The sequence below is a fragment of the Nerophis ophidion genome, linkage group LG11 (assembly GCF_033978795.1).
Source record: "Nerophis ophidion isolate RoL-2023_Sa linkage group LG11, RoL_Noph_v1.0, whole genome shotgun sequence".
Taxonomy (NCBI): domain Eukaryota; kingdom Metazoa; phylum Chordata; class Actinopteri; order Syngnathiformes; family Syngnathidae; genus Nerophis; species Nerophis ophidion.
In genome coordinates, this window is record NC_084621.1 from 58,383,584 (window position 1) to 58,505,528 (window position 121,945).

General features: G+C 39.8%; 1 protein-coding gene across 2 annotated transcripts; it reads left to right on the top strand.

Annotated features, from left to right (window-relative positions):
* Positions 1 to 24,896: 24,896 nt before the first annotated feature.
* On the top strand, positions 24,897 to 116,686 carry LOC133562303 (zinc finger protein 236-like). Of its 2 annotated transcripts, none has more exons than XM_061916345.1 (32): positions 24,897 to 25,021; positions 37,689 to 37,822; positions 41,718 to 41,882; positions 41,963 to 42,141; positions 43,793 to 43,923; positions 50,092 to 50,264; positions 61,091 to 61,213; positions 61,756 to 61,923; positions 62,747 to 62,927; positions 63,144 to 63,416; positions 64,666 to 64,869; positions 64,979 to 65,111; positions 67,572 to 67,832; positions 70,150 to 70,376; positions 74,164 to 74,265; positions 77,311 to 77,453; positions 77,783 to 77,886; positions 81,438 to 81,589; positions 81,945 to 82,121; positions 85,383 to 85,710; positions 89,914 to 90,017; positions 90,097 to 90,540; positions 92,596 to 92,735; positions 94,172 to 94,403; positions 94,473 to 94,643; positions 95,361 to 95,519; positions 96,005 to 96,159; positions 96,237 to 96,368; positions 98,612 to 98,806; positions 98,954 to 99,083; positions 109,759 to 109,932; positions 113,920 to 116,686. In XM_061916345.1, exons 1-32 carry the CDS (start codon positions 24,970 to 24,972, stop codon positions 114,063 to 114,065), a joined length of 5,592 nt encoding a protein of 1,863 aa, XP_061772329.1. In that variant the 5' UTR covers positions 24,897 to 24,969; the 3' UTR covers positions 114,066 to 116,686. The 2 variants fall into 2 exon arrangements, with proteins under 2 accessions (XP_061772329.1, XP_061772330.1); XM_061916346.1 differs by having other exon boundaries at positions 96,071 to 96,159.
* The last annotated feature ends 5,259 nt before the right edge of the window (positions 116,687 to 121,945 follow it).

Below are 121,945 nucleotides of genomic sequence, written 5' to 3' on the forward strand. Positions count from 1 at the left end.
TGTTTTTATGTTTTATATGATTTGTGTTTGCTTGCTTCCATCTGTCTTGACGCTGAATTACAAATGTCCGCACAACTATTTTACCTCCGGGTACCAATAAAGAAACCTTGAACCTTGAATTTTTCATTCGAGAAGCATACCTGCTCATTGGCCTTGTGGTTAGAGTTTCCACCCTGAGATCAGTCAGGTCGTGAGTTCAAACCTCGGCCGGGTCATACCAGAGACTATAAAAATGGGACCTATTACCTCCCTGCTTGATACTCAGCATCAAGGGTTGGAATTGGGGGTAAAATCACCAAAATGATTCCCGGGCGCGGCCACCGCTGCTGCTCACTGCTCCCCTCACCTCCCAGGGGTTGATCAAGGGTTTTGATTGATTGATTGATTGATTGATAATTTTATTAGTAGATTGCACAGTTCAGTACATATTCCGTACAATTGACCACTAAATGGTAACGCCCGAATAAGTTTTTCAACTTGTTTAAGTCTGGGTCCACGTTAATCAATTTATTGTACAAATATATACTATCAGCATAATACAGTCATCACACAGGTTAATCATCATACTATGTACATTGAATTATTTACATTATTTGTGATGGGTGATGGGTCAAATGCAGAGGATAATTTCACCACACTTAATATGTGTGACAATCATTGGTACTTTATAATTAACCTTTTTTTACACTTTCCAACAATTAGGAGGCAAGCAAACATGCAACATTCTTGGGTTTTTTACTCTTTCCAACAATTAGGAGGCAAGCAAACATGCAACATTCTTGGGATTTTGTAGGATTAGATTTACTACAGTAAACAATAATAGTATATAAATATTGACAATAGTTGAAAAAATACTTACAAAAAATGGTGCATTTTGAAGTTGAAATTTTAATTGCTGTGTGCCTCAAACTGTTTAATTATACATTATTTCTTGTTATTGTGAGTCGTATACTGTACCTACGGGAGGTAAGTATAGTAAGTGCATTGGTGCAGTTCATCTTCAATAAAGTGTTATTTGTAACTTTAAATAGTTATTGATGACAAATGTAAATTTACAATTTACTAATGTTTTTTTTTCATTGATAATAGATCAATTATCGCTTGACTTCTTCTTGCAAATTCATATTGGTGAGGGGAATAATTTCAGGGTTAAAATGGAGCAATCATTTACTGTACAGACATTTTAAACCTATACTGCTGTCACATCTTAATGACTTTGCCATAAATATGCAGCAATGAAAAATGGAAGAGGTATACTTTGTCAAAGCATTAATTATTTATCTCTGCACAAGATATCAACACCCCCATTAAGTGTCGGTTCGCCCCCTGCAGAAGTGCGCAGAGCTCTGATTTATTCCCCCTCACTTATCTCAGTGAAATAATTACTGTACACAGCACATCATAAGTTTGCAGCTTTGGTTATTACCTTCTCCTTCAATATAACCCCTGTGTTTTTGTCTTGTGAACACGTAAATGTAAAACACATCTGCACATAACCTCTCCTCTACTTCTGCAACCACACTCGTGTCTTTGTTTGAGACTCTGGCCTCATCCCTATTGTCATGTTAATTACCTGTTTGCTCTGTTTTTGAGTTGGTGCTCACCATCCATCAAAGCGTCTCCCGGCTTTTCATCTCACGCCGCGTAATTCTACCTGTAATTAGGTTTGGGTGTGAGAGATGGGTTTTGTTAGTACCATACAGAGAGGAAAAAGACATTAGGAAGTCTCTGTGGATGTTCTGGGAGCAGACATAATAGTGTCTAATTGATCGAAGCTGTCATGCATGGGCCATGGCTTGATGTGGTGGGCGGCTGATTATCTTTATGTGTCATACTGGTTTTTACAGTCATGTGCATGCAGGTATGTTCATGTGTATGCCAGCAATCGTGCAAATGTAACTTGACAAATATTATATTGCTGCATCTTTCTTCTCAAAAGTGGGTGGTGGATCTGGTTTGATTAGTTTGTACATGTGCATTCATACATTCAAAAAAACAAATACTCTATATCAGGGGTCTCAAACACGCGGCTCGTGGGCCAATTGCGGCCCGCGAGACGTTATTTTGCCGTCCGCACCTTGATGTGAGATTTTACTGTTGGTGCGGCCCGCGAGTTCTATATAATTGCCACTTTGCAACGTCATATATGTATACACACGACTTTTCCGGGAGACTCCCATTTTTTAGTGCCCCTCCAGGGGTAAACTTTCTCTTGATTTTCACCCAAACTCCAATATTAAGGGGGCACCATGGAGGCACTGCCCCTGCAGACCTCTACAACCTATACAAACAGTGTGCCAGCCCAGCCACAAGTTCTATTCGGCTCCTGAAGACGCGGTAAGCGACTGCAAGACATACTTGATCAACAGCCACACAGGTCACACTGAGGGTGGCCGTATAAACAACTTTAACACTGTTATAAATATGTGCCACACTGAACCCACACCAAACAAGAAGGACAAACACGTTTTGGGAGAACATCCGCACTGTAACACAACATAAACACAACAGAGAAAATACCCAGAATCCCCTGCAGCCCTAACTGATCCGGGCTACATTATACACCCCCGCCCCCTATTGTATATATAGTATGCGCCTGCCTAGAATTACTGCCAGGTCAAACTCGTTTAGCAAAAAAAATTGCGCATGCTTAGCATTACCGCCGGCTCTGGATTAACGCCGGGTCAAACTCGTTTCGCAAAATAATTAGCATATGCCTAGAATTTCCGCCCGGGTCAAACTCGTCACGTCATGAGTGACACTTCACCTGTCATCATTTTCAAAATGGTTGAGGCTGATTTCAATAATTTGAAATCGCTTAAAGCAGGGGTAGGGAACCTATGGCTCTAGAGCCAGATGTGGCTCTTTTGATGACTGCACCTGGCTCTCAGATAAATCTTAGCTGACATTGCTTAACACGGTAAGTAATGAATAATTCCGCTGGTATTCACAGTGTCAAAAATAACGTTAAAAATATAAAACATTCGCATGCATTTTAATCCTTCCATCCGGTTTCTACCGCACCTGTTCAAGAAGTCGCATTAATGGTAAGAAGTTTTTTATTTATTGTTGGTTAGCTTCAGAATAACAATGTTATTAAAAAAGTATAAGAGACTTATTATACTCTAAAAATGTTGGTCTTATTTAAAAATACACGCATTTGGTTGTATTCAGTCTTACAAAAAATATTATATGGCTATCACGGAAATACTTTTGAAAAAATTTGGCTTGTATGGCTCCCTCAGCCAAAAAGGTTCCCGACCCCTGGCTTAAAGGGAAGAAGATTAAGAGCTATTCAGTAGGATTTAAGGTCCAAGCTATTGAATATGCTAAAAAGAACAGTAAGCAGTTATGTTTTATTAAAATACCGTAGCTGTGTGTGTCAAATATGAGTCATTAAATGACACCTGCCTCCTGGTGCTAGAGGGCGCTAATGATCCTTCTTGCGACTACTCGGCTGCAGAAGAAGTGACAACAAGCAGCAAGAGTGAGCAGCGATCGTTTATTTTTTTCCTCTAGCTTGCACTTTTAACATGGAGGATTACATATCTAAAATAAAACAGTTTTCAAAACTGGACTTTCATCATCATCATCATCATCATTATCATCATTATTTATTTGTATTCCTTTCATGAAAATGCATATATACAAGCCACGTACAATTGACACTTTCATTGTTTTGTTTTTTTGTTTGTTATACATTTACATGATCAGAAAAGAGTAGATGGAAGAAAAGTATTCTTATATTTATCAGCCCCAATCGTAGCAGGAGGTAATAAAGGAAGATCTCCATCGAGACAGAGAGATTTTTAAAACTGAAAAAAGATAAGGAAGACTTCTGTAAACAAGTTATCGATGCTTTTGGTCAGAAGGAGCTGCGCATGGATTTCATTTATAAGTAAAGGTAAGATCATAATAACATTTTTTTTTATTAAATGCGCTTTTCATGATGGTATCCTTACATCACACTCAAAATTATAAGCGCAGGCCTAAATTTACCGCATGCCTTTGGTAAACGCCGGAGTGAGAAGAGGTTTAAAAATAATTAGTGCATGCTTGCCTTTACCGCATGCTTTTGGTAAACTTCGGAGTGAGAAGAGGTTTTAAATTAATTAACGCCCTGTCTGCAATTCAAGGAAATACTGCCGCACCTGGACATGGATTGTTTTTGCTTCTTCGATGCAAAGGATGATTGGCACGAGCCAGACGAGAGTGTAAGTACATGGTTGTTAATTTGAATACTAAATACAAAAATAAACAAACAAAGGACGCTCACAAGGAGGTACAAAACTTGGCTACAAAAATACAAACAGGAAAACAAAACAACTGCTCGATGGCATGAACGACAATGAACTATATACTTAAACTTGCACTGTGGCAAAACTATGAACAACTAAAACAAAAACACTTACTGTGACCGAAACAAAGGGCATGGATAGCAAGGTGCGCAGCAGGTAATCGTGGGTGCGTGAAGGCATGAAGGCAAGCACATGCAAAAATCCCAGACTGATGGACAGAAAGTAAAATCCTTAAATACTGGCTGTGGTAATTAGTAACAGGTGTGAGAGCGGACGGACGGGGCGTGACAAGGTGGGAACTAATGAGTTACTATGGAAACAAACAAAACCAGAAAGTGCAAAACGTGACTAGAGTCCAGAAAACAAAACAAAACAAAACATGATCGAAAATAAAACCAGATTAACAGGCAGGACAAATACGGTATACTTACAGTGTGTAAATAAAATGTTGATGGAGGTTTATGGACGTTTTTAGAGCGCTTTAAAAGGCGGAATGGAGTGAATCTCATTACCTCCATTGTTAGCTGACATTGTTAGAAAGTATAAAAAAAAGATAACATACAATACTGGAAAGTATTGGGAGCCCTTCACTTTTTCCACATTTTGTTATATTGAAGCCATGTTCCAAAATGGAGTACATGTATTTTTCTCTTTAAAATTCTACACCCCATAATGACAATGAGAAAAAGTTTTGTTTTTTTTTTAGATTTTTTTACAAATGTATTAAAAATTAAAAACTAAGAAATCGCATATACCGTATACGTAAGTATTCACAGCCTTTGCATTGAAACTCAGAAGTTAACTCATGGGCGTTCTGTTTCAACGGATCACCCTTTAGAGTTTTCTACAGCTTAATTGGAGTCCACCTCTGTTAAATTAATTTAGTTGGACTGGACATGATTTGGATAGGCACACACCTCTCTATCTATACTGTCACACACTTGAAAGTGCATGGCAGAGCACAAACCAAGCATGGGGTCGAAGCAATAGTCTGTAGACCTCGGAGACAGGATTGTCTGAGTCACATATATGGGGAAAATGTATGCTGCCTTGAAGGTCCTAATGGACATCCTCCGTAAATGGCAGAAGTTTGTAACCACCAAGACTCTGGCCAGCCGTCTGAACTAAACGATTGGGGAAGAAAGGCTTTAGTCAGGGAGGTGACCAAGAAGCCGATGGTCACTCTGTCACAGCTACAGCATTTCTTTTGAGAGAGGAGAACCTTACAGCAATCCACCAATCAGGCCTGTATGGTAGAGTGGCCAGACGGAAGCCATTCCTTCCAAAAAGTTTGCCAAAATTTTTGTAAAACTAAAATAATGCTATTTGGTAACAGTAGAAAAGAAAGTCAAACACAAATACAAATAGACGGAATAGAAATTGAAAGAGTAAATGAAACCAAATTTCTAGGTATAATGATTGATGATAAATTGAACTGGAAATCTCGTGTAAAAAATAGACAACATAAAGTAGCAAGAAATACGTCAATAATGAATAAAGCCAAGTATGTTCTAGACCAAAAATCACTTCATATTCTCTAATGCTCACTAGTGTTACCATATCTGAGTTACTGTGTAGAAATATGGGGAAATAATTGCAAAAGTACACTTCATTCACTAACAGTGTTACAAAAAATATCAGTTAGAATAATACATAATGTTGGATATAGAGAACATACAAACCCTTTATTTATTGAATCAAAGATACTGAAATTCCATGACATAGTGGAATTGCAAACAGCTAAGATTATATACAAAGCAAATTATAACCTGCTTCCCAAGAATATACAACAATTCTTCTCAACAAAAGAAGAGAAATATAATCTTAGAGAAAAATGTCATTTAAAACATTTGTATGCACGTACAACACTTAAGACCTTCAGTATATCAGTATGTGGAATTAAATTATGGAATGGATTAAGCAAAGCAATCAAACAATGTACTAATATGATCCACTTCAAGAAACTCTTCAAACTGGAAGTGTTTACAAAGTACAAAAAAGAAGAACTATGATAAACATTCCGATTTGCCCTTATGTGGGCCTACCGAGGATGTCGTGGTGGTTTGTGCAGCCCTTTGAGACACTAGTGATTTAGGGCTATATAAGTAAACATTGATTGATTGATTGATTGATTTTACTCACCCATTCATTCTCAAAATAATCTTACTTATCTCATCGTATGGAATAAACTTGCTTCACCAATTATTTATTTGTTTATTTATTTTTATCGTGATTACTTATTACTTAAGGAGTATACATTGTGAATACATTGAGAACAGGAAGTGAACAAAAGTTTTAGCAAGTGTTATGTAAAGAAAAGGGGTAGGATTAAATAAGATCTGCTTCTTCCTACTCCTTTTCGAACATGTTGAAAAGAGAAACTGGAAATTGTGATGTATCATGTTGTATGCTTGCATGTTCCAAATAAACTCAAACTCAAACTCAAACCCAAACTCAAACTCAAAATGTACCTGAGAGACTGTGGACAACCAAATGATCTGGTCTGATGAGACAGGGATTGAACTCTTTGGCGTGAATGCCGGTGTGTCATGTTTGGAGGAAACCAAGTACCGCTCATCACAAAGCCAATACCTTCCCTACAGTGAAGCATGGTGGTGTCAGCATCATGCTGTTGGGATGTTTTTCAGCGGCAGGAACAGGGAGACTGGTCAGGATAGAAAAAAAGACATCTTGGATGAGAACTTTCTGCAGGACGACTCTGTAAATGTCCTTGAGTGGCCCAGTTGGAGCCCGGACTTGAATGTGATTTAAAGGCCTACTGAAATGAGATTTTCTTATTTAAACAGGGATAGCAGGTCCATTCTATGTGTCATACTTGATCATTTCGCAATATTGCCATATTTTTGCTGAAAGGATTTAGTAGAGAAAATCGACGATAAAGTTCGTCACTTTTGGTACTTCCTGAAAAACCCTCGCCTTTACCGGAAGTCGCAGACGATGACGTCACATGTTGATGGCTCCTCATATATTCACATTGATTTTAATGGGAGTCTCCAACAAAAACAGTTATTCGGACCAAGAAAACTAAAATTTCCACATTAATTTGAGCGAGGATGAAAGATTCGTGTTTGAGGATATTGATAACGACGGACTAAAAAAAAAAAACGAGTTAAAAAAACAACTTGATAGCATTGGGACGTATTCCGATGTTTTTAAACACATTTACTAGGATAATTCTGGGAAATCCCTTATATTTCTATTGTGTTGTTAGTGTTTTAGTGAGTTTAATAGTACCTGATAGTCGCAGGGGTGTGTCCACGGATGGGTGTTGACACCAATGTCTCAGGGGAGTTGACAGCAGCTATGGATGGCACAAGCTCAGCTTTTTTCCGGTGAGAACTGACTTTTTAACCACAATTTTCTCACTGAAACCTGCTGGTTGACATTTGGTCTGGATTCAAGTTCGCTTGACCGCGCTGTGATCCATAGTAAATTTTCACCTCCGGGAATTTTAAACAAGGAATCCCCGTGTGTTTGTGTGGCTAAAGGCTAAAGCTTCCCAACTCCATCTTTCTACTGTGACTTCGCCAATATTAATTAAACAAATTGCAAAAGATTCAGCAACACAGATGTCCAAAATAATGTGTAATTATGCCTTTAAAGCAGACGACTTTTACCTGTGTGTGTGTGCAGCGCTCACACTTCCTAAAACCCTGTGACGTCACGCGTACACGTCATCATTACACGACGTTTCCAAGATGAAACTCCCGGGAAATTTAAAATTGTAATTTAGTAAACTAAAAAGGCCGTATTGGCATGTGTTGCAATGTTAATATTTCATCATTGATATATAAACTATCAGACTGCGTGGTGGGTAGTAGTGGGTTTCAGTAGGCCTTTAACATCTCTGGAGAGATCTTCCCATCACAATCTGATGGCGCTTCAGAGGTGCTGCAAAGAGGAATGGACAAAAGAACCGTATAAAAGGTGTGCCAAGCTTGTGGCATCATATTCAATAAGACTTGAGGCTGTGACTGCTTCCAAATATGCATCAACAAGGTGTTGAGCAAAGGCGGTGAATATTTATGTACATGTGATTTCTTAGTTTTGCAGCTCCCCTTTAAGTTACAGTACTATTTATTTCACCTGGGACATCCATGGTGCTCTATTGACCTTCAGCAGCATAAAATGAAAAGAGCCTTGATGCCTCCGGTGTTTGGATGGGCTTTCTCTTTATTGAAGATGGACAGCTATGCATTATTGATCATAAAACCCTCCTGCAATGCTATTTCATCTGTCAAACACAGCTGAGTATTGAGCGTTCCACATTTGGCTTGCATTAATGTGTGCTCCTTTTGTTTGGCTGTAAGGTTTTCTTTGTGTAATGTAATGTATTATCCCCTCAGTGGGAGGCTAAATGGTATATACACAGGAGCAGTGAGCTGACAGACTTGCACTAGAGACAAAGGTAGGCAGGGTCAAAACCAATAGGGGACAATGGAAGGGTGAATGAAATATAGCATGCCCATATAATCACAACTTGTAAAATCTAGCATCCATTTAAAGGTGATAAAAAGTACTGTAGTCTGACAAAACCTGCTGTAGGCATGCAATTACAGTACAGCTGAAACGGTTGGCGATTTAGTGATTCCTAAATACCAAAAAAAGTCTGCGGGCTATAGAGTGTTTTCCGTTCGGGCTCCAGTACTCTGGAATGCCCTCCCGGTAACAGTTCGAGATGCTACCTCTGTAGAAGCATTTAAGTTTCACCTTAAAAGTCATTTGTATACTCTAGCCTTTAAATAGACCTCCTTCTTTTCTTTTTCTCCTCTGTCACCCCCTCCCTTATGGAGAGGGTCCGGTCCGATGACCATGGATGAAGTACTGGCTGTCCAGAGTCGGGACCCAGGATGGACCGCTTGCCTGTGTATCGGTTGGGGACATCTGATCCGACTCCGCTTGGGATGGTTTCCTGTGGACGGGACTCTCGCTGCTGTCTTGGATCCGCCTTGAACTGAACTCTCGCGGCTGTGTTGGAGCCACTATGGATTGAACTTTCACAGTATCATGTTAGACCCGCTCGACATCCATTGCTTTCGGTCCCCTAAATGGGTTGCCCACATTTGAGGTCCTCTCCAAGGTTTCTCATAGTCATCATTGTCACTGGCGTCCCACTGGGTGTGAGTTTTCCTTGCCCTTATGTGGGTTCTTTCGAGGATGTCGTAGTCGTAGTGGTTTGTACAGTCCTTTGAGACATTTGTGATTTAGGGCTGTATAAATAAACATTGATTGATTGATTGATTGATTGAAAATACAATTGATATACACACGAACAAAAAAAGAACATGTGTAGAATATATTTTAAATATTTGTATAATATTTCAGCCAACGTTGAGTGCCAAAGCGGTATCAATTTAATTATATGTTTGTCATTGGAAAGTGTGACTAATATTTCCCTGTGGTGCAATAAAACAATAGAATATTAGCAACTCTCTTAGTTGTGGATGCTTTTGGTAATGGCATTTTTAATTGAATTGTCTCTTAGTTTTTTTTTTTATTAGTGCTGTCAAATGATAAAGTTTGAAAATTGGATTAATCACACTTTTAAATGTTGATTGATCACGATAATTGCACTTGGTACAAAAGAAAATGTTTAACTCAGAGGTCTTCAAAAGGGGGTCCACAGCGGTGCTATAGGGGGATCGTGAAATGTTTAGTTGATTACATTGTTTTAGGGATGCACAATTCTCAATATTAATCAATATCGATAATCAATTATTCGGTTAATAATAATTATTGACTGATGATGGCAATTAAGACGTCACATCAATAATTTCAATAATGAAAAATCAACCGATAAAAATAGCCGATAATAACAAAGGATTATCATCTCTGTTTGTTGTTGGTATCCCTGTTGTGACTTGTGCTGCAGCCTGACTCATCAACTACTCCCTTCTCCATTGGTATGGTAAATGGGTTGTACTTGTATAGCGCTTTTCTACCCCTTTGTAAGGAGCCCAAAGCACTTTGACAGTATTTCCACATTCGTCCATTCACACACAGACGGTGGGAGCTGCCATGCAAGGCGCTCACCAGGACCCATCAGGAGCAAGGGTGAAGTGTCTTGCCCAAGGACACAACGGATGTGATTAGGATGGTAGAAGGTGGGGATTGAACCAGTAACCCTCAGATTGCTGGCGCAGCCACTCTACCAACTTAGCCACGCCGTCCCCGGTATGGTAACATTTTTGTGATGTCATGCTACTATGTGTGTGGACTGTTGTGTACAGAGTAAAGCGTCATGGCACGGCAGTCACCAGTTTGGGCTTTCTTTACTGTGTCAGAAAAAGACATTTCACTCGTAGAATGCAAAATGTGTTCTTCAGAAAATAAAAGAGGGGGTCAAAGCTGAGCTTTAACACAATAAAATCTGATAAGTCGCCTTAAAATTCATCATTGTAAAGATTAATGGAAGTACTATGCTGACTGTACTGCTAAGCCGAGACCTGGTGTTAATAGTGGCGACCACAGCGAGCAACAGGACAGATGAGAAAGAAGTACGTTTTAAACCTTAGGGCAAAAGAACTTGATTACAACATTAGTACTTCTTTATGTTTCACTTAAGTATTAATCTGGAAGCACAGGATTTAGTCGGTAACCTTTTATGACTTTTTTTAAACATTTAAATATTATTATAATATATTGTAGCACCCCCCACGACCTCTTAAGGGACAAGCAGTAGAAAATGGATGGATGAATAATATATTAAATATTTTTTCAACACTTTATGTTTTACAACAGAATGTTGCCTTTTTAAAGGACGGTCACTTACTGCACTACTTACTTACTTTATTACTGCCAGGGAAAAATTATATTTTTTAATGTGTCTGCCTCACAATACAAAGGTCCTGAGTAGTCAGGGTTCAATCCCAGGCTCGGGATCTTTCTGTGTGGAGTTTGCATGTCTGTGTGGGTTCCCTCCGGGTACTCCGGCTTCCTCCCACTTCCAAAGACATGCACCTGGGGATAGGTTGATTGGCAACACTAAATTGGCCCTAGTGTTTGAATGTGAGTGTGAATGTTGTCTGTCTATCTGTATTGGCCATGCGATGAGGTGGCGACTTGTCCAGGGTGTACCCCACCTTACTCCCTGTTGGAGGTGAGATAGGCACCAGCGCCCCCTGCGACTCCAAAGGGAATACGCGGTAGAAATGGATGGATGTTGTTTTTGTTTTGGCAAAATCTTTTACGCAGGATTTATTTTTTTGCAGTAACCATACAACTGTTTCATAGCATATTATGTTTTTGCATTATAAGGTGAGTTCCTAAGTCGTCTTTGCTCACAAAGGCGACACCAGCAGCCGTGAGAGTGTTGCCATGCAAGACTTTACCTCCATGCTCCCCTGTGACCTTCCGCCACAGGGGAGGCTGCCCATGGCGACCGCGGCTGTCACATACTGTTTCCATGATTCCAAAGAATGATTGGTTTCGTGGAGAGGCACCGGGAAAGTGTGCCACACCTGGAGTAGAAACATTGGCAGGATGTGAAATCTTGGTAAACAAGGTCACTCCAAAAGGTCAACATGAGATGTCTCGCCGTCATTGAGCATTCACAGCTTCATGTGCAGCTTCGGTGAAGACAAGAATATGTGCTGAATTTCCCCCAGAGATCAATAAAGTACCTCTATTCTAATCCATCTATTATGGCTGAATTATCTTTGTTTGAATAAGGAGTATGGCCGCTTTTGTCTGGCTAAACTTAAGGAAGCGCTAAAGTCATATCCTTACCCCAGAAAGATAATCCAACTTACAATTGTGAACTGAATTATATCATCGACATTGACCAAGTCACGGAATCCATAACAAACAGATAGTGGAGTGGAAAAAAATTAAGACACACCCATGGTTCAAACAGGAGGGTAAAAACTTGTCAAACATGCACCCTACTGTGTATTATTCCTTTTGTATTGTTCTGACAAATGACTGGCATGGTGACGCTGTTGTTAAACAATTGGCTGGATTTTCAAGAATCACTGCATAATTTGGTACACACCTTTAAGGGACTGGCAAAAACATTGGAAAGATTTGAAAAAACGTTGGTTGAAAACACAGCTGGCATCAAACAAGATATGCAAGGGCTAATAATAGCCTATGAAAACAACAGCATGCAAAAACGTCATGAAAAGCTGTAATGTTTTTTTCAAAGTCCACGTCAGATACAGATTTTAATTAATTTATATGGCCCCTCTAATGCTGACAACAATTATGTTTATAGGTAACATTCCCCCCGAAAAAAGACACAGTAGAGATTTTAGGCTTGTTTTCTAATAATTTTTGCAACACCCACTTTTCACTTCAAAATGTGGGCGGGCCATTATCAACCTGCGAACATCACCTAGAGGCAATTTCATTCTGCATTGTGTGTGTTTTGGTAGCATCTTCATTCTGAAGCACAATATTTTCTAGTCGAATTTAAGGAATGATCAAATATGTCTGCCAGATTCATTGTTGCAGGTTGCACCAATACAACTAGAGAAGAAGTACCGGTAAGCCTGAATATGTTTCGGACTATGAGGAAAGTAAGGACCCCTATAGTTTTGATTGATTGATTGATTGAAACTTTTGTTAGTAGATTGCACAGTTCAGTACATATTCCGTACAATTGACCACTAAATGGTAACAGCCCAATAGGTTACATTTGAGGTCCTCTCCAAGGTTTCTCATAGTCATCATTGTCACTGGCGTCCCACTGGGTGTGGATTCTCCCTGCCCTCTGGGTGTGAGTTTTTCTTGCCCTTATGTGGGTTCTTTCGAGGATGTCATAGTCGTAATGGTTTGTACAGTCCTTTGAGACATTTGTGATTTAGGGCTATATAAATAAACATTGATTGAAGATAGGCAAGTCCCGAGTCAAATCCAAAGTCAAGACTGGAAAGTCTCAAGTCAAGTCCCAAGTCCTGCATTTTGAGTTTCGAGTCCTTTCAAGTCCTTTTAACCACAGACTAATATACCCAGACTTTTAAAACACTGTATTTATTTATTAAAACAAGTGCATTAGAAATTGCAGGAAAAAAATAGTGCTGACATTGCAATTCATCATAGCACTATTAACCAGTCATTTAAAAAGTTTAAGTCATTCCTCAACAGAATAAACACATTTGAAAAAACAAGTGCAACTGTACTTATTTGTACAAAAGTGTCAACATTGTATTTACATGGCATATTGCATTAGAACTAGTTCCACATCAGTTTCAATCCTGTTCTTACCTCATCACATTGATCTCATCTCATACTGTATGTGTGTTGATGTGTGCGTATGAACTGAAGTGGACGCAACAGATTGCTGTGTTTGGAATATTGTTATAACGTTAGGAGTGGGTTTACAGCATCACTGATTTAACTACTGAGCAAATAAAAGTTATGTTACTTAGCCAATAAACCTTAGCTTACATTAAAAACCTAATATTTGTGCAACTTCAAATGTCGAGCGAAGTTCGAAGTTGTTACGTCTCCGTCTGTAATCTACGAACCGCATGTTTTGCATACTGCAATCCCTTTTTTATTGACCAACTCGTAGTTTTTATACCCGAACTAAACCATCTTTGGTATAATATTTTCCTCACTGGCGTGTTGTTTGACAACTTTATCTTTGTTGGTTGTCCTGCAATTTGATTGGATGAACGCTGTCGGACGAAAACAAGGTGGATCTAATTTTATTGGATGTTGTGCTGACAGGCATACAGAGCGCTTCTGAATAACTTTTTAATCTTTGGGTTTTGGGGAAAGTATCCAGTCTTTTCAATTGAAAAGGCTCAAGTCCAAATGAAGTCACAAGTCATTGATGTTGAAGTCTTAAGTCGAGTTGCAAGTCTCTTTACATTTTGTCAAGTCGAGTGAAAGTCAACAAATTCATGACTCGAGTCTGACTCGAGTCCAAGTCATGTGACTCGAGTCTACACCTTTGCTAAACACCCATTGATTGTTTTTTGCAAGAAAAAATAGGATATTTTACAAGTGTGTGGCACATTGAGTGTAAAGGTCAGTTATGGTGAGACATGGCACATTGGGACACATTCCTCCAGTCTCATACATAAAATGGAGCACAAGGAAATCACTTAATAAAAATTGAAACGTCCAATTGTGTAAAATAAAATGTGTACTTTATATTATCAAACTAATTTCAAATCTAAATCATCCATCCATCCATCCATCCATCTTCTTCCGCTTATCCGAGGTCGGGTCGCGGGGGCAGTAGCCTAAGCAGGGAAGCCCAGACTTCCCTCTCCCCAGCCACTTCGTCTAGCTCTTCCCGGGGGATCCCGAGGCGTTCCCAGGCCAGCCGGGAGACATAGTCTTCCCAACGTGTCCTGGGTCTTCCCCGTGGCCTCCTACCGGTTGGACATGCCCTAAACACCTCCCTCGGGAGGCGTTCGGGTGGCATCCTGACCAGATGCCCGAACCACCTCATCTGGCTCCTCTCGATGTGGAGGAGCAGCGGCTTTACTTTGAGTTCCTCCCGGATGGCAGAGCTTCTCACCCTATCTCTAAGGGAGAGCCCCGCCACACGGCGGAGGAAACTCATTTCGGCCGCTTGTACCCGTGATCTTATCCTTTCGGTCATGACCCAAAGCTCATGACCATAGGTGAGGATGGGAACGTAGATCGACCGGTAAATTGAGAGCTTTGCCTTCCGGCTCAGCTCCTTCTTCACCACAACGGATCGGTAAAACGTCCGCATTACTGAAGACGCCGCAAAATTTAAATTTAAATCAACTATACAAATATGTGATCATCTGTCCTTTACAAAAAAAACGGTATGAATTCAGTGGAAAATGTACTATATCACATTGTCATGTTTTACACATGTGAAGCAGAACATTTCAGGTCCAATTTAAACTGATTAATGTCCATTAGTTTCCATTGGGACTGTCATTGATAACTGAAAATTATGATTGCACATTCAGCAACCCGTGGCTCTAGAGCCACATGTGGCTCACGTGTGGCTCTAGAGTGGCGCCCTGATGGTTCCAAGGAACTTTTTCAAAAATGTATGGAAATGAAAAAAAAAAAAAGAACTCGGGTTTATTAGTGATTCCCATGGCCCAGAAAAAGTATGCGGGCTATAGAGCGTTTTCTGTTCGGGCTCCAGTACCCTCCCGGTAACAGTTAGAGATGCTACCTCAGTAGAAGCCTTTAAGTCCCATCTTAAAACTCATTTGTATACTCTAGCCTTTAAATACACCCCCTTTTTAGACCAGCTAATCTGCCGTTTCTTTTCTTTTCCCCTCTGCCCCCCTCACCCTTGTGGAGGGGGAGCCACAGGTCCGGTGGCCATGGATGAAGTGCTGGCTGTCTAGACTCGAGACCCCGGGGTGGACCGCTCGCATGTGCATCGGTTGGGGGACATCTCTGCGCTGCTGACCCGTATCTGCTTGGGATGGTCTTCTGCTGGCTAAACCATGGACTGGACTCTCACTATAATGTCACATCCACTATGGACTGGACTTTCACAATATTATGTTAGACCCACTTGACATCCATTGCATCAGGTCTCCCCTGCAGTCCTCTCCAAAGTTTCTCATAGACATTCTCATTGAGCCGAGGATGTCGTTGTGGGTTGTGCAGCCCTTTGAGACAGTTGTGATTTAGGGCTATATAAATAATAATGGGTTGTACTTGTATAGCGCTTTTCTACCTTCAAGGTACTCAAGGTACTTTGACACTACTTCCACATTTACCCATTCACACACACATTCACACACTGATGGAGGGAGCTGCCATGCAAGGCGCTAAACAGCACCCATCAGGAGCAAGGGTGAAGTGTCTTGCTCAGGACACGACGGACGTGACGAGGTTGGTACTAGGTGGGGATTGAACCAGGGACCCTCGGGTTGCGCACGGCCACTCTCCCACTGCGCCACGCCGTCCAAATAAACATTGATTGAATGATTGATTGATTTATTGATTGAGTCACTCCATGGTGACAGCTGGTATAGAACACACACAAAATTCCTTTGAATAATACAGTCTGCACCACTTTTGCACTTGTTATCAATTGTACACAGTCTTAGTAGATCACTCATAAAACACACATTAAAGGCCTACTGAAACCCACTACTACCGACCACGCAGTCTGATAGTTTATATATCAATGATGAAATCTTAAAGGCCTACTGAAATGAGATTTTCTTATTCAAACGGGGATAGCAGGTCCATTCTATGTGCCGTACTTGATCATTTCGCGATATTGCCATATTTTTGCTGAAAGGTACGACCATATAATCTCACTAAAACACTAGTAACACAATAAGCAGATACGGGATTTTCCAGAATTATCCTAGTAAATGTGTCTAATAACATCTGAATCGCTCTGCCGTCTAGTTTTTTTTTTTTTTTAGTCCTTCACTCCCACTTTCCTCATCCCCAAATCTTTCATCCTCACTCAAATTAATGGGGAAATTGTCGCTTTCTCGGTCCGAATCGCTCTCGCTGCTGGTGGCCATGATTGTAAACAATGTGCGGATGTGAGGAGCTCCACAACCCGTGACGTCACGCGCACATCGTCTGCTACTTCCGGTACAGGCAAGGCTTTTTTATTAGCGAGCAAAAGTTGCAAACTTTACCGTCAATGTTCTCTACTAAATCCTTTCAGCAAAAATATGGCAATATCGCGAAATGATCAAGTATGACACATAGAATGGACCTGCTATCCCCGTTTAAAAAGGGAAATTTCATTTCAGTAGCCCTTTAATTGCAATCGTTTACTTTGTGCAAGAAGTTTAGAAACTGTTATTTGGATTTTAGTAGGCCAGACCTAAATTAACCTTCTCTAAACTTTTAAATACGCATGTCCAACTATCAACACTTTTCCACAACTTGGTTGTCAAGGAGCTGAAAAGCAAAGTTGTGTGATTCATGTTTCGATCAATAACTTCTCAAATGAGCTGACAGATCATTGCTGAGTTCTGCTCCACCTAATGTTCATTTGCTGGGAGTTTGGGGTCTCTGGTTTGAGCTGAGGATAGCCACAGTTACACATGTCCTCTCTTACTCCCAATCCGTATTCAAACACTGCTTCCTCATTTTGTTTTGCACATCGTGCACATTTTGACATCAAGAGACCGAGACAACAGCCATCTTTCCATCCTTTTTTTTTCAACTACCAAATTATTATTGATCTAAAGTACTCCTGCAAATGGAATGTCACATAGTGTCATCAGGAGGTGGCAACAAAGAATCCAGAGAGACTAAAATACTTAAAATGATCCATGGGTGTGAACGTGAGTATAAATGGTTGCTTGTCTATATGTGCCGAGCAAACAGTCCAGGGTGTACCCTTCCTCGGCGTCAGCTGGGGTAGACTCCAGCTTATCTATGACTAGCAGTATAGAAAACGGATAGACGGAGAAATAAACCATGAATAAGGACTTACCACAGTAATGCCAATTGAAAACTACACAAGCCTATTTTAAATTCCATCCATGGCCAAGCATGTTTGTGAGTTGGATAATGATTGTGCTGGTCTTTGTTATACTTCATGCGATTAACAGTCATTCACCAAAACAATGTATGTATTAGAGCAGCTTGAGGATTTTGACTCATAAATATCAAAACAACTAAATGGCGCTCCCTGCTGGTAATAATGGGAAAAAGTTGCAAACTAAAACCCATGCATCCATCGATTTTCTACTGTTTGTCCCCTTTTGAGGGGGTGCTGGAGCCTATCTCAGCTGCATTCGGACGGTAGGCGGGGTAAACCCTGGACAAATCACCACCTCATCACAGGGCCAATTAATAGACAGACAACATTCACATTCACGCACTCTGGCCAATTTAGTGTTGTCAATCCACTTATCTCCAGGTGCATGACTTTGGAAGTGGGAGGAAGCTGGAGTACCTGGAGGGAACCCACGTGGTCACGGGGAGAACATGCAAACTCCACACAGAAAGATCCCGAGTCCAGGATCGAACCCAGGACCTTCATATTAATTTTTCTGATTTTTAGTCACCTCATATTATAACATTTAGTTTATCCTAAAGGCCTTTTTGCATCCACAACGCTTTGAAATGAATACAAAGCTGGACCTAATTATGTCGGTCTATCTTTAAAACTATAATGTTAAAAACGTTAAAATGTAAACACACTTTGCATACTGTCAGTAAAGTAATGCGGGTGTATTATATCCATCCATCCATTTTCTACCGCGTATTCCCTTTTGGGGTCGCGGGGGGCGCTGGCGCCTATCTCAGCTACAATCGGGCGGAAGGCGGGGTACACCCTGGACAAGTCGCCACCTCATCGCAGGGCCAACACAGATAGACAGACAACATTCACACTCACATTCACAGGGGCTAAATACACCACTGGTGCTGGGCATTTATAAAAGAGGCACTACATTCTTATGTTTAAAGCAGGGGTGTCAGACTGGTTTTCATTGAGGGCCACATCGCAGTTATGGCTGTCCTCAGAAGGGTGCTTGTGACAGCGAATGTATTTGAATATGAATTTATAAGGACTCACCTAATGATGTTAAAACACAATTGCTTATGCATTTCATTATTTATTTTTTTAACAAACACTGTACCACAATTTTACTGTAAAGAAACTCATTGGTACTTTAACTTGTGAAGGTATGTAATTCCATTCAGTGCATGTAGTTTTACTGTCAAAACCAGGCAAGTTATACCAAAGACTATAACAAATGGGACTCATTGCCTACCTGCTTGACACTCAGCATCAAGGGTTGGAATTGGGGGTTAAATCACCAAATGATTCCCGAGCGCGGCCACCGCTGCTGCTCACTGCTCCCCTCACCTACCAGGGGACGAACATGGGGATAGGTCAAATGCAGAGGATAATTTCACCGCACCCAGTGTGTGTGACAATTATTGGTACTTTAACTTTTTTTTTTTTTTTTAAACTACTGTACTTTATTGAGGGCTTCACGGTGGAAGAGGGGTTAGTGTGTCTGCCTCACAATACGAAGGTCCTGCAGTCCTGGGTTCAAATCCAGGCTCGGGATCTTTCTGTGTGGAGTTTGCATGTTCTCCCCGTGAATGCGTGGGTTCCCTCCGGGTACTCCGGCTTCCTCCCACTTCCAAAGACATGCACCTGGGGATAGGTTGATTGGCAACACTAAATTGATTGTCAACACTAAATTAGCCCTAGTGTGTGAATGTGAGTATGAATGTTGTCTGTCTATCTGTGTTGGCCCTGCGATGAGGTGGCGACTTGTCCAGGGTGTACCCCGCCTTCCGCCCGATTGTAGCTGAGATAGGCGCCAGCGCCCCCCGCGACCCCTAAAAGGGAATAAGCGGTAGAAAATGGATGTACTTTATTGAAGCAAATTATTTTCAGGCTTTTGAGGGCCATGGTCAAGATCTGGCTCCTCAGTGTTAACGTTATTTTGTTAAATTCACTTTTGATGTCATTTTTTTCCCTGTACACACACAGGGTGAACGTACTACAAAAAAATATATTATAACTTATCTAAACCTTTCAAAAACTGTAGGCATGTATGTAACTAAAACGAAAAAAGTATCATCTGACCCTGACATACATATTAATGGAGAAAGAATACAAATTGTCAGCCAATATAAATATCTTAGGTTAATAATGGAATCAGAGCATTCCTTTAAAGCCCATATTGGCAAATTGTGTAAAATAATTAAGTTTAATCTCACACATTTTGTGCAATTTGAAATGAAATGTCAACTGAAGCTGCAAAATTGTATTTGCATTTGATGATTTTCAGTCACTTCATCTATTACGTCACCAGTTGGTATCAGGCTCGTCAGAGTTAAAAAAAAACAAAAACATTGGAAATCTTTTACAAACGAGCAATTAAGGTTATGGATTAAAAAAAAAAATCAAGCACTATCTTCACTATGCCATTCTAAAAAGAAATACAGTTTTTAAACTGGGACAGTCTTCGCAGAAGTTGCAGACTTAAAACTGACCTATAAAGTACTGCATGAATCGGCTCCAGATCCTCTGGCAGAGTTCACTAGCCAAAGAAATGGGGCGGTATAGCTCGGTTGGTAAAGTGGCTGTGCCAGCAACTTGAGGGTTCCAGGTTTGATCCCCGCTTCCCCCATCCTAGTCACTGCCGTTGTGTCCTTGGGCAAGACACTTTACCCACCTGCTCCCAGTGCCAGCCACACTGATTTAAATGTACGGTAACTTAGATATTGGGTTTCACTATGTAAAAGTGCTTTGAGTCACTAGAGAACAGCGCTATATAAATATAATTCACTTCACCACTTCAGAAACCGCTCTGTCATAGTTGAGTGTTATATTCCTCTGTGCAGGAGCACTTTCAAGAAGTTGGCCTGGTCAGTAAGGATAAATATGTGTGCAACTCAGTACCATCCATAAATCTATCCATTTTCTACTGCTTGTCCTTTTTGGGGTCGCTGGAGCCTATCTCAGCTTCATTCGGGCGGAAGGCGGTGTACACCCTGGACAAGTTGCCATCTCATCACAGGGCTGACACAGATAGACAGACAACATTCACACTCACATCCACACACTCAGGCCAATTTAGTGTTGCCAAGAATGACAATGTATAGTCGAGAGAGTTTCCATCCATCCATCATCTTCCGCTTATCCGAGGTCGGGTCGCGGGGGCAGCAGCCTAAGCAGGGAAGCCCAGACTTCCCTCTCTCCAGCCACTTCGTCTAGCTCTTCCCGGTGGATCCCGAGGCGTTCCCAGGCCAGCCGGGAGACATAGTCTTCCCAACGTGTCCTGGGTCTTCCCCGTGGCCCGAGAGAGTTTGATTTGAGAAAATGGTTCTACCTGGCCGAGGGTTTCTCTGTGTAAAAAACATATAAAGTTAAAGTATGAATGAATGAACGAATGAATGAATGAATGAATGAATGAATGAATGAATGAATGAATGAATGAATGAATGGGTTTATTTTGAGCCATGCAAACAAAACGAGAGAATGACATAAAATACAAAAGAAATATATAGATACATTATTTTTACACCTACATTGAAAACATTACATATGCCTAATCTTTTGTAGAAGTCAAGATTGGCTCAAAAGGGAGTGGGAAGAAGTAAACTTATTAGGTCCCACCCCTAAAGTACCAATGATTGTGGCGAAATTATTCTCTGCATTTGACCCATCACCCTTGATCACACCCTGGGAGGTGAGGGGAGCAGTGGGCAGCAGCGGTGCCGCGCCCCGGAATCATTTTTGGTGAATTAACACGCAATTCCAACCCTTGATGCTGAGTGCCAAGCAGGGAGGTAACAGGTCCCATTTTTATAGTCTTTGGTATGACTCGGTTTGAACTCACAACCTACCGATCTCAGGGCAGACATTCTAACCACTAGGCCACTGCTCAGGACCTTGAATTGTGAGGCAGATGAACTAACCCCTCTTCCACCGTGCTGCCCTGGAAGTCAGTACCTGAGGAGGTAAAACTGGTTACAACTTACAAGACCTTCAAAAAAAAAATGTTTTAAATGTGGCTTATCAGCTGCCTGCACTAAAAGATGAGCCTGTTTTATGTTTCATGTTGTATTTTTTATTTTTTTTGCTATCATTTAGTATATGTGTTGTGTCTTTCTCTCTCTCTCTTTATTTTCTTTTTATCTTAAATTGTAATTTTACTGCCTTTTTTACATAATGGCCAGGGTACTACAGATGGGAACTTGCCTTATGGCTAATTCTGGCTTTTTTTAACCATGTGTTTTATAAAATTGCATCGTCATCTTTGAAAAACACTAATATAATCAAATCTACTCTAATCTACACCTCCTGGTACCCCGGCACCTCCAAAACCCTCAAATCTCGACTCCAAACATCCCAGAACAAGCTAGTCCGGTTACTTTTAGACCTCCACCCCAGATCACACCTCACTCCAACCCACTTCTCCGAAGTGGGCTGGCTCAGGGTGAAGGACAAAGTAAAACAACTTGCACTGAGCCTAGTCTATAAAATCCGCTACACCTCCTTGATACCGAAGTGCATGTCAAACTACTTCCTTGACGTAAATGACCGCCATAACCACAACACCAGGGGGAGCTCCACAAACCACATTAAACCCAGATTCCATCTAACAAAGGTCTTAACTCATTCTCTTTCTATGCCACATCAATTCAATGTGGAATGCACTCCCAACAGGTATAAAAGTAAGTTCCTTTCTATATTCCTTTAAAACTGCTCTAAAACAACACCTCCAGGCACCTTCATCCCTTTACTAATAACCTCCTCCATTCACATCCCATCTCCCCGGATTGTAAATAACCTAATGTAAATAATCAAATATACTTCTAATTTACTTGTTCTTATGCTCTGAACTCACTATGTTCTCTGCTCGCTGTACATATCCTACCAAGTAAGACCTACACTGTTTCAAAGTCCATTTCTCTGTTGATGCAATTGTAGAACCTACTCAGTGGCCTTGTGGTTAGAGTGTCCGCTCTGAGCTCGGTAGGTTGGGATTTCAAATCCCGGCCCAGTCATACCAAAGACTATAAAAATGGGATCCATTACCTCCCTGCTTGGCACTCAGCATCAAGGGTTGGAATTGGGGGTTAAATCACCAAAAATCAAAAATGATTCCCGCTGCTGCCCACTGCTCCCCTCACCACCCAGGGGGTGATCAAGGGTGATGGGTCAAATGCAAAGACTAATTTCGCCACACCAGGAGTGTGTGTGACAATCATTAGTACTTCAACTTTAACTTTGATGACTGAAGTACTGTTATCAACCAAAACTCCTCATTCCCCCCCCGCGATTGTAAATAATTCAATGTATATACTACGATGATTAACCTGTGTGATGACTATACTATGCTGATAGTATATATTTGTACCATGAATTGAACGTGGACCCCAACTTAAACAAGTTGAAAAACTTATTCGGGTGTTACCATTTAGTGGTCAATTGTACGGAATATGTACTGAACTGTGCAATCTACTAATAAAAGTATCAATCAATCAATCAATCAAATCAATTTAAATGCTGCGAATTGTGCCGTTTGTGGTAAAACATGGGTGTCAAACTCTGGCCCGCGGGCCAAATTTAGCCCAGCGTGTAATTTAATTTGACCCTTGAGGCAATATCAAATCAACATTAGAGCTGGCCCGCCGGTATTATACAGCGGCGGTGCCGCTAATACTCATACTTGCCAACCCTCACGATTTTCCCCGGGAGACTACCGAATTTCAGTGCCCCTCCCGAAAATCTCCCGGGGCAATCATTCTCCTGAATTTCTCCCGATATGTACCAGGACAACAATATTGGAAACGTGCCTTAAAGGTACTGCTTTTAACATCCTCTACAACCTGTCATAACATCTGCTTTTCCTCTTTACAAACAGGGTGCCTGCCCAGTCACGTAATATATGCGGCTACTACACTCACATAAGTGAATGCGAGGCATACTTGGTCAACAGCCATACAGGTCACACTGAGGGTGGCCCTATAAACAACTTTTACACTGTTACAAATATGCGCCACACTGTGAATCCGCACCAAACAAGAATGACAAACACATTTCAGGAGAACATCCGCACCGTAACACAACATAAACACAACAGAACAAATACCCAGACCCCCTTGCAGCACTAACTCTTCCGGGATACTACAATACACCCCCCCTCCCCATGTTGATATTTACCCCAGAAGGCTGCAAATAGAAGAGAGGCATTACATTTTTTATTTACATTTGATTTAACATACCATTGATGTTTTTTTAATTTATTTGAAAGTTGATTTTGTACTATTAAGTTATATAAGCGTTGCTTGTTCAGTGTTAAAGCAAATCAGTGTAGCAAACTGAGCAATAATTAACATTTTATTCATGCACTTTATCTTGCTACTTCAAGGCTTGACTGTTTGATTCATTCATTATTGTTATTTTATTTTCACATTTATTGTTAGCCTTTACGTTGAGCTCAACGTAAAGCCGCTGCTCCTCCACATCGAGAGGAGCCAGATGAGGTGGTTCGGGCATCTGGTCAGGATGCCACCCGAATGCCTCCCTAGGGATGTGTTTAGGGCACGTCCAGCTGGTAGGAGGCCACGGGGAAGACCCAGGACACGTTGGAAAGACTATGTCTCCCGGCTGGCCTGGGAACGCCTCGGGATCCCCCGGGAAGAGCTAGACGAAGTGGCTGGAGATAGGGAAGTCTGGGCTTCCCTGCTTAGGCTGCTGCCCCCGCGACCCGACCTCGGATAAGCGGAAGATGATGGATGGATGGATGGATGGATTTATTGTTAGCCTGTGGAAAAAGTTTATTTCGATATTTACCTTAGAGGGCTGCAAATAGAAAAGAGGCATTCAATTTAATTAAAATTGTATTTGGTATGCCATCGATATTTTTTTATTATTAATATTATTATTTGAAACTCGATTTTGCATGTCCCTATAAATATATATAAGTCTTGCTTGTTCAATATTCAATGCAACACTTGTTTGGGTCCCTATTAAAAGGTTAATTTGTTCAACCTTGGCCCGCGACTTTGTTCAGTTTTAAATTTTGGCCCACTCTGTATTTGAGTTTGACACCCCTGTGTTAAAAGGAGGGACACGCCTGTCGGAGCAATACACAAAGTCAAACAGTAGATGTCGCCCTTGTCACGTTACAGTGTGTGTGTGTGTGTGTCTTCGTTGCCGCTTTACAGATGACAGAGACGCCATTTTGAAAAGCAAATTGTTCATAGCACACCCGCACTGAGAACTGGAACTATGCCGCGGGGCCGGCCTCGCAAACTGAGAGTTATAAGCAACGACGAGACAGGTAATAAGTGCCAAAATGAAGCGAATAAAACATATAGATTTCGGTCTGTCCAAAGAAGCCGGTGTTTTTGGAAGAAACAGTCCTGGGTCGTATTTATTAACACTTTAATGTTGTGTATATAGTCCCCGGATATAGTATTGCGGGTGGGCTTTGCTTTGTGCCGCGAAGGAGTGATCGAGGCGGAATGATATTAATAGTATTTCCGTGGCTCTTCTTGCTTCGCCTCCAGTGGAAATTGGTGTCCGCTGGTGGTGGAAGAGTGTCCGCGCTTGTTGTTTTGCCCAACGTGCGCACCTTGACTCTGGCAATCTTTGTCGTTAGCACGCCGTTGCTAACTGGCTCGTTTTGCTACGAGTAGCATGCACGCTATCGGTTAAATGTCGCGAATTGTTGTTTTTAAATATCATTCCGTCATGGCGACGCAGTGTGTTCGCCTTTTTATGTTCGTGTTGTGCTGTTGAAATGCACAGCTATGGCATCAAAACAAGGTTGCTGTAATAATTCAGCATCGGCGAACAAATAATAAAATCAAATCAAGTGGGAATTGATAAGAGTATATGAAAATAAATTCTTGGGAATAATACTTGATCATGAATGACGTTGGAAACCGCATATTGAATATTTTAAGGGTAACATATCCAAATCCATTGCTATTCTTTATAAAGTAACACATGCTGAATAAGAAATGTCTCCATATGTCATATTTTTATTTTTCCATATTTAACATTGTGTTGAAGTTTGGGGAAATGTTTATGAAACAAACACACCCAATAATTAAACTTAAAAACGGTAATTAAATAAAATACACCAAACGTGCTATAACACAAATGCTGAATAAGAAATGTCTGCATATGTTATATTTTTCTTTAATTTTTCCATATCAAACATTGTGTTGAAGTTTGGGGAAATGTTTATGAATCAAACAGACCCAATAATTAATCTTAAAAAAAGGGTAATTAAAATAATACACAAAGCGTGCTATAACACAAATGCCATCCATCCATCCATTTTCTACCGCTTATTCCCTTTTGGGGTTGCGGGGGGCGCTGGCGCCTATCTCAGCTACAATGGCGACTTGTCCAGGGTGTACCCCGCCTTCCGCCCGATTGTAGCTGAGATAACACAAATGCTGAATAAGAAATGTCTGCATATGTTATATTGTACTTTTATTTTTCCATATCTAACATTGTGTTGAAGTTTGGGGAAATGTTTATGAAACAAACAGACCCAATAATTAAACCTAAAAAATGGTAATTAAAATAATACACAAAGCATGCTATGACACGAATGCTGAATAAGAAATATCTGCATATGTTATATTGTTCTTTTATTTTTCCATATCTAACATTGTGTTGAAGTTTGGGGAAATGTTTATGAATCAAACAGACCCAATAATTAATCTTAAAAAAAGGGTAATTAAAATAATACACAAAGCCTGCTATAACACAAATGCTGAATAATAAATGTCTGCGTATGTTATATTGTACTTTTATTTTTCCATATCTAACATTGTGTTGAAGTTTGGGGAAATGTTTATGAAACAAACATACCCAGTAATTAAACTTAAAAAAAGGGTTATTAAAATAATTCACAAATCGTGCTATAACACAAATGCTGAATAAGAAATGTTTGCGTATGTTATATTGTTTAGACTTTCCATATCTAACATTGTGTTGAAGTTTGGGGAAATGTTTATAAAACAAACACACCCAATAATTACACTTAAAAATGGTAATTAAATAAAATACACCAAGCGTGCTATAACACAAATGCTGAATAAGAAATGTCTGCATATGTTATATTGTTTAGATTTTCCATATCTAACATTGTGTTGAAGTTTGGGGAAATGTTTACGAAACAAACAGACCCAATAATTAAACTTAAAAAAGGTTAATTAAAATAATACACAAAGCGTGCTATAACACTAATGCTGAATAAGAAATGTTTGCGTATGTTATATTGTTCTTATATTTTTCCATATCTAACATTGTGTTGAAGTTTGGGGAAATGTTTATGAAACAAACACACCCAATAATTAAACTTAAAAATGGTAATTAAATAAAATACACCAAGCGGGCTATAGCACAAATGCTGAATAAGAAATGTCTGCATATGTTATATTGTTTTTATTTTTCCATATCTAACATTGTGTTGAAGTTTGGGGAAATGTTTATAAAACAAACAGACCCAGTAATTAAACTTAAAAAAAGGGTTATTAAAATAATACACAAATCGTGCTATAACACAAATGCTGAATAAGAAATGTTTGCGTATGTTATATTGTTCTTATATTTTTCCATATCTAACATTGTGTTGAAGTTTGGGGGAATGTTTATGAAACAAACAGACCCAATAATTAAACTTAAAAAAAGGGTTATTAAAATATTACACAAATCGTGCTATAACACAAATGCTGAATAAGAAATGTTTGCGTATGTTATATTGTTCTTATATTTTTCCATATCTAACATTGTGTTGAAGTTTGGGGGAATGTTTATGAAACAAACAGACCCAATAATTAAACTTTAAAAAAGGGTTATTAAAATAATACACACATCGTGCTATAACACAAATGCTGAATAAGAAATGTCTGCATATGTTATATTGTTCCTTTATTTTTCCATATCTATGGAAATGTTTATGAAACAAACAGACCCAATAATTAAACTTAAAAAAGGGTAATTAAAATAATACACAAAGCCTGCTATAACACAAATGCTGTATAAGAAATGTCTGCATATGTTATATTGTTTAGACTTTCCATATCTAACATTGTGTTGAAGTTTGGGGAAATGTTTATGAAACAAACAGACCCGATAATTAAACTTAAAAAAGGGTAATTAAAATAATACACAAAGCGTGCTATAACACAAATGCTGAATAAGGAATGTCTGCGTATGTTATATTGTTCTTATATTTTTCCATATCTAACATTGTGTTGAAGTTTGGGGAAATGTTTATAAAACAAACAGACCCAATAATTAAACTTTAAAAAGGGTAATTAAAATAATACACAAAGTGTGCTACTATGGTTAAGTTAAAGTCCCAACTGTTGTCACACTAGGTGTGGTGAAATTTGTCCTCTGAATTTGACCCTTTCCCCATGTTCACTGAGGGGAGCAGTGAGCAGCAGCGGTGGTCGCGCTCGAGAATCATTTGGTGATTTAAACCCCCAATTCCAATCCTTGATGCTGAGTGTCAAGCAGGGAGGCAATGGGTCCTTTTTTGTGTAGTCTTTGGTATGACTCCGCCAGGGTTTGAACTCACAACCTCCCAGTCTCAAGACGGACACTAACCTCAAGGCCACTGACTTACTATGAACTTACCAATCAATCCATTTTCTACCACTTATTCCCTTTGAGGTCGCGGGGGGCGCTTTTGCCTATCTCAGCTACAATCGGGCGGAAGGCGGGGTACACCCTGGACAAGTCGCTACCTCATCGCAGGGCCATCACAGATAGACAAACATTCACATTCACAAACTAGGGCCAATTTAGTGTTGCCAATCAACCTGTCCCCAGGTGCATGTCTTTGGATGTGGGAGGAAGCCGGAGTAACCGGAGGGAAACCAGGCAGTCACGAGGAGAACATGCAAACTCCACACAGAAAGTTCCTGAGCCCGGGATTGAACCCTGACTACTCAGGACCTTCGTCCTACCGATCCATTATTTACAAAATCTAAAGTGTTAAAATTTTCAGATAGTGTTTTTAAAAACAGTGGAAATTGTGTTTCGAGTAGAGAACAACACAGCCTTGTATCCATCCATTTTCTACCGCTTATTCCCTTTCGGGGTGGCAGGGGGCGCTGGCGCCTATCTCAGCTACAATCGGGCGGAAGGCGGGGTACACCCTGGACAAGTCGCCACCTCATCGCAGGGCCAACACAGATAGACAGACAACATTCACACTCACATTCACACACCTTGTATTCTTAGGTTATTTAAATTAAGAAGAGAAAACTATAATTTACAGGGGATATTGATTTTTGAAATATGTAATGTCAGTGGTTCTCAAATGGGGGTAAGCGAAGGTATGCCAAGGGGTACGTGAGATTTTAAAAAACTATATTAAAAATAGCAACAATTCAAAAATCCTTTATAAATATATTTATTAAATAATGTGAAAAATGCAACAATGCAATATTCAGTGTTGACAACTAGATTTTTTTGGGGACATGTTCCATAGATATGATGTTAAAGATTTCTTTTTTTGTGAAGAAATGTTTAGAATTAAGTTCATGAATCCAGATGGATCTCTATTACAATCCCCAAAGAGGGCACTTTAAGTTGATGATTACTTCTATGTGTAGAAATATTTATTTATAATTGAATCACTTCTTTATTTTTCAACAAATTTTTAGCTATTTTTACATCTTTTTTTCCAAATAGTTCAAGAAAGACCACTACAAATGAGCAATATTTTGCACTGTTATACAATTTTATAAATCAGAAACTGACATAGTGCTGTATTTTACTTCTTTATCTCTTTTTTTCAACCAAAAATGCTTTGCTCTGATTAGGGGGTACTTGAATTAAAAAAATGTGCACAGGGGGTACATCACTGAAAAAAGGTTGAGAACCACTGTTTTAGGAGTTAAATTGTGGAACAAGCAAAGTGATGAGTTGAAGACATGTTGGTCTTTGTTAAGGTTTAAGAAAGCCTTGAAAGGTCAAATAATGGAAAATTATAAAATATAGCAACAATTACTTTCATCCCATTAATTTTTTTGAATGTTAATGTTCCAGGCAATTTAATTTTCAGTGAATGTATAGGATAGACAAATATAAGCCTTAGCTTCAGCCTATTGCTTTTTTGGTCATTCTTTTTCTTTTTGTATGATTGTCAAATATGTATAATCTGTACTGTTTAACTGATCACACAAAATGGTTGATTATATGACTGAAACAAACTCACTTTAATCATTTAACTAACTGAAGCTTCAAAAGTGTGCACTTTATATTTTATTATTAGGCTTTTCGGGACGCGTACCTAATGAAATTCCGGAATGATGTCAAAAAGGCATGCAAATCACACACATAGTGTACGATCCCCCTTTAAAATGATTACATCATAGAACATTGTTTTGATGCTTTTAGAAATGCTGTGATCTCCTGGCTCTTTGTTGTTTGTCTTTAATATTCTTAGGAAACTGCCAAATAATGTTACCATGTTTCTCCATGTACTGGGTTAACCCAGTATCCCGCCCATAAACATTGCCCATACGTTAACCCAGTATATGGAGACACAAGTTAACAATATCTCCCCCTCTTCACAGTTTCTGTCTGATAACTTTGTAAACATGTGCCCATGAAAAATGAGCACAATGATAATACAAACCTACAATTTATTGATGTATAACATTCTTTCAGCAGTCTCACTAACATAAACATGCACAGTTATTAGGGCTGCAAATCTTCGGGTGTGCCACAATTCGATTCAATATCGATTCTTGGGGTCACGATTCGATTCAAAATCTTTTTTTTTTTTTCAATGCAACACGATTCTCGATTCAAAAACGATTTTTTTCCCGATTAAAAAGGATTCTCTATTCATTCAATACATAGGATTTCAGCAGGATCTACCCCAGTGTGCTGACATTTAAGCAGAGTAGTAGATTTTTGTATAAAACCTTTAATAATTGTAAAGGAAAATGTTTTATCAACTGATTGCAATAATGTAAATTAGTTTTAACTATTAAACAAACCAAAAATATGACTTAACGTATTTCCTTGAATTGCCGCTGGGGCGTTAATTGATTTAAAACCTCTTCTCACTCCGGCACTTAACAAAGGTATGCAGTAAAAATTTCAGTGTGATGTAAGCTTGGACCTTAAATCCTACTGAATAGCTCTTAATCTTCTTCACTTTATGCGATTTCAAATTACCGGTATTGAAATCAGGCTCCTCTATTTTAAAAATGATGACAGGGGAAGTGTCACTCGTGACGTCACGAGTTTGACCAGGCCGTAATACTAAGCATTCGCTAATTAATTTGGGAAGCGAGTTTGACCCGGCAGTAATTCAAGGCAGGCGCATACTATATGCCCTGCGGCAATTCAAGGAAATACGGTATTTTATCTTTATGAAAATATGGGACACAGTGTGTTGTCAAGCTTATAAGATGCGATGCAAGTGTAAGCCACTGTGACACTATTGTTCTTTTTGTTTTGTTTTTTATAAATGTCTAATGATAATGTCAATGAGGGATTTTAATCATTGCTATGCTGAAATTATAACTAATATTGATACTGTTGTTGATAATATTTATTTGTGTTTCACTACTTTTGGTTTGTTCTGTGTCGTGTTTGTGTCTTCTCTTAATTGCTCTGTTTATTGCAGTTCTGAGTGTTGCCGGGTCAGGTTTGGTTTTGGAATTGGATTGCATTGTTATGGTATTGCTGTGTATGGTTTTGTTGAATTGCTAAAAAAAATTAAAAAAAATCGATTTAAAAAAAAATGAGAATCGCGATTCAAATTTTAATCGATTTTTTCCCGCGCCCCTAACAGTTACTGACTTATTTTAATGTGTTGTAGTGCTCTTACATATTTTTGATGCTCACAAGTATCAAGATACTATTAGAAGTACATTGTGCCTAGTGGTTAAGAGTGTCCGCCTGAAATCAGTAGGTCGTGAGTTCAAACCCCGGCCGAGTCATACCAAAGACTATAAAAATGGGACCCATTACCTCCATGCCTGACACTCAGCATCAAGGGTTGAAATTGGGGGTTTAATTTACCAAATGATTCCCGAGCGTGGCCACTGCTGCGGCTCACTGCTCCCTTTACCTCCCTGGAGGTGAACATAGGAATGGGTCAGATGCAGAGGACAGATTTCACCTATAACTATAGTAGCACGCTCTGTGTATTATTTTAATTATGCTTTTTTGATGTTTAATTATTGGGTCTATGTTTGTTTTATAAACATTTCCCCAAACTTTAACACAATGTTAGATTTTACACTTACACACACACTTTTGTGTGTGTATGTGTATGATTGTTGATATGTATAACCTGTACTGTTAAACTGATCACACAAAATGGTTGATTAATTATTTGACCGAAATAAACGTATTTATTTAATTCATTCATTCATTCATAGAGAAAAATAAAAGAACAATATAACATATGCAGACATTTGTTATTCAGCATGTCTTACTTTATAAAGAATATCAATGGATTGGGACATGTTACCCTTTATATATTCAATATGCGGTTTCCAACATAATTTATGATCAAGTAGTATTCCCAAGAATGTAGTTTCATATACTCTATCAATTTCCACTTGATTTAATTTTAATTTTAGTTCGCCGCTGCAGAATTATTGCAGCAACCTTGTTTTGATGCGGGGATGGGTCAAATGCAGGGGACAATTTCAATTTCACCACACCTAGTGTGTGTGTGACAATCATTGGTACTTCAACTTTAACTTTAATTGTTTCACTAGTACCTCACCACACAAGCCTAATTGGTTCTGTAATGGAGCTCTTAACTCAAAACACTTGCATCTCAAATCAATGTCCCCCCAAGCTGTGCAATATGGGAAGAAAATTAGGTCACAATGTTTATTTTTTCACATCAGTCAATATTGTGTATCACCATCTAAATAAAATTAGTATTTTCGTCATGTTTAAATATTTAATTTCAGACAAAGTGAGATGTGAAGACATCAGAAGGTTATTTTTTTGATTGAACAGGCTCCATGTACAGTAGCTTATTATTTACAGACACTGCCAATATTAATTTACAGATTGTATTTAGCTCACAGCTCTTTTTCTGACGATCTGTCACATCAGTTCTCACACGTTGTCATGTTTTCTTTATTTACGGCATTTATTTCCTATTTGGCGCTCTTAGTTTTGTTCTTGTCCCTGTCTGTCACCCTGAGTGCCAAGTGCATCCAGCTGCATCTGCAGACTCTCTAAGTTACTTTAAGCCGCGCCCCCTTAAAGACGCCAACGGAAGTGAGGCCGGAGAAGTAGTACATAATACGGGAATCAGAAAACAAAAAAAATATATACTGCTGAAAATAAGTGAGGATCGCATATAATTAGCCGTAAAAGCAATAGAATCAACAGCCGAAATAATACAACCATGTTGCATCAGCCATCTTGGATCATGTTACAAATGCCGTGTCCACTATTGCATTGTCAGCACCACTGTGGGCCTGTCTTTAAGACCCCGTTTACACTAAGCCGGATAAGGCTATCCAGGGTAAATCACACCTAACCTTATCCACATCCACACACAGCAATGCCACAGTTTAAGACCCCCGCCCTCCTCTGTCCGCCAGCGCATCATGACTTAGTACACGTGTGGAAAATGCGCACGTCATAGTCATCTCCAGTGTTGCTTTGTGTGCAAGTTCTTAAATGTAACTTATCTGAACAATATCCAGTGTTGTGGTATTTCAATTAAATGGAATCCAGTGTGCTGTAGAGCCAGATTGTAGTGAATCACACCTGAGACATCACAAATTAATCAAATCTTTATTAGACACGTAAACAATGTGATAAAAGACATTTTTCATCAATCAAACGAGGGATCTAGATATCTGGTCAGAACACTACTCACCCTTTTCTTTCACCTTCATTGTCCATTCGTGTTTGGTGACTTTATGTTCTCTGGACCTAGACGTCGAGTCGGACAATAACTGATACAGTCTGCTTCGCCAGTCCAAAGGCATTCGCCATTTTACTCGACAACCAGGTAATACAAAACACACGTTATCTTTTTTATCACATCCACGGGAGCTCACATTCTCGTTGTCTCTCCTTCGACAAATGGACAAAGTTTTTCACTTAAGTAGAATCACAGTTGACCCGGCCGGACATTGGAACGTTCTCTGGCCGTCTGAGAAGTGTTGTATCCCAAATAGCTGCAATCGTTTTCTCTTAAGGTATTTATGTGTGATTTCCACAAGCGTCTGTACAAGAATGAGAAACACGGGCATGTCTGGATGACTCGCCTTCATATTCCCAGTGGTTACCTCTAAGTTACGAAACCGCTTTATTTTGAAGCTGGTGGTAGCTCGTTCTTTCTGACGTCACTTCCTGTGTGGGCGAGGTATTTCTGGCGTCACTTCCTCTCCGAATTTACTTTGTAAACGATCAATGAGTCCATAAAAAGCTAAGTGCCACAGATTCAAGGAATACACGGCGCACTTAGCCGTGTAAAAATTATTTGTCCGAGGAAGTTGACCTTAAACGCTGGTTTAGTGTGGTTAGGCTAAATAATTATTCGTTTAAGGGGTTAAACGACTAAGTGTAGACATGGCCTAAGACACGTTTCACTTCCGTTGTCGTCACCGCTGTGGGTGCAACTTAGAAACGTAGAGTGTGCGAGACTTTGAGTGTCCGTGCGACTTTCAGTGTCTGCAGCTAGACCCTTGTCAATTTTTCATCCTCATCTGTCACTAATGAGCAACCTGGACACACCTGGTTGTCGTTCCCAATCAGGCTGCTATATAAATGCCTGCCTCGCCCTCTAGTCAGGGTTCGAGGATTCATCTGTGTTACAGGCTGTGTTCGCTGCATCCTGTTTGCTTTACTTCACATCCTGTATGATGGATAATATACTTGTTTTAAATAAGTTGATAGATACTTATTGATCCCAAGGGAAATTCAAGAAAGGTAAATGCATGTATATCGCCTGTCTCCTGCATCTTGGGGTCACAACTACTGCAGCCTTGCGAGTTCGTGACAGTTTTTGTCTATATCAGTGATTCTCAAACTTTTATTTACCAAGTACCACCTCAGAAACACTTGGGTTTCCAATTGCCACCATAATGACCAAGTTTAAAATACAGTAGCATGGTAGGCCTAAGTGTTCATTAAAATCAAAGCAGCGGTATTATTTAACATGTATATTTACTATTTTTGGCCACTGTAACGTTACACACAGTTTAAACAGTAACACCATGTTTGAATATAAGGCACCTCATGTAAAAATGTAACCAGAAATGGTATTGCAATCACGGTTAGAAATCTGTAGTCCACTCCCACACTTTATGACTAAGGTTGCCAGATACGCAGCCCAATCCGAAGTCTACTCCAAGGAACTTCAAATGGCAATCGACGAGTCCTACGCTGTAGGTTTCTCTTGTTTATGCTTCTTGCAAGATGGTTTACTAAGTAATTATGCCACATTTTACTTATGTCGATTAGTCAATTGTATTTGTAAAGTTACGCAGCAATATTTTCGTCGGGAGCCGGGACGGATTGTTGGACATTACTTTGCTAAAATGTCTAGTTTGACCGCACAGACCACCATAAAAATGATTGTATATAATAATATATTATATATCGCATATGCCTGCTTTGATGGCAAGCCAAGGTCAACAGTAACGCCACATTTTGTTCAGCATAACTCCATGTTGCATCCAACCTGACGCACTGCATTCTTTTCCATGTACGCACATCACCATCTTTCAGCGCAGAGTGCGATTCTGTGAGCCAAACAACGTTACGCATAAACCATTTTAGGCATGTATTATTTAGCCTACTACCATGTCAATACACAAAGTAGAAACTCATTACATGTAATCTAATGCATTGTATTGTGCCAAGCAAATATGTGTTTGATGCACATACAATACCAGAAACCGCAATTAGCCGTGCTAATGTTGGAACGCATTTCCTCAGTATATCAGCATATTGAGAACAAAAGAGGCACTGACACTACCCATATCCACATAGGGCAAAATATCTAAAAAAAAACATATTTCGCCCTGTCAGTTGGAATACACATTGACATACAGACTAACCGGCAAATATTTACCTCGCTAGCTTATATGTCGATGTGTCATTGACCGGGCTAGCATGCTAAGCTACACTAGTGTGATGGTGCTTCGCTCCTAAGCATTCGTTGCACGAACATACTAGCTTTGTTAGACAAGATCATAGACTGTATAGGACAATCTAGTTAACATACGAAATGTCATTTTCTATATATTACAAGTAATAAGAATACGTAAATGCTTGACTTACCTATCAAGGAGGAAATTAGCAAGTTTGGCATCATATGAAAAAATCTTCTCTGCCTTCAATCGTCTCCATCTTTCAAAGCCATCCCCGATTCAAATCCTCGCTTTGTTCCTGGCTTTGTCATGAATAAGTTCAGAATTGTAACGACGCCTTTTAGATTTATCAGGGTCTGACATGTTTAGCAACTTTACCAGTGGCAGTAACTCGACGAAAAGGGCAGTGCATAACTGGCAACATGGATGTAACACGCTCACAGACTTTCTAATTAGTCAAACAGTGGATGGCGGGGCATCGAAATGAGAACAATAACAATATTTCGGGGTTGTAAATCTAATTTTAAAATGAACATATCCCGGCTAAACTACCGTTATCAGTTATAAAGGTATTTGAAAAGAAGATGATTTATTAATGCCTTTAGACATATCAGGGCCATTTAACAATGACTTGACATTAAATTATTGCATATGGCACTATTAAGTGATTCTTTGGTGTACCACTAGATAAATCCCGCCTACTACGAATGGTATTCATACCACAGCAGTTTGAGAACCACTGGTCTATATTATGTTTGTAAGCTATTATTATCATCGTGTAAGACCAGAGTGTCAATCATAGCTGCCTGGTACATGTACATACACATAACATTGTACATGTAATATATCACAATATCAATGCACAGATATATATGTTGGGAAAAACACATTTGAAAGTGATGCTATTTCTCCATAGATCATGCAATATGAGGATGCACGTGCCCCTAAAAAAGAAGCAGTTTTTATTCTAAGCTAAAAAAAAAGTTGTACAAATCATCAACTAACTTCTGATAATGCACAGCATTTACCTTGGAGAGTGGACTTCTACAATATCATCCTTCCAGTTGCTTCTCCACCACACCATCAGCAGCTTTTCTATATATTTTTTTTATCAGAATAACAAATGCTTTATTGATTCCAAGGGGAACTTAAGTTTTTTTCTGCACAATCCAATTCAAGAGCAGACAAACATTAAAGGAATTATAGATTATAGGTTAATGGCCGCTGGCTGGTGTTATTCACTCATTCTGCTTCATGGTGCAGACTAGCAGTGATTCCCTCAGATTGCTTTGCCAAGGTGATGATAAGGTTGGTCATATTCTAGAATATTTATTTATTAAAATGCAAATAACCCATTTTTTTTCTCAACACTTTCCTTTACAGTCACTTTCTTCTTTCCTATGTTTGGAAAACAAAGTGCTGTGTCGATCTCTAGCGAGAAGATAATGCTAGCAAGGAAGACCAAATGTTTTGGGCGGATCTTACCGAGTTCACTATGACATTTGTTATGCCAACAATTAGTGGGGATTGTTATTAAAAGTGTTGCTTGCATCTTAAGCATAACAATTAACCGAGAGACAGCTCTTATCTCAAAACACTCTTAAGTTGAGATACTACTGTATATAGAAAATCACAAACCTCTACCCGCTGTAGCAATGTCAGTGATGGAGGAGTTTTATCACTGACATCCCTGATCATTTTAAAAGTTTGCTGCCTTGCTTGAGGGATTTAAACAGTTTACCAAATGGCATGCCCCTGAATGTAACTGTGTACTATGTAATAGGGAGATGTACAAAACAGATGATTGATTTCACCTCGGCCATATGCTCAAAATAAAATGCATTGTTTAACTTGTCCTATTTAAATTTTCAGATCCTAATGATAACAAAGTGGTCGGTTTCAGTGATGGCGAAGTCAAGGACAAGAAGTGTGCGATGTGTTCGCATATATTTACCACGGAGAGCCAGCTGCAGAAGCATCTCCGTGAGCATGAGATCAATGACAAGGTAAAAAGTGCTACATGATTGAAGATAACAGACACTTTCTTTAAGTTTGTGCTGCAAAAATGTTTGTTTGTGCCGTAACGGTTTTTAAATTATTAATATATTATGTTTTTTATGTTATTGACGCGCTACTGTTCATAACCAGCACTCCAACCATGTCCAAATCTTCCCAAACTTCTCCCAAATAATTTGTGCTGCAAAAAATGTGGTGTAATTATTATAGTTTTAAGTTATTAGCGTTCGTAATTTCATAACCAGCGCCCCGACCTTGTCCAAATTTCTCCAAACAAGTCCCGATCGATTTTGCTGGTTTGTGCTGAAAAAGTTTTTGTTTGTGCCTTCTAATTCCTATAATGGTTTTTACGTTAACATTTTATGGTTTGAATTGTATCAACTTATAATTAACATTTTATGTATCATGACCAGACCCCTCCTAACTTAAAAATCATAATAGTAAGACCAAAAATGTTTGCAGCACAAACAAATGGGATAGGTTTCGGAAGAGTTGGACAAAGATGGATAGATAGTACTATATTAGAGTGTGTGTGTGTGTGTGTGTGTGTGTGTGTGTGTGTGTGTGTGTGTGTGTGTGTGCGTGCGTGTGTTTGCGTGTAATTTGTCAATAACTTACTAAAATACTATTACTATGGTATACTATAATAGTTAGACCCAAAATGTTTGCAATACAAACAAATACGACAAGTATGGGGAGATTTGAATATGGTTGGAGGTAGGGCTGTGAATCTTTGGGTGTCCCACGATTCGATTCAATATCGATTCTTGGGGGTCACAATTTGATAATATATCGATTTTTTTCGATTCTCAATTCAAAAACGATATTTTTCTGATTCAAAACGATTCTGTATTCATTCAATACATAGGATTTCAGCAGGATCTACCCCAGTCTGCTGACATGCAAGCAGAGTAGTAGATTTAAAAAAAAAAAAAGCTTTTATAATTATAATAGACAATGTTTTATCAACTGATTGCAATAATGTAAATTTGTTTTAACTATTAAACGAGCCAAAAATATCACTTATTTTATCTTTGTGAAAATATTGGACACAGAGTGTTGTCAAGCTTATGAGATGCGATGCAGGTGTAAGCCACTGTGACACTATTGTTCTTTTTTTTTATTTTTATAAATGTCTAATGACAATGTCAATGAGGGATTTTTAATCACTGCTATGCTGAAATTATAACTAATATTGATACTGTTGTTGATAATATTCATTTTTGTTTCACTACATTTGGTTTGTTCTGTGTCGTGTTTGTGTCTCCTCTCAATTGCTCTGTTTATTTCAGTTCTGAGTGTTGCTGGGTCAGGTTTGGTTTTGGAATTGGATTGCATTGTTATGGTATTGCTGTGTAGTGGTTTGTTGGATTGATTTAAAAAAAATAAAATCGATTTAAAAAAAAAATGAGAATCCATTCTGAATCGCACAACATATTCGATTCGATTCGTATTCAAATCGATTTTTTCCCACACCTTTAGTTGGAGGGTTGGTTGTGAGGAATAACACTTAAATACTTTGAGACACAACCTGACACTTGGGACCTCATAGACAAAAGGAAGGACATAAATAAAAAAAATGACTTAATGGAAGAAATTACTGAAAACTAAAAACAAGCACACAAACAAGTAAAACAAGAGCTGTAGAAAGGACAACAATTATTGAATAGAAAGTAAATATGTGGAGGCACAGGAGGCCAGTGACAGAAATGACACCTGCACGCCTTACGGCATAACCAGAGCGCTGGAAGGATCCAGTCGTAGCCCTGGTGCCCCCTAAAAGATAATCATGGAAAAATACTTACGACAGAAGAACAACGAAACAAACAGTGTATTGAACATTTTAAAGAAATATTGAACCAAAATGAACGCTCAGCATTATTAACCTTTAAAGAACAAGAAGAAACCCCAGAGGTAGAGGTCAGGCCAATTACAAAGAAAGAAGTCAGAAATGCCATAAAAAGGCTAAAAAAGAACAAGGCAGCAGGCTTAGATCAGATTCTAACAGAATCACTCAAAAATGGAGGAAAAAAATGGAAGAAGAACTCTTCAAATTATGTAATAAATAATGGGAAGAAGGCCAGGTACCTGAAGACTGGAAGAAAGGTATAATTATGAAACTACCAAAGAAAGGAGATCTCAGCAACTATGGAAGCTGTAGTGGGGTCACACTGCTTTCAGTCCCAGGAAAAGTAGTTTTCTCAGTGCTACTGCAAAGACTTAAAACAACGCTAGATTAGAGGCTCCGAGATCAACAAGCCGGGTTTTGCCCTGGAAGATCCTGTAGCAACCACATCTTTGTGCTTTGAAATTTAGTAGAACAATGCCACACAAACCTTTCAATAAACTATGTAGACTTTTAAAAAAATATTTGACAGCTTACATAGAGACACCCTGTGGAGAAATACTCAAAGCATACAGCATCCCAAAGACTTTTATCTCTATTTAAAAAAATCTCTATGACGGATCTCCATGATTTGTAAAAGTTGAATCAGGAAACACAGACTTCTTCGATATTATCACAGGAGTAAGACAAGGCTGTTTTGTATTGCCACTATTGTTTATCACTACCATAGGTTGAGGTGGCGACTTGTCTAGGGTGTACGCCGCCTTCAGCGCGAATGGAGCTGAGATATGCTCCAGCACCCTCCGCGACCCCAAAAGGGACAAGCAGTAGAAAATGGATGGATGGATAGATTATGAGAGAGGTAATGGAACAGAAGGACAGGAAGATGCTTTATAGACCTGGACTTTGCGGACAAACTAACACCGCTTGCAAAATCAAGACCAACCCTTAAAGAAATCCAATCTTGAGTGAAATGCATCAATGGTTGGTCTAAAGATCAGCTGCCAAAAGATAATGCAGATTGAAGCCCAACAGCCATGTGACCAGTTAACAATAAATGGAGAACTGCTGGAAAACATCTCAAGATTCACATATCTTGAAAGCATATTTACATCAGATGGAAATGTTGAGATGTATATCAACTCCTGCATCGGTAAAACCACAGCTGTCTTCAGAAGAATGCAGCCACTATGGGTTTGTGGTGGAATATCCAACACGCTAAAAATCAAGCTCTTCACGTCTGTAGTACTTCCTACAGCACTCTATGCCAGCGATACCTGGAAAATAACTGCAAGAATGAGTGAAAAGCTGGATTCCGCTCACATAAAATTTGCAAGTCACATTCTTAGATAGCCACCAAAACGTAACCTCACAGTAGCAATAACATGGCTCCCTGGTGGAAAAAGAAGAAGAGGACGACCAAAACACACATGGAGAGGAACATTCCTCAAAGGCCTAGAAGCTCGAGACCTCAACTTGTCAAGGGCTGAAGAAGTCTCCCAGGATAAAACAGAAGAAGAAGACCTGCTGCCTAATACACTCAACAGTGTGGTAGGAAGTAAGTAATAACCAAGTAATTAAATACCATAAAAACCATAAAACGTTAACCTAAAAACCAAGCGTTAAACCAAATGTTTTTTCCACACAAACGTTAAGAGTTAGACATGGTTGGAGGGCTGATTATGACGACTAATAACACGTTAATACCATAAAAAACAAAATGTTAATAACTTCAAAAACGTAACAGCACAAACGAAAATGTTTGCAGCATAAACAGTTGGGACTAGTTCAGGGGTATTTGTGTAGGGGGGGGTTAACTTCACTCAGGCCTTGTACTGCCTTAAGTAGAGTGTAAGTGACACATCTGGCATTAGAATTTTGTGTCACCAAAACTCAGACTTTCTTCAAATACTTTCTTCAACCTTTTGCACAGTGCCATGCCTTATTGAGCAGTAAGCCTAGGTTGGAAAAGCAAACCCTGCACTGCGGGTAGTAAACTTCTCCGCTATGAAACTTTGCATCTCTGCTCTCCTTTTCAGCCTTATCGATGTGACCAGTGCCCACAGACGTTTAATGTGGAGTTCAATCTCAGGATCCACAGGTCCACACATGCCACCTCGGACTTTACCTGTCCTGTTTGCTATAAATCATTCTCCCGCATTGCTAGTCTCAAATCCCATACTATGCTGCATGAGAGGGAAGAGGTGAGGCCATGAACACATCACATTGCATAATTTACCGCCTATTACAATTCATTTGTTTTCTCTCATTTGCGTCATTTCAGAATTTGATCTGTGTCGAGTGCGGGGATGAGTTCGTTCTTCAGAGCCAGCTCTCTCTGCACCTGGAGGAGCACCGCAAGGAGTTGTCCGGCACCAAGGTCTACACTTGCAAGACGTGCGGCAAGGAGCTCAAGACATCTGCACATCTTAAGGAGCACATGAGGAATCACATCAAAATGAGGTTAGGCAGCTTCAATGAAAGAGGATAGGGAAGAACTGATCATGATTACATACTTATTGTTTGAAAGTAAAACATGATTTAAAGGCCTACTGAAATGAGATTTTCTTATTTAAATGGGGATATCAGGTCCATTCTAGATGTCATACTTGATCATTTCGCGATATTGCCATATTTTTGCTGAAAGGATTTAGTGGAGAACATCCATGATAAAGTTCGCAACTTTTGGTGCTGATAAAAAAAGCCTTGCCTGTACCGGAAGTAGCAGACGATATGCGCGTGAGGTAACGGGTTGTGGAGCTCCTCACATCTGAAAATTGTTTACAATCATGGCCACCAGCAGCGAGAGCGATTCGGACCGAAAAAGCGACTATTTCCCCATTAATTTGAAAGGGGATGAAAGATCCGTGGATGAGGAAAGTGAGAGTGAAGGACTAGAAAAGAAAAAAAAAGACTATACAGTGGGAGCGATTCAGATGTTATTAGACAAATGTACTAGGATAATTCTGGAAAATCCCTTATCTGCTTATTGTGTTCCTAGTGTTTTAGTGAGATCATATGCTCGTACCTGTACAACCTGAAAGTCGCCCCCGCACCTTTCTTCAGCACCAGGCGATGCCCATCTCAGACTTTCGCAAGGGACCCTCTTCCAAACACTATCTTTTGAAATGATCGCTGCATAATACACCAGTGTTTCCCACAGGTCCTGCATCTGTTTGTGGTAGTGTGGTCGGGCGGCTGGGGGGGTGAGGGGTAGAGTGGGTGGGTTGGGCGGTGGCAGCGTCGGCGATGACCAAGAAGAACGCGGAGTTGGAATATAATTACAACACTTTGTGTACATATTTATATACATATTTATATAATATTTACATATTTATATAATATGTAACTACAAGCTCCATTCACATACAAAGTCACATTGCTTTTATGAGCGGTAGAACAAGTCAAAAGCCGGGAAAAAAAAATATATATATATATTTTTGTATTTTTTACATTTTTTTATTTTATTTGTGGCGGCCGTAATTCTTTCGTGGCGGGCCGCCACAAATAAATGAATGTGTGAGAAACAATGTACACCGTACTTTGTGTGTGAGGTCCAATCCAACCGTGTTCGCTTGACCGCTCTGTTCCAGAGTAAAGCTTCACCGTCATCTTTCGGGAATGTAAACAATGAAACACCGGCTGTGTTTGTGTCGCTAAAAGCGGCCGCAATACACCGCTTCCCACCTACAGCTTTCTTTTTTGACGTCTCCATTATTCATTGAACAAATTTCTAAAGATTCAGCAACACAGAAGTCCAGAATACTGTGGAATTATGCGATTAAAACAGACGACTTATAGCTGGGAACAGTGCTGGAACAAAATGTCCTCTACAATGCGTGACGTCACACGCACGCGTCATCATACCGCGACGTTTCAGCAGGATACTTCGGCGCAAAATTTAAAATTGCAATTTAGTAAACTAACCTGGCCGTATTGGCATGTGTTGCAATGTTAAGATTTCATCATTGATATATAAACTTATCAGACTGACAGGTCGGTAGTAGTGGGTTTCAGTAGGCCTTTAACAGCTGTCAACTGTACAAAAAACAGAACTTTGCACAGACTCTGATTAGAAAACACACTTACAATATGTTAATAACCTCTCCTGCAGACCCCTGTCCTGTAATTCCAGAAACTACAAAAAAAACATTGATCGCAGTGGGTTCACCAACAGTTGCCATCATTGTGGAAAGGCTTTCAAAAAGCCCAGCCAGCTTGTCAGACACATACGAATACACACAGGTAAGCAAAACGCACAGAAATTGGTGCCACACACTTGTCTGAGATGTAATGTTTTTTTAGTTGTATTAAAACCACATGGGCTTTTGTAACCCGCCTGGAATCAAATCAGGAGCGCGATGACTCAAGCCAAAACTGGCAGCTTTGAAAGCTGTCATACTTTTTTCTGTGCATATTGTTTGAAATGTCTTTTTGTCGTCAATGTTCCTCTTCTTTTAGTTTCCGTCATAGATTATGAAAACTGTCAGATGATCGCTGATGTTAGATATTAGCAGACCGCTTGTGATATTATTATCAAAATCATTAGTTAAAATATCAATAGGTGTGGCATTTTGTCCAGAGATTCTGCTTGGCCTTGTGATTTTGGGATATCAAATCAGGCTTTACATTGTTTCTATAAACTCATCTGTGGACTTTTGTTTGTTAGGGTTCAAGAGGTCAATGTAGAAGTCTCCACATAAGAAAATTATTTTTTGACTGATTTCAGTAAAAGTTCCCTTAATCCAGTCCTCAAACGTATCCATGTTTGACTTACGTGATCAATATATACAACCGATCAGTGCGTTTTTGCTTTTTTCATGACATACTATAATGGTTATACATTCTAAGATATTATCAATAACTAATGACATTTTTATTTACCACTTTGTAGTTTGTTTTTCATCACGCACACAGCTACTCCCCCTCCGTTCTTGTTGGTTTTGTTGATAACATTTTGTTTGTATCCTTCCACGTCAAAATCCATTCCTTTTTTAGCATCTATCCATGTTTCTGGGATAGCGATAACTTTGAAGGCTTTGTTCAGTTATTCCAAAAAATACTTTGTTATTGTAGGGCTGGGCAATATAGCCTTTTTTTAATATCTCAATATTTTTCGACCATATCGCGATACACGATATATATCTCGATATTTTGCCTTAGCCTTGAATTAACACTTGATACATATATTCACAGCAGTATGATGATTCTATGTGTCTACATTAAAACATTGTAGTTCATACTGCATTAATATATACTAATTTTAAACTTTCATGCAGAGAAGGAAATCACAACTAAGTCAATTGACCAAAACTGTCTTTATTAAACAGTTATTAGCAGGTGACTTTTCAAATGATGCTACATATTAGCAGTAATGCTTCTTTTCTTTGCAACGCTTGTGCCCCACACTTGACAAATTAAAGTTGTCTATTCGACATCTTCCCGCTTGAAGCCGAACCACCGCCAGGCTATGGACCCCCTACTGTTTTTCTTTGGAAATAATTATTTCTTCATTTGTTACCAGATTCGCACCTTATTTCTCTCGTATTACCACTCGCACGGCTTTGCTAGCATCACAGCTAATGTTACCCATGCTGCTCCCTCTCTACGAGGGCGTATACGTATGTGACGTATGACGTGACAGAATGTGACGTATGTAAGAAGGTGCGCTTTTTGTCTGTGAGAAGGAGACACAAGAAGGTGTGGGAAGAGCCTGTAGTGTAATGCCCGCAGCTAAAAGCAACTGCGTGAGAACGTATACTCGAATATCACGATATAGTCATTTTCTATGTCGCACAGAGACAAACCCACGATATATCGCCCGGCCCTAAGTTATTGTAGTTTGCATACAAACTTCTGCTGTTTAAATGAATAATCGACAGTTTGTTGTGGATTTTAATGTTTCAGTTATATTGTTAGCCTGTATAATAAAAACAATTATTCCTGGTATGAAAGAAAAAAATGTATCTAGATCTGTAACCTTTTCTAATTCCAGACTATTGGGATCTATGCCATTGAAGTTTTTGGATTCATATATTCCTGTTCAGCAGTCTTTTGTGTTGCCCTATAAATGTCTTCAATTATTTCATTACCGTTGTTGTTGCTCTAGGAGTTCCAATATTTGCCCAGATCCTTAATGTCTTTGAAAACTAGGACTCTTGCTTCTGATTCAGTTTGCAGCCGATTTTGCATTTGACACTATTAAGTTCCCTGAATGTTTTCCCGTTTCCTCAAGCCGCGTGCTTTCCTGGCAATTTAAGCATTGCGTTTAGTAAGGTGCTCCTCCACATTTGTACCCTTCAGCTTTTTTCCCTGTGTCAGCAATGCCAATTTGGATTTCCTGTTGGCAAGCTTCACAATGGTTACTGGTGTGGTGTTTCTGCATTGTCTATTCAATGAGATGCAAGCATCAATGGTGTTAACATCGACTTCAATTCCCTTGAATTGCATAAAGTTGATCACTTGTTGCGCCGTTGAAGCAGCGTCCATGTCTTCTGGTTTTCCAATGTCGACTACTCTTGCGTAGGATCAAGGATTGATACATAGCCCTGCAATGAAGATGTCATTCTGTCGTGTAAATTGATCAGCTTCCTTGTTGATGTTTTCCAAAACACTGATATTCCCCAGATTGGTGATATCTTGTTGTCTGACATTGAGCCGTTGTCTCAATGCAGCCATTTCCACCCTGAAGTTCTTCAAATTGGTGTTATTTAGTTGCAACTGTTGGCACAACACTGCTGTTGTCCTTATGAGTTTTGTCTTGCTGCTTGGCACTCGACTGTTGGCGCAATGTTGCATTCTTCTCTTTAAGCTTTTCCACCTCCCGCTTTAATGCTGTTGTTTTAACTGAGAATCTTAATTTCTTCTCTAAACTTTCTAAATTCCATCATATTTTACGAGATTATTTTCTGTCTTTAAAAATCTGTTCTTGGAGATGCGACATCTTGTTGTACACCATTGATAATCTGTTCCTGGATTTTGTTGATGTCGCTTCGCGTCTCATTTACTTTGTTTTGTAGAGTTCCTAATAACGCTTTTAAGTCGGGTTCCACCTCTGATAACACTTAGCTGCCCCTTTGACGACTTGGCGTGCTCATCGTTGCTCCGCAGCGAAGTGAAGCCGTTGGTGTTGTTAGCTTCCGCGGCAGGCGGCGGCTTTCTTGTAGATCACTTGTGTGGTCAGAAGCGTTTTAAATATGTCCAACTCGTTCGGTTTTGTTGTTTAGCTTTGGGTTGCTTGGCAACGGCTTTGAGCTAGCATTTAGCTAGTAAGCCCCTGGGTTTTCAGCACCTACGGTTTGCTTACTTTAGCGAATCTGTGCCTCTTGCTTGGCAGAGTTGAGGTCAAATTTGTTAGCAAGCTGCCCTGTAGTCGTGATCACAATCCGTTGTCAAGAAACATTTTTCATTACTGTTGCGTCAGGAACAGAGCTCTTTTAGTTTACATCCTCCCTACCTGGTTAATAATCAGAACATGGCATGTAAAAAATATTGTTGGCGGTTTCCGGATGTTTTTTAGAGGGTTTTATTCTACTTATAGTTCAAGGTTTACCAATATTTTACCGCACAGCATGTTGTTTAAAAACAGACATGTTCTAAAGCGTGGGTGAGAAGTAGATTGTTTTTCTTACACTTCATTAGTCTTTAAAGCCACACCACTCAGACAAATTTCTGGACTTTTGACATGCTGACAAGCACAAGAAACACTATTATACTAAAACATTAATCAATCAAACTTTATTTATACAGCACTTTTCCTGCACAGGCCAGTAGCACCACAAAGTGCTCTCCACTAGTAAAAGAAGAAAGAAGAAAACACATACACACACACACTCAGCAATATTGACAACAACAAGATCTGACACGGCACTAACGATTGATGATTGTGTGTGTGTGTGTGTGTGTGTGTGTGTGTGTGTGTGTGTGTGTGTGTGTGTGTGTGTGTGTGTGTGTGTGTGTGTGTGTGTGTGTGTGTGTGTGTATATATATATATATATATATATATATATGTGTGTGTGTGTGTGTGTGTGTGTGTGTGTGTGTGTGTGTATTTATGTATGTACAAACCCCGTTTCCATATGAGTTGGGAAATTGGGTTGGATGTAAATATAAACGGAATACAATGATTTGCAAATCCTTTTCAACCCAAATTCAATTGAATGCACAAAAAAGACAAGATATTTGATGTTCAAACTCATAAACTTTATTTCTTTTTTGCAAATAATAATTAACTTAGAATTTCATGGCTGCAACACGTGCCAAAGTAGTTGGGAAAGGGCAGGTTTACCACTGTGTTACATCACCTTTTCTTTTAACCACATTCAATAAACGTTTGGGACCTGAGGAAACTAATTGTTGAAGCTTTGAAAGTGGAATTCTTTCCCATTATTGTTTCATGTAGAGCTTCAGTCGTTCAACAGTCCGGGGTCTCCGCTGTCGTATTTTATGCTTCATAATGCGCCACACATTTTTGTTGGGAGACAGGTCTGGACTGCAGGCGGGCCAGGAAAGTACACGCACTCTTTTTTTACGAAGCCACACTGTTGTAACAAGTGCTGAATGTGGCTTGGCATTGTCTTGCTGAAATAAGCAGGGGCGTCCAGGAAAAAGATGGCGCTTAGATGGCAGCATATGTTGTTCCAAAACCTGTATGTACCTTTCAGCATTAATGGTGCCTTCACAGATGTGCAAGTTACCCATGCCTTAGGCACTAATGCACCCCCATACCATCACAGATGCTGGCTTTTGAACTTTGCGTCGATAACAGTCTGGATGGTTCGCTTCTCCTTTGGTCCGTGTGACACGATGTCGAATATTTCCAAAAACAATTTGAAATGTGGACTCGTCAGACCACGGAACACTTTTCCACTTTGCATCAGTCCATCTTGGATGATCTCGGGCCCAGAGAAGCCAGCTGCGTTTTTGGATGTTGTTGATAAATGGCTTTCGCTTTGCATAGTAGAGCTTTAACTTGCACTTACGGATGTAGCGACGAACTGTGTTTAGTGACAGTAGTTTTCTGAATTGTTCCTGAGCCCATGTGGTGATATCCTTTAGAGATTGATGTCGGTTTTTGATACAGTGCCGTCTGAGGGATCGAAGGTCACGGTCATTCAATTTTGGTTTCCGGCCATGCCGCTTACGAGGAGTGATTTCTCCAGATTCTCCGAACCTTTTGATGATATTATGGACCGTAGATGTTGAAATCCCTAAATTTCTTGCAATTGCACTTTGAGAAACGTTGTTCTTAAAATGTTTTGACTACTTGCTCACGCAGTTGTGGACAAAGGGGTGTATCTCGCCCCATCCTTTCTTGTAAAAGACTGAGCATTTTTTGTGAAGCTGTTTTTATACCCAATCATGGTACCCACCTGTTTCCAATTAGCCTGCACACCTGTAGGATGTTCCAAATAATTGTTTGATGAGCATTCCTCAATTTTATCAGTATTTATCGTCACCTTTCCCAACTTCTTTGTCACGTGTTGCTGGCATCAAATTCTAAAGGTAATGATTATCTGACAAATTGTTTGAACATCTTTGTATCCATATTCCACTGAATATGAGTTGAAAATGATTTGCAAACCATTGTATTCTGTTTATATTTACATCTAACACGATTTCCCAACTAATATGGAAATGGGGTTTGTATATATACACTGGGAGCAGGTGGGTAAAGTGTCTTGCCCAAGGACACAACGGCAGTGATTAGGATGGCGGAAGCGAGAATCGAACCTGCAACCCTCAAGTTGCTGGCACGGCTGCTCTACCAACCGAGCTATACCGCCATATATATATATATATATATATATATATATATATATATATATATATATATATATATATATATATATATATATATATATATATATATATATATATATATATATATATATATATATATATATATACATATGTATGTATATATATGTTTACATATATATATGTGGATATTAACATATACATTTTGTTTTTAGAAAAACACTATGTATTCACATGCATTTACTCAAATTGGTCCTTATGCAAATGTAGGCTTATGCTCAGAGAAATATGTTTGTTTAATTATGAATTTCTGGGCCTTAAACACAACACATCACATCACAACAGAAAATGTTATATTTTAATTTTTATGATCCAGATTTCAGATAGGTTGATTGGCAACACAAAATTGGCCCTAGTGTGTGAACGTGAGTGTGAATTTTGTCGGTTCTTTTTGTGTTGGCCCTGCAATGGGGTGGGGACTTGACCAGGCTACTTGTACCCCGCTTTACGTCCAAACGCAGCTTAAATAGGTTTCAGTACCCCCCGCGTCCACGAGAGGGACAGAAAATATAGAAAATAGATCGATTATCCAGTTTTCCTGTTTTTGTTCTTGTCTCATTTTTAACCGATGTGGCGTCAATTTTGTTTCCTTAGGAGAAAGGCCCTACAAGTGCTCACACTGCAGTAAGGCTTTTAACCAGAAGGTTGTGCTGCAGACTCACATGGTGAGACACACTGGGGAAAAGCCTCACCTCTGCATATTCTGCCCAGCTTCCTTTTCCCAAAAGGGGAACCTGCATTCCCATGTTCAGAGAGTTCATTCGGAGGTAAGAGATTAACACATCATATGACACAGTTTAAATTGCAAATGTAATCCGTGAAAATGTTTAATTAAATGGTGCAGCATTTTGTTTTCTGTTGCAAATATATATTTTTAATCAGGAAGGAATTTAAATACCTGACAAAAACTCAACACGGAGTCATTAATGGGGATGTTTTCATCTCAGGGCTTTCAGTTTCTAACTCCTGTTATTTTTTGGAGGCTAAATTCTCAAGTCTTTTAGGAATGGTTGAAAGGAAGGTGTTGTATGTGGGAGACAGGTGGTGTCGCAGACCACCTCCTCTCTTGATGGAGGTTTTTTTGTACCTTGACATGGATGGCTTCCCTTACTCCTCTTTCGTACCATCCGTCATCCCTGTCCAGAATCTGTGAATTTTTGTTTCCGTAGGAGTACTGTTTCTCCCTGAGGTGCAGGTAGACAGCTGAGTCTTGGCCTGAAGCGTTTGCCATCTATGCTGTGCCATGTGTTGGCTTAGTTGTTGTTCTTGTTTCCCCAGTATATGAATCAGTGCATTCATCATTATACTGGATAGCAAACACCAGATTGTTTTTGTGAATCTGGTGTGTCCGGTTTTTAGGATGCACCAGTCTCCGTCTCAGAGTGTTGCCTGCTTTGAAGTGTACTGGGATGTTGTGTTGGTTAAAAATGTTTCTCAGATACATGTGATATCACATTTTGCCTCCTCATCCACTCTTCTTGTTATTTCTGGAACTGGATGCACTTTTCACAAACGACCAGCTGGGATAACCACAGGTTTTGAGGACTTACCCCAAACACCTATGCTCTTTCTCTTTGGCCTGTTAGCTGGTCGGAACATCATCAGCACTGTGTTGTAGGGTTCTGATAACGGCCAGTTTGTGTTCCGGTGGGTGGTGTGTGTCAAAATGTAGGTATTGATCAGTATGTGTGGGTTTTTGGTAAACCCAGACATGGAGGCCCCTGTTTTCTCCAATGTGGACATCACAGTCCTAAAAAGGGCAACACACTGTCTTTGACATCCTCCCGCGTGAATTTGATGTTTTTGTCCACTGAGTTAATGTGCTCGTTGAAGGCCTGCGCTTCTTGGTTTCTGATTTTCACCCATGTGTCATCCACATATCTGTACCAATGACTTGGTGCTGTTCCCTTTAAAAAAGAGCTCAACACTTTCTTTCCCATGTCCTCCATGTAACGGTTTGCTACTATTGGGGATACAGGTGATCCCATGACACAACCATTTTTTTGTCTGTAAAACGTTACCACATAATTGAAAGTATGTAGTGTTAAGGCCAAGTTCCAGCAAAAGGCAAATCTGTTTAGTGTTAATCTACCGTGCAAGATGCGAACACCTAGTAGACGTTGCCTCACTTTCTCTACTGCATCCAGGTTTGAAATGCAGGTAAACAAGGAGGTGACGGCGAATGAAACTATAGCTTCACAGCTCTGAAATGACAATGACCTGGAAGAATGAGAACTTTCATAGACACGTGATGTTTTAATTTTTTTTTGTCTTCTCAGTTGACGATAAATCGGGACTACAGTTGGACTGTGAACGATTCAGAATGAGAACATTTGTTATGGAAACATTAGAAAAAGTTATCTTGCTTCTGTTTAAATAATAGGGGTGTAATGATTTGATTCAATGCGCTTCAGAAGTTATTATTGCCAATATGATTCAGGGACAATGTTATTTTTTCAGAATGATACATTCCAAAACGATGAGTTAAAATCGATTCAGTAACTTTTTAGCAAACACAATCAAGCCGTGTGACTGTGAAATTAATACTGGATACCGGACACTGCAGATTTTCCTTTTTTCTAGTATCAATGAAATCCATCTATTCCTTTTTAAAACAATCTAACATCAATACCTATCTTCTGGAAAGCAAACTTGTGAAGCACAGATCTATATAAATAACATTTTGGAATATAAATAGATATATCAAGCAATTTTTATACCCCTATTGAATAATGATGATAATCACTAAATGGCTCTGTGGTTAATCTTTTTTTGAGGAGGTTTGCTCCTCGGTTAAGTCCACTGATGTGGGTGGTTGTCACTTGGGGAAGCCTCTGGGGCGGTATAGCTCTGTTAGTAGAGTGGCCGTGCCAACAACTTGAGGGTACCATGTTCGATCCTCGCTTCCGCCATCCTATTTACTGCTGTTGTGTCTTTGGGCAAGACACTTGACCCACCTGCTCCCAATGCCCCCCACACTGGTTTAAATGTAACTTAGATATTGGGTTTCACTATGTAAAGCGCTTTGAGTCACTAGAGAAAAGCGCTATATACATATAATTCACTTCACTTCACTTCACTTTTAGCAACCTCAATGTAAAGCAGTGACCTCCATTGATGCACAATATAAAATTCTGTGCAATAAAGCAGCAAAGCTTGGTTGGTTGGCTAAGAATATTTCATTAATAGTTAATAATTCTATTCAATTGGGTAATTTCCCGAAGGCTTTCAAAACGGCAGTCCTTAAACCTATTCTAAAAAAGTGTAGCCTAGATGCTTCTGTTATCAACAACTACAGACCAATTTCAAATCTGCCATTCATAAGTAAAATAATTGAAAAAGTTGTCCTCCAACAACTAAATCACTTCTTGGCTTCTACTGTTTGCCACAACAACTTCCAGTCAGGATTTGGACCTCTTCATAGCACAGAGACGGCCCTTCTTAAAGTTATTAATGACATCCGTCTAAACACAGAGACTGGCAAAACCTCAGTATTAATGCTATTGGACCTCAGTGCTGCATTTGACACTGTCGACCACGCAATACTTTTGGACAGGTTGGAAAACTGGGTGGGGATCTCAGGCACAGTTTTAAGCTGGTTCAAGTCATATCTACAAGATAGGAACTGTTTTGTTTCCATTGGTGACTTTGTATCAGAACCAACCAACGCAACGTGTGGAGTCCCCCAAGGTTCAATCTTGGGGCCAACTTTATTTAACATCTTTATGCTCCCACTAGGACAAATCATGCAAAACAAAAACATTGACCATCATTGCTATGCCGATAACACCCAAATCTATGTAGCGCTATCACCAAATGACTATCGCCCCATAGATCTTCTGTGCCAGTGCATTGAGCAAGTCAAACACTGGATGTGCCAAAATTTCCTACAACTAAATGAAGATATAACTGACATAATAGTTTTTGGTGCTAAAAAAGAAAGGATTAAAGTCATCCAACACCTTCAATCACTGTCCCTCAAAACCTCAAATAAAGCCAGAAATCTTGGGGTTATTTTAGATTCTGATTTACATTTCGACAGTCACATCAAATCAGTAACAAAATCGGCCTACTATCACCTCAAAAATGTAACAAGGCTTAGAGGGCTCATGTCAGCTCTAAACTTTGAAAAACTTGTGCATGCCTTTATTACCAGTAGTCTAGACTATTGTAATGGTCTCCTTGCAGGTCTTCCCAAAAAAACAGTCAGGCAGCTACAGCATGTTCAGAACGCTGCTGCTAGCCTTCTAACGAAGACCAAAAAATGTGAGCACATTACACCAATTCTTAAATCCTTACATTGGCTCCCTGTACATAGAGAATTTATTTCAAAATCCTCCTGCTTACATATAAATCACTACATGGTCTAGGGCCAAAGTATATCACTGATATGCTCCAACTATATAAGCCCTCTATATCACTAAGATCTTCTGAGACCAATCTGTCAACTACGCAACAAATAGCTGGAATAAACTTCTTGAAGATGTCAGACTTTCCCCAACTCTGACTACTTTTAAAACTAAACTGAAAACTTTTATGTTCACCTTAGCTTTCAGCTAAATCTTTTAATCTTTTAACTTTTAACGTCCACACTGTTTTTCTTTTTTATTGTCTATATTTCAATTTTGCTTTTATTTTCTTTCATTTCACTTTGTTGTCTGTGAAGCACTTTGAGTCTGCCTTGTGAATGAACAGTGCTATACAAATAAAGTTGCCTTGCCTTGCCTAAGGCCTTTTTGAAGGGCTCTTCTGAATATTTGAAAATAGAAATCTAAAATGGGTTGGAGCGGCTGTGTGGAGGAAATTAAATGATCTCCACTTTGTAAAGTACATTTGTGGTAAATTCAGTCTGACTCTCAATAGACACTTATTGAACGTGGTTGCAATCTAAGTTGCACAAACTGGACATTTACCTTCTGTACTGAAAAATCCTATACCCATGTTTTAGTATTCTTTTTCATACTGCACATTTCAGTCATTTCTCTTTTTTTATCTGTATTTGGATTTGTCAACATAAACTCTCTTACGCTCTGCATCCTTGACGTCTGTTTCCATGGCACTAGTTGTTGTGCTTCGCCAGTTCTTGACAATCACTACTTGGTTGACCTCCATGAAGATGTCTTCACTGTCATGTGTCAAGGGACTACTCAGACTATCATCAATCATAAAGCCTACTTATGTAGGCGGTGCTACATTTTCTCTTATCCTACACTTTCATTTGCCATCACGTGCATTCTCACTCCAAAAGTGAGGGCTTATTTCCTACTTTAAGAAATGTTCCTGTTCAAATATAAATGAAACATTTGACTTTCCAAATTGCCATGAACTGTGAACATTATTACAGAGCAAGGTTATTCAAAGTCAAACATCGGCCCTCACAATTTTAAATCTTTCACAATTTAATTGATTGAGTTTTTTCAATATTTGAGAGTCATGCCACAGTATGGGTGGGCTTTTTTATCCATAATTTTCAGGGTCTCAGCGTAGAGTGCAATGCATGAGCACAAGCTGTTACTTAATAGGAACAATGTGAAAACATGAATTGCATGTGTTATGAGTGTGCCATCCATCCATCCATTTAATACCGCTTAATCCCTTTTGGGGTCCCTGATGCCTATCAGATACAATCGGGCGGAAGGCGGGATACACCCTGGACAAGTCTGCACCTCATCGCAGGGCCCACACAGATTGACAGACAACATTCCCACTCACATTCACACACTAGGGCCAATTTAGTGTTGCCAATCAACCTATCCCCAGGTGCATGTCTTTGGAAGTGGGAGGAAGCCGGAGAGAACCCACGCATTCACGGGGAGGACATGCAAAATCCACACAGAAAGATCCCGAGCCTGGGATTGAACCCAGGACTACTCAGGACCTTCGTATTGTGAGGCAGGCGCACTAACCCCTCTTCCACCGTGCATGTTTTATTCTTTTTATATATATATATATACATATATATATATATAAAAAGAATAACACATTGCCTTTGCTGGTTGCCTGTTGCTGGTATTTTGGCCCATTTACGAGTGATGTTTTGGGGCTGTCGCTGGGCAACACATACTTTCAACTCCCTCCAAAGATTTTTTACGGAGTTGAAATCTGGAGACTGGCTAAGGCACTCCAGGACTTTGAAATGCTTCTTACAAAGCCACTCCTTTGTTGCTCGGGTGCTGTGTTTGGAATGACAGACCCAGCCACGTTTCATCTTCAATGCCCTTGCTGATGGATGGAGGTTTTAACTCAAAATCTCACAAACATGGCCCCATTCACTCTTTTCTTTACACAGATCAGTCGTCCTGGTTCCTTTGCAGAAAAACAGCTCCAAAACATAATGTTTCCACCTCCATGCTTCGCAGTAGGTAGTGTGTTCTTTAGATGCAACTCAGCATTCCTTCTTCTCCAAACACAACAATCCATCCATCATCCATCCATCATCTTCCGCTTATCCGAGGTCGGGTCGCGCGGGCAACAGCCTAAGCAGGGAAACCCAGACTTCCCTCTCCCCAGCCACTTCGTCTAGCTCTTCCCGGGGGATCCCGAGGCGTTCCCAGGCCAGCCGGGAGACATAGTCTTCCCAACGTGTCCTGGGTCTTCCCCGTGGCCTCCTACCGGTTGGACGTGCCCTAAACACCTCCCTAGGGAGGCGTTCGGGTGGCATCCTGACCAGATGCCCGAACCACCTCATCTGACTCCTCTCGATGTGAAGGAGCAGCGGCTTTACTTTGAGTTCCTCCCGGATGGCAGAGCTTCTCACCCTATCTCTAAGGGAGAGCCCCGCCACACGGCGGAGGAAACTCATTTCGGCCGCTTGTACCCGTGATCTTATCCTTTCGGTCATGACCCAAAGCTCATGACCATAGGTGAGGATGGGAACGTAGATCGACCGGTAAATTGAGAGCTTTACCTTCCGGCTCAGCTCCTTCTTCACCACAACGGACCGGTACAACGTCCGCATTACTGAAGACGCCGCACCGATCCGCCTGTCGATCTCACGATCCACTCTTCCCTCACTCGTGAACAAGACTCCTAGGTACTTGAACTCCTCCACTTGGGGCAGGGTCTCCTCCCCAACCCGGAGATGGCACTCCACCCTTTTCCGGGCGAGAACCATGGACTCGGACTTGGAGGTGCTGATTCTCATTCCGGTCGCTTCACACTCGGCTGCGAAACGATCCAGCGAGAGCTGAAGATCCCGGTCAGATGAAGCCATCAGGACCACATCATCTGCAAAAAGCAGAGACCTAATCCTGCGGTTACCAAACCGGAACCCCTCAACGCCTTGACTGCGCCTAGAAATTCTGTCCATAAAAGTTATGAACAGAATCGGTGACAAAGGACAGCCTTGGCGGAGTCCAACCCTCGCTGGAAATGTGTTCGACTTACTGCCGGCAATGCGGACCAAGCTCTGGCACTGATCGTACAGGGAACGGACCGCCACAATAAGACAGTCCGATACCCCATACTCTCTGAGCACTCCCCACAGGACTTCCCGAGGGACACGGTCGAATGCCTTCTCCAAGTCCACAAAGCACATGTAGACTGGTTGGGCAAACTCCCATGCACCCTCAAGAACCCTGCCGAGAGTATAGAGCTGGTCCACAGTTCCACGACCAGGACGAAAACCACACTGTTCCTCCTGAATCCGAGGTTCGACTATCCGACGTAGCCTCCTCTCCAGTACACCTGAATAAACCTTACCGGGAAGGCTGAGGAGTGTGATCCCACGATAGTTGGAACACACCCTCCGGTCCCCCTTCTTAAAGAGAGGAACCACCACCCCGGTCTACCAATCCAGAGGTACCGCCCCCGATGTCCACGCGATGCTGCAAAGTCTTGTCAACCAAGACAGCCCCACAGCATCCAGAGCCTTAAGGAACTCCGGGCGGATCTCGTCCACCCCTGGGGCCTTGCCACCGAGGAGCTTTTTAACTACCTCAGCGACCTCAGCCCCAGAAATAGGAGAGACCACCACAGATTCCCCAGGCACTGCTTCCTCATAGGAAGACGTGTTGGTGGGATTGAGGGGGTCTTCGAAGTATTCCTTCCACCTATCCACAACATCCGCAGTCGAGGTCAGCAGAACACCATCCGCACCATACACGGTGTTGATAGTGCACTGCTTCCCCTTCCTGAGGCGGCGGACGGTGGTCCAGAATCGCTTCGAAGCCGTCCGGAAGTCGTTTTCCATGGCTTCCCCGAACTCTTCCCATGTCCGAGTTTTTGCCTCCGCGACCGCTGAAGCTGCACACCACTTGGCCTGTCGGTACCTGTCCACTGCCTCTGGAGTCCTATGAGCCAAAAGGACCCGATAGGACTCCTTCTTCAGCTTGACGGCATCCCTCACCGCTGGTGTCCACCAAGGGGTTTTAGGATTGCCGCCCCGACAGGCACCAACTACCTTGCGGCCACAGCTCCGATCTGCCGCCTCGACAATAGAGGTGCGGAACATGGTCCACTCGGACTCAATGTCCAGCACCTCCCTCGTGACATGTTCAAAGTTCTTCCGGAGGTGGGAATTGAAACTTTGTCTGACAGGAGACTCTGCCAGACGTTTCCTGCAGACCCTCACAATGCGTTTGGGCCTCCCAGGTCTGTCCGGCATCCTCCCCCACCATCGCAGCCAACTCACCACCAGGTGGTGATCGGTAGAAAGCTCCGCCCCTCTCTTCACCCGAGTGTCCATAACATGAGGCCGCAAATCCGATGACACAACTACAAAGTCGATCATGGAACTGCGGCCTAGGGTGTCCTGGTGCCAAGTGCACATATGGACACCCTTATGTTTGAACATGGTGTTTGTTATGGACAAACTGTGACGAGCACTAAAGTCCAATAACAAAACACCACTCGGGTTCAGATCCGGGCGGCCATTCTTCCCAATCACGCCTCTCCAGGTTTCACTGTCGTTGCCAACGTGAGCGTTGAAGTCTCCCAGTAGGACAAGGGAATCACCCGGGGGAGCACTTTCCAGTACTCCCTCGAGCGTTCCCAAAAAGGGTGGGTACTCTGAAATGCTGTTTGGTGCATAAGCACAAACAACAGTCAAGACCCGTCCCCCCACCCGAAGGCGGAGGGAGGCTACCCTTTCGTCCACCGGGTTGAACTCCAACGTACAGGCTTTGAGCCGGGGGGAATCAAGAATTGCCACCCCAGCCCGTCGCCTCTCACTGCCGGCAACGCCAGAGTGGAAGAGGGTCCAATCCCTCTCGAGAGAAGTGGTTCCAGAGCCCTTGCTGTGCGTCGAAGTGAGTCCGACTATATCCAGCCGGAATTTCTCGACTTCGCGCACTAGCTCAGGCTCTTTCCCCCCCAGTGACGTGACGTTCCACGTCCCAAGAGCTAGCTTCTGTAGCCGAGGATCGGACCGCCAAGTGCCCTGCCTTCGGCTGTCGCCCAGCTCACAATGCACCCGACCTCTATGGCCCCTGCTATGGGTGGTGAGCCCATTGGAGGGGGCACCCACGTTGCCTCTTCGGGCTGTGCCCGGCCGGGCCCCATGGGAACAGGCCCGGCCACCAGGCGCTCGCCATCGTGCCCCACCTGCTCCAGAGGGGGGCCCCGGTGACCCGCGTCCGGGCGAGTGAAATCTGGGTCCATGATGTTTCTTCTTCATAAACACAACAAGTGGAGTTTTATTTTGCTTTCATCTGACCATATGATATTCTCCCAATACTTGTCCGTATTATCCAAATGCTCTCTAGCAAACTTCAGACGGGCCTGGACATGTACTGGCTTAAGCAGGGAGATACGTCTGGCACTGCAGAGTTTGAGTCCCTGGCGACATAATGTGTACTGATGGTAGTGATTGTGGGATTTTTGCTCACTGTTCTTGTGATCATTTTGACCCAACGGGTTAAGGTTTTGTATGAAGCCCCATATCGAAGGAGATTATCAATGGTCTTGTATTTCTTCCATTTTCTAACGTTTTCTAATAATTGTTCTTCACACCAAGCTGCTTACATATTGCAGATTCAGTCTTCCCAGCCTGGTGCAGGTGTAACATTTATTTTCTGGCGTCCTTTGACAGCTTTTGGGTCTTGGCCATCGTGGAGTTTGGAGTGTGACTCTTTGAGGTTTTGGGCAGGTCTCTTGTATACTGATAACGAGGCGAAACAGGTGCCATTAATACGGGTAACGAGTACAGAAGAGCCTCTTAAAGAAGAAGTTATAGGTCTGTGAAAGCCAGAAATCTTGCTTGTTTGTAAGTGACCAAATACTAATTTTACAGAGGACTTTTCCAATTAATTCATTAAAAATCCAGTGATTTTCTGGATTATTTTCTCCCATTCTGTCTCTCAAAGCTGAAGTGTACCTATAATGAAAAATACAGGCCTCTCTCATCTTTTTAAGTGGGAGAAATTGCACAATTGGTAGCTGACTAAATATTTGTTTGCCCTGTGTGCGTGTGTGCGTGTGTGCGTGTGTGCGTGTGTGTGTGTGTGTGTGTGTGTGTGTGTGTGTGTGTGTGTGTGTGTGTGTGTATATATATATATATATACATATATATATATATATATATGTGTGTGTATATACATACAGTACATATATATGTGTGTGTATGTATATAAAAAATCCATACGTGTATATATGTGTATATACACGTATAGATGGCGCGTGGCGCAGTGGGAAAGTGGCCGTGCGCAACCCGGTTCACTGGTTCAAATCCCACCTAGAACCAACCTCGTCACGTCCGTTGTGTCCTGAGCAAGACACTTCACCCTTGCTCCTGATGGGTGCTGGTTGGCGCCTTGCATGGCAGCTCCCTCCATCAGTGTGTGAATGTGTGTGTGAATGGGTAAATGTGGAAGTAGTGTCAAAGCGCTTTGAGTACCTTGAAGGTAGAAAAGCGCTATACAAGTACAACCCATTTATAATTTATTATATATATATGTAATTACATACATATATATGTGTGTGTATGTATATATATATATATATATAAAATGTATACGTGAGTGTATATATGTATAGATGTGTGTATGTATATGTATAGATTTTTGTGTATATATGTATATGTATAGATGTGTATATATGTATAGATGTATTTGTATAGATGTGTGTGTGTGTTTGTATATATGTATGGATTTGTATATATGTATATATATATATATATATATGTGTGTGTATGTATATATATATGTGTGTGAAACAAAAATTGAGCTGTTTGACCACAATACCAAGCAATATGTTTGGTGGAGAAAAGGTGAGGCCTTTAATCCCAGGAACACCATCCTACCGACCGTCAAGCATGGTGGTGGTAGTATTATGCTCTGGGCCTGTTTTGCTGCCAATTGAACTGGTGCTTTAAATGGGAGAATTAGAAAGGAGGATTACCTCCAAATTCTTCAGGACAACCTAAAATCATCAGCCCGGAGGTTGGGTCTTGGGCAATGTTGGGTGTTCCAACAGGACAATGACCCCAAACATACGACAAAAATGGTAAAGGAATGGCTAAATCAGGCTAGAATTAAAGTTTTAAACGTTCAAAACCCCTATTTGTTCAAGTGTAATAATAAGATAGTAGATTATTGGTTTAACTGAGAGACAATAAAGAACACAGTCATATGTTATTGGTGTTATTCTTTTACAGGCAAGAGGTGTGCCGTTGTTTCCGTGTTTGGACTGCAGCTGTGTGTTTAAGAAGTTGGGCAGTTTGAATGCACACATCAGCAAGATGCACATATCTGTGATCGATGTACCGTCCAGCGCTTCGGTAATAATTGATGCACTGTACATTGAAGTTTTTGCTGTGGTGTAAATGAATTGGTATTTTTATGGTCTGTAAACCTCCTTTTCTAACCGATGTATACAACAATGTTGTAATACATGACAAAATCAGCCATGAAATTTATTCTTTTTATTTTTTCCAATGAAAAGCAACATTTTTCCCCCCTTGGTATCTGATAAATAACAGCTGTGCTTTTCATAAGACAATTCCACTTGCTTAAATGTGTTTTTGTTTTTATAACTATTTCAACACTTTTACCGTTAAACACTGTTCATCCCAAAATAGTGGAATAAAATACATATGCACATACAGTATACTGAGTAAATGCCTTGTAATATTTTGCACCTTCTCATGCAGCAAAAAAAGTTATGAAAATATCACAGAGACCATACTACAGCATAATACGGAGCAATGTACTAGCATGGTGTAATTGTGTAACAATGAGATCTAGAGGAATTATTCTGCTTTAAATTTAAATTAAATTATTTCCTCTGATAACTGGCCCTTTATCGTGACATGTCCCACAGGAAACAGACACAGGAGGTCCTGCGGGGTCCGAGGGCGGAGAGGCAGTCACAGATGTCATCCAGCAGCTTCTTGAACTCTCTGAACAAGTCAGTGGAGAAACACCCCAGGCCCAACCCCCAGAGCCAGCTATTACCATGGAAACTGCCATCAACCAAGACATCCTGCAGGTAAGTTCAGAACTTTGCAGGCTGCAATATTTACAATGACATATGTTTGAATTTCTACATACATTAATCAGTAAACAAAAGTGCCATGCATTTAGACAACCTTATATTTTGTTTTTCAGGGTCTTTAATCCTTTCTGTTGTCTTTTTGCAATCTCTTGAAGTAAAAGATACAAACACGGATACATTTTTTGCTACCCTGCTATGAAAGAACAAAATCCACAATGATCCCTGAAATAAACAGACTAAAGAAATAAATGAAAAAAAGGCAATTTGAGAAAATTAGGGATGGAAACCAAATTTGGTACTTTAACAGGCACCAACCAGAATTCAAACAGTGCCATTTGTCGATATTATAGACTATTTTCTAGCTGGGCAAAACACCGTAGTCCAGTGGTCCCCAACCACCGGGCCGCACAAGAAATAAATAAATGTAAAAATAAAAAAATACATATATATATATATATACATATTTTTTTGTTTGTTTGTTTGAATATTAAATCAACATAAAAAACACAATATATGCATTATATATCAATACAGTCTGCAGGGATACAGTCCGTAAGCACACATGATTGTATTTCTTTATTATTATTTGAAAAGATTGCACAATAAAATATAACGTTAAATGTCACAATTCAGAAACAATGTCTGATTTTCATGCGTTCATTTTTTTGTAAATTATTGTCAAAAAGGATTGTCAGTTTCTAATTACCTCTGATTTTTATGGGGTTTTTCTTCTTTGCATAAGGGTACCCACAATTTCCACCTAATGTGTATTTCCTAATGGATTTTTTTGGAACTAAATAGGATTCCATTTTTGTAGCAAGCTTTGGAGAACAGCGGACTGAGTGTGGCACCAACACAAAATGAGAATGGCAGTGACAGAAAGCCTCAGAACCAGACATCGGAGGGTGCCAATGTGGTGGTGAAAAAGACGTCCCTTCCAGATAAAGTTGCCAGAGAAAGAAAAAGAAGCATTTTCAAGAAACCTGTACAAATGCCAGGTATGGAAGCATGGTAGACTAAAACAAACAGTTTTTATTTATCATAATTACTGTGACTAGTTACTATAAACATATACACTTTAATTAATGTTATCATTTTAAAAACATATTATGTTAGTTATAAGTATAAGTACCAGTCTGCTTCAGAATCAACATGCTTCTATGCTTCAAAAATTGATAAAACATATTTTCCTGCACCTCGCTTTCCTTCTTTAGGATCCATCAGGGAGGAAAATGGCATCCGCTGGCATGGCTGCCCATATTGCTCCAAGGAATTCAAGAAGCCGAGTGACCTTGTCCGCCACATCCGCATCCACACCCACGAGAAGCCTTTCAAGTGCAAACAGTGCTTCAGATCATTTGCTGTCAAGAGTACCCTCACAGCGCATATGAAAACCCATACGGGCATAAAAGCATTTGAGTGTCAGTGCTGCCTGAAGTGTTTCTCCACTTCTGGTAGCATGAAGGTGCACATGCGGCTGCATACGGGTAAGGAGGTTCCCTTTACATTCTCTTTTGCTTTTGGACATTTGCAATTTACATTTACTGAACAATGCATTAACATTGTGGGATAAATAAGGTCTATCCTAGCCTACTCTATTTTGGGTAAGCAGTCAATATAAGATGTGAAGCTCTTCTTATAAGAGGCCAAATCTCATTCAAACTTTTCAGTGCCATGGCGTTGCCCTGTACCCATCAACAATAACTGCCTCAGAGTGTCTGTTTCTCTTTAAAGGGGACCTATGATGATTTTCATATACATTTATAATACTTCATTTTGATCCAGAAACATGTCTCGGATATGAGTTGATATAAATTTTGCGTAAATTTTGCTCCACAGTCACTTTTATTACCCGTTTTTTGAGTCTGTCTACAAGATGTTCGATTCTGGAGGCGTTCTCAGATTGCAAATGAAACCACGTCCCACCCTCTCCAAAGGTATCAAAATGTATCTTTTGAAATTGTACACTCTTTTTTTTTGTTCCCAGACACTGTCAAAAATAAACTTGATAAACATTTTATAAATTCACCTGCACACTCTCCAATCGATTGAGAATTCTGCATAAAAAGCTGCTTTTAGCAGCATTTATGTCACTGCATCTTACACGTCGGTGTCATTATGCGCATGCCAAGATTAGATGAAAATAACACTTTATCCTACCTTTTTTTGTATTTCCTTGTAACCTGAAGCAGAGGGGGAGTACCTCTTCCCTCTGGCTGTGAGCTTTACATAATGTCAAAATAAGTATGTCCGCCTCACTCTGACGTCACAATGTAACCAGACTGCAAAATCCCATGAACCAAGGCATCACGCCAAAATGATTTATACTTTTGATTTGACTTTATGCATTGTTAAACACTACTATCCATCATGGTAAAAAAACTTTTGTTAGTGAGAAAAGAGGAAAATCATCATAAGTCCCAAAACAAAATTTTTTACCCAATTAAATTTTTTTGCTATTAGGAAATGTTGTAATCTCCTTTTATAGTTAACAGGATTATACAATATTATTTAATGAATGTCCACAGGACTTGGACATGTCATGAAACAAAGTTATTTATAGGTGCAACTGAATAAGACTGTTTTGGTGGTGGTCTGCCTTTCTCAAAGGGCAAATCTAGTTAAGAATTCCTTCCATGTGATAGTAATAACCTTTTGAAAGTTCAATTTTAAGGGCATGCGTCAAAGTGAGCACAATTATATAATGCCAAATGTTCATTTTTTTACTTTTACTAGGTGTTCGTCCTTTCTCCTGCCCTCACTGTGATAAGATCTTTCGCACATCAGGACACAGAAAAACACATATAGCCTCTCATTTTAAAAACTTGCAGCAGAAGAAGCACAAGTTTCCACGAAAAGCAAACAAAGCTAAAGTGTCAAAGAACAATTTACCCTTACCTGACATCCCACTGCAAGAGCCCATACTCATTACTGACTTTGGTAAGTCCTCAGTTTCAAAGAAGAACTTGTTTCTCACCTGCATATGAATATTATGTTTTAATATTGCACATTGATAACCAATGTTTGGTGTTTACATTTTGCCTTACAGGCCTCATGCCATCTCAGAACCCTCGCCTGGCTTTCCAACAGTACCTGGAGGTGGTGGGCACTGATAGGCCATATAAGTGCCAGTTCTGCAATAAGGCTTATAAAAAGTCTAGCCATCTGAAGCAGCATGTTAGGTGAGACTAGTTTTTTCATAACTGTTGGCAAGTTTTTGCTTCAACTAATATGTTAATATGTTGTTTTGAGTGACACAAATTAAAGTCACAGATCAAATCTGAGACTGTTGTAAAACTGTAGGATTGAGATTAGCTACATTCCTTGTTTCCATCTTAAATGTTGAGAATATAAAATAATTAAAGACTAAAAGCAGGAAAATAAAAAATAAGTGAAACTTATGTTACTAATATTGTTACTTCCGTCTGAAGGTTATGTGATGGTCGCTGTTGCTTTGGCTGTCTGTTAGTTGGCAAAATAAATCAAAGAGTTATGGGTGGACCTCCATTAAACTTTCAGGAAATAACAGAAATGGTATTAGAAACGCCCTGCGATGAGGTGGCGACTTGTCCAGGGTGTACCCCGGCTTCCGCCCGATTGTAGCTGAGATAGGCGCCAGCGCCCCCCGCGACCCCGAAAGGGAATAAGCGGTAGAAAATGGATGGATGGATGGTATTAGAAACAAATGATTAGATTTCGGGCCTGAACCTGATCATTTCTACTAAGATACCTTACGTTTACGTTTCTGTTTGTGTATGGTCTAGCAGAGACTAAGACAGTGGATGACTTAACAAGAATGTCAACTCTGTTTAATTTCACTATAGATAGCTGAAAAAGTTAAAGGCCAACTTTTAACAAACTTAGTTGCAGCATGGATCAGGTGGTAGATTGGTTGTCTCCCGACCTGAAGGTTTCGTGTTCGATCCTCAGTCCTTGAGCAAGATACTGAACCCCCAGTTGCCATCAGTAGGTGAAGGTGCCAAAGTGCTTTGAGTACCTTGAAGGTAGAAAAGGGCTATACAAGTAAAACAACATTTTAGGAACTTTCAGGAAATGTCTGTAATGTGATAAGGAATAAGTCTAGAGCTGTAGCTAACATTTTAATAATTGAGTAATAAAATGAAACACACCTTCACACTTTGCAACCTGAATGCATCTTTTTAAGGAAAATAGTTAAAATAGACAAATATTTTTCTGATGAAACCTATTCTTATAAATTCACATAATATTGAAATTGCACTTTTGGCATAGTCTCATCACTATATCTTAAATAAATAAAATAAAAAAATATATCCATCCATCCATTTCCTACCGCTTATTCCCTTTTGGGGTTGCGGGGGCGCTGTATTTATGTATATATATATATATATATACACAAACCCCGTTTCCGTATGAGTTGGGAAATTGTGTTCGATGTAAATAGAAACAGAATACAATGATTTTCAAATACTTTTCAACCCATATTCAGTTGAATACAGTGGGGCAAAAAAGTATTTAGTCAGCCACTGATTGTGCAAGTTCTCCCACTTAAAATGATGACAGAGGTCTGTAATTTTCATCATAGGTACACTTCAACTGTGGGAGACAGAATATGGAAAAAAATCCAGGAATTCCCATTGTAGGAATTTTAAAGAATTTATTTGAAAAGTATGGTGGAAAATAAGTATTTGGTCAACCATTCAAAGCTCTCACTGATGGAAGGAGGTTTTGGCTCAAAATCTCATGATACATGGCCCCATTCATTCTTTCCTTAACACGAATCAATCGTCCTGTCCCCTTAGCAGAAAAACAGCCCCAAAGCATGATGTTTTCACCCCCATGCTTCACAGTAGGTATGGTGTTCTTGGGATGCAACTCAGTATTCTTCCTCCAAACACGACGAGTTGAGTTTATACCAATATATATATATATATATATATATATATATATATATATATATATATATATATATATATATATGTATATATATTAACTATAATACAATGTCAAAAACTATATAAAATGGCATTCGCTACCAAAACAGACTTTAACCTCATTTCTAGTTGTTGACTGCTCTTAAATATGAATGATACATGTAATATTGCAAAACCTTTGACAGGTTATATTGGTTATATACACCGCACTCATGTGCACTCTTTTGTGGCAGGCTTCAAGAAATAATGGATTTTATACATTTGTCTTTTTAAACGAATCATTGAAGCAACAAAATACCGATTAAATCTTTTTTGTCATTAATTGATGAATCGTTGCAGCCCTAAAAAATTCATTAGATTTTAGGGCCGATCCGGATTATTTTTACATCGTTATCTTACGTTTACGTTACAAACTTCAACTTCTGTGTGTATATGTATGCGTGCGGCCCAGTTTCCACTCACACAGACAAAGATAGTGGATGACTGTCAAGAAGTTTAACTCCATTTCTTTCTTTCCGCTACAAATATCTAAAAAATGATGGGCACATTTTGATTAAAATTTCAGGAATTGTCAGAAATACGACAAGAAACAAGTGATTATATTTTAGGGGTGATCCAGATCACCATCTGGATTCAGGACTTGTTTTCTATTAGAAAGTATCCCTGGCGGAGGTCTGCGCTCTCTGAGAGCTTTACTAGTTGATATTGTTTTTTTCCCACCTACCCTAGGTCTCATACAGGAGAAAGACCATACAAATGTGTGCAGTGCGGTCGAGGTTTCGCATCTTCAGGGGTTCTCAAAGCCCATATCAGAACCCACTCAGGACTTAAGGCGTACAAGTGTGTCATGTGCGACACAACATTCACCACCAGCGGTAGCCTACGACGCCACATGACAACACACAGTGACCTACGACCTTACATGTGCCCTTACTGCCAAAAAACCTTCAAGTCATCTCCAAACTGTAGAAAACACATGAAGACGCACAGGTTTGTGTATATACTCTTTTGGTCCATTTTTGTGTGAAAATTCTGTTAGCATCTCCAGGCTTTTCTCTGTACCTAATTATTTATTTAAGACACTTTAATATAATTAACTGTACAAAAGAGAATAAATGAGCTCGAGAGGATATAACCGCAAAGGGTAAAAATAAAACATCCCCATATCTGGGTATGGGTTATTTTTAAGATTTTAATTGTACAAATCCTCTGACCTGCCACCTGAACGTGGTAGAGGAGTTAAAGTGTCCCATTGATCCTAGGAGCTATGTTGACTTTCAGCTTCAATGGCCGCTGGCAGGGTCTATTGGGACAAAAAGGTCTTACATCAGGGACTAGACAAAGATCACCTCAAAGATCTCAATGAAAAGACACAATCGAGGAAGCAGATTTCCCTCGCCCAGACGCGGTTCAACAGGGCTCTCTTCTGAACTTAAGCCCAAATGTGGGGCTCGATGGCAAGAGCCTGGTGGCCGGGCACAGCCCGAAGAGGCAATATGAGTCCTTCCTCCAGTGGGCTCACCACTCACAGGAGGGAGCATAAAGGTTGGGTGCAAATGCTCAAGGTTGGGAAGGACATCCTGCTCAACGTGGGGTTCAAGTACCTCAAAGTCTTGTTCACAAGTGAGGGAAAACTGGATCGTGAGATTCAGAGGCGGATTGGTGCGGCTTCTGCGGAGGTGTGGACCCTGTATTGATCCGTCGTGGTGAAGAAGGCGATGAGCCGGAAGGCAAAACCTGCTCTCAATTTACCGGTTTTCTCTACGTTTCTATCATCACCTATGGTCATGACATTTGGGTTATGACCGAAAGGTCAAAATAACGAGTACAAGCGGCCAAAATGTGTTTCCTCTGTCTCGTGGCGGGGCTCTCCCTTAGCGATAAGGTGAGAAGTTCTGTCATACTGCTCCTCCACATCAAGAGGAGCCAGATCAGGTAGTTTAGGCATCTGGTCAGGATGCCCCCCAAACTTCTCCCTACGTAGGTGTTTAGGGTACGTCCAACTGGTAGGAGGCCACGGGGAAGACCCAGGACATGTTTGGGAGACTATGTCTCCTGGCTGGCCTCGGAACGCCTTAGAGCTGGACAAAGTGGCTGGGGAGAGGGAAGTCTGGGCTTCTCTGCTTAGGCTGCTGCCCCAGGGACCCGACCTCAGCTAAGCGGAAAAAAGATGGATGGATGGATGGATGGTTGTATACATCTGCTTCCACGTCTGTCTCTGAAAACTGTTCTGTATACAAACCTCGCCCATTCTGCTTAGTGCCTCATCTTTCAGGAACTTATGTGACGTAGTGCCGATGATCACCATAGTAACCTATATATCAACCAGAAGCGCATATTCCAACCATTGGAAAACTTTCTATAGTTTAAGACTTACAGTAATTCGAAACCGGTCCTGCACATGATATTGTTAAAGGTTTAAAATAAATAATTTGGAGACGTTCGGCGGACTGAATTTAAACGCTTAACGCTTAGTATGCGGCCCGTGGGCCGTATTTTGTCTAGGTCAGTGCAAGACGGTAGTGAGAACAGCCCTGACATATAACCTAGTGGTTAAAGTGTCCGCCCTGAGATCGGTAGGTCATGAGTTCAAATCCTGGTCGAGTCATACCAAGGACTATAAAAAAAATAGGACTGATTACCTCCCTGCTTGGCACTCAGCATTGGGGGTTAAATCACCATAAATGATTCCCTGGCGTGGCACCGCTGCTGCCCACTGCTCCCTTCCCCTCCCAGGGGGTGATCAAGGGTGATGGGTCAAATGCAGAGAATAATTTCGCCACATGTAGTATTTGTGTGACAATCATTGGTACTTTAACTTTTAAGGGCTGTAGATAGTAACTCTAAATCATTGGTGGTGAAATGGTACAGGCATAAGCTTTAAACGTGGATGGCTCTGTGGAGAGGCATCAGGAGAGGGAGCTGAAGTGGTTAAGGCCCCAAAACACATATCTCCTGCAGAGCCACAGAGGACAGTGACGAGGACTCTTGTATAACACTTAGTGACTTCATTGAGATACAAATCGGTCAGTGCCATCGGTCCGTCCAAACAGCCCATGTTAAATGTCTAGGAGACACGTTTATAGAGGTAGAACTGAGGTTTTTTGGCCATGTGAGAAATAGGGATCCTTATGATATTGGTTGAAGGGTGCTGGTTATGAGAATAAGGAATGTTCAATTTAATTTAAAATTTTATGTCAAATGTATTATGTTTGAATATGAATATTGAAGTTGTTAATATTTTATTTATATTTACTATATTAAGTATGAATATGAATAAATGTATTATGTTTTTGCTCCAACCCAGATATGAACTGGTTCATCAGCTGCAGCCACAGCCATCGGAAGACCCTCTTGGAGCTGGCACTGTGCCGCATGAAATGCAGGTGGACATGGAGGACAACACGCTTCAGCAACAACCTGCCAATTCAAATGAGCAAGAAAACATGCTGGCTCTTGGCCAAGCAGAGGGTGTAAACGGAAGCCAAACAACACTTGAAGCACCAATGACTGACCAACCACTACAAGGAGAAGGTAACAAGAAGATATCACCTGGTCACTGAGAGGCATTAGTGCTAGATTTATAGCAGCAAATACTTTTCTTTACTCCTTTCGTGCTCTGTCAAACTTAAAACTGCAGCTGTCCATTTTTTTAGTAAGTGAAACACTTTTTTTTGGCTTAATGCGGACATTTAAATAAAAAATATTTTTCTTGTGACCTTCAGTCTATCTTATTATAAATACAGATACCATTGAGATTGCACTTTTACCAGTGGAGCGTCACCGTTACCAAAAAAAAAAAAACTTAGCCTAAAACTAAGTAATAGATAAAACCGCCTTTGGTTTTTGCAACAAACAACTCGTTAGCATTAACATGCAAACTGTCGATGCTAACATGTCCTCACATGCCCCCATGTGTTTGAATGAAACATGTGTTATGCATATCAAACATATAAAATGGCGTTAGATGGCAAAATAAACTTTTACATTGTTTCTGGTTGTTTGCTGCTAATAAATATGAAGGATGCTTACTGGTAATGTGCTGCACCATCAATGTATTCATATTGTGAAATGCCAGCTCAGTTTGACAGTGCAAACATTTCACCACAGTGTATGTAATTTTCAGTTTAAAATGATCGCAAAACTTCTCTCTCGTCTTCTATGGGCCTCTTGCTCTCTTTCCACCTTGTAAGGTTTTTCTTTCTTTGAGCCATCCAACGCTCGGCACCTCACTGTTCCCGCATCACACTCATGCCACGATACCCGAAACGCGAGCTACATCACTCCGCTCTCATGTGCACGCGAATGGAGCAGTTGTGCGGGGGAAAAAAAGTATACAGTACATATTTTACTCATTAAAGAAATCATCAAGGCAAAAACAATTCACATTGAAGCTTTTTTCTAATCAAATAATTTATTCAATGAATTGTTGCAGCCTTAGTTGTCCTTGACACCCCATTCTCTATCAGTGCTATTCACACAGAGCAACAACCTAAGAAAAGGTGGAACATGAGTAGCTTTAATAGGAAATTAAATGGGTTTATGATGAGTGTGGTAAAAGGGTTATGGTAAATGGGTTATACTTGTATAGCGCTTTTCTACCTTCAAGGTACTCAAAGCACTTTGACACTATTTCCACATTCACCCATTCACACACACATTCACACACTGATGGCGGGAGCTACCATGCAAGGCGCTAATCACGACCCATCAGGAGCAAGGATAAAGTGTCTTGCTCAAGGACACAACGGATGTGACGAGTTTGGTAGAAGTTGGGGTTTGAACCAGGAACCCTCAGGTTGCTGGCACGGCCACTCTCCCAACCGCACCACGCCGTCACCCGTGTGGCTTATGGTGCTTCATACTGGAGAACCTGAATTATGTCATAATGTCCAACTAATTAGATTTTTGTTTTTGTTTTCAATATCACTGTGCCTCAGAAACACAAAGTATTTTTCCAGTTTCTTCTGACATGGTCGCTCCATTTTTCACATTTTGTGGATTTCTCAAGGTCAAAAAACCTTAGAAAACATGCCATCTTTTGGTCAGGTTCGGTAGTTGGAAAGTTGTACATATTTGATTAGATCTCTTGTGTACAGACTACATTTAGCATTCATCTTAAAAAAGGAGTGCATTAATATTTAACAAAAATCCCCATTTTTTAAGAGCAATATACTACTATTTCAATAGTATAATTTACTATCCTGCACATTTTCATACACTTCAAAGGATGCCAGTCAACATATTTTCTGAGATGTTGTAATACTGATTTTACTTGCCCCTATAGTAATATTCTTCTTGAAGACTGGCATGTTTTTGCATGCATATTTTACATATTTCTTCTTTACCGACTTTTCCCACCATTACATCCTTTGAAATGTATAAGCGTGTATAATGCATAATTTGCATTTGTGTTGTGCAGGTTGGGTTTCCAAGATATCTGCCACATAGAAGCAGTGTTTGAGAGTCTGTGACTCATAGCCATTAAGTCATATTATTAGCTGTTTAATGTAAAAATGCTGCCTAATGTGTTCTTTGTTCTTGTTTTTTGTCACCAAACTTGGTCACGGCCTCAAGACACTTACATGCACGTCTAAAAATAAACATTCTAAAACGTCTTTGGAAGTCTAAGGCTTTGCTGCTAATTATTATTTATGCTACAAAACCCAAAACCAGTGAAGTTGGCATGTCGTGTAAATTGTAAATAAAAACTGAATACAATGAAATGCAAATCCTTCTAAACCTATACTCAATTGAATACACGGCAAAGACAAGATACTTAACGTTCGAACTGGTAAACTTTATGTTTTGAAAATATTTGCTCATTTGGAATTTGATCCCTGCAACGTGTTTTAAAAAAGCTGGCACAAGTGGCAAAAAAGACTAAGAAAGTTGAGGAATGCTTATCAAACACTTATTTGGAACTTACCACAGGTGAAAAGAATAATTGGGAACAGATGAAAGCCATGATTGGGTATAAAAGCAGCATCCATGAAGTGCTCAGTCATTCACAAACAAGCATGGGGGAAAAGTCAGCACTATGTAAACAAGTGTGTGAGCAAATTGTTGAAGACTTTAAAAACATTTCTCAACAAGGTATTGCAAGGAATGTAGGGATTTCACTATCTACGGTCCGTAATATCATCAAAATGTTCAGAGAATCTGGAGAAATCACTGCATGTAAGTGGCAAGACCGAAGAATTTGATCCCTCAGGAGGTAATGCATCAAAAACCGACATCAGTGTGTAAAGGAGGCCACCACATGGGCTCAGGAACACTTCTGTAGACCACTATCAGTAACTACAGTTCATCGCTACATCTTTAACTGCAAGTTAAAACTGTAGTACGCTAAGCGAAAGCCATTTATCAACAACACCCAGAAACGCCACTGGCTTTCGCTTGCCCTGAGCTCATCTAAGATGGATTGATGCAAAGTGGAAAAGTGTTTTTTGGTCTGACAACTCCACATTTCAAATTGTTTTTGTAAACTGTGGATGTTGTGTCCTCCGGACCAAAGAGGAAAACAACCATCTGGACTGTTAAAGGCGCAAAGTTCAAAAGCCAGCATCTGTGATGCTATGGGGGTGTATTAGTGCCCAAGGCATGGGTAACTTACACATTTTTGAATGTACCATTAATGCTGAAAGGTTTATACATGTTTTGGAGCAAAATACGTTGCCATCCAAGCAACATAATTTTCATGGACGCCCCTGCTTATTTCAGCAAGACAATGCCAAGCCACATTCTGCACGTGTTATAAGAGTATGGCTTCATTGTAAAAGAGTGTGGGTACTATACTGGCCTGCCTGTAGTCCAGACCTGTAAAATAGGACAACGGAGACCCCGGACTGTGGAACACTTTAAGATGTACATAGCAAGAATGGGAAATAATTACACCTAAAAAGCTTAAAAAATGGTCTCCTCAGTTACCAAAAGTTTACTGAGTGTTGTTAATAGGAAAGGCCATGTAACACAGTGGTAAAAATGCCCCTGTGCCAACTTTTTTGCAATATGTTGCTGCCATTAAATTCTAAGTTGATAAGGATTATTTGCAAAAAAAATAAGTTTCGCAGTTCAAACATGAAATATCTTGTCTTTTCAGTGTATTCAATTGAACATAAGTTTAAAAGGATTTGCAAATCATTACATTCTGTTTTATGAATTACACAACGTGCCAACTTCACTAGTTGTGGGTTTTGTATTTTGTAATTTCTCTTTGTCATTTTAGCTTCTCGAGTATGTACAATGAATACATTCACTACAATATACAGTATTGTATTCTGAGTATTAATGTATACTATCTGTTTTTATATGTTTACAGACTCATATGTGACTGCCCAACATGCTTTGTCTCAGAATATCACCCAGTTTGAAACGGCGGCCCTTCCTCAGCCCACTTTTGACCAGCAAGCTTTAACACAAGGTGTGTTGACAAAAAATGTTAATGTACTTTTAAGTTTTTGTATATTTAAAGGAGCCATATGTAAGAATCCGGCCAGAAATAGTACTGCAATCACGGTCAAAATTCTGTAGTACCCTCCCGCTCTCCCTGACTAAGGTTGCACGATACGCAGCCAAATCCAGCTCGATCGACTTGGCTGCTCCAAGAAACTTCAAACTTCCACTGCCTCTTACTAGGGATTTAGGTGCCTGGACCATAACAGCTGAATAGACAAGCGTTTTGTCAATAACGAATCTCTAACAAACACATTTTACACAGAAATTAGACTATTTTCAGGAAGAAGTACATCTTGCCTGCGTACAATATCAAACAAATGTCATTCATATGGTTATTTTCAGTACTATCAGAAAACAAAGACTAAAACAAACTACAGCTAGCGCTAGCAATGGTTTTACTGGTCAAAGTAAGTGGAGCATTCTCAGCAGCCTAATGTACACCCAAAACTAAAGGGGAGACATTTTACCAAGGTATCTCTATAGGCTACTGTTTCAGATTGCCATTTAACTTGGTGCATGTAGTCCACAATATGCAAACACAAATGAGTAATTATGTGATTAGACCGTCTCCATACGTTTCACATTGGCATGACATCCGTAATAAGAAAACGTAAATGCCTTACTTACCTATCAAGGAGGAAATTAGAAAGTTTGGCGTCAGATGAAAAAATCGTCTCCATCTTTGGAAAAGGCATCCCCGATACATATCCTTGTTTTTTTCCTGCCTTTGTCATGAATAAGTTGAGAATCGTAATGAGGTATTTTTGATTTACTAAGGTCTGACATGTTTAATAACTTTACCAGTTACAGTAGCTAGACGAAGAGGGCAGTGCTTACCTGGCAACTTGAATATGACACAGACTTTCTAATTGGTTAAAACAGTGTAGGGCGGGACATTGAAATGAAGACAATAACAAGATTTCAAGGCTGTAAATCTCATTTTGAAATGAGCATATCCCGGCTGAACTACTGTTATCCGTTATAGAGGTATTCGAATGATGACTTGATATGCAATTCTTATATTAGGCTCCTTTTAAATGTGTGAATTGTGTGTGTTCCAAAATGATTATTTAAATGAACGATTGTAATTATTGTATTTTTCAGACTATTTAAATGAATGACTGTGATTACCATATTTTTCGGACTAAAAGGCGCTCTTAAAATCCTTTATTTTTTTTTTTAAATCGACAGTGCGCCTTATAACCCGGTGCCCCTAATGTACGTATTAATTCTGGTTGTGCTTAATGACCTCAAAGCAATTTTATTTTGTACATGGTGTAATAAGTGTGACTAGTAGATGACAGTCACACATAAGACATTATGTGTGCACTGCAAGTTGACACCTCCCCAATGAATGATGCTAGCAAGTACTCTGAAGCAAGCAACACCAAACCTTTGATGTTTCATTGAGAATATAGAACATTACACACAGCGCTCAAAAATATGTCAAAATGCTTTAGTGCGACTTTCGTAAGCTACAAAGCCGCAATGCTTGATGGAATTTCTGTAGTCAGACGCACTGTGCTTCAACATACGGGTATTATCATGATGTGCGTATAAGGTCCCCAAAATAGCACCTTTTAGGAGACATGTTATCTCGTAATTTGGGGCGGCATGGCGTAGTGGGTAGAGCAGCCAGCCAGAAACCTGAGGGTTGCAGGTTCGCTTCCCACCTATTGACACCCAAAAAATCGCTGCCGTTGTGTCCTTGGGCAGGACACTTCACCCTTTGCCCCCGGTGCCCCTCAGACTGGTGAATGAATGACAGGTGGTGGTCGGAGGGGCCGTAGGCGCAAACTGGCAGCCACGCTTCCCTTCAGTCTACCCCAGGGCAGCTGTGGCTACTGATGTAGCTTACCACCACCAGGTGTGAATGAATGTTGAGTCCTACTTCTCTGTGAGCACTTTGAGTGTTTAGAAAAGCGCGATATAAATCTTAAGTTATTATTATTATTAATTTGTTTCACAATATAATACAAAACCAACTTTTCTTCCCTTTTGGTGCCTGCTGATGCAAATTTGGGATCTGTATAAGTCCCGACAATTTCAGCGCGTCCGCCATTGTCGTCTCTATCCTTTTGTTGTTGGGCATTCATCCTCCGCTGTTGCCTTGTCTAATATAAAGTAGCATACAGTTCTAACTTATATTTGTTCGTAGACTCACGTTTGGAAGTACTAAAAACTACCGCTGCATCAAAGATGACGGGGAGAAGACGCTGTCGAAATGGAGCCACGTAAATAAGACCGCCCACAAAATGGTGCATCCTGTAGAGATGGTCAGAAAGCGTCTTTAGATGGTCTGTAAAACATAATCTATGTAACATGAACCTTTAATGCGCGTAATGGTAATCCTTTTGGATGAAAATAAACTTGCTCATCGGGAGTGCGCTTCATAATCCTATGGTCCGAAAAATACAGTACGTTAGTTTAGACTCGTATCAGAATACTGACTTACTTTGCTAAATTTGTATATCTGCAATGCCCTTTACTGAGTAAATGTATTGCATTAAGGAATGTGCGTATTTTACTCTGTTTACTTTGGATTTTGGATTGTGCAAACCAAAACTTTATTTGACATGCGTGGGTCCCCCCCACTCTCCTCCGGATACTCCGGCTCCCTCCCATCTCCAAAGACATGCACCTGAGGAAAGGTTGATTGGCAACACGAAATTGGCCCTAGGGAATAAATGTGAGTGTGAATGTTGTTTGTCTATCTGTGTTGGCCCTGTAATGAGGTGGCGACTTGTCTGCCTTCTGCCCGAATACAGCTGAGATAGGCTCCAGCACCCTTCGCAAACCTGTAAGGGACAAGCGGTAGAAAATGGATGGATGGATGGATTTATTAAAGTGTAATTAGAAAGCTGACAAGCCAACAAGCACTTTGAAAACATAGTTGCTATTACTTAAAATGATAATGTCCCCTATGCTGCCAAGGGCTTTGACTCTCAACTATTTTGTGTTTTCGTATTTATCATGCAAATTTTCAGTTATTCAATGTTGGCTTCTACAGGCTATACAATGGCTGAGTCGAGTTACAACCAGGGCCAGTTCTCCACTGTCCAGCAGCTACAAGATTCCAGCACCCTTGAGTCCCAGGCCCTGTCCTCCAGCTATCACCCGCCGAGTCTGCTTCATGATCCCAATGCTGAAGTGGTGAGTTTTAGCTTAAATAAAATGTTGTTCCTGTTCAATTCTGTGTCACTCATGCATTATATTTAGAAGGAACTTGTAACATCGCTGCTCGTACACAACTAAACCTTTTCAGATGAACTTGCTTGATTACTGCTAGCCTGTTTTAATCAGTGTTAGTTTAGTTTATGCTAAAATACCAGTGTGTATCACATCTTAATTTTTACATTGGGTATTTGAGAAAAAAGCTATTATAGTCCTAATACATGTATCACAATTAGCTTATTTTTAAAAAAGATATTCCTTTGCAACAGATTTTTATAGTTTAAGTTTTGTTTTTTGCTTGTATTTAGACAAACGGACTTCTTCAGCAGAACAGTCAGGAAGACCTGCAGCTGAACACCGAGCCACAGGAGTACCAAGAAGACAGTGAAGACAACATCAAGCGAGCATACAGGTTTTATTCTGTTCTACAGTATTATTGGATTAGGTTCATCATTGGGCTGGGCAATATTGCCTTTTTCTAATATCTCGATATTTTTGACCATATCACGATATATATTTTAATATTTTGCCTTAGCCTTGAATTAACACTTGATGCATATGATCACACCAGTATGATTATTCTATGTGTCTACATTAAAACATTCTTGATCATACTGTATTAATATATGCTCATTTTAAACTTTCATGCAGAGAAGGAAATCACAACTAAGTCAATTGACCAAAACTGTATTTTTTAAACAGTTATTAATTAGATCCGCTCGACATCCATTGCTTTCGGTCCCCTAGGGGAAGGGGTGGTGCCCACATATGCGGTCCTCTCCAAGGTTTCTCATAGTCATCATTGTCGACGTACCACTGGGGTGAGTTTTTCTTTTGCCTTATGTGGGCCCTACCGAGGATGTCGTTGTGGTTTGTGCAGCCCTTTGAGGCACTTGTGATTTGGGGCTATATAAATAAGCATTAGGCTTCACGGTGGAAGAGGGGTTAGTGCGTCTGCCTCACAATACGAAGTTCCTGCAGTCCTGGGTTCAAATCCAGGCTCGGGATCTTTCTGTGTGGAGTTTGCATGTTCTCCCCGTGAATGCGTGGGTTCCCTCCGGGTACTCCGGCTTCCTCCCACTTCCAAAGACATGCACCTGGGGATAGGTTGATTGGCAACACTAAATTGGCCCTAGTGTGTGAATGTGAGTGTGAATGTTGTCTGTCTATCTGTGTTGGCCCTGCGATGAGGTGGCGACTTGTCCAGGGTGTACCCCGCCTTCCGCCCGATTGTAGCTGAGATAGGCGCCAGCGCCCCCCGCGGTAGAAAATGGATGGATAGATAAGCATTGATTGATTGATTGATTTATTAAACATTCATGTCATTTCAAAAACAGAAAGTGCAAGATTTTCAGAGACATTTAAAACAAGCTATTAGTGCGCTTTTGTGCATGATGTCATTAAGATGACATATCAAAACAACACTAAATTAAAGTGCCTTTTTTGTACAGAGCCCCACTACAATAGTTTAAAACAAATAAAGTGCACTTTTGTGCATGATGTCACACAAGATATATCAACAAGTGTCAAATAAAAATAAGCTGCATAATAGGATATCAAATAGTGTTCGTCCTTCGCTATGTGGTAGGTTACTGGGGATATTATCTAATTTTGTTGTTGACTATTTTTTTTCATACGGTGTTGATCTGGAAATGTTTGCCTATTTGCCTATTTTGATAGTGTGGGTGTGTGGCACCGAATGGAGATGTTGAAATGCGGAGTAAGCACTCTTCATTCTCGAGCAGGTGACTTTTCAAATGATGCTACATATAAGCAGTAATGCTACTTTTTGTACCAACACTTTTGCTCCACATTTGACAAATTACAATTGTCTAGTGTGTGAATGTGAGTGTGAATGTTGTCTGTCTATCTGTGTTGGCCCTGCGATGAGGTGGCGACTTGTCCAGGGTGTACCCCGCCTTCCGCCCGATTGTAGCTGAGATAGGCGCCAGCGCCCCCCGCGACCCCGAAAGGGAATAAGCGGTAGAAAATGGATGGATGGATGTTCGACATATTCCCACTTAAAGCCAAACCACCGCCAGACGATGGACGCTTTGTTGTTTTTCTAGGGAATTAATTCTTCCTTCATTTGTTACCAGATTTGCACCTTCTTTAAATAAATAAATGATAAATGGGTTGTACTTGTATAGCGCTTTTCTACCTTCAAGGTACTCAAAGCGCTTTGACACTACTTCCACATTTACCCATTCACACACACATTCACACACTGATGGAGGGAGCTGCCATGCAAGGCGCCAACCAGCACCCATCAGGAGCAAGGGTGAAGTGTCTTGCTCAGGACACAACGGACGTGACGAGGTTGGTTCTAGGTGGGATTTGAACCAGTGACCCTCGGGTTGCGCACGGCCACTCTCCCACTGCGCCACGCCTTTCTCTCGTATTACCAGTCGCACGGCTCCGCGAGCATCACAGCTAACGTTAGCCATGCTGCTACCTCTCTGCTCCGCAAGGGCGTATACGTATGTGACGTATGACGTGACCGTATGTGACGTGTGTAAGAAGATGCGCTTGCTGTCTGTGAGAAGGAGACGAAAGAAGGAGCGGAAAGAGCCTGTAGTGTAATGTCCGCAGCTAAAAGCAACTGCGTGAGAACGTATACTTGAATATCACGATATAGTAATTTTCTATATCGCACAGAGACAAACCCGCGATATATCAAGTAAATCGATATATCGCCCAGCCCTAGTTCATCATTGACATCGCTCAGGGATGGTTGGCCTGCTAGGGTATATAAATTATTAAGGTTGTCCCAATCCAATATTGATATCGGTTTGATATCAAAACTAAAAAACAAGTAAAAGAATATATCTGCTTGAATCAATACTTTCCAGTGTGAGCTTCCCGATACAAGCAGTTGATCGAAGAAATATGATAACAGCTGATCCCCGTGTTTGAACTCAAATGAATCGCTATCAAACATCACAATCATATAATCGCCCAGCCCTCAGTAACAAATATGTCCGCCTCATTAAATTTACTGGTCATGAGCTCAATGTAATTAAATATTATGACCATTAGGGGTCGTTGAAAAACGAATTACCACTCCACTTCAACTTAAAATCTGCATAATTCTATTCTAGGTGGTTAATAATGAATAGGTGAGTGCTTTTCATACTTCACACCTTTTTTGTCTGAGTAATTTCAGTTGATCGTCTTTTTCTAACATTCCACACTGCAATATAAAAGTCTATACTGTATAATGCTTGCTAATATTGTATCAGATACTCAAGGATCCAATATTGGTACCGTATCAGAAATGAAAAGTTGTATCGGGACACCACTAGAAATAAAAATCCCTTAATTGATTGGTTGGACAAATGTGTGGGAGTAATTGCTGATCATTTGTCTTACTTTCAAGAAGTAAACTAGGAGCCAGAGATGCAATGTTTTCCTATTACACACACAATATTGTTTACTACATAATGTGGAATTAAGTGCAAGAGAGGAAGGGCTCGGAAGGTTACGTGTACACCGGGCACAAACACACACATACACTCGCACTCACAGAGAGACAAGGAGGGAAAGGAGTGTGGATAATAGGACAGACAACAAGAGAGGGATGAATCTGCATTACCCTGTAATGCTGAGATTTTGTTGTGCAATTCTATTAGAGTATTTGTGGTTCTCCAATTAAAATGAAAATAATACATACAAATAATAAAAATGCACATACAATAAAACATTTTATTGTATGTACAATCAGTAGTATATGTTTTTAACTTTTGGAACAAAGCGGCTTTTGTGAGTTAATTTGCGCAACACTTAAAAACGTAAACAAAAAATGTTGTAATTCCATTCATTTTAATTGCAACAAGGCAATGAGTTTGTTTTGTTTTGACAACTTTTAAATTGATGTAAATCTTTTGAAGAGCATTGCTAATATAGAGGAAATGTGACTCTTTAAGTACCGGTACTCTTCTAATACTTTCTCCCTCTCTTTAGGTGCAGTTGGTGTAACAAAGGTTTCAAAAAATCTAGTCATTTGAAACAGCATTTGCGTTCACACACTGGAGAGAAACCATATAGATGTCCCCTCTGCGGAAGAGCTTTTGTGTCAGCTGGGGTGCTCAAATCCCATCTGAATACACATACAGGTAAGTGTGCTACACAGTGTTACATTGCAGGTGTTAAAATGTGTCTTCAGTACCTAAAATTTTCAAAACTTAAACCAAATCAATACCTAATCACTTTCTAATGTATTTAAATTGGAACATTGGCATATTTATTTTTCATTTCATTGTACTGTACCTCACTGCGTTTACAGTGATTTGAAACATGTTATAGCTCCTCTGAAAAAATCTGTACCTGCAATTTATTCAGTGCAATTCAGTTTAGTGTCTTGTCTTTTCAAATGTATTGTATCCTAAAGGAAAGTTATGGTTGTCAAATATATGAATTCATTTTATTGTCATTATATATTGTCAACTCCCTGTCATCCACCACTTTAAGGAGTGAAGCCCTTCAAGTGTAACATTTGTGACGCCTCATTCACGACCAATGGCAGCCTGAACCGCCACATGATCATCCACGCCAAGTCGTTCAAATGCTCCATTTGTGACGAAAGCTACAGGACAAGCCTGCTGTGTAAAAAGCACATGAAAAAAGAGCACGCAGTAGAGGAGAAAGGTGAGACAACAAGGTCTTTAATAAAGTTAATATTAAAAAGAGAAACCAATAATACATTATTTTCCGGGTGCTAATTTTGCACCCATTTGACAAACAAACCCTGTTTCCATATGAGTTGTGAAATTGTGTTGGATGTAAATATAAACGGAATACAATGATTTGTAAATCATTTTCAACCCATATTCAATTGAATATGCTACAAAGACAACATACCGTATTTCTTTGAATTGCCGCCGGGGCGCTAATTAATTTAAAACCTCTTCTCACTCCTGCAATTACCAAAGGCATGCGGTAAAAGTAAGCATGCGGTAATTATTTTAAAACCTTTTCTCACTCAGGCAATTACCAAAGGCATGCAGTAAAAATTTAAATGTGTGATGTAAGGATACCATCATGAAAAGCACATTTAATAAAAAAAAAAAATGTTACCTTTACTTATAAATATAGTCCATGCCAGCTCCTTCTGATCAAAAGCATCAATAACTTATTTATAGAAGTCTTCCTTATCTTTCTTCAGTTTTAAGTCTCTCTGTCTCGATGGAGATCTTCCTTTATTACCTCCTCCAGCACATATCACGTCACTCATTTCACTTCTTCTGCAGCCGAGTAGTCGCAAGAAGGATCACTAGCGCCCTCTACCACCAGGAGGCGGGAGTCATTTAATGACTCATATTTGACAGACGCAGCTACGGTATTGTGACGGTCTCAAGCCGTCGTCTTGCGGGTTCCCAGGACCACCAAGGAAGGACATGGCTTGAGCAGTTTGACTTTGTTTATTTTTCTATAAAACCTCAGTCCAGGTCGCTCTTCTGCTCCTCCTCTCCGCTCGCCGTCTCCTCGCCGCCATCTTGGACCATTGGTTCCACCTCTCCACAGGTACCGGTATATTAATAAAACACAGCTGCTTACTGTTCTTTTTAGTATACCGGTATTCAAAAGCTTGGACCTTAAATCCTACTGAATAGCTCTTAATTTTCTTGCCTTTATGCGATTTCAAATTACCGGTATTGAAATCAGCCTCCTCCATTTTGAAAATGATGACAGGGGAAGTGTCACTCGTGACGTCACGAGTTTGACCCGGCGGTAATACTAAGCATGCGCTGATTATTTTGCGAAGAGAGTTCACCCAGCAGTATTTCAAGGCCGGCGCATACTATATGCCCTGTGGCAATTCAAGGAAATACGGTATTTGATGTTCAAACCGATAAACTTTTTTTTTTTTTGCAAATAATCATTAACTTTAGAATCTGATGCCAGCAACACGTGACAAAGAAGTTGGAAAAGGTGGCAATAAATACTGATAAAGTTGAGGAATGCTCATCAAACGCTTATATGGAACATCCCACAGGTGTGCAGGCAAATTGGGAACAGTTGGGTGCCATGATTGGGTATAAAATCAGCTTCCATTAAATGTTAAGTAATTCACAAACAAGGATGGGGTGAGGGTCACCACTTTGTAAGCTAATTGTCGAACAGTTTTAGAACATTTCTCAACGAGCTATTGCAAGGAATTTAGGGATTTTACCATCTACGGTCCGTAAAATCATCAAAAAGTTCAGAGAATCTGGAGAAATCACTGCACGTAAGCGATGATATTACGGACTTTTGATCCCTCAGGCGGTACCGCATCAAAAACCGACATCAATGTGTAAAGGATATCACCACATGGGCTCAGGACTACTTCATAAAACCACTGTCAGTAACTAGAGTTGGTCGCTACATCTGTAAGTGCAAGTTAAAACTCTATTATGCAAAGCCAAACCCATTTATCAACAATATCCTGAAACGCAGCCGGCTTGGCTGGGCCCGAGCTCACCTAAGATGGATTGATGCAAAGTGGAAAGGTGTTCTGTAGTCTGACGAGTCCACATTTCAAATTATATTTGAAAAAAGACATGGGTAACTTACACATATCTGAAGGCACCAATAATGCTGAAAGGTCCATACAGGTTTTGGAGCAACATATGTTATCATCCATGCAACGTTATCATGGACGCCCCTGCTTATTTCAGCAAGACAAGTGTTACAACAGCGCGACTTCGTAAAAAAAGAGTGCGGGTACTTTCCTGGCCCGCCTGCAGTCCAGACCTGTCTCCCATCCAAAATGTGTGGCGCATCATGAAGCGTAAAATACGACAGCGGAGACCCCGGACTGTTGAACGACTGAAGCTCTACATAAAACAAGAATGGGAAAGAATTCCACTTTCAAAGCTTCAACAATTCGTTTCCTCAGTTCCCAAACGTTTGAGTGTTGTTAAAAGAAAAGGTGATGTAACACAGTGGTGAACATGCCCTTTCCCAACTACTTTGGCACATGTTGCAGCCATGAAATTCTAAGTTAATTATTATTTGCAAAAATAAATAAAGTTTATGAGTTTGAACATCAAATATCTTGTCTTTGTAGTGCATTCAACTGAATATGGGTTGAAAAGGATTTGCAAATCATTGTATTCCGTTTATATTTACATCTAACACAATTTCCCAACTAATATGGAAACAGGGTTTGTATTTTAGAAGAAAAAACTAATTTCATATATTGGCCGCACCAAACAAAAAGTTGCAAATAAATAACGGTACGTTGTAGAATGAGATATTTACATAGAAAAATGTACATACCTCCATTGTTTTCAAACGGTGCTTGTTACACGGCGGTAAAACGGCTGAATCAAACAAAACAGAAATATCATTGTTGTCTTTATTCATTCTTTATGAGATGAATAAGATTTTCTCCTTTTTCAGTTAGTTCAAGATGTTTATCAGGATTCTTCTTTCCTGTAATTTGTAAACAATTTGAGTTTGAACAATTTCTTCCAAATGGATCTTTTAGTACATTCTTTTCTTCATCCTTTCCTTAATTAAACCATTAGCAAAGAAAAATCCATAGATTAGCCACACTTTTGTACAAGTCGGAAGTTTCACAGCTTGGCATACACTTATACTTGTAGTCCAGAAAATATGGTAATTAGTTTCAGTTGACGATAAGTATGAATTTTTTTAAATTATTAGTATTTACAATCTTGTAGAATTGCAATGCATCATACTCTGATATTGTTTCCAATATTTTAAGTATATAAGAGAGTTTTGGACCATCGTAAACTATGTTTACTATAAAGTTCAATTCATATCATTCTGATTATCATAACTGATTTTTTTCTTATCGTAAGTAAGTTTAGAATGTTTGCGAAATATTTAGATGGTGTAAAGGTATTTAAAATTGCAGCGCATGTGCATACTTGTGCACTAACTCCTATATTGTTACAGTTATTGGTTCGGAAGGTATGGAAGTGGACCAAGAGGATGAGGAGGAAGATGAGGAGGAGGAGGAGGAAGAAGATGAAGGGGATCCAAAAACATCTAAAAGAAGGGGTACGGAAATCATCACTTTTACGGAGGAGCAGACGGCAGAACTGGCAAAGGATCCTGGTGAAGAGGCATCTGTGTCAGAGAGAATCCTTGCCCAGTCCGCAGCGGAGAGGGATCGCATCAGCGAGATTAAAGACAAAGCAGTGGAGCTAGAAACAGAGCCCAAGTTTGCCAACTGCTGCAATTACTGCCCCAAAAGCTTTAAGAAGCCCAGCGACCTTGTCAGGTAAGGATCTTTAGTATTTTATGCTTTTATATTTATAAAACTAATTTCAACTTGTTATAATTATTTTGTGTAAAGCAATACAGTACATAATATACTAATCTTAGACTGCAAGAAGAAGCATAAGAGACTAAAGCTTCCTATTTGTGCTCATGTACATATCTGTGTAAGGCCAGGTTCTACTGGTATGATAGTAAAAAAAACATCCTCACCTTTCAGAATGCCCTGGTTGAAAAAACGTATTTTAAGCCCTGCAACTATAATACGTTTACCCCCTTATGGTCCATAAATATTTTTGTAACATTATTTTCACAAAGAGAGAGATACTTTATTATCCGTCCCAAAAAAATTACAAATCAAGTTGTTAATTTGACTTAGTAAAATAAATATTAGATCCAGAAGCAGAACTTTGGACATGGTTGAGAAACTATTGTTGACCCACGCAAAGTCCAATTTTGTTACTTGTTGTAGTTATTTTTGGTCCAGTCTTCTATACAGATTATTGTGAAGGTTTTGAGGCTGTCACTTGTTAACTGGAAATCTCAGTTTTCAATGGCATTATTGTCTGCCTTCTCTTTTTGAACAACTCATTTTTTTTCCTTGACCGTATATTTTTAGTTATTGTCCCCGACGACCCCTCTTCATGTGTTGTCATCCAAGATTCTATGGTACATGGCCCTGTTTATCTTCCCCCTCAATGTCACTGCATTGAAAGGCTTCCTTTCCCTGAGCAGAGAAACAGCCTCAAAGCAGAATTTTTTCAAGATCACGTTGGACAGTGGGGATGGTGTTCTTCACATCATATTAAGAATTGATCGGCCTCCAAACACCAAGTAGCCAAATTTTGGTCTCATCCGACCAGAATATATTCCTCCTAGCTTTCTCTGGATCTTCCAGGTGTTTATCGGCAACTTCAGATGCACCCGTACATGTGCCTTCTTGAGCAGGAGTATGCTGCAGGATTTAAATCTGTCACAGCAAAGTGTGATACCTGTGCTCCCATCTCTTCTGAAATAATTACTGTATTTTCCGGACCATAGGCCGCACTGGATTATAAGGTCCACTGCCGATGACGGGTCTATTTTCGATCTTTTTTCATATATAAAGCACACCGGATTATTGGGCGCATTATAGGAGTGTTGTAAATTGAAAACACTTCTTTGTGGTCTACATAACATGTAATGGTGGTTCTTTGGTCAAAATGTTGCATAAATTATGTTTTACACATCATCTTCAAGCCGCTTTCTGACAGTCACTTCAGGATACGCCATTTTGTGGGCGGTCTTATTTACATGGCTCACCTTCGGCAGCGTCTTTTCCCCGTCATCTTTGTTGTAGCGGTGTAGTGTGCAAGGGGGGAGCGGAAGAAGTGTAAAAAGATGGAGCAAACTTTTTAAATGACATTCAGACCTTACTTAAATCAATAACAGCAGCATCTCCTCATCCGCCGGAAATGTGTCCCTTGAAAAACCGTCCGACCGGAACTCCCTAATAACTACAGTACCTTAGGTGAATAATTTAAACTCACTTCACCGGTATGTTTTAGCGCTCTCATGGTAGATATAAGTAAGAACATTACACTACTTTATATTAGAAATGCCAACAGCGGAGGATGAATGTCCCATAACAAGAAGAGAGAGGAAAAAGAAGAAGCTTATCGACTAAGGTGTCGGCACAGAATGCAAAGGCAGACCCACACAATTTTTCAGAACTTATGCAGACCCAAAATATGCATAATTTTGCAAAACAAAACGGCAGATAATGTCAGCGCTTTAATGTCTTACTGTACCTTATACACACACCATAATAATACTTGTATGTTGAAGCACACTACAATCCATCAAGCGGTGCGGCTTGATAGCTTACCAAAGTCGTACTAAAACATTTGGATAGGTTTTTGAGCACCGTGTGTAATATTCTATATTTTCAATGAAACATAAAATGTTGGTGTTGTTTACTTGAGTATATTGCAGTCTACACATACAGTATCTCTTGCCAATGACTGCCATTATATTGCAGTCCACACGTATCTCTTATGTTTGACATCCATCTACTGGTCACACTTATCATTATACCATGTACCAAATAAAAAAGCTTCGAGGTCAGTAAGCAAAACCAGAATTATTCCTTAAATCAGGCGCACAGGGTTATAAGGCGCACAGTTGACTTTTGAGGGAAAAACAATATTTTTTAAGTTTTTGATTAATTGAAACTTTTATTAGTAGATTTCACAGTACAGTACAATTGACCACTAAATAGTAACACCAGAAAAGGTTTTTCCACTTTTTTAAGTCGGGGTCCACGTTAATCAATATATGTTATAAATATATACTATCAGCATAATACAGTCATCACACAAGTTAATCACCAGAGTACCGTATTTTCCGCACTATAAGGCGCACCGGATTATAAGGCGCACCTTCAATGAACGGCCTATTTTAAAACTATGTTCATATATAAGGCGCACCGCATTATAAGGCGCATAGAACAGATGCTGCAGTAGAGGCTGGGGTTACGTTATGCATCCTTTAGATGGAGCTGCGCTAAAGGGAATGTCAACAAAACAGTCAGATAGGTCAGTCAAACTTTATTAATAGATTACAAACCAGCGTTCTGACAACTCCGTTCACTCCTAAAATGAATAAACAGCTGTTTTATTATTTTCCCCGATTCAATAATCACGTAAAAAACAGTCTGATACTGTTACGGTAATACAAACGTTAGTGCAATCACAATATATCAACACTCGAAATAGTGCAAAGCAATAATATATCAATAACTCAACATTGCTCAAACGATAATGTCACACAACACACAAAATAAACATGTAAAGCTCAGTTTATCAAGTTATTCCTCATCCACGAATCCCTCAAATTCTTCTTCTTCAGTGTTCGAATCAAACAGTTAGGCGAATACGGCATCCAACATGCCCGGCTCCGCCTCGTCGCAGTCATTAAACGAGTTAGTGTCGCTGCTGTGAATGTTAAATTCTCTCGCTGCTGCTCTATTCCCATGTTCTACTGTGTGACTGATCGCCTTGAGTTTAAACTCTGCGTCGTAAGCGTGTCTCTTAATAGGAGCCATTTTGGGGTCTTTACACAAACACACAGAAACGGCACGCCTCCCGCAGAAGAAGAAGCGCACTTATTCTTCTACGGGGGAAAATTAAGTTGGCGGCTGCTTACCGTAGTTGCGAGACCTGTTGTGGCTGAATATTGGTCCATATATAAGGCGCACCGGATTATAAGGCGCACTGTCAGCTTTTGAGAAAATTTGAGGTTTTTAGGTGCGCCTTATAGTGCGGAAAATACTGTATATACATTGAAGTAGTTACAATCTGGGGGTTTGGGTGTGGAGGGGGTTGATTGATTGATTGATTGATTGATTGAAACTTTTATTAGTAGATTGCACAGTACAGTACATATTCTGTACAATTGACCACTAAATGGTAACACCCGAATCAGTTTTTCAACTTATTTAAGTCGGGGTCCACGTTGATCAATTCATGGTACAAATATATACTATCAGCATAATGCAGTCATCACACAAGTTCATCATCAGAGTATTTACATTTTAATTTCGTTACATTATTTACAATCCGGGGGGGTGAGATGTGGAGGGGGTTGGGGTGGGGGGATTAGTTTTCCTAAACTATATCATCTGAGAAATGGACATTGTAACAGTGTAGGTTTCACCTTATAGGATATGTACAGCGAGCAGTGAGCTCAGAAAGCATAAGAACAAGTATATAATTTTGATTATTTACATTTGATTATTTACAACCCGGGGAGGTGGGATGTGGTGGGGGGTTTGTTAGGCTAGGGTTGTAGCTGCCTGAAGGTGTTCTTTTAGTGCGGTTTTGAAGGAGGATATAGATGCACTTTCTTTTACACCTGTTGAGTGTGCATTCCATATTGATGTGGCATAGAAGGAGAAAGAGTTGAGACCTTTGTTGGAGTGGAATCTGGGTTTGATGTGGTTTGAGGATCTCCCCCTAGTGTTGTGGGTATTGCGGTCATGTACGTTTTGGAAGTAGTTTAACATGTACTTCGGTATCAGGGAGGTGTAGCGAATTTTATAGAAAAGGCCCAGTGCAAATCGGGATTTTTAAGCAAATTGCACTTCACAGCAGCAGCAACAACCTAGAAGTAAAACCTAATTTGTCAGGATGATTTTATTTTTATTTTTTTGTCCTCTTATGGCTAGACACATTCGAATACACACAGGAGAGAGACCCTACAAGTGTGATGAATGTGGAAAGAGTTTTACGGTCAAATCTACTCTGGATTGTCACGTTAAGACACACACAGGTTAGTTTTGGTGTACTTTTGTTTAATTACACTGTCAATTCAACTTAAATTCACTTTCTATGTCCTCTAAACTTTGTAGGTCAGAAACTGGTCAGCTGCCACATGTGCAACACATCCTTCTCTACTAAGGGAAGCCTAAAAGTGCACATGCGCCTACACACTGGTTCCAAGCCTTTCAAATGCCCTTTCTGTGAGCTCCGGTTTCGGACTTCTGGCCATCGCAAAACCCACATCCAGTGCCACTTCCGGGCTAATGGTGAGAGCCGAAAATCCAAGCGTACCTCCTCTTCTTCTGGTCAGACCAGTCACATTCAAGATTCAGACACCGGGCATGCTGGGGCCTCGGATCAAGGCCAGCATACAACATCGTCAGAAGCACTTCAGCCTGTGGGGATGCTACAAACCTCCAACTCCGACTCTAATATTTACCTCCCAGCAAACCAAGTGCTGACAGGGCAGTTTGACCAGAATCTGTTACAGTCGGGACTGGTGGGACAGGCAATTTTGCCTGCCTCTATGTCAGGTACGATCTACTTTCACTTTTACACCGTAAGCACCGAAGCACGTCTTAGAGTACAGCACTATTAAATTGTCCCACTTTACATACATGTTAATTTTTTTACATTCCTACCTGAAATTTCAAGCTTAACTGGTTCTGTGACAGAACTCTTAGCTTTAAACGCATGTATCTCAAATCAATGTCTCCCATTGAAATGAATTTAATTCAGTTAAATTGAAAAACAAATTTTAATTTGCCTTTTAAAAAGAATAAGTAAGTGTGGTGATAAATATTGTAATACAATACAATAGAATGTGCTAACAACTACACAAGTTTTATGAAGTAATGTGATAATAATATATGGCATTTATCTTGGACATTGGACTTTTACTGTATCCTTGAGCTGCTTCTCAATCAAACATACCATTAGCAGCTCCTCCATAAATAAATGATTAATGTCTGCCATTCATATATTTTAACACCCTAGGTTGGCGTTATCAGCTCATTCTGCTTCAGTATGGTGCATTGATACACGCCAGCTGCTTTACCAAGTTAGCAACACGCTCAGTCATGTTTTTGATTATTTCTTTCTTAAAATCATTGAATATCATTCACTTCTACTCATCAACCTTCCCATGGTTAGAAACCGAAGTTACGTCCATCTACCAGCTATAAGTTAATGCTCGCGAGAAAGACCAGATGTTTTGGGTGGATCTTACAGGGTTTACTTTAATATCTGCTACACCAACTAATAGTGGAGATGCTTTTAACTCAAATGTTCGCTTGTTTATTTTCAGACACTATAATTTGGCAGTATTAATGCTGATAATGTCAAAAAGTCAGAAGAGACTGATATAGAGCGAGGGAAGGTGCCTTATTACTGTAGACTCACCTCAAGTTCTCTTCCTCTTCAGAAATTGGAATTTGACTGTTGTAAAGATTAGCTTTTAAGGGAAACTGCCATCACCAAATTGCCCCTTTCTTTGTTTGAATATGTTTTAGAGGGAGTCAATACAAGTTATCTCTTTTTTAAGCCTCAATAACAGCCTTTCAAACTTGTGCATTTAAGAATTATGTGGCTTGCGGCAAATTTTCACAGGACGAGAGGACTCTATAGCCATCTTTGAGAAAAAATTTGTCTCTAGTCCAGAAATGCCTTCTAATAATAAATTATTTTCTAACATATTTATCATTATGTGATTGTATCCACAATATGTCACATCCAACCATGAAAGAGTATCAATTCAAACCTTCCTCCCCTTTTAATATCTGGAAGATGATTTAATGTATTTTTTTACATGTTTTGTTTCAGTCGTCCCTCGCCACACAGTGCTTTAAATACCGCGAGTTCACCACATGGCAGATTTTTTTGTGGCTTCTTTTGTATTTTTTAAACATATTTTACAACATTGTTGCTCTAAATTAAAAATTTCAACCATAAAAATGGCAAATTTAATGAAAAATGTCAATACTGCACTAGTATTGGCCACTTGAAGAGATGACGCTCTTCAGTATCGTCACCACTGATTGGTTCAGCCTCAGGCATCATTACTGTATTGGATTAAAAGTGTGTTAAAAGGCCTCTTACAGTATAATGTTGTAAATATAAATAAAAAATAATAAACATAGCAAAAGGATGTTTTGTAAAATAATAGATTTATAATGCCTACTTTGCGGAAATTAATTTATCGTGATCATGTCCAGAATCAATTAACAGCACTAAACAAGGACAAGGGATTACTGTATGTCATAGTTCATAATACAATAAACACCTGTACCTCAAATATTCTATATTCTAACAGGAATCTAAATGATTCCATAATAGAACTGAAGACTAGCAGTACATGTTACTCTTTCATGGGACCTTGACATGTATAATACAAAATGTATCCAATGTACTCTCATTGCCGTTTTACAGTGATCTTATGAAAGCACCTTTTATAAATTGCTCTTCTGGAATAAACTTGTACATTTTACGTGTGTTACAGCTTATTCGGTACATTACGTATGTCAAATGTTGAGTTGAAAGAAAAACAGCATCGTAATCAGTTTGTATGTGTGTTGTGTTCGTGGTTGCAGGGGATCTGAATGTCTCCCTCTCTGATGGTCTGACCACATTGGAGAGTATTCATCTCCAATTGACACCTGCCAATCTGGTGTGCCCGAATGTGCAAATCTCTGGCATTGACGCAGGCAGCATAAACAACATCACCCTCCAGGTTACACACATCTCTTACTATACGTTGTTCTTGTTGCCAACATTCTCACAGCTGCAACATTACTGACAGTTATAAACTAAATTTAAGAGAACATGCATACGAGTTATATATAGCAGACAATTTTGTTGAGTGTAGAGCTCTTGCCTGCATCAACCTCCATGTCCTGTGCAGCTTATCTTTGTTTTGAAAGGTAATCAAATCCATCCAATGCAATAAGCTGTGGGGAACTTTATTTAATTAAATTATTTGAATTTTTACAAACGAGAGAATGATGAATTATGGACCAAATTACCTTTTGAATCCATTGAATTACTAGTTTGTTTACTTGCCGTTTGTGAGTGTGTGGTGCATTGATTTTATTGAAAAAGAATGTTTTTTAAAAGTGTTAAATTACTTAATGTGCAAAAAGAGAAAATAGGTGAACTTTTAATGGCTCAGTTCCATAATCAGCAATTGATGAGAGTTGCATTAAAGTTGTAAAATGATTATAAGTATTTAAAAATGTGTAAACTGTATTTACAATCAGTGTAACACATAGGCCTGATTAAATAGTGACAGTATACATACATAGTTTGCTGTTTTAAACGCTATCGTAAAATAATGTTCAGTAGTTATTTGTGGTTGTAGGATATGCTTATGTAAGTTATTGCACTTAAGAATACACATATATATATATATATATATATATATATACTGCTGCTTACTACAGCCACAAAATTAGGCATATACTACTCACTTCATGCTTTTAGCATGATCTTATAATGCACTATAGTCGTCCTTCGCACTAGCTTCAGATATAACGGCTTCACTACGTCGCAGTTTTTTATTGGATATTTTTGTAACTCCTAAATTAAGTATTTTCAAGCATAAGAATGACAAAATAAACTAAAAACTTAAATACTACAGTAACACTGGTCGCTTGTGGAGATTAAACCAATCAGAATGTGCTGTGCAGTATTGTGGCCCCTGATTGGCTCAGCTTTAGGCAGCATTACTACATTGGATTCAAAGGGACAAGCGGGAGAAAATGGATGGATTAGAAGACTGGAAAGGTGACTAATGGGTATTATTTCATTTCTAGAGGGCCCTCATATTCTTGAAAAGTGTATTTAGAAGGTTTAAAAACAGTTGTTTTATGCTCGAGATATTAAAATACTTCATTCATATTTGATCATTTTGACTTCACGGAAATTCATTTATCACAGCCAACCAATTAACAGCGATATACGAGGGGCGATTGTATAACTTTTTACATTCGAACATGCATATGTCTTGTGTTGCTGTTCCGTCATGTCTCCTTTTATATGTTGCAACCTGCTATTGACACTCTCAGCTTAATGGCTATTTCCCTTTGAGATCATCCTCCTTGATGTCTTGTAATGGCAAGTTACTATTGATCAATTGTTAGGCGTCGTCTCATGAGCTTTCTCTCACAGATCGACCAGGCACTCCTTCAGCAGACGCTACAGCACAGCGGCCTACTTTCCCAGCCTCTAAGTGTCGACACTGGCCTTGTCCTCCACTCCGGCAGTCAGCTCATGTCCACCAGTGACCCCTCTGTTTCGGCAAATGTTGTCATCCACCCCCTGAACAGTCTGACCTTGCAGCCCTCCAACATTGCACCTGCCCAGGTCACAATGGCTGGCCTTTCAGAACAAGACACTGCAAGTATGTTCCTTAACTAAGGAAACAATGTTCATTGAGCTGTTCTAATTTGTCTAATCCCATCTCTCCCAGGCTCTCAGGACCTGAGCCATGTCATGGGTAGTAATACAAGCAATAGCAGTCAGGAGATTACACTCACAATCAATAATTCCAGCCTGACACAAGCCCTCGTACAGGCCCAAGAAACAGCTACTGGCACAAACACATCAGGAACCCCTCAGGAGATCACACTCACCATATCAGGTATGTGAGCCACTTTTTAAGACTGCGGACCCTGTGAGGGACAAGCTTTAGTAAATGGATGGATGGATACATTTTGCATTGGTGATCAAAAGTTAATGGAATTGCTTTTAAAAAGTGCCTTTTTTTCACAATAAGAAACAAAAAAAATTGGGGTAAAAAATATTGCAATTTTATTGTAGGTGTTTTATTTATGCATTGTATTTTGAGCCTTTTATGAATTGTACGCCCCTTTGCACAGGCACTTTATGACTCGCACTTTACAGCATATGCATTTTATAAATTAACAGTTGTTTAGGTTACCTATTTAAATATTTTGTAGTTGAGAGATGAGGTGTGTAGTTGTGTGAGGGCTCAAGTGTGATTGTTATTTACTGTTTTGTGTTGTACTGTTTTCTATGTGAACGCATCTTGTTTTATAGTTTTTAGTAATTGTATCATTTCTTTTCTTCCATGTATATTGTATGTCAGGTGGTGTCAAATTATGAACTACGTATGGAAGTTAGCTGTGAGCTAAATCTGGTGTACGCATTGATTTCTTGTGAATAATGTATCGTCCACGTCCATAAACCAATCAAACAAAAAAAATGTGTTCTAAATATGCATTATTACAAATGATACATGCACTCTTCTTTACATTCCATTGTGTTCTATGCATACAGTACCAATAAATCTGCAATCATTTATTTATAATTCCTAATTTCTTCTACGTCTTTGCAGGTCAAGATCTAATCTCCCAGCACGGAAACCCCAACAGTGCAGAGATGAACGGCAGCATCAGGCTGGCATCACCGCTCACTACCCAACCCACCAGCGCCACTCTGACTATTTCCAATGACCACCTTCTACCTCAGAATCCCACCAACACTGGAATGGCTGGTAGGAAATTTGCATGTGTCCGATGTATGTATTTATATCAATCAAACAGAATTGATCTTAAAGCATGTCAAAACGTAAACTAATGGCCGACCACAAATGTACTTCCGTCAATCTGTGATGTAACAAATGGCCCACTGTTAAAAAAAAGATTCCAAAAAAGCTAAAACTCACTCTCATGAACCTTATGATGTGATACTCTTGCATTGTTTGACATGAGTATCTAACATTTTAACATTTATAATATAGAAAAGAGAAAGTTATCATCTGTAGTAACTGCCATATAAAAACTATTACAACTGTTACAGTATCTTGACTTTTCTTGTACTGAATCCAATCTTTCCTCATTTAATTGTATAAGCAGGTACAATTTGTGTCTGTTTCATTACATAAATACTAAAAATAGAGTATAGTACCTGTCTCCATAAAACTGTGTAGAATATTTACTTTAACCGGTACTTTGAATGTCCTAAACTTATTTCTTTCAGTCACCAGTCTTGCATCAAGCACTACGCTGTCACACACCTCATCTCAAAGCCTAGTTTTGTCACCAGGAGTTGTGGCCAATGATGGCAGCGTAACACTCACCATTGCAGATGCCCAGGGAATGCTCGATGGCGTCACTGTGAACCTCAACACACAGGTAAAAATGTTTTACATGGCCCTTATTAGAAAAATGTTGTTTAAAAGTTTTACATATTACAAAAATCTTACCCTTAGGCTCAGACGTTCCCCGCAGTACTGAATGACTCCAGTCTGCCACAAGGACAGCCTGCCACTTCAGGACAGCCAGTGCTGCTGGTCAGCCATCATTCCCAATCTACAATAGGAACATCTGACAATGGATATCACGTAAGTCCATAGGTCACTCAAGTGATAACAAACAAAAATGGAAGAAGACAAGAGGTTATGCTTACTGTAATGAAGTAAATCCCACACTTGTTTTTTTTGGCCTAATGTTTTTGTTTTTGGTCAAATTAATTGGCTTTAAAAACAAACTACACTTTTTGGGGGAGAATTTTGCCCATCGGTTACAATCCCTATGTGAGGCAACAACACATATTTCCCTTTACTGTGAATTCTAATAAGTGGAAAAACTGCTAGTAAAAGATGGCTAACAATGCAGGTCATTTGGTTTCATCTATTCTGCCTTTAACGCACTCTAAAAAGCATCCAGCAACTAGCGAACAAAGAGGAAATATTGTTTTGGCGTAGTGTCACATCACCTTGTTGGTAGAGCCGCCGTGCTAACAACTTGAGGGTTTCAGGTTTGATTCTGCCTTGCGCCATTCTAGTCACTGTTGCTCTCTCTTTGGGAAAGACAGTTTACCCACCTGCACCCAGTGCCACCCAAACTGGTTTAAAAGTAACTTACATAATGCGTTTCACTATGTAATTCGCTTTGAGTCACTCGAGAAAAGCTTTATAAAAATATAATTTACTTCACATCACTTCACTTGCTCACAATGCTCTTCCGACCACTAGCGAGTAGCTATATACTCGCTAGCTTGGCTGCTAATAACGTTGGTTGCGAACCCACCATATAATGAAGAAAAATATGTAGCTTTGTTGCTGCTTTACTGTGTTTGAGTTTGTAAATGTTAATGCTAGGTTGTAAATCAGGACTTTCACTTGTATAGAAGAAGGTTGTGGCACCAAGCCTAGAAGTTGGTCAACTTTGAAAATCGACACTGTACCAACTTAATACTGTATGGCAAACAAACAAATGGAATGCAACATAAAACAATCGCAGCATTGCTAGGAAGCATTTATTTTCTGAGGAAAGAGGATTGTTCAGAATTTACCATCTCAGAGAGCGCAAGTGTTGAAAGATACAACCATCCCATGAGTTGGCATCCCAGTGAGAGCAGATGTTTTTAGTCACTGTGTTAGGTTTTCATGTGAAACGTTCAGCAATACAATAGTGCTTCGTGATAACGCTCCAAGGCTCTCATGGCGTCTGCCATTAGTGGTAGCAAATGCAGATAGTTTTCTCTATGTCGTTGTAGTACATAGCAACAGTAGTGTTTGTTGCAATGTGCTCTGTGAAATTAATGTACCCAAAAAATTTTCAGAAATGCTTACAATGACCAAAATACTGTACATATTAATTGTTGTCATGAATGTGCCTGTTACCACATTACATACGTACTTACATGTATATAAAACAGGTTTGGTGGGCTTTTTTTATGTTTTTAGGCTGCTTTATAGGTGGACTAGATTGTAAATATATTGTGTGCAGTTTGTTCTGATAATGCACAGAAAAGAGAAAGACATATGTTTTCTTGTTCTGTAAGGATTGTGAATAATGTGCAACATTGCAACAAGTGCAATTTTCCTTCTAAGGGGCTATAAAGTTGTAAAGTCCTTATCCTTCTATCAAGGTCAAAGGCATTATTTATGATCTTGAACAAACATTCATGAGTTCTGAGGCGAGAAAGCAGCTCAACAGCTGATGAGGTCAATGTAGCCACACAAGCCAGTTAGCTCTCTGTGATCACGGCGTTGCTATAAATATTTGGTCTGCGCTAGCGCTTATAATAACAATATCACTAATACTTGGTTAATATTCAAGTCACGCAATGTAAAAAAGGGGTTTTGGTGGCAATTATTGGTTGGTTATTTAGAAGGATTTATGGGTGGAATAAAGGACTTCCCATTGGCTCTATTGTAAGCGGACTTTTATTTACGAATTAGAATTGATTTAAAAATACATATATCCGTCATCTTGTCTCTCATGATTGTGAACAATTAGCAAAATTCCCCAAAAAGGGCAGTTCCCCTTTAAATAACATTAGTTGTGTCTTTGTATTGTCTTTTTTTATGTGTGTCTTATTTTGTGTAATTGTAGTGTATTGTTAAACTTACCTGTCAGTTCTGTGTTTGCCAAATTTCCGACAATTTTGTTTAAGTGTAGGAGGGTTGCTGAATACCAATTTACTAATTACCCCACTTGATAAATAACATTGAACTAAATGTCAATTGTACTCTGTTGAGTATTAAAATGCTCAGGCTCTGACTGCATTTATTTTGCATAATGCAATAATCAAAGACAAAAACAATTTGACATTCTCTTTGTTTGTTTTGCAATCTAGATGGCGAATAAAGGCCGTAAGGGCGACAACGGTGACTCCACTGAGGCTGATAATCAGCACACTTGTTTCTTCTGCGCTCTTGTGTTCCAAAATGCCAATTCTCTCCGCCGCCATTGCCGACAAGCTCACAGCAATGACCGTTGCTATGTCTGCAACATCTGCAACAAGGCTTTCAAGCGAGCAATGCACCTGAAGGTGAGACTGCGGTGCAGAATTGTTTGACATGCAGTGGTAATAGAAAAAAGTTGTTTGCAGAATTCAATGAAAGGCTTAGCTATGCAGTAACCAAGAACTAATGGACACATGAGAAGACGTTGGTTAGTTTTATTGATCTGTTAACAGGAACATGAGCGAGTACACCAGCCAGGCCCATCGCCGAGCTCCCTCAAACCTAGAGACTTCAGCTGCTCCTCGTGTGGGAAGGCATTCCCTAAGCCCAGTCAACTGGAAAGACACAACCGCACACATACAGGTGATTTGGGGAGATGTGTTCCCGTGTTTTCATAATAAATTTCAATCACATAAATTCCTTATTTCAACCAATAATTTAACTGACACATGGCATTTAAAGTAGAGTAGCATCCTGCCTCCTTACTATGTGAAACGTATCCAACGTAACCAACAAAAGTGCAGGGAAATGTAGTTTTTTCAACTCATTATCATTTGAATGGACTCAGAGGATTAGCTTTGCATGTAATTGTACTAATTTTTCAAATACATATGGTAACCTCTTTTACACTGCGATTGTTGAAATAACGCCACTATTGTGTCATCTTTCACATGTCACTACGCACTGGTGAAATTGCTACTATAACCTGTGGCTTTCAAAGTGTTTTAGCGATGCCAACAACATTAGCATGTTTAACTGGTGCCACTGTCTCATTTGCACAAATAATGGATGAGGCTCCGCTACTAAAACTACGCAGCTGGCTAATAGGTGGAACATTATGTTAATCTTTTCTATCTCAGTGTTGTCAAATTAGAACAGCTTTGGCAGGGCACTCGCGGATATTTTATTGCTGTAACAGCTGTCCTCAAGCTAATTAACAATTTTAACCCTATTGGGAAATTTGATTTTAATTATCCTCAAAGCCAAACAGGACATGGTATTCTTTACATTTTTGAGGGGCGTAAAAACATTAGTGATTTTTTTTTTTACTTTATTTGCCCAAATTCTGAAATAAACTATAGTCTTAAACACAAAATATCCAACATATTTGTATAAATATTTTGCAGTATTATTTTGACCACTTGATAGTGTTTTGATCAGATAGAGTCAACGGTTTAAATTGGTAAAATAAATCAAATATATACTAATTGAAAACTGTGCAATCAATTCATCAAAAGTCCTTCAAAAGGTTTGAATAATAATAAAAAACACATTACTTGTTTGGTGTTTTTGTTTAAGGCTAAAATATTGAAAGTGCACTTACATTAAATCACATTAACGGCCTGATTAACTGATATCCGAATACCATGTGCTAAACAACATGCACAATCCGAAAAGTAGCATGTACTGTTAGTTGGTCTGTTGCGTGCGATTTAGTAAGACTGCGTGTACAATTGAGTGGTGCAGACTGTTAATTGCAGGTAAATAAAAACGATGTTTCTCGTTTACAACATTTCATCGCTACACAGAGGAAAAACCTGAAACACTCAATCCCCACGTCTCGCCCAAAAACACTGTACATGCGTGAACCCAGTACATGGAGAAACGTGTTAACACAGACTGTCCTTTTTAAATGAGGATTTTGCGTGTCCTATAAGGGCATTGCCACAAAGACTCTCATTTACTGCAAATCATTATGCAATGTTTTCCAACATGCAGGATACGTCTACTACTTTTAATGGGCATTTTAAAAGCAGTCGTGCAATGAATCTACCTTGAAACCATTTTTTTTGTATTTTATTGCCGAAGGTGCGCTCGCTCGTTGGAAAGGGGCTGCACTTATTCCACTCAAGAAATACATACAAGAAATATTTTAATAATATATAATCTATTTGAAAAAAAACAAACACAATTTAATAAATACTAAAGGACACCAAAAGACATCAATTGAATTAGTTTTAATCAGTCCATTAAGTTATCTAGCAGCTATACAACTATAAAAGGATGTTACTGAATAGATATGGTATGTCAAATATATATATTTTTTTATTTCTGACGGTCTAAAATGTTGTCATACACACATTGACAGAGACACTATCCATCGTTTGTCTTTGCAGAGCAAAAACTGATCCTGCAGCTCTGTGTGGAACTGTCAGTTTGCACGTCTTTCTGACATGTGCTAAACAAAACACAAAACAGTGCTCACAAAATAGTAATGAGTATTCATAAATAAATACCATTGGGCGTGCTACATAATTATATTTGCATCTTCTCATAGTATTATGAGTTTTGATGATCAGCATATATTCAGCATATTAATGAAAACAGACGCAAAATGGATTGCACGCCTTATTCTGCAATCCACTTTGCACACGTTTAGTAGAACAGCTTTGCCAATGCGATCAGGTTTGTGTTTTCATTCCAGTGGATTTACTCCATGGCTGATTTGTTTTCTTTTTTTAAACCATATACTATGTATTTTTGGGGCGAAAATTAAGCATTTTAAAGCATAAAAATGTTAATTGATTGAGAGATTTCAGCAAAATAGGTAAAGAAAAAATAGGAATCTAAAATGTTTTCATGCCCTTTAAAGGCCTACTGAAATGAGATTTTCATATTCAAACGGGGATAGCAGGTCCATTCCATGTGTCATACTTGATCATTTTGCGATATTGCCATATTTTTGCTGAAAGGATTTAGTAGAGAACATCCACGATAAAGTTTGCAACTTTTGGTGTTAAGAGAAAAGCCCTGTCGCTACTGGAAGTCGCAGACGATGACGTCACACATGTGGGGGCTCCTCACATATTCACATTATTTTTAATGGGAGCCTCCAACAAAAAGTGCTATTCGGACCGAGAAAACGACAATTTCCCCATTAATTTGAGCGAGGATGAAAGATTCGTGTTTGAGGATATTGATAGCGACGGACTAGAAAAAAAAAAAGATTGAAAAAATAAGTAAAAAAAAAAACACGATTGCATTGGGACGGATTCCGATGTTTTTAGAGACATTTACTAGGATAATTCTGGGAAGTCCCTTATATCCACGGCCGTGTGTTGACGCGCAGTGTCTCAGGGGAGTCGACGGCAGCTATGGACGGCACAAGCTCAGCTTTTCTCCGGTAAGAACTGACTTTTTAACCACAATTTTCTCACCGAAACCTGCTGGTTGACATTTGGTAGGGATCCATGTTGATCCATAGGAAAGTTTCACCTCCAGGAATTTTAAACAATGAATCACTGTGTGTTTGTGTGGCTAAAGGCTAAAGCTTCCCAACCCGTGACGTCACGCGTACACGTCATCATTACACGACGTTTTCAAGACGAAACTCCCGGGAAATTTAAAATTGTAATCTAGTCAACTAAAAAAGCCGTATTGGCATGTGTTGCAATGTTAATATTTCATCATTGATATATAAACTATCAGACTGCGTGGTGGCTAGTAGTGGGTTTCAGTAGGCCTTTAAAAACTGAATCACATGTACAGTGCGTCCGAAAAGTATTGACAGCACTTCACTTTCTCTACATTTTGTCATGTTACATCCTTATTCCAAAATAGAATACATTAATTTGTGTCCTTGAAATTCTACTTACAACAACACATTATGACAATGTGAAAAAAAAAAATTTGAACTCCCCAGGGCATTCAATCAATCGCAACTGGACTGTGGGGTTTGTCCTAGAAGACGTTTTGCCTCTCATCCAAGTTGGTTTCATCAGTTCATGCTCATAGACTCAGATTAGTCAGATCTAGTCTTAGATTTAGATTGTTCAGATTTAATCTAGCGGCTGATGCCAAAACCCCAAATATTTGTACTTCAAATCAGGGAGTGTGTGTCTGGGCACACTCCTTGTAGTGGGAAAAACAACTGTTGCAATGCAAACAAGCAATCTTATTGTCTTTGCCAACGACAGTCGTTGAAGTGTAATTTCCTCTTGTTAGCATTGAAGTATTGTGTGGGAGAGTTATCGCTGTGAATTAACAACTACAGTCAAAAATATTCGTAATCACCCACGTTAGCATTTCATTCAGTCGTAAACAAATCGCACAAGGGATCATCTATGGCCATAATGTTTTTAACTCCTTTTATTTGTTGGAGGCTAAATTGCAGAGTGTTTTAGGAATGTTTGAAAAGACAGTGTTGTATGTGGGAAATAGGTGGTGTCGCAGAAATGTAGATGACACATGGGTTGAAATCAGAAACCAAGAAGTGCAAGACTACACTTAGCACATTAACTTAGTGGACAAAAAAAAAACTCAATTTCACACGTGAGTGAAAAAGTTGCCTTTTTGGACTGTGATGTCCCCATTGGGGGTTTACTGAAAGCCCACACAAAACGATCAATTCCTACTTTTTGGCACACCACCCACAGGAACACAAACTGGGCCTTAGCAAAACCCTACAACACAGAGCTGATAATATTCCCACCAGCCCACAGGCCGAAGAGAAAGAGCATAAGTATTTGAGTGAAGCTCTCAGAACCTTCGGTTACCCCAGGTGGTCGTTTGTGAAAAGTGCATCCAGTTCCAAAAATAACAAGAACAACATCTTAAAGACCAGACACGCCACACCCACAAAAAAAATCTGGTGAATGGTATCCAGTGTAATGTTGAATCCCCTGATTCTTATATCGGGGAAACAAAACAACTTCTAAACAAGGCAGTCTGTCTAATTGCACCTCAAGGAGGAACAGCACTCCTTTGAGAACAATAATGTACAGATTCTAGACAGGGAGGACAGATGATACGACAAAGGATTGAGAGAAGCCATCTCTGTCAAGGTTGAACAACCATCCCTGAACCCAGGAGGTGGTCTGCGACACCATCTTTCTCCCACACACAACACTGTGCTTTCAACCATTCCTAAAATACTTTGCAATTCAGTCTCCAACAAATAACAGGAATAAGAAACATTCTGGTCACAGTTGCTCCTTTGTGCCATTTTTTTACAACTGAATACAATGCTAACATGGGTGATTCCAAATATTTTGGAGTGGTCGTGGTCGATTCACAGCGATCGTTCTGCCAAACAATACCTCAATGCTAACTGGGAAAATTACACTTGAACGACTGTCGTTAGCTTTGAAAGTTAGGATTACTCGTTTGCATCTCAACAGTTGTTGAGATAGAGGTGTGCCTGAGTAAGAAAACATCCTTGCCCAGGCATACTTTCTAGTATACATATTTGGGGTTTTGGCACCAGCCGCTAGACTATATCTGGCCAATCTAAGTCTGAGCATGAAGGGATGAAGCCTACCTGGACGAGAGGCAAAACGTCTGCTAAGGCAAACCGAACAGTCCATTTGCGATCGATTGAGTACCCTGAGAATATATAGTAAATGGGTTATACTTGTATAGCGCTTTTCTGCCTTCAAGGTACTCAATGCGCTTTCTTTGACACTATTTCCACATTCACCCATTCACACACTGATGGAGGGAGCTGCAATGCAAGGCCCTAACCACGATCAGGAGCAGGGGTGAAGTGTCTCGCTCAAGGACACAACGGAGGGGACGAGGTTGGTAGAAGGTGGGGATCGAACCAGGAACCCTCTGGTTGCTGGCACAGCCGCTCTTCCAACCCCGCCACGCCGTCCCAATGACCTGGATGAATTAGAACATCCATAGACTATTTTGGGGGGAAATTTTAGAAAAGAAATCACAATATACTGTACATACTGTAAGTATCTACAGCAGGGGTGTCAAAATTTCGGCCCGCGCACAGGTTTTATCCGGCCAGGGGGATGAGTTTGCCAAGTTTACCAAGAATTGATTAACGTGGACCCCGACTTAAACAAGTTTAAAAACTTATTCGGGTGTTACCATTTAGTGGTCAATTGTACGGAATATGTACTGAACTGTGCAATCTACTAATAAAAGTATCAATCAATCAAGTATAAAAATTAACCTGAAATTTTTGAATGAAAGAAAAAGCTGTTCTAAATGTGTCCTTTAATGTCGCAATATCAATTCTTTGTGTCTTTGTAGATAATGCTAATATGTACAAATTAAACCACATGATGTTTGTACATCAGTCGAGGAAAATGAGCAAACTACATAAATAACATCCCGTAATTCGATATATTTTTTTTTATCTTGATGGATTGACAATTATCACCAATGAGTTGACTCATGAACATTATCACATAATGTATTCAGAAAATACAAATCTCGATAAATAAAGTATATATACTATTAATCGCAACAGTTAATTGTAAAATAAAGACCCAACAACATTATGATTTGTACAATTTCAGAATGTACTTGTTCTATTTCTAAACAACAAAAACAATCTGAAGCTGTCTTTATGTTTAAGTTATCGTGCTGTGATTTTACCAGTCCGGCCCACCTGAAAAACAATCTGAAGTTGTCTTTATGTTTAAGTTATCGTGCTGTGATTTTACCAGTCCGGCCCACCTGGGAATAGATTTTTCTCCATGTGGCCCCAAATATAATATGAGTTAGACACCCCTGACCTACAGTATGTCCTATTTGGAGTATTGTCGAGTAACTGCCAGTGTTTTGTACACCTGTGTGATGGAATAACACAATGGAAAGATATAGCCAAAATTGAGCAAATTTGCACGAAAAGGAAAAAAGGGAGTTTTTTCCCCTGATGGTTAAGAGAATGATAATAGTATTTAAATGTAGAATATTTTATATATCAATCATCAATCAATCAATGTTTACTTATATAGCCCTAAATCACTAGTGTCTCAAAGGGCTGCACAAACCACCACGACATCCTCGGTAGGCCCACATAAGGGCAAGGAAAACTCACACCCAGTGGGACGTCGGTGACAATAATGACTATGAGAACCTTAGAGAGGAGGAAAGCAATGGATGTCGAGCGGGTCTAACATGATACTGTGAAAGTTCAATCCACAATGGATCCAACACAGTCGCAAGAGTCCAGTCCAAAGCGGGTCCAACTCAGCAGAGAGAGTCCCGTTCACAGCGGAGCCACCAGGAAACCATCCCAAGCGGAGGCGGATCAGCAGCGCAGAGATGTCCCCAGCCGATACACAGGCAAGCAGTACATGGCCACCGGATCGGACCGGACCCCCTCCACAAGGGAGAGTGGGACATAGAAGAAAAAGAAAAGAAACAGCAGATCAACTGGTCTAAAAAGGGAGTCTATTTAAAGGCTACAGTATACAAATGAGTTTTAAGGTGAGACTTAAATGCTTCTACTGAGGTGGCATCTCGAACTGTTACCGGGAGGGCATTCCAGAGTACTGGAGCCCGAACGGAAAACGCTCTATAGCCCGCAGACTTTTTTTGGGCTTTGGGAATCACTAATAAGCCGGAGTCCTTTGAACGCAGATTTCTTGCCGGGACATATGGTACAATACAATCGGCAAGATAGGATGGAGCTAGACCGTGTAGTATTTTATATGTAAGTAGTAAAACCTTAAAGTCACATCTTAAGTGCACAGGAAGCCAGTGCAGGTGAGCCAGTACAGGCGTAATGTGATCAAACTTTCTTGTTCTTGTCAAAAGTCTAGCAGCCGCATTTTGTACCAACTGTAATCTTTTAATGCTAGACATGGGGAGACCCGAAAATAATACGTTACAGTAGTCGAGGCGAGACGTAACAAACGCATGGATAATGATCTCAGCGTCTTTAGTGGACAGAATGGAGCGAATTTTAGCGATATTACGGAGATGAAAGAAGGCCGTTTTAGTAACGCTTTTAATGTGTGCCTCAAAGGAGAGAGTTGGGTCGAAGATAATACCCAGATTCTTTACCGTGTCGCCTTGTTTAATTGTTTGGTTGTCAAATGTTAGAGTTGTATTATTAAATAGAGTTCGGTGTCTAGCAGGACCGATAATCAGCATTTCCGTTTTTTTGGCGTTGAGTTGCAAAAAGTTAGCGGACATCCATTGTTTAATTTCATTAAGACACGCCTCCAGCTGACTACAATCCGGCGTGTTGGTCAGCTTTAGGGGCATGTAGAGTTGGGTGTCATCAGCATAACAGTGAAAGCTAACACCGTATTTGCGTATGATGTCACCTAGCGGCAGCATGTAGATGCTGAAGAGTGCAGGGCCAAGGACCGAACCCTGGGGAACTCCACACGTTACCTTAACGTAGTCCGAGGTCACATTGTTATGGGAGACACACTGCATCCTATCAGTAAGATAAGAGTTAAACCAAGACAGGGCTAAGTCTGACATACCGATTCGTGTTTTGATACGTTCTAATAAAATATTATGATCGACGGTATCGAAAGCAGCGCTAAGATCGAGGAGCAGCAACATAGATGACGCATCAGAATCCATCGTTAGCAATAGATCATTAGTCATTTTTGCGAGGGCTGTCTCCGTCGAGTGATTTGCCCTGAAACCGGATTGAAAGGTTTCACATAGATTGTTAGACGCTAAGTGTTCATTTAACTGCTCCGCAACAATTTTTTCGAGGATTTTTGAAATGAAGGGAAGGTGAGACACCGGTCGGTAGTTTACCATGAGGTCAGGATCGAGGTTAGGTCTTTTAAGGAGAGGATGAATAACCGCTTTTTTGAATGCTAGGGGAACAGTGCCCGAGGAAAGTGATAAGTTTATAATATTTAGCACTGATGGACCTAATAATACAAAGAGCTCCTTGATCAGTTTCCCAGGAAGAGGGTCAAGTAAACATGTTGTTTGTTTTATTCCATTTACACGTTGTAACAATTCCTCTAATGTTATTTCCTCAAAACGAGAGAAACTATTTTGGAGGGCAGTATCCGCCGTATATACAATCGTGTCCGTGTTAATAGAACCCCGTTGTAGCTGGGACGCATTGTCTTTAATCTCCTTTCTAATGACTTCAATTTTCTTACTAAAGAATTGCATAAAGTCATCAGCTGAGTGGATGGAGCTACTGGAAGGAGTCCCTTGTTGGGTTAGCGATGCTACCGTACTAAACAAAAATTTAGGATCGTTTTTATTACGGTGGATGAGATTTGAGTAATAATTAGCTTTAGCTAAGGTAAGCATGCGTTTATAAGTTATTAAACCATCACTAAATGCTTGATGGTGCACCTCAAGTTTAGTCGTGCGCCATTTGCGTTCCAGCTTTCTACATAATAATTTCTGAGCTCTAGTTTCTTCTGTAAACCACGGGGTGCGCTTTTTTGGAGCCTTTTTTAACTTTAGCGGTGCTATGTTATCAATGGTTTCGCGCAGGGCGTCGTTAAAGTTGTTAGTGAGGTTATCAATAGAGCCCACATACTTTGGGAATGGTGCCATTACCGAGGGCAGTAGGTCAGCAAGAGTTGTCGTTGTGGCCGTATTAATGTTGCGGCTGCTATAGCAGGTATTATTATTATTAGTTTGACGAACATGCGTCTGAACCTCGAATTTTATAAGGTAATGATCGGACAATACTTTAGTATACGGGAGTATCGTAACTTTGGAAGCGGTGATCCCCTTGACAAGCACTAGGTCTATCGTATTACCGTTGCGATGCGTGGGTTCATTTATTATTTGTGTGAGACCACAGCTATCAATTATACTCTGGAGCGCTACGCACGGTGGGTCCGATGGGGTATTCATGTGGATATTAAAGTCCCCCATTATGATTATATTATCGGCGTGTGTCACTAGATCAGCAACGAACTCTGAGAATTCATTGATAAAGTCCGAACAGGGCCCTGGGGGGCGGTAGATAACAGCCAGGTGTAGAGGCAGCGGTGTGACAGACCTCATAGTAAGCACCTCAAACGATTTATATTTATTATTTATGTTAGGACTAAGGTTAAAGTTTTCGTTGTATATTAGTGCGACCCCCCCACCCCTTTTAAGCGGACGGGCAATATGCGCATGTGTAAAGTTAGGAGGACATGCCTCATTTAGCGCAAAAAAGTCGTTTGGTTTAAGCCAGGTTTCGCTGAGACCGATGACGTTAAGATTGTTGTCTCTGATAATATCATTAACTAACAACGTTTTGGGAGACAATGATCTTATGTTTAAAAAACCTACATTATAGGTAGTGGGCTGTTTTAGGGAATTTTTGATCAAATTATCCGTAGTAGCAATATTAATAATGTTGTGTTTATTATGCCCAGTGCATTTAGTATAATTACGACCATATCTAGGAATTGATACGACGGGAATGTTCCGATTGTTTGATTGTTGCTTTGATAAACTGCACGCATCATGGTTAGCCACCTCAGTAACGGGGATGTTCCGATTGTTTGTTTGTTGCTTTGATAAACTGCACGCATCATAGTTAGCCTCCTCAGTAACGGGGATTTTCCGATTGTTTGTTTGTTGCTTTGATAAACTGCACGCATCATAGTTAGCCACCTCAGTAAAACACATGTCCAACTCTGAAACACTCAAAGCAGAAAAAACTTGTTCTAATTTAACAGACTCCTTACCCAGACCAGTAGTCTCGCATTTTCCATCTAAATCCGTCTTCAGGGTGGAGGGAAGTGGTGTACTGTGGGGATTAGCCTTCTGCTTTGTTTTTAGCCCCGCTCGACATCCGCGTTTCCGATCACACCGCTGGCGTCTGCTCCGTAGACGGCCCCCGCTGCTACTAGACTCCCCTGCTTCACAGGCCGCTGGATGTAGCCGCCGATGGATCCCCAAGCTAGTTAGCATGTTTAGCACGCCCGCGTCTATCAGTCCAAAACGGCCCAATATGTCCATATCCAGAAGTGTCTGGCGGTCGTACGTGATCACGGAGTGACCACGATGCGAGCCAGCCATGAAGTATGCAGAACTGTCCGGCATTTCCGCCAAATGTTCCATCTTTAGCAAGAGCACCGCAGTGTCGCAGCCCGTCCGGGCGCCGCCATCTTGCCATCCAATATATAAAGCAGAGTGCAAAAATATTAGGCCAGCACACATTTTACTGTTCAATTAACGTTTTAACAGCAACCATTTTGACACAGTATACAGTATTTTTTGCAACTCCAAAGCACTACCATTTTAAAAGAAAGCTGGCATGTAACAATATTCAAGTAGAAGTTATTGTGTTTGCATAAAATATGTAAAACATACAGCACGTACGAACTGTGCCGTGTTGTTTCTTGTTGCACAGGAGAGCGGCCCTTCAAGTGTTCTCAGTGCGACAAAGCCTTCAATCAGAAGAGTTCACTGCAGGTGCACATGGTCAAACACACGGGCAAAAAGCCCTTTAAGTGTGAGATTTGCAGCATCAGATTCACCCAGAAGAGCAACATGAGACACCACATGAAACGAGCCCACGGCTACGGTGAGCAGCCGAACATTTTTGTGTTCACACACTGTTCCCTTGAAAGGATGAATAAAGTCTATAGTTGTTCTATCGTCCTTGTTGATTAACGATGCTCCATTCGTGTTACTGACCTTCTTGTATGGAACATCTCTGTTTGCTACAAGCAGTCAGTACAATCTCCACTTGATATGTTTGTGTGCTTGATGTTCTTGCCGTTTGGGACTACTTTAACCATGAACATATATTGTACTTGCAAATACATTTCTCTGAGGTCATGTGGGTAAGACCAAGTACATATATTTATATGAAAATAAAAGGTATAGCAAACATAATCATAACATCAACATAATTCTAACACAGTAGTGCCTGACCTTACAAGTTTTATTGGTTGTGTGACGGAGCTCTTAATTCAATACATTTTTATCTCAGTTTAACATTGCTCATTAAAATTAATTTAATTGGTTTCTGTCAACCAAAAGCTTTATACTCACTCACAATTCTAGCTAAAATACAATTTTAATTAAATTAAAGAAGCAGGCTTCTTCACCTTCTGCTACAAGGAGTAGAAATTACAGAAAATAAATGCAATAATATATGTATATATACACTTTTTTTTTTTCAATAATTCAGTATTAAATCTCAATTATTGCAAAACACAAATGGAATGTTGTTTGAAAATATAAATTGAAATTCTGTGTTTGTAAGGAATCAACATTTTTGTATTACGTGTAGTAAACAAAGGAAGATGTCATTCAAAAATAATACATAGAATAAATAAAAGCGTTTTGAGAAGATGCACCATACTATTTTTTTAGTAACCACTTCAACACATGTATTTGCCACCGTTTTTTAAATGCATACATTCACGCCTCTTACAGTTTGAAATTGAATCACTTTTTAATAAGATGGCAAGGCTTCAAGTAGGTATAGAAAAAAAAGAGGTTTTATTCAGATATGATCGAGACACTGATTATAATTTCAAATATATTCTAAACTTATGCAAAGTATTATATCCACAGATGCAAATGGTCAAAGAGACCGCCTTGGTTAAAAGAAAACATAATTAAAACGTACAGATGGTTTCATCTGCTTAGCAAACTGCAGACTAAAAAAAGCTATCGTATTTTTCTGACTGTAAAGCACTCTTAAAATTGCAAATTTTTTTCAGAAATCGACAGTTAGTAATTATTACTTAATGTACAGATACATTCTGGTTGTGCTTGCTGACCTCAAAGCAATTTCAATTTTCTTTTGTCCATGGTGTAATGATAAGTGTGACCAGAAGATGGCAGTCACACAAAAGAGGTACATGTGGACTGCAAGTTGACGTCCGTTCAATAAATGACGCTAGCAAGCAAGCCTAAAAGTTTAATATTTCATTGATTACATTACACACAGTGCTCAACAATCTGTCAAAATGTTTTAGTACAACTTTGGTAAGCTACAAAGCCGCACCGCTTGCTGTATTGTCGGCGCATTACAACTACCATTGTCAGATTTCCTTTGTTTCAACATACGGGTATCATTGTGTGTGTGTGTGTGTGTGTGTGTGTGTGTGTGTGTGTGTGTGTGTGTGTGTGTGTGTGTGTGTGTGTGTGTGTGTGTCTGTGTCTGTGTGTGTGTGTGTGTGTGTGTGTTCTTTTTTAAGGACCCCAAAATAGCGCCTATTAGAAGACACATTATCTGGCCTTTTGTTTTGTGCAAAACCAACTTTTTTTACCTATTGGTACCTGCTGATGTGTATTTGGGATCTGCATAAGTCCCGAAAATGCACGCGTGTCTCATTGTACTCCGCGCTGCAGTCAATAAGCTCCTTTTTCTCTTGTTGTGGGGCATTCATCCTCCGCTGTTGTCATTGGTTATATAAAGTAGCGTACAGTTGTAACTTATACCTGTCAGTACACTCGCTATGGAAGCACTAAAAACTACCGGTTCAACAAAGATGATGGGAAGAAGACGCTGTCTCAGTAGAGCTATGTAAATAAGACCACCCACAAAACGGCACATCTTGACGAGATGGTCAGAAAGCGGCCTGAAGATTGTCTGTAAAACATAATCTGTGCAACATTTTGATCAAGAACCACCATTACATATTATGTAGACCACAAGAAGTAGATTTAAATGTAGAAAAAAAAATCATAAAATGACCTCCTTTATTGCGCCTTTTGTATGAAAATAGACCTGACAGACCCGCTAATTGGCAGTGTGCTCTATGCTCCGAAAAATACAGTATTAACATTTCTCTAATGATAATAAAAAAAAAATATTTTTTGCTCTCAAATTATGTATGAGTTATATAGTCTTTATTATTTAGTTTCTTTGCAATATATGTTTGTATGTGATATTTATTGTACCGTATTTTCCAGACCTCAGGGCGCACCGGATTATACGACGCACTGCCTCTGAGCGGGTCGAGTCAGGTTTTTTTTTCATACAAAAGGTGCACCGGATTATAGGGTGCATTAAAAAGGTCATAAAATTAAAAAAAAAAAATCTAAATTGAAAACATTTCCTTGTGGTCTACATAAAATGTAATGGTGGTTCTTTGGTCAAAATGTTGCATAGATTGTGTTTTACAGACCATCTTCAAGCGGCTTTCTGACAGTCAATTCAGAATGTGCCATTTTGTGGGTGGTCTTATTTACGTGGCTCACCTTTGACAGTGTCTTATCTCCGTCATCTTTGTTGTAGCGGTGTAGCGTGCAAGGACGAGAGTGAAAGAAGTGTCAAAAGATGGCGCTAACTGTTTTGATGACATTCAGACTTTACTTAAATCAATAACTGAGCGGCATCTCCCCATCCGTGGCCCACTTGTGCAACATCAACACCGGAAATGTGTCTCGTGAAAAACAGTCCAATCAGAACTCGCTAATAACTAAAGTTCTGTGGGTGAATTATGTACACCCACTACACCGGTAGTTTTTAGCGCTTCTATAGCAAGATGTAAGTTAGAACTTTATGCTACTTTATATAAGAAATGGCAACGGCGGAGGGTGAATGTCCCATAACAAGAAGATTGTGAAAAAGAAGAAGTTTATCGACTACGGCATCTTCACGGACTACAGTGACGGAGGTGCGCAAAATTTTCGAACTTATGCAGATCTCAAATACACATCAGCAGGTACCAGAAGGTAGGAACAGTTGGTTTTGCATAATATTGTGAAACAAAACGCCAGATAATATGTCTGCTAATGGGTGCCATTTTGCGGTCCTTATAAATGGGTTGTACTTGTATAGCGCTTTTCTACCTTCAAGGTACTCAAAGCGCTTTGACACTACTTCCACATTTACCCATTCACACACACATTCACACACTGATGGAGGGAGCTGCCATGCAAGGCGCCAACCAGCACCCATCAGGAGCAAGGGTGAAGTGTCTTGCTCAGGACACAACAGACATGACGAGGTTGGTACTAGGTGGGATTTGAACCAGGGACCCTCGGGTTGCGCACGGCCACTCTGCCACTGCGCCGCACATATTTTATACACACTTCATAGTAATATCTCTTGACTACGGTAGCCGTAATGGGTCGACAATCCATTAAGCGGTGCGGCTTCAAACTCATACTAAAACATTTTGACAGATTTTTGAGTGCCGTGTGTAATGTTCTTTACTTTTAATGGAAAATTTAAAGTTTTGGTGTTGTTTACTGTCGTCATATTGCAGTCTGCACGTATCTCTTATGTGTGACTCCAATGTACTGGTCACACTTATCATTACACCATGTACCAAGTAAAATTGCTTCGAGGTCAGTAAGCACAACCAGAATTATTCCGCACATTAGGTGCACCGGGGTATAAGACGCGCTGTCAATTTTAAAGAAAATATTATTATTTTAAGTGCGCCTTATAGTTACAAAATATGGTATTTAAAAAACAAATAGGGAGGGATTATAAATTGCATGGTGGCACTGGATGAAGTAAAACATTACACTCTTTTCCTGCATTTGATTCACACACATTATCTTCATTGAATTTGTCTATTCTTTTTTTGAATGATCACAGGTCAGAGTCAGGATGTGACGTTGCGTCAAGAAGAGCAACCATCACAGGTCACAGTAACACCTGAACTTGACCTGGAAGTGGTGCCCGAGTCATCTGGAGATTGGCATAATGTCTTCCCGTTAATGAATACCGAAAAGACTCTTTAGATAACAAAAGTTTAAGAAAACAAAGTTTTTCCAGACACCCTTCATCCGATTTTCATCAATGTCATAACCTCCCGAGATGTCTGTCCTATTAAATCTGCTGTATATCACAGATAGTCGGCTGCCTCGGTGGCGTTGGCGTTTCGAACAAGCTTTAATCTCACCCGCTTTCTGGTGCGACCATGTAAGTGACGCCCCACAAATACACACACGCGCAGCGAAAGAATAACGACACGTTGCAAAGGAAGTGTTTGGAAACTGATTTCACTCACTGGTTCAATAACAATGTAGCAACCATAGCATTTATTTTTACATCCATTCGTCCTCTAAGATCTCTTATGCTCTTTAGCGTCATCTTCGCAGGCCAGAGTGGCAGTTTTTACACAGTTTTCTCAAGGCATTCAATCAATCGCAACTGGACTATTCACTTTGTCTCCGAAGGAGTTTTGCCTCTCATATGAGCAGACTTCATGATTTCATGCTCACAGACTTAGACTGGTCAGATCTAGTTTGAGCGCTTGGTTCCAAAGCCCAAATTATTTATCCTCTACAGCAAGGGTGTCAGGCCCGCAAACAGGTTTTATCCGGCCCGCGGGATGAGTTTGCTAAGTATAGAAATTAACCTGACATTTTTGAATGAAAGAAACAGTTGTTCTAAATGTGTCCACTGAATGTCGCAATAGCAATTCTTTGTATCTTTGTAGATGATGCTACATATGTACAACATAAACCACGTTATTAGTACATCAGTTAAGGAAAATTATCAAACTACGTAAATAACATACTGTGATTTAATTTTGATATCATTTTTTTCATCTAGATTGAAAATTTACAGCAATGAGTTGACTGATAAACATTATCACATCATTTATTCAGAAAATATGAATAATGACAAAAAAAGTAAGTATACTACTAACCACAGCAGGTAACTGTAAAAAAAAAACTACAAAAACATTATGATTTGTACAATTTCAGAATGTCCCTGTTCTATTTTCAAACGGAGAAAACCATCCCAAGTTGTCTTTATTTTTGAGTTATCGTGCCGTAATTTTTCTCCACGTGGCCCTCGATCTAAAATGAGTTTGACGCCCCTCCTCTAAAGGAGGGTTGCATGCAAAGACAAGAATGGTGTTGTTCTATTCTGGTGCAGAATGGCTGTTAAGATGCAAGGAAGCGACATCTATGCCAACACAACAGCAGGAGGAAATCCCAATTCTTTTTTCCCACCGCATCTTAACAACTGTTTTGCACCAAATTAGAGCGAAACCATTTTTGTATTCTGTATCACGGAAAGGCAGTTGCCTAGATGGCCACTATCCTCTACAGGAGAGGTGCGTGCCCAGACAAGAATCCTACTGTTGTGTTGGCAAAAGTGACGCTCCTTTCCGTCCTATCAGCCATTCTGCAGCACGATAGCGCAAAACCAGACGACAGTTTGGATTTGGGCACAGCTAATAGGACTAGATCTGACCAATTCAAGTCTGTGAGCATTAACGGATAAATGTAGTCTAATGAGTGGCAATTGTCCAAGACAAAATGAGCAGTCCAGCTGTGATTGATTGTATACTCCGAGAATAGATCCCTTGTGCTCACTCACCATGTCTTCTTAAATCATAGGTACAAGATTATTGTGTGCAGAGATATATCTTACCTGCTGACAGTTTTGGGTGACCCTTCAGCCTTTGTCAAAGCTGTATCAAAAAGCAGGCAAGAAACATTTCCTACTCAAAATAAAAACATAATTTTTTCTGCACATAGAATCTTGTGCATATGCCCTAAGAATACAATGTCCGAGATCAGTGGTTCTCATACTTTTTCCACCAAATACCACCCTAAGAAAACACTTGGCTCTGCAAGTACCACCATATTGACCGACATTAGAATACAGTACCTTAGTAGGCCTAAGAATTCATTAAAAAAACAAGGCAAAGGTTTTATTTAACAAATATGTTTAATATTTTGGACATTACACACAGTTTAACCAGTAACACTGTCTTTGAATAAAGGAAAATAAAACACGGTACTAAAAATAATGAATCAAATCTTTGTCCGACCACTAAATGAAGCACGCTTACCACAGTTTGAGAACCCCTGCCCTAGATGAATGAAAATATTCATAGCCATTTTTTCTAAAGTTAAATTTTTCATTGAGACAACTGTCAACATTTGAGTGTTATATGTGTTCTCCTAAAAGGCAATCACATACAGCAGATTTAAGTACAGACATCCCGAGAACTCGCAAGAGAAGAAATCACATATATATATACATATATATATAAAAATTAAAAAAAAAGAGTCACATGATTACTGGTCTGCTCGCTGGGACGAGTGCAGCCAGCGGTACTACTGGAATGGCTTCAAAAAAGCAGCTGTGCAAGAACACATTTTTTAATTGTTTATTTCATTGTTTGTTTGTCACATATTTATATTGTAAATACTCATTTTTCTGTAGCTCCTTATGTACATAGACAGATTGTTTATACTTTGGGATGATCTTCCACAGCTTGGTGTCATTTGAGCTTATTACTGTGCTTATTAATAAGCAAAGCAGACATATTTTTTCAGTTGTTTTTCTATTGTCCATATGAAAGGCTGAAGATTAAAGTAATTTTTATATGTGAGAACCTCTTGTGTTTAATTATGTTACATTGGTATCTTACAGATTTATTGTCTCTTCAGTGAAGCTTTCAACATTTGAATAGCTAGGAATCAACAACAAATACATGTTGACATGTTTTTGGTTACAGTATAAGCCCATTCCTCTGATAAGAGTGAGATACCCAGATTGTATTCTAAGAATGCATGGAACAACACTACATTAGATATGTTTTTATTTATTTAGCCAAAGCTCTCGTCATGGTGAGTCCATAAAGGTTGCTATGGGTTGTGGTTTGGTAAATCCACTCCATTTCAGGGCATTGAATCGATCACAACTGAACTGTTCACCTCGTCCTAGAAGATGTTTTGCCTCTCATCCGAGCAGACTTCACCAATTCTTAGTTAGACACAGAGTCTGATGTAGCGCTTGGTGCCGGACCCACACTACTTATCTTGTACAGGAGAGGGCATGCCCAGACACGACAAGTTGAGTTTATACCAAAATGGATGATACAGCAGAGGATTGGGAGAATGTCATGTGGTCAGATGAAACCAAAATATACCTTTTTGGTATAAACTCAACTCGTCGTGTTTGGAGGAAGAAGAATACTGAGTTGCATCCAAAGAACACCACACCTACTGTGAAGCATGGGGGTGGAAACATCATTCTTTGTGGCTGTTTTTCTGCTAAGGGGACAGGACGATTGATCCGTGTTAAGGAAAGAATGAATGTGGCCATGTATCGTGAGATTTTGAGCCAAAACCTCCTTCCATCATTGAGAGCTTTGAATGGTTGACCAAATACTTATTTTTCAACCATAATTTACAAATAAATTCTTTAAAACTCCTACAATGTGAATTCCTGGATTTTTTTTTTCACATTCTGTCTGTCACAGTTGAAGTGTACCTATGATGAAAATTACAAACCTCCTTCATCATTTTAAGTGGGAGAACTTGCACAATCGGTGGCTGGCTAAATACTTTTTTGCCCTACTGTACAGTATATATAGGTATGTATGTGTATTTATGTATATATACGTATATATGTATGTGTATACACAAATAGCTATATACTGTATATATTGGGGCGGCATGGCGTGGTGGATAGAGCGGTTGTGCGAGGAAATGGAGGGTTCAAGGTTCGCTCACTGCCTCTGGCCATCCAAAATCACTGCCATTGTGTCCTTAGGCAAAACGCTTCACCCTTACCCCCAGTGCCGCTCACACTGGTGAATGAATGATGAGTGGTGGTCAAAGGGGCCATAGGCGCAAAACTTCGCTTCTGTCAGTCTACCCTAGGGCACAAATGTTGCTTACCACCACTGAGTTTATGTGGAGTGAATGAATCATGGGTTCCCACTTCTCTGTGAAGCACTTTGAGTGTCTAGAATAGTACTATTGTTATTATTTTTACTATGTATGAATATGTGTATGTATATATGTATGTATGTGTATATATATATATATATATATATATATATATATATGTATGTATGTCTGTGTCTTAATTAGATTATCCAGATAATAGTGCTCGATACCGTGGTCGAGCGCAATATATGTGTGTGGGAAAAATCACAAGACTACTTCATTTTTACAGGACTGTTTCATGAGGGGTTCCCTCAATCACCTGAGGTTTGAGGGAAGCCCTTATGAAACAGTTCTGTAGAGATGAAGTAGTCTTGTGATTTTTCACACACACACACATATGTATATATAATCATCAGGAGATTTTACCACTGTTGTAAGGTGTGCTGGATGCAAGAATTTGACAAATTCTTCCATCCAGCACACCTTACAACAGTGGTAATCAAAGATGCAACCTATGCTTAAAAGAGAAACCGTTTATTATATACCATCCAGACCTGTCATCCCTCAACAAGCGCAGTGAAATCATTTCAACATTTTACAGACGGAAACACCTCTTAGGTAACACTGAGCCAATCACCACGCCCCTACGCCTGCCTGTACCCACCCACTCTGTGCCCTATATAAACTAGTGTATCTGAATGCTTCCATTAAAATCTCCTGATGATTGAGGGAACTCCCTGATGAAACAGTTCTGTAGAGATGAAGTAGTCTTGTGATTTTTCCCACACATACATATTGCACTCTACCACGGTATTGAGCACTATTCTCTGGATTATCCAATCAAGACGTATATATATATATATATATATATATATATATATATATATATATATATGCACCTGGGGATAGGTTGATTGGCAACACTAAAATTGGCCCTAGTGTGTGAATGTGAGTGTGAATGTTGTATGTCTATCTGTGTTGGCCCTGCGATGAGGTGGCGACTTGTCCAGGGTGTACTCCGCCTTCCGCCCGATTGTAGCTGAGATAGGCGCCAGCGCCCCCCGCGACCCCGAAAGGGAATAAGCGGTAGAAAATGGATGGATGGATATACACATACTTTGATGTATCTGCATACATACACATGGGCAATGGCAATATTTTAAGTGGCATTAAAAAGCATTAGATGTGTTGTAACCTAAAACATCCTCTAACAGTCCAGTTATTTACTATCGATTGAATGCCCTGAAAATTCAAAGACCTGGATCAATCCATTAGCACTCTAAATGCTAACATTGTGTTTTGGAGTCATTTTTTTATTTTATTTTGGAGTCTTTTGTGATTATTTTTGCACTCATTTGCATGCCATACGCTACCTATTAAGTTTCTGCAAGTTTTTAGTAAAAATTTTTTAAAAAGCAGTACATTTGATACTACGACTCGTCTCAGACAATGATAATTACATATTATTGGTATTTTTTTTTCCAAGGAAGACACACCTGACTCAGTTAGAAAACCTCTTCTCTCTGCTACTGTTGATTTCAAAGCAATGATATATAAATACATAACCTTCTATGAGGTCAGGGTTAGAATAACATCTTTGTTATGTGAGGTCTTCTGCTGCTTCTCAGGGAAATCTAGTGTGAATGGGAACTAGGTCACCACACATGGCTTTCTTTTATTCTTTCCAGTGCTTCCTCCATCCGGCCTCATTATGCCTTTTTCACAAGCACATCAACATACATCTGCATGCTGGACCATGACAGAGCTTGGCCTGCAGGATATACTATGTGTTATGTATACTGCATAGTCTGTTGCAGGTGCATGCTCTCGTCAGGGGAGGGAATGTCTTTATCAGTTTGGACCTCGGCTCATCGAGAACATATCATTTTAAGCAACTCATTAAAAGGGAACTGCACTTGTTTGAGACTGGGTTTTCGCTTTTTGTGCATTCTAAATCGTGAAATACTGCTAGTAAGAATACAGCGAATGGGGATTTACCTATCCTGCTTGTGAAGCCCTAAAAAAAACATCTTAAACCCGCCAACAATACTCTTTTCACATGTAGTGACCGACATATTTGTAAGAGCTAACACAGAGGAACTACTTTTCAGGCGTGGTAACACACTGCTCCTCTGAGCACTAACGAGAGTTAAACTAGTTTCTATGCTGCCGCTGCTACTCGGCATACTTGCCAACCCTCCCGGATTTTCCGGGAGACTCCCGAAATTCAGCGCCTCACCCGAAAACCTCCCGGGACAAATTTTCTGCCGGAAATCTCCCGAAATTCAGGCAAAGCTGTAGGCCACGCCTCCTCCAGCTCAATGCGGACCTGAGTGACATGTACAAAGAGCGTATCTGCCCAATGACGTTACAACAGTGGAATGATCGAGGGCGAGTTCTTGGTTTCTTATGTGGGTTTATTGTTAGGCAGTTTCATTATCGTCCTCCCAGCGCGGTAAAACAACACACAACAACAGCAGTCCGAATTTGTCTACCTAAAGCAGTTCATCTGCCAAACAGCAATGTGTTGTGACACTCTTAAACAGGACAATACTGCCATTTAGTCTACATGCATATGGTTAGAAAAACAAGGATGGAATATTCAACCCTCAACTCAACAATGAGTAGATGAGTGTTGTGTGTGTGTGTGTAAATAAATGAACACTGAAATTCAAGTATTTCTTTTAAATATATATATATATATATATATATAATTCACTGAAAATCAAGTATTTCTATATATATATATATGTATATATATATATTTATGAATTACTTGACTTGGTGAATCTATGAATCTAGCGGTAAATATACTCCTCACCTCTTAACCACGCCCCCAACCACGCCCTCCACCCCCCACCTCCCGAAATCGGAGGTCTCAAGGTTGGCTGGTATGCTACTCAGTCTCCTGGGAGTTGGTAATAGTCAATGCTAGATTATAAATCATGCCTCACACTTGTGTAGTAGAAGGTTGTGTTAATTTTGACATTCATTTTAGACATGGCCAAGAAGACGCGGCGCAAAGCTTGTTTCATCCCAGCATTTTTTATCGGAGGTGGGAGCATTCTGATAAATTTACTATCCAAACAAGGAACACAAGTTTTGTGCTGAAAGATACAACCACCCCTCTAGTTGGCATTCCAGGAAGAGCAGTAATCACTGTAAGAGAATGTTTTCCAAAACCGAAAACCAGTAAAGTTGGCACGTTGTGTTTCAACTTATATTCAGTTGAATAGACTGCAAAGACAAGATATTTAATGTTCGAACTGAGAAACTTAATGTTTTTGTTTTACTCATAATCATTAACTTAGAATTTAATGGCAGCAACACATTGCCAAAAAGTTGGCACATGGCCTTTCCTTTTAACAACACTCAGTAAACGTTTGGGAACTGAGGAGATCAATTTTTGAAGCTTTTCAGGTGGAATTCTTTCCAATTCTTGCTTGATGTACAGCTTAAGTTGTTCAACAGTCCGGGGTCTCTGTTGTGGTATTTTAGGCTTCATAATGTGCCACACTATTGTAACACGTGGCTTGGCATTGTCTTGCTGAAATAAGCAGGGGCGTCCATGATAACGTTGCTTGGATGGCAACATATATGTTGCTCCAAAACCTGTATGTACCTTTCAGCATTAATTGTGCCTTCACAGATGTGTAAGTTACCCATGCCTTGGGCAATAATACACCCCCATAACATCACAGATCCTGACTTTTGAACTATGCGCCTAGAACAAGCTGGATGGTTCTTTTCCTCTTTGGTCCAGAGGACGCGATGTCCACAGGTTCCAGAAACAATTAAAAAAAAACTAAGTTTACCAGTTAGAACGTTAAGTATCTTTTCTTTGCAGTCTATTGAATTGAATATAAGTCGAAAAGAATTTGCAAATCATTGTATTCTCTTTTTATTTACGATTCACACAATGTGCTAACTTCACTGGTTTTGAGTTTTGTATTGTGTCTGTAGTTTTGTATTTCCTT

Coding starts and splice junctions, on each gene's coding strand:
- LOC133562303 (XM_061916345.1), top strand. CDS start 24,970: ATGCCGCGGGGCCGGCCTCGCAAACTGAGAGTTATAAGCAACGACGAG. Junction 63,417..64,665: donor GCACATGCGGCTGCATACGG/GTAAGGAGGTTC, acceptor TACTTTTACTAG/GTGTTCGTCCTTTCTCCTGC. Junction 90,018..90,096: donor TCACGTTAAGACACACACAG/GTTAGTTTTGGT, acceptor TAAACTTTGTAG/GTCAGAAACTGGTCAGCTGC.